The sequence below is a fragment of the Chiroxiphia lanceolata genome, chromosome 1, assembly GCF_009829145.1.
Source record: "Chiroxiphia lanceolata isolate bChiLan1 chromosome 1, bChiLan1.pri, whole genome shotgun sequence".
NCBI lineage: Eukaryota > Metazoa > Chordata > Aves > Passeriformes > Pipridae > Chiroxiphia > Chiroxiphia lanceolata.
The window spans coordinates 106,806,745-106,950,923 of record NC_045637.1 but is presented as its reverse complement, the minus strand read 5'-3'; the positions used below and the strand labels follow the sequence as shown (position 1 = coordinate 106,950,923).

At 39.6% G+C, this 144,179-nt stretch overlaps 1 protein-coding gene across 1 annotated transcript; it reads right to left on the bottom strand.

Annotated features, from left to right (window-relative positions):
• Positions 1-46,090: 46,090 nt before the first annotated feature.
• Positions 46,091-120,098, bottom strand: STAC (SH3 and cysteine rich domain). Its single transcript, XM_032710668.1, has 11 exons — positions 119,647-120,098; positions 95,553-95,829; positions 74,478-74,578; positions 72,178-72,259; positions 70,318-70,433; positions 66,433-66,514; positions 62,186-62,250; positions 61,191-61,279; positions 57,537-57,588; positions 57,274-57,411; positions 46,091-49,143 (listed from the first exon to the last, which is right to left on the bottom strand). The coding sequence occupies exons 1-11, from the start codon at positions 119,761-119,763 to the stop codon at positions 49,045-49,047; spliced, it is 1,218 nt and encodes a 405-aa protein (XP_032566559.1). The 5' UTR covers positions 119,764-120,098; the 3' UTR covers positions 46,091-49,044.
• Between the last annotated feature and the right edge of the window lie 24,081 nt (positions 120,099-144,179).

The window sequence follows — 144,179 nt, the reverse complement described above, 5'->3', positions numbered from 1 at the left end:
GGTGCTATTGAAAAAGCTGCTCACTGTGATTTTTTTTTTTTTTGAGGATTCTTCCAGCAAATAGCACCTTGAGTGAAAAATGCTGTGAGCTCTTCAGCATACATGCAGAGTGTGCAGTTTCAAGTTTTACAGCCTCAGCTGGAAGACCATTCATCCATCCTATGCATGGGATCCTAGAGCATCTTACAGAGGGATGTGAAGAGGTGTGTTCACCTCAGAAGACAAACAGCTCATACTGGCCAGAGTGCTGCCCCTCATGCTGCTAGTTTGTGGTTAGTAGAGTGATGTAGTGTCCATGTGCATTGTCCTGTGGCTGGAGCTGGGGAAGGAGCTGCCTCACTGCAAGCAATGACTCATGTAAACCTCTTGTGTTTTGGGTGGTAGAATGACTCACAGACACAGGGAGCCTTGGCCCACATCCCAGCAGGGATAGATTCCTTGTGCTGGTGCTCAGTTAGTGCATTAACTGTCCATGCACCGTTTCCAGTGAAGCAAGGACCTGTCAGTGAAATGACTTCCTTACAAAACCATGTGCTCAGGCACGCAGGTGTTAACGAACCTGGAGGAACAATCAGGTCCCTGGGCAGCAACACTGTTCTCCTTACAATCACTCTCTTCTGCTGTATTTTTGAGAAAGAAGTTAGAGTTTGCAGACTGTGTGTGGAGGTGTGCTTGTTTGCATTTTCATTTCAAGACAGCATGCAGGAAACTCTCCCTGCTCTGGGGTGAGGATGCCCTGCCAGAAACAGCACTGAGCTTTGCAACTTCTTGGGAATATGGAAACAAACAAAATGAGGAGCATAAAAAATGAATCTCCTTTGAAATTCAAATGTCAGGGAAATGAGGACATTAGATATGTGTCAGCTTGCCATGCAGAATTGTTTTCTGACAGTATCCATAGGTCCTTGCCTGGAAATCTAATATTTCTGCTCTAGAGAAATCATAAAAGATATCCATTAAATAGACCCAGTATTGATAAAGCTATTAGACACCAATTCAATAAACACTGGATCGTTCTAATGGGAGTATATATTCCATTAATAAATATGCCTCAAACTCTTTAATTCCTGTGGTACAGTTCAGGTCTTCTAAGTTATCTATTTTTCTTGAAGCTGCTTAGAATTCTGTTTATGCTTGAGTGAATCTTTCATTGAATTCAATGCCTGCGATGGTGATAAGCTTTCTTAATATTTTTACAAAGAAACTATACTAAAATCATCCAGTTACTGTGGTTCAGAGAGCCAAGGCTATATTTGTCCTGCAATAAACTACTCAGAGGTTATACAGTTTAGATAAGGTCCTTTCTTGATGTTTTATCCTAATGTCTGTTTGGAGCTCGGAGGGAAGCTTCAGGGGATGAGAAACTTCTCCTGTCTCAGCGTTTTATCATCCTGCCTTGGACCTGTGGCCTCTCCCATGGTGGGAGCTAATTGTGCTTTGTCTTCCACCAATTTTTCTCATTGCAGAGGGAAATGCGCAGCTTTGCTTCTTAGGTAAAATGAAGCTGAAATCCTAGAGAAAAGGGGTTGTTTTCCTCCAGCCCTAGCACTGCATCTGTGCAGAGTCCTCATATCCACCTCTTTCCCCCACGTCTTGCTCTTCTTCCATTGTGGGGTTTGTGGCATATGACCAGCTTGTGCGGCCTTCTGGGGTGCATTTTAATCACAGCGATGCAGGCAGGGGTGTCACATACTGTTAACGGTGCTTCTTGGAAAATACGAACAACTCACTGGCTAACTTTCTCATATAGCAAAACCCATGAAAAATTTACATGGATGTGGAAACAAAATATTAATTTGTTAGATGTGCAATAAAACCAGAAAGCAGACAATCTGTTTTCTCTAGATTAAGTAGGTGAGAACCTGTATGTCTACCCCAAACTTGAGCTGAGCCTAAACATGGACTTGGTGGAGTGACTGAGCAGTTGAGGTATTTACCAGCCTTTTTGCTGCTAAGTTGCTTTGCAACCCCCAGCTGAAGTTAATAGTAATTAAGAGCCTAATATAGAAGCTGATAGAAATCGATGAATGTTTTCTTAACAGAGAGATCCTTTGAGAAGACTGTATCTACTTTTTCACTGACTGGTAGCCCAGCAGAAGTAGGGTGTGTGTTTGCATGGGGTGTTGCAGGATAGAGATGTTACCTCTGGGCTGCCTGGTATCTTCCTGACCAGAGCAAGAGCCGTCTTTGCCCGTCTTTCTGCTTTCACAACTTGCCTTGTGGCTTTGTTCCTTTAATGCAGGCTGGGACATTTTGCAGAGCAGTGATAATGTGCTTTCCCTGAGGCTGAAGTCCGAATGTGCTGTCAGCCCAGACTCACTATATCCTTCTGAGGCTGCTAAAGGATCTTAAGTTGACCTGCCTAGAACAAAAACTCCAAAAAACCACTCCCATTGTAACTGTGCTATAAGGTGAAAGGTGGGTCTGAGAGCAGGTTGGAGTAGATTATTCGCTGGCTGTATTTCTAGCTCAAAGCATGCATTTTGTGAGTAGGACGAGTCAGACCTGAGGTTAGGCTACTCCTGTGCCTGGTGAGGTTTAGTGAGTTTGACCAATTTTTCCCTTAATTGGGACTGTTTTGCAGGTGGGTGAAAGTAGTACAATCCCCATTTCTCACCAGGGCAGAGGTAAGCAGAGCCCAAAGTCCTCAGTAAAGGGAGCGGCAGAGCCAGAGATAAAACCCAGAAGTCAGAGCTGCAGGACCAGAGAAGCATCCCTGCAATGGAGGCTCCTGTAAATCTGCCATGTCTCTGTCTCCCAGGATGTTCAGCAGTTGTGAACACGTTGTGTGCTCTTCTGTCTGCAAGGAGGCTGGTATGCTGCCCATTGGCAGAGCAATTCAACTATTAGGGAAATCTGTATGTGACAGGTAGCTTACTTGATCTGTTAAAATGAGTACTTGCAGCACATACAATGACTTGAATTTTGACCTTGGTATAAATGACAATTTATTACAATGTGTGTCACTTTTGAGAATATATCTGAGCTGGGAATGCTCCTTCATGATCACTTCTCCTGGGACACAGGAATTTTCAACAGTCTTTTCGTGGCAGTCAATACCCTATTAAGGTGATGACAAACCTTAGTGACTATAATTTAGCACCGAGTCTGAAGTGAGGTGACCAATTTTCTTGCCTAATGATACAATCAATAGGCACAAAAATGGTACAAGGGCAAATCTCTGTTTTTCTGCTTGCTGCTGGCAAGGCAAGCAGCAATGTAGCTTAATGAATTACATGAACTACCTGTTGTGTGACTAGAGAGTCATTAAAGATTTAAAAAAAATAAATCACATCTCTCTTGGGAAAGCCACCTAAGTGTTTTGTAGGGCAGAGCAATGTCTCCAATCAATTGTCATTGGCAAAATACTATGTTGCATTTCTTATGATATTTGTAAGACAGATGTGTGTGTATATATATATATTTTCCTACCAATTTTGTTGTTAGAGACCTGCATGAAAATCTCACCTGGATTTCTCAAGGTTGAGAATCTTCTCTGTAGTAGCTAAACTAGGAGTCAGGGCTTTTACTGCATTTCAGGGTTGTTCCTGTTCATTTGAAAGCATTAGCAACACACAAGAAACTACATAAAAGATATAAACAGCCTTTTAATCCCTTTCTCTGCTAAATTGGCAGGAGCAAATGGTGTTTCCTCCCTGTCCAAACCACACTAGTCATAGCCACCATCATTTTGGAGGACCTTAGACACAGTAGCTTACAAGTTTTAGTCATGCTAGTGATGTTCTTCACTCCTATAATTTTATCACCCATTTACCAGCCTTGCCAATTAATTAGTGTGTCCACTTTCCATTGATGTAACTTCTATGCCCAGGGAAGTGTGTGAGCTCAGAGTACCTGCAACTCCCACAATATCACACCACAATAGCTGCAGTCCCTCTGACCTGTGCAGAGTAAAATCCAGTTTTCTGCTTTTGTCCTTATCAAAATTAAGTCAGTGGAGAGGCACATAAGCTTTTGAGGATGCCAGGAAAAGCCCAGGCCTTTGACACTGAGTTACCCTGTCCTCTCATGAATGATTCTCTCAGCAAGACCGGTTCTGATGTGTTGGTACAAAGCCAGGCTGTGCTGACTATACCAAGTGCTTGCACTGTTTTGAAACATCTGCTGAGCAAACTTAAATTAAAGCATCTTAAGCAGGTGCAGCTGTTTATCCTGGGAATTACAACAGTGCAATTAGCCTGATCTGTGCTGGATTTGGGCACATTGATGCGGACTCTCTGTGGCAGACTGTGCCTAAGTTTCTATGTCTTTTGTCTCAGTTTAAAGCAAAAACGTGCTGGTGAAACACTGCTATTGCCTATCTTTTCCAGGGTCATCAAAAAACTTCAGCTAATTTTTTGGAGCACTGGTTACAATTGCCTTTATCCAGCCAAAGTGGAAGATTGGTTGTAGCATCAATTGTGACACTGCCTTTGTCTTCCTAAAGCTAACAGGCATCTGACCAGCCAATCCTTCTGAGTTATTGACTACTCTGTCTGGCTGAAAACTAATAGCAGAGAAAGAATAGTGTCAAAAACATGTGAGTATTAGCAAGAAAAAGCAGTACTGCTTTAGTATCAGACCTTCACAAAAGACGCGGCAAAAATTATTGGAAAGATTGCATGTTTTATTCATTCCAGAATAAGTTGGGGGTCTTAACTATGAATGGGCATCTTAAAAAACATTTGTCTGGGGTGCAAGCAATCATCTGCAGTCTGCTTTGCACCTCTTCCTAATCTCCTCTATGGTTTCCTGCTAGCTATTGTGCTAGCCTTCACTCCCGTCTGGATAAAACTTGATTGAGCCTGCAGCTATTTTTATAACACTCCCTCGAGGTACCCAGTCGGAAACTGCCTGCTTGCCTCGTGTTAATGGAAGTCAGGCCCAATTATATGCATGTGGGGGATAAGTTGTTTCCTCTTACTCATAATGAATCCTGACCTTTCCCAGGATCTATCTTGTCTGTTTATTCAATAACATGCTACCCATCATGCTAAGGAGAGAAATGGAAAAATCCCCAGCCTAGCAAAATGGCAACCATCTGCCTTCTGTTTAAGCAGCTAAGGATGATAAAGCACAGGTATGAAGCAAGGAAATATGACTGTGCAAGTGGACAAATTTGACCCTTTGACAGAAGAAGCATTTCAGCTCCAGTATTGGATTGAAATGCACCAGAGAGAGCCTGGAGAAACGGCAGTGGGCATGGGGTGTTGGTGCTTTTGTTCTTCTCACACTGGTCTGTCTCTATACGGACCCATCTCTGAGAAGAGCCCAGACTTCTGGGCCAGCGTAATATGGTTGTGGGTGGTGATGTCCCCATTGCCTTTGTGCCTTGGGGCTGCAGTGCCAACAGGGGAACTTGATTTCTGCAGAATGGTTTTGCAAGAGAAGTGTCATGGAAATTCAAAAGTTGTGCTCTTCAGTAGGATGTGTGTGTAAACCACACAGGTTCTTTTGAAAATTTTACCCTCTAGCCTTTGTCTCTGGTAGATTTAAGCCCAATTTTTCTCTTTTTTTTTAATCCCTGTGTGTGTATGTGTGTGTTAGTGAGTGAAGATGAGGTAGCTGCCAGCTGCTAAATTACTAGAACAAAGGCAAATTTTCTAAAGCATTTTATATAACACTTGCTCCCTTTCACTTGATGAATGATTCATTAATGTCTCTATTTGAGATAATTATTACAAAGGCTATAACCTTTTTAATTATTCAAATGAACACAAAACGTTACAAAGAAAAATTCTGGAAGGACCTAATTCATGTCCAGTAAAAGAGGTGCTGTTCTCAGCAAGCTGTCTATGTGTACATTATACAGCAAAATTGTATTTACCACATGAGCTGCAGAGCAACGAAATCTCCCTAAATACCTGTTTAAGAAGCCAATGCATTTTTACTGATGTTTAGAAAAAATCTTTAGTCATTGTTTTCCTTGACTGCTCCTGCCTCTGCCAGGCACAACTCTTAACAAACCAATGCAGTTAAACCACTGGGCAGGTCTAAGGCCTGTTTCAATGTGTGTATAGTTTCTGTAGTTTCTCTCTTTCTTGCTCTCCAGCCCCAGCAGTAAAAGTTTGCCCTGTGGAAGGCAGTGATGATGTGTTATCCCCCAAAAAACTGTGAGGAAGGAGCTGGCACAGCCCTGCAGTCTGTAGTGGGGAGTGAAAAGGTACTAACCAGAGACAGAAGAGACAAGAGGGGAGGAAAAATGAGTCAAGCAAGAAGAGTAAAGTAGCTTTGGTAATTGAATGTGCTGCAGCCCCAGGTGCAGTCCCCCACTGCCCTGGGTGCAGCATGGTGTATGCTAAGTTCTTGAGGTTGAAGACTGGTGCAGTGATGCTACCCATGACCAAAAAGCCATAACCCACTAAAGAAGGATGATTTGCTCTACTTGTAATATCTGCATTCAGCAAGATTCTACTCTGTTAAATCTGAGCTGGGCCGCTTTCCTGTTCCCTCACAGGAATCTCAGGGAGAGCACAGCAAACACAGTGTTCCCTAGTGTGTCCTGGATATTTCCTGATGGTTCAGTATTAATTTTTTCTGTGGATATTAATGGTTAGGAATGTTTTGAAACATTAGTGTCCTAACCAGTTAGAAAAATGTGAGATGACGGCATCAATGTTCAAAACCTTAATTGAGGATAGTAGTTTCTAAACTGCTGCACAATTTCATTCATGTGAAATATTTCCTCTTCCTTTCCAATGATTTCCTCAGCTAGTATCAGTCCTGATTCACAGATTGGAAGGTCAGAAGGGCCATTAGATTGTCTATAGTAAGCTCAGTTTTAATGAAATATTCCTTGAAAATATTATTTTTGAGTCCTGAAGCCTCAGGATGGTAACATCATTTTTCCAAAACCAGAATTTCCAGAATTTTCTCAGATAAACCTTATGTCCAACAGGTTATTTTTATAACTTCATAGAAAACTCTGTCGCTAAAGTGTCAGTAACTGAGAGTTTAATCAGAGTTTGGCATGAAAATTAGTTATTCAATGTGTTGCTTGTAAAATTGCCTTAAAACTGTGCAATGATAAGAGATAAACATTACTGATACAATAGCCCCTTAGAAGATCTGCAGATGACTTTAACAATTTATGAATGTAAACTTGGTGTTAAATGTAATCTGACTGCATTCTGTGTCATGAAAACTATGGGGAATAGTATTGTCTCGTTTGAAGGGTGTGCTTGGCACTAGGAATGAGTTACTGCAGGCATCTGGGAGTCAAGGAATCAGGACTCTGGGGTTTTCATACCACATGTACCACTGATCTGTCGTGTAAACACCAAACAAGGTAATTGCACCCATGTATCAGCGATGCTTAAGGTTGGCAGCATGTGGTTCTTTCTCGAATGATGAGGAGTGGTACTCCAGAAATAAGCCCAGGGGTTCCTTGGGGTTGGATGGAGGCAGTGGGCTGCATGGAGGGCAGAGTGTGGTGGCACTACCCATCCAGCTGCAATGAAAGGGCACTGTCACCTATCGACAAACTCCCTGGGTAAAACTTCACAGGCAGGATTAATGTTCCCAGGGATTAACCGTGGGAGCACTGGGTGTTTGCTCAGGCATGGCAGTAGCTCTGAAGGGATCAGGTTCAAGAAAATACCTTCCTCTTTTGCCTTCTTAAGCATGATAGTTGTGTCACTCTGACAGCAATTGTACTTTTCTGATGCAATGGGATGCAGTGGGGAGGAGAAAGGGCACAACCCACTTTGTGAAAGGATTCTGTAAAGCAACCCTACCCTGCCATCTCTTCTGCTTTTTTCCTTCCTTTTTTTTTTTTAATGACAGAACAGCAGTTATTGAAAGTACATTATTAAAAAATAGAGATCTGTTGTACATTTTTCTCCTTGATGGATTGAAATGTTCCATGTATGTCTTTCAGTGCCTTTTATTTACTCAAAAAATGGAGCAACTGAAAGTTAGAATCATGTACATGCACTTCTTTTTTCCAGACTGAAATGTTTCAGCCTAAACTCAAAGCATTTCTGAAATATTTCTCTTTGCTTCATTAGAGCTGTCATAGCTCCAAACTCCTCTCCAACACCACAGTGGTTCTCTGTCTCCCAAAGCTGGTTTGTAATTCTTATAATCTCAAGTCCTTCTAGACCAGCAAGAGATACTGTAGGGTACCTTGGGAGCTGTAGCTTGATCCAGCCAGCACAGGCTCTGACAGAAAATAAAAATGCAAGGCATCCAAAACACAACTTCTCCTGTGCATCATGTGGCATTTCAGTTGGTGGTTTAAAAAACCACAAAACCAAATGCTCCTCTGTCCCCCAAATGCTCCTCTGTCCCCTTAACCTTGACATGAATACTTTTCAATATTTTCTTATAGTGGAAACTTACCCCTTCCACACAACCCAACACTTTCCAAATCTCTGGTCTGGGATCCCCTCTGTGGGAAGAAGGTGAAAGTCACGGTAATGTTGATGAGCAAGGTTGCTTCAGTGCAAGATGTCAGGAGCTCAGGTTACAACTGATGATGTGAAGGGTTAAATCCCAACCTCCCCTAGTCCTGGCACTACAAAACTCTTTAAAACAGTGAGGATTGCTGAGGAGGTGCTGCAGTTACAGCTGGTGAACAGGAGGGTTTCAGGAGGTGGAGAATCCCCAAGCAACAGTCCAACACGATGGCTGAGTACCTCATGTGTTTCACCCTTGGCTTGGGGATTGACACACGTATGGATTACATACACACCTTGCTTGCAGTCAAACCTCTGTGGGACTGTGAAGCTATAGGAAGTTGGTGCACAGCGATCTTTTAATTTCCAGGATGAGGTGCTTGCCTTGGTGCTGTGGCAGTCACTTGGGCTTCCCAAATAGCTGTCCCAGGCAGCTGCTGCCATGTGCCTTCCCTGCTCTAGCAGCCCTCACAGAGGTTATTCGTCTTCCAGCTGTGTTTTTGTCAACGTGTGTGCATCACCAATCAGAACAATGGGTCTTCAAGGTTTAGTTTGGCTGCTCGCTTTACCTTCTCTCTTTTCTTTTTGTGGGTTTGCCAGTGAAGGGTACCAAAGTGAGAGAGCAAGTTCTGAGAGGAGACGGGTGTTGAAATACATTCAATTAAAGGAATATTTAAAGGATTTGTCTCTGAGGACAATCTATAAAAACAGCTCTCAAGGTACTTACTGCTGTGAGGTTTTTTGAAGGGTATGTATCCTTTGAACATTTGCCCTATTTAATTAGGCAAAGTCATATTATTGACTATTAAGTTCAACGATAGGCAGAGTCAATTAGTGACTAGTCCCAGCAGGTTGGGAAGTGAAATCACACACGAAAGCATAAAGGCATCTGGTTGTAAGTGGGGTAACTGAATCTCTGTCAGAAACGATAGTTTTCTTAGTATTTTGCAATAATGCCAGATTTATGTGAACTTTGAAATGGACAAACTGTCATTTTTTAGACCTGTTCATGAAGAGATGTAGATAGTATGACATATTTTCTTTCTACATTCTGAGGGACCTTTTTTAGTTTGGTGGGGGTTTTTGTGGTTTGTGTGGTTTTTTGTTATGTTTTGTTTGTTTGAGCTTTTAATTTTATTTTGTTAGTTGAGTTTGTTGTTTTATCTCAGCTCTATGAGCTGATGAATGTGGTTTTATATGGAGGTACTAGTGGAGAGCTACCTTAATTAAGCCATAAAAACATGTTTGTAGTACTTTGCAGATACTAGGAAAAAACGGGCAATGATTATCTTCCAGTTTGATTCAACATAATTTTTCTGTAGTGAAGGCTCCAGAAAGCTCTACAGAAGGAAGAAGGTCCCCACCCACTTGCCAAAATGGGAGGTTTGGAGACATCTTAGTGTTTTCGCAGTCTGTACTTTTTTGCATTTTTGAGAACTGGATTTTTAATTGAAAAAGTAATTCTTCAATTAGTTTGGGAGCAAGCAAATAAAGAAATTGATTGTTTTTCTATGAGGAACTGTGCATAAAAATTACATTTTTAGAATTGTTCAAGCATAAAATTGAAGGAGAGTACACATAAGATGCAAACTGCCAGCTGTTATTTTGATTCCCCCTTTGCACTGATGGAAAGCTAGGAAGTTCTGCCACTTCTTGTCCACAAGACAGGATTAGAACTGGATGAACCACCAAACCTACACTGAGAACCACTGTAAGCTGACAATTATGAACTGAATTCTAAAATTTTCAAGACTTAAAAAGAAGGTTTTTTTTCTTTTTGCTGTTTTGTTCCCTCTTTTCCCCTCTCTGCTTGTGTATGTAACATGTAAATGGATAGGAGAAAAATTGGGGAAATATAACAAATATCTTAGATGTAGGGAATTTCTTGTCTCTACTTTTGTCAAAGCACAGTTAAACCTGAGGAACTGGAAACATTTTCTTGAGGTTAGACAGAGCAATTTCTATCCTTCCTTCATCTATTTATGTGAGATAGATAAGAAGGAACAAAGCAATCTTCCAGCCTACTCCTCACATGCAGGGAAGGATTCATTTTGATCTGTTGTAATATAGGGGAGTTGACCCTGTATGGTACTCTGCTTGAAAAATAGTTCCATGTGGCCCAAGATGGGACTGAGTATTGGGATAGTCCAAGTTTGTTCTTAGCTCTTTCAGGAGTGGAAATCAGATAAACTCAAGTGATGTTTTCATGCCTCTGCAAAATCGGGAAAGATATGTTATATAGGATGAATAAAGATAACTTGTTAATATCTGAAAAGCAGTTTGAGTTCTCTACACACAAAGGGTTGTAGGAAATGTAAGTAAAGTAGAAAAACACTGTGGTACTTCAGTGAAGTCTTTCTTTCTCCCAATCTGTCAACTTGCTTTGCTCTAAAATGCCAGCGGAATGTATAGTATTGGGTTAGCTTTAAGCCTGAGTAAAGTTTTTAACTAGGCTAAGTCACCCTTGCAATTGGCCTGTTTTCTTTGGAATAGAGTGGCCAATGAGAAATAGTGATGTGTGGTATGGACTAATGTGTGGTTGGTGCCTCTGGGGAAAGGAAAGCTCTTTAAAATAGTCAAAAAGTATTTTGGCTCATTATTTCTTAGCTGAAATGAATGGAAGTGGCACATTAGTGACAGGACTAACAGAGAACATCCCTGAACACTGTCATCCAAAAGCATTTCTGCTTCCTAGCACTGGTCCTGGTCAGTTTTCACAGACTTTGCTGAATACTGGAAGTTCATGAGGTAGAGCGGGAAAGATGAGGTAGAGCCTCATCTGCTCACCCAAATGCTGAATGTGGCTCTGTGCCTTGCAGGAGGGTGACAGATACTCTGTAATGGCTCTGCACCGTCAAGTGTAGTGTGTGCACTTTCATACTCCCTGTCAACAGCTCAGTAAATCATCTCTGGGAACATCACTGGGGATCTGTGAACTGGTTTGCTAGTACTGAAGAAATAAAGCTGAAACAGCATGCAGACAGTGCCCTGATTTGCAAACTTGTCCTGTCTGGGCCAAGGACACCTCTACAAGGAGGTGATTTCTCTTCCGTCTAATATCTCTTGCCTGTAAAAGTGCCAGTCCTTAGTAGCTCTCATTGTTCAGATCCTGACATTTGTTGGTATCTCTGTGATGCAGCAAACCTCGTGACCTTTTTCTACATATTCGTGTCCTGAGCAAAGACAGAATGCACCAATACCTTCAGCTGAAGCTGTGTCTACATCTGTATGTGCTCGCAGTGTTTTCTGTGACTCCTCTGTCAGATCTGTTTCAAAGCAACAAGAGTCATTGTGAAGTTTCTCTTCAATGAAGGGAAACGTTGACTCAGTTTTCTCAGTCTTGTCTCACACAGCAATGTATGAAATAGAACCCCAAACCTGAAAAGTTATGGTTTTAAGGGCATACCCCTATTAGGAGAGGCAGGTCCGACAAAGGGGGAAGGTTCACGTAAAGGGGTTATTCTTGATGGCACAATCCTGTCTCTCCCCTGTTACTTATGGCTCATATGATATGCAATTTTTTTTACGATTTGGAAATTGAGATTCACTTTGAATGACTTGTTTTTTTCATTCTCTCTATTAGCTGAGCCCATCTGAGACAGTGACACACAGTGAACAACTTAACTTTTGAATACATTTCCTCCAAACCAAGATCTGTTGCAGGATAGTTGCATTTTTGAACATTTTTTATCAGATCTGTTTTCCTATTTTCACACTGACTGGTTATGGTGAATATATGGAGGTCAAGATACTACCCTGTAGTCTGGTGTATAGGTAGTCTTTTTAACCTTTGCTTTGTGTCAGGACTTGGAGATTAATAAAAACATCTTCCATAAAGAAGGACTTTTAGAAATGTCCTCACACCATTTAAATCTACGTGAATGTGTAACTGCACTGAGGATCTAGTGCATGTATAGACAAGAAATTGTACTATTGATGAATTAGATATACAGAAAATCTGCACATGCTTTGGTTAAAACTTCACTGATTTAATTCTGGTGACACAAAGGGTACCTGAAGAGGTAAGATTTTACTGAGAATAAAATTATGCTAAATGGTGGCTAGACAATTCAGGGAAATATGAAACTATGCCCTTTTTTGGTTTTGTTTTGGTTTTTTTGTGGTGTTTTTTTTTGTTTATTTGGGTTTTTTTGGTTGGTTGGTTGGTTGGTTTTTTGTGTGTGTGTGTCCCTGACCATCTCCTGAGGGCATTTTTAGATTCAGGATATTATGTTAGCTAGACTTTTGATCTGACCCAGTATGTTTGTTCTTCTGCTTTAAATAGCTTCAACATAGTTGTTTGCACTTCTTGTTTGAAGAAGACTTCCAGAGTGTGAGCAGTCTTGGGCAAACAAAATGTGTCTATTGCTCAAGTGCACAGTTGCATTTTTGTATTAAATCACCTAAAACAGAATGGGAGAATTTTTTTCCTCTTTAAAAGTAAAAGGGATGCACGTTTGAAGAACACTCTGGTAGGAATACATAAAAGAAGTGGCATGAACTGCAATATGGAGATGACTGTCAGCTATGGGGGGTGACCAGACCACTGCCTTAACATAGATGTCTAAATTTTAAATCATAAAACCAAGAAAATTCCTTTTTGCAGTGACATTTGTCAGCTGCTCAGTTTTAATGGCAGGTGAAGATCCAGCACTGGTCCAAGATCTAAGCTGTATCAATGCTGTAGTATACAACAATAAAAAGTGTGCCACTCAATTTACAATTATTCTGGGTGGATCTGGGAAGTATTTCTGGTCAGTTTTTGCATCGTGTCAAGTATTGCTCTTGCCCCAAGGTTTAAATTTGCTGAACCAAAATAATGTATCCTTGGATATATCTCACCTGTAATGCCATCTACTGAGGGTTGATACTTGTTTATTACCTTGTGGGAAATTGCTTGGGCTAATTTATGTGGGGAGCTTTGCTGGATGGATAAGCATGCAATCCCATCAGTCTCAGTGTGGAGGGGGAGGATTAAAAAACAGCTTCATCTGCCATGAAAAAACTTCTCTCTGACATCTGGGCCATTAAAATAAATGACAGGTTTTACTGCAGTGTCCATCTCTTGGAGGGACATTGACAATTTGCTGCTTAAAATCCAAGTCACAGCAGCGTGACTTAGGTGACAACTGAGACCTCGGCATCAGCAGCCAGTACTGGTAATGTACAGCACAAACACGATAGGAAAGGTGGAAAATGTCACACAGACATGCCTTTTTGGAGTAGTAATGCTTCCTTCTTTGTTATGCTCCAGGGAGAGAACCTTTTTGCTTAATGTGTGTTAAAGACAAAAGGTACCAACTCTGATTCTGTTTTTATTTATTCCTGACAAACATGATTTATGAATTAGAATACTTGTTTCATTACTGAAAGGATCTATCTGCTCAGTGCCCTGACACAATGATTTCCTTCTAATATTTTCTACCCATTCATTTCCAGCCTTATTTGTACACTGTCTTGTCAGTTCAATAAATCATTACAGATAAGTAAATCCTTCTCTTAACCTTTTGGGTTGATAGTATTGCTAATGTTTTCTGAACATATTAGTATCAGCCTTAAGAGCAGAGGTTGCTTTCTTGTGCAGCACAATAAATACAAAAGCACATTTATTCCTTTTTTAGGTCAAATTGGTAGTTTTTAACCCTTTGCATTGCTTGTGTGCCAAGTCTTTTAAGTGCTCCGTCAAAGCTTCGAAACGACTTTTGAAGTCCATATGTGCATTATCATATTTGAGTATTTTATCACTGAACACACATATTGAACATTGCATTAAGCTTTTTAGCATTTTCACATATTGTAAAAAAAAAAAAGGAAAAAGGAGTCTGTATTTGTACAGCCTTTGAACTCCACTTTCTGCTAGAAAGTAATTTGGTGTACAGTGTACATGACATTCAAATTGCTTTAACTTTATCATAGTTCTTTCACCATATTGAAGAAAAGTTACAGGTCTGCAACATGATTCAATTGATTTGACTTAGAATGAGAAAGTAAAGCCTGGAGCTCAATGGAGATTCATATGGAATGAAGATGGAAGCCAAACTGGACTGTAGCAAAATTGTAACAGAGATGAAAACATTCAATTTGGAAAAAAAATCAAGAAAGAAACATCACGTTGTCTAAATAACCTTTTCAATATTTCTCAAAGAAAAAATATATTTTGAAGTTTAGAAGGATTTTTTTCTTATGAAGTGCTTGAGTGCTCAAACAGCATCATGATAGAAAGGTTCTGATTCCTTAGCTCAGTGAAAGGTAGAAACAACTTTCCTTATGTGTCCAGAAAAGAGATAACTTGGTTTAATTTTAATCCTGTGACCATTTAGCAAATATGCAAGAGAAATATCTCTTGCACACCTTTCACAGTGATGTCTCAACCCCTCCCTTTAAAGTTTCGCATCTCCTTTGATGTCTGTGAGTAGCCAGCTAACTGAGCCGTGACGAGTCTGTGACATGGATTTCCTCATAGAGACAAAAACAAGTCAGGAATACAGACGTTCTTTTAAGCGTTAGTGTGTTATCAGAAAATCAGCCATGAGTGTATCCCTGACAGTAACACGAGGTATTGTTACAGTTTCTTTTGTAGCTTTCTAGGCTCAGATAGCCTACACAGAGATGTACTGATTCAGTGTTTTCCATTACAGCAGTAAGTCCTTTCTAGTGGAGATTTTGGGGGGCAGGGCAGCTGCATAGCTAACAGGGGGCCAGATTCTGCTATGCTTTGAAGTTTCGAGGACTTACACTGAAGTGATTGAATTAATTCCCTGGCTTACTCCAGTAACAAGGTGCCACACACTGTGAGCAGAGGTCACCCATAATGAGAGCAGTTACTATAATTAGCTGTCATCATTCTGAAATACAAGCACTAAAAAAAGATCTCCAGGTAGGTTTTTTTTTTCTCTTTTCTCCTCTTTTTGGAGTCACCCTTTCAGATGAATAGGTCTTGCCTGAAATATGTCGAAAGACTGTCAAGGTATGTTCCACAAGGTAATGCAGCAGATCTCTGATTGTACTGGACTTTTCAACCTAGTGCATTTTTTAAGATTGTGACACATCATCTTATCTTTTCTCTTTCAAGTTATCCCATCCATATTTAACGTTCCCCGGAGCTTCATCTGTATCCAATTTTCTCAGCATGTCTTGGTCTAAATAGTTGTCATGTAACTGTCGTTCACAGGAGTTTTATTTTATTTCCTGGATTTTCCAGTGCTGGGTGTGGTAATATTTACATCTAGGATCAAAACTTATCCAGTGGTGTCCGTAGACGCTACAGGAATGATCTTTGATATACCCCTGTCCTATAATCTAATTGGCTTATGTTGAGTGATGAAAGTAAAATATGCAATGTTCATATCTTAGAGATAATTTGTAATGGAGGATGAATACACTTCCAAAAAAGATAAAATGTAGATGTCTGATGCCTCATTGCATAGGCATCAGTCTGTTCCTGGAGCTCATTGAACTCTGGGGTGCGTGAAAGCTGCTCAGAGTGTGATATTGTTATTACCTGTCTACAGGGAGGAAATAAACACTGGGTGTTTGAGGTATGTGAAAAGTGTTAGTCCCAGATGCTATGGCTCCTGATTGTCAGACCATTAGCTAGAGCAAATAAGATATTTGACTTTATGACCTGTATCTTTGAGCAGTAAGTATGCATTTAATTTTCTGGTGCTGGATGAGATGAACCTCCATTGGAAACACAGGTATTTACAAAACTTAATGAAATTACAGCTGCCAGAATTCCAAACATGGCGTAAAAAGTACTGTTTACAAGGAACAGCAGTCCATTCTACCCTTACCCACAGCTGGTTACTGCTTGCATTTTCTGGTTAAAATGGAAAGATAAAATGAATGACAACAGGATCTGATTTTGTAAGCTCTAATGCATGAAGATATCTGCATGTGAGTCCTTCCACTGATTTTTACTGGGGAAAAAAACAAAAACAAAGATGAAAACGAAAACCCAAAAGTGATATAAGGCTGAAGTTAATCTGGAGAAGCATTAAATCAGTGACATCCTGTGAAAAGTTACTGCTACCTCTTTCACTGTCCAAGGACAAATAAGAAATATCTGCGCTATCTAGGAGGGTCAAAGGTGTACAGGTTTGCAGTTGTGCCAGTCACAAAGATTGCTTACCAGTGGCAGAGGCATCTGGGAGATTCCAGTGGAGTAAAAGAAGGGAATAAAGCTACTCTGTGGAGGGGGATACCGGGATGTTAAACACTGAAACTTGGATTCCCCTTTACAGTTAGATGGAAAGAGGATGAAAGGATGAGCTGGTAAAGCAGACTTCCTGGTGTACAGTGTACGTGCCTCACATCCCTGTGTTTGGGAATGTGGTCTATTTAAATGCCTGCTAGACACTGTCCACTTCCTTCCACTGGATAACAAACTAGGTTAAGATCTGGTTTGTAGTGTCAAAGACTTGAATGAGAGAATTTGATGCTGGTACCAAGAAAAAGAAAATTAAAAACAACAACCATTTAACTTACAACGAGTATATTGTTTTGTTGGTGGTATCCTAGATGTCTATTAAAAAGTAGGATAAATTGTTCTCTAGTAATACTGAACTCAAAACTGTCACATTGTCTGAACTGCATTACTAGTAGCACTCCAGTTAATTACTAAAATTACAACACTTGTAATGAAGCTGATCATACATACACTTTAATAACTATTATAATGTCTGCCACTGCAACTCTAGGCACGCTCTGCTTATACTGGAGCTTTTCAATAAGGTTAAAGAATAGTCGAGTCATTGTAGCAGACATTTTGTACTAGGCTGCAGAGGAATTTCTAATGAACTGTTTCCCGATGAGACTTGAAGGCTTCTAACAAACAGAACAGGACATTCACAGTCACTGACATAATTTTAAAACTCCTCAAAACTTTTCTGTCATCTAGGCAATGGAGAGCACTGCTCTGATAGTGTTTGTATTCTTTATTCCTCTCCTAAGTGAATCTTATGATACTCATTTCATCTTATTCCAAAACTTCAATCTTTTTTTTTATTTTTTATATATGAATGGAGCACTCCAGGAAAGCACCAGAAATGGGTCTTGGGTCAAGCAGATGCTCTGACTGTTTTGGTACCATCAACATGTGTTGTGGTATTGTGAACAGCTTATGCTTTCCCACCAGTGCATCCTAATTCTCTGCTTGACTGACTTGAATTCCTACTCTCCACCCTCTGTTGAGATTGTCAGTAGGACTCCTCTTTAGCATTGGTTGATTTTATTCTTATTCACTGGCTAAGTCTAAAGTGCAAGATTCCCTTTTGTTTTGTAATGATAGCAAAAACCACTTGGATGACTGGACTGTAGAACCAGAAGAGTATATGACAATGTGCAGCAACCCAGACAGGACATTGTTGCTCTAACAATACCTGAGACTCTGTTTCACCCCTTCAACCTGACTGTGTGGACTTACATAGCATTTCTGTTTCACTTATTCCTACCAGAGATCCAAAGTTAGATGTATTTCTCTCAAATGCAAAAGCATTTGAAACCCTTTGGTGACCAACCTGGGGTACCAGCGGCACTGAACAAGGGCCATCCTGAGGAACCATTAAGACAATGTGACCACAGAAAACTCCACGGAACCAAATCCAGCAAAGATGGTGGAGAAGGAAGGATAACAGATAAGTTTCCATATTTCTTGTCTTTCTACTTTCTGTTCCCAAAGTCTATGTTAATACAAAAGAAGAAATGGTAATGTCAGTGTGGAGAAAACTCCAGATTTCCTTATGTTCCAGTGAGTACTCAAGACTGTTTTCTACAAAACATCTATTGTATGCTCCAATAATGGAGCAAATACAGCTGCATTAGTGTGGTCCTTTGCCTGCATGAAATAGTCCTGTCAAGATCAGCTCGGGATCATATAATTTTGATTTTGATCTGGGCATAGATGTACTGAACCTGGGATGAAATTAAGAGATTAGCATCCTGCTGCTTCATTACACTGTAAGGCCATTGAATTGGGCTCTGGCTCCAAGCTGTGGCAGTTACAGGCTGTAGTTTCCCTTACTGTCCTTGCTTGACTAAAGCTTGGCCTTGATTTAAGCAAGGCAAGGTGCTGTTATTAATTCAGCTGCCTGTTGATGTTGATGACATGAGTAGTTTATTCAGCCGATGGTTATCAGAGTGGCATTGACGTTTGATTTGCTCTCAGCACCCCATCCATCCCCTGAGCAATGCATAAGCAATGCTCAGACACTTAGTAAATTTAGAGTTGTTGGGACTTTTTGTACAATATAATTTGTTTTGGTGACTCACAGAAAAAATGCACGTTCTTCCTACTGACAAAACAACTATTCTGTTTTGGTCTACTTGAACCTATTTGGGAAGGGGAAAGGGCAGGATAGGATTTCGTTCTTAGGTAGAGGTACACAGACCACATGAGAAAGACAGAAACCAGCTTAATGCACCCTATAGATGCTTGTCTGTCCTAAGACCACAGGGTTGTGAGGTAACACTTCTAGAAGGTTTGAAAATATATTTTTCCTAATTTTCTAAAAACTGAAGAATGGAAATAACTGGAACCAGCTGTAGAGCTGTAGCTTGCTGAGCAGGGAGAAATGGATCAGAGCATGAATGCCTTTCCTGTGGCTTGAGAGGGAGCTGAAATTGATCCTCTGTTTTAGGATGTAGCCTCACAAGTTACTCAGTGAGAGCTTCGCACCAGAGATGCTCTTCTTTCCCTGTCTCTTTCTTTCTTCATGTGTTTTCCTTTTTTGGAATTAGAGATGAACAGAAGAACAACATGAGGTCCCAGGCAAGTGAAACTCTTGCACAAATCTATGTGCAAGGCAGTACCAGCACACCAGCCTGCCATGCCACTCCTGGAACTGATGGCTCTGCCATCTGCTCAGCTGCCCTCTGACAGCCCGTTTTGCTTGTCATGCTTGTCCTCCCTGCTGTTTAGTGGCCTCACAGCTGTGCTGCATTGGCCCCACTCTCACCACCAGTCCCCCAACAGATGTTGTCTTTCCAGTTTGTTAACTGTGGCTGGAAAAGGTCACCAGCATGGCAAAGCAGGGAGGGAGAGAAGTGTTGTCATCTCTGACAGCTATCTGCTGACCTTCTTCTGTACAGAGTCTGGCCAGCCAGGACAATGGGGAAAGCTGGCATACGGGATCAGGCAGCCTATCTAAAAAAGTTCCTTTTTCTACCTTGAGGTGAATATGGGTTAGCTAAGGTCTAGGAGGCAAATGTGTTGTTGGTACAGGCACTGGGATTGCTGTGAATAAGGAGGTTTGTGGATTTCCTTGCATGTGCAAAAGCAAACAACTGAATCATTGCTCATACTGTCTTCTCAGCTCTTCTACCCCTTTACTGCTTATTTTGTAGGTTCCCCAAGTAGCTCACCTTCTTCAGGTATCTAGGTTGATGGGATAGCATCACATCACAGCCTGGCTGCAAGTGCCTCCCATCACAAGGATTTACCTTCTTCAGTTTGGTCCCTATGGTAATGAGGCTGTGTGAACACACTCTTGGAGGATGTGTCCTTCTACCTACAAATTCTCTGCCAGCATCAGGCATATCTGACACAGGTGTATTCATCTCAAAGATCAAAATGTCCTGCAAGGTTTATGAAAGTACCTATGTGGAGGAGAACAGTGCATCCACAGAGGAGAGGCAGTAAGCTTGTGCTACACAGACATCAGTGAGTCACTAAGGTAAAGAGATACTGGAAACACTGTTCATGGGAATTTCTTCTAGTGTGGAATCATTGCCATTTACACAAGAGGGGGAATTTACTAATGACACACTTATTTTCTTCTGCGTTTATTTAAAGTATTATTTATAGTAGTTATTTTTGTTTTGGTGTTTCAAAGTGGCAAAGAGGAAAGCACACATTTTCAGTTCAAAACCAAACACTAAAAGCAAAGCAAGCATGGGCTGAAGCAATACAGCCCTTGCACAGCTCCTTGCAAAGGCAAGTTTGGTTTAATGGAGCATTCAAGCTGTGTTTGGCATCTCTTATCTAAATACAGGAGGTCTACAAAGAAGCTCGCTGACTAAGATGTCACTGAGATCAACTTGAATTAAAAAGCTTGTCAATAGCCCTTAATTGCATCTGTCATCTGACTGTTCACCAATTTTAGTTTTTCTGTAAAATATAAGGTGATTTACTGCATTGACTGCATCTCTTTGATGTCTCAGGTCATCAAAGTTCACTACTAGCACCTTTAGATTATACAGATGAACCAGGGAGCATACAAGGTTCTGATGGCTGGTCCTACAGAGAAGTCACACATTAAATAGGAGATTAATGTTGGTTCCCATAATCTGTATCAACATACAAGAATGTAAAACTAGCTTTCTCTTTGAGTGCTTTTGTGCTTTGTGCATTATGGTTTGCCATTAGTTTATCCATCTACCTGATCTACCCTCATGGGACCTTCAAATCCCTGGCCCTCCTCCCTGCTGTACTTCTGCTCTCTGGCCGAGCACTGATTCTCAGGCTGTGCCATGTGGGATTATGTCTGCCATGAAATTACAAGCACTTGGGCCCAGCACCAGGATATTAAGGTGAGGACAGAGGAGAAGAGCAGGACAGAAGGTTGTGTTTTGCTCTTGGCACCAGTGGCAGATGTGCTGTGCCTTCAATGACACATTTTCTCCCTCGCCTTGCTGGGGAGATGCAGTGCAGTGGGTGCTGCTCAACAGTGTCTCTGAGAAGGCTGATGTGGCTCCAGGAATATCTGATCCAGCTGGGGCTCAATATCCACGGGAAAAGTGATAGTAATGAGGAAATGAACTGCGACTCCAGCAGTGCTCTGTAGCAGCTCAACAACAGCAGATTTTCCTTTTCACACACCTGCAGACACAATCTGTGCCTTTCCTTTTGCTAATTGTAAAACAAACAGAAAAACAAACAAATATTGGGGATTTTACTGTTTCCCAGTTCAACAAATTCCCATTTTCCGGTGGAAGCATATGTAATTCCTAGAATTTTCATCCAGCAGTGCTGCTGTCTGCTATTTCCAATTTCCTTTCTGTGATGTGGTGGTGTACCCTGCAGATGTGCTTTCATCCACTCCTTGATGTAGGTGAGTATATCTCACTGTAAATTAGCCAGACTTTTTGTAATTTGTCTTTTGAAAAAATGATCTGTAGTCTTTTTATATGTGGCTCTTAGCTGCAAAACCCTCTTAAATCTTTGTCAAGTAGGTAATAATGAGGAGAATACATTTTTATGCAGCATGGACCTTCTGACTGCAGCACACAGTTATCTCTTACCCTCCAATGTTCCTGCTGTACATTGAGCTGTCAATCATCAAATGACCTGAAGAGAAAAGGGTAGACAAAGAAGCTGAGGAAACTTCTGGTACTTGAGTGAAAATAGTTACATTTAGCCAAGAGAGGCCTAATAAAGAATACTGTAAAATGTGCTTAATGGTAAAACTTAGTGCCCTCTTAGCCATTTTGGCTGCTCTGGTGCTTCCTGGAGAACAACCAGTGCATGTGTGTTGTGCACACCTTCACAGGGGTCTGGGCACCAGCGTTGCCTTCACCTGAAGATGTTGCAGGTAGAAGAGGCACCAAAGGGGATGTGCAGAAATTTACAGCAATGAGGTTATTCATTGGTGGTGATGAGCTGGTGTCTACTGAGGACTGTAGCTGCCAAAGTCAGCTGAGGGCTGCTACATGTTGGTGGACACTGGGGCTTTGGCAAAAGCATGAGGCAGACAGATGCTTACTGAGATGATAGGAGTCAGCATGGATGTGCCTGTTTCTGACAGAACACAGATTTTTAGGGGTATTGTAACTGGACTGCATTTCCAAGCACTACTCTAAAATCGGTCTTATTTCCAAGCCCTCCAAGAAAGTCTTCTGCAGGACTAATTTTGACCAGTGAGTGAGGCAAGTGCGAGGTGTTGAAACATCACTAAATAGATTGTTGGTTTTGGCTCAAGTAGCAGTCAAGGTTTCCTACTGCTACTACGAAGGGTCATCCCACAACTTTTGTGTCCATTGGGAACTACATTGAAGCAACTGCATTTCTGTGAAGATGAGCTGACCGCAGAGCACTTCAGACCCTGTCTTGTGATGGATGCTTGTTTCCTGAGCATCTACAGGAGTCAAAGAACTTCCACACAAGACCTGTGTTGAAATTATCCTCTGTCACTTGAACCAGCCTGATGCCCTCTTGTTAGGCTCTAGAAATAACTTGAAGTCCACATCTGGTCAGTGAAAAGGAAGATCAGTAGCTTCAGTATCCAGGTTTCTCAGTAAGTTACACCAGTAAGACTTACTTTATTCTTCTCAAAGTGTCATACAAAATGTTTCTCACTCATGTGCAGTATTTAATACATAACTTACTGTTTGTACATATGTCAGTAACCCTTTAGATTCCCCAAACTGAAATACATCTTGTTTTTCTGAAAATGTCTGCTCTTTCCGGTATCCTATTTTAGTACTGCAAGATGCATCTGAAGGCTCAGGGCTTGGAAAATCTGATTTCTGTGTTTCAGAAATCACTGAAGCAAGTGATGTGAAAGTGAACATATTATTTCAAGGGCATGAAAACAGTGAAGGAAAATATTAGCTCACATTTTGAGTCTTGTAGAGCAGTCCACCTGTGGTTTTCTTCTCTTTTCTCATGTACCTGACTCATCCGTAAGTACAAAGTTAATTACTGTCTTTATATGGATAAGCCTCGGATCAATCTCTCTGTTCCAGACCCATCTGCTTCTGCCCAAATGAAATCTCATCCTCTCTGCCCGGCACTTCCTCTTGATGTGTCATCCCCAGCTCCAATTCAAGACAGCTAAAACTCAGCTGTTCATCCTTCATCACAACTCTTAGCTGTTAATCAACAATCTCTCCCTCTTTTGGGGCAGCTCTGCTGTTTGCTAGGTTGCCCATTTCTTGTATTTTTCCAAACATTTGGAAGTTTCTGCTTTTCCTTTGCTTCTTCACATTTGAGAGATACTCCTTAAGCATCTAGAAAAGTGATCTTTATTCTTCTGTTGAATCTCCCAATAGAACTCACTTCTGCTGGGAGGCCAAAAAATCTCTCAAAAAAGGGAAGAACCTCATGAACACCTAAAGTTACTTGTGCTTGCTTTCCTAAGCTGAGGCTCAAATTATTCAGATTTTTTTCTGAAATTTGCTAGTATTGCTATTGGAGCAAGAAACTGGCACTAGTAAAAGCAGGCATGATTTGTAATGGAGAACAGTCTCATGATTTTTACTATAGATTCAGAACAAGAGAATTAATTCTTCCCCCAAAGATCTCCCATGGCAAGAGTCTGATGGCAAGAAAAGCACAAAATCAGAGTGGACAAAACACCAGTTGCCCATGTGAAACCAGTCCTTCAGACCCCCTGCATTTAGCTGTGATTTGGCATCCTTCTCTGACTGGGCAAGGGAACTCTGCAGTTGTATGAGATCTGTGTCACATGCCTCTGAATTTGTGTGTTTTTTCCTTGTAAGGAACTTTGTGGCTACAGCTACAATTTGCAAAGATCAGTGTTTTCTAATTCACTAATTTGCTTGTTGCTGTTACCATGGTGCTTTTATTTGGCAGGAAGGGAGCAGTCCTAACAAGTGCACTGAAGTCAAGCTGGAATTAATTTCTCCTTTGTCTCTGTTTCCTTTCCTTGCCATTCCAGTGGGGAGGTGTGAAAGGAGCCAGCCAGGGGTATTTCTTCCAGTTTCACAGGAAGTAACTGAAGCTGGAAAAGGGGCACTCCTGCTCTCATCAACATCCCCTGTCCCCCATCCTACAACAAGCATATCCTGCGGCAAGGAGGAGGGTGAACTTTCCTGCCCTGACACAATCCTCGTGACCTCTGGTGATGAAGAGGGAAGGCACAGCAGAGGTGGCAAGAAACATGTCAGTGAGGCATGGCAGAAAGCTGTGACATTGATCTGCAAAGAAAAGAGATGCCCCTGTGAGCACAGACCCAGGGCAGGATGCAGACACAAACTCCTGCCACCAAAGTGTGTCTGTGTGGTTTTTGAGTCTGAGGTGGTTCTCCATGAGACTATGGAAAGGTAGTTAGACAATCTCGTTAAGAAACCTGTTTCCTTGATACTCTTGATGTTAGAGCATTTACCCTTTGCAAAGGTTATTTTGCTAAAATGTGTACTAAAATACTTTTTTGCACATCAATCCTGATTTTTCCAATTACAGAATTAAATAAGGTGTAATGATGTCATACTATCAGAACTAAAACACCCACTGGTAAACATACTGCAACAGCTCTAAATCCATGTGCTTTCATTCTGACCAGTGTGTGTATTTTTCCTTAAGTAATATTTACTCAGTTTCAACCCTTTTCCCTTTCTTCTAAATCTGTCATTACCATTCAGTTTTTTCAATCAGTCTTCTAAATGCATTTCTATAGTACACTGCCACAGTGTCCTGGCTCCTAAATCTTCAGATATGTGCAGAATCTTACCATATACTTCATTGTGGCTGGAAAGCTGCACAGCAGAAAAGGACAGCAGGACCAGGGCAGTGATTGTTCCCTTGTGCTTGGCACTGGTGAGGTCACACCTTGAATGCTGTGGACAGTTCTGGGCCCCTCGCTACAAGAAAGACATCGAGATGCTGGAGCATGTCCAGAGAAGGGCAACAAAGCTGGGGAAGGAGAAAAAGTGTGATGAGTTGCAGCTGAGGGAGCTGAGGTTGTTTAGCCTGGAGAAAAGTAGGCTCAAGGGGGACCTTATTGCTCTCTGAAAATACCTGAAAGAGTTGTAGCGAGGTGAGGGTCTGTCTCTTCTTCCAAGTAACAATCAACAGGACAACAGAACATGGAACTTGAGGAAATGGCTCAAGTTGTACCAGGCTGTGGTTGGATATTAGGAAAAATTTCTTCACTGAAAAGGTGGTCAAGCATTGGAACAAACTGCCCCAGGAAACGGTAGAATCACCATCCTTGAGAGTGTCCAAAAATGTCTAAATGTGGCACTTAGGGACACGTTTTAGTGGTGGACTTGGCAGTGCTGTGTTAATGATTGGACTCAATGATCTTAGGGGTCTTTTCCAACCTTAATGATTCTGACTCTGTGATTTCTTGGCTACATGTTGCTGCATACTGTCGTCACCCTGAACTCATATCTGGTTGATCAAATTTCTGTCCAGGTTCACATCCAAAGCAACTCAAACTAGCTATGACAGTGGGTTTTGTGAAATGGTATTAGACGTTATGCAAAATTGTTGAATATCATAGTTGTCCTTTAGCCCTCTTTCACACAATTTTTTTGGGTTTCTTTGGGTCTATCCTCCTCAGTATCCCATTCACCCGGTATCTTCTTTCCCTTCCTTCCTTCCATTTTTCTGAGACCTACCTTGTGCTTATTGTAAGTGTAGGATTCTCTCCCCCTCCGTTCTGCATCCCTCACTTATTTTAAGACAGTGAAATGATAACAGTTTTATTATGCTTCAACATATTTACTTGGTTAATAAATATATTAAGAGAAATTATTAAATACACAGTACATATTGCTAAGTCAACTCCACATCTTGCAGCACAATCCTTAATTATGTAAATAATCACCCCACAAATAGTCCCTTTGGGTTCAACAGGACAAGGTAGGATGTCTTATTAAACATTCAAAACTGGGTCCAATGCATAACATAGCGAGACTATATTATGGTAATGATGCCTACCAAGGTAAAAATAGGAGAGGCAGATGGTAGAGGAGAGAAAAATGCTGAATATTTATCCCATTAACAGTGTGAACCAGTTTGAGTCTTAAAATCAGGGCAGGAAGAGACAGCATTGCACATCCTTTTCCTTGGGGGATCAGTTTCAGGTTTTCTTGGCCATTAATGGTCATTAATTGAAATAGCAGCAGGATCTCTGCTTCTATTATGAATAATGCCACATGAATGCTCCTATGGGCTCCTATTTTCATTTTACTTCGTATAATCAAATCTCTATTCCAATCCCACATACTTATCGCTATTAAAACCCCCAAATGAACAGTGCAGGTAACCAAAGCCTCACATCAAGAAGCTGGCATTATAGCCCTTTCTTTTGCAAATTTGATTTTATTGATAGTAATCTCCGTTCTGCACCTCCCTTCTTGGACAGAATTCTTTTGAGAGGTGGAGAAGGGACAGAGAATGACAACTCTTTTCAGAGTTTTCACTTTAAGATTTCGTTCAAACGGGATTTGTGAAGTTATGTGATCCTCAGTTAATCTTCTGGGTTTACCAGTGTCACTCTGCAAGTAATGTGGTCTGTCGTCTAGCCAAGGTAATTAGTTTTATGTACAGGGAGTGAGTATGAAACCTTGAAATCCAAGCTCTAAGCAGAGTGCAGGATCAGTGTGAAAAGGAGCAGTGAGGATATATTGTTTCTCTGGACTGTATTACTGCAGACATTGAATAAATGGACTGATCGTGAGAAACACAGGACTGAAATTGGGGTAGCCTCATGGTCTCCAGAGCTCAGATAGAGCAGAGCAAGAATCTTGCCTCGTTTTCTTTCACTTCTTCACAACCGCTCAAATTCTTGGTTCTTCTTTCAGACAAAATTCTGTTGTCCCTTTTAAAGTGAGTCTTTTCCCTGTGGTTATTGAAGGGCTGCATTGCCTTGTGTTGCAAACAGGAAAGGTCTAGTCTCTTCTGGTTTCTACCCACCATTCCTGGTCAGTTCTTCCCTTTCAGCAGGCCAAGTGGCTGCACTGTGGCAGAAGGTATCTCACAGCCTCAGGCAGAGCAGGTTTCAAGTTTCCCCTTCCTATTGGACTTACTTGGCTTCCTCTGTAGGGTTAGCTCAAGGTCCATCAGGTGCAACACCTGTTAAACTGAGGGTGTTCAGTGCAATGCAGTGGTTTAAATCCAACAGCCACAATGCTTGAGAAGAGTCGATGTGAAAGTTTTACCAGGATTTTGTCAGAGCTCAAGAATGTGAAATTGAAAGGGAGGACAGTTAATAGGTTTTAGGAGCATTACAACAATAATTAGAAATACTAGAAGCCCTGTGCAAAATAAATGAATTGACACTATAAAAAAGATTGGTTTTTAATCAAACTGCTTAAACTATGTTTAAAACTATGTTTAAAAATATATCATATAGCAAAAGATGTGAATCTGATCATTGTATAAGTACCATAAATAACTTCCAGTTCTTGGAAGCTGCTCAGTTTCCTTAAGTGAAGTATTCGTATCTTATTTCAGGAAAATAAAGAGTTCCATCTTTTTTTTTATCACTTGCTCTGTAAGCCAGAATTTCTTCTCATTTCTGCAGATGATAGTCTGCTGCAGTCAAAAAGATTACATTTTATTCAGAGGTATAAAATAGTTGTATTAAATGCACTTGATATTAAATGGAAACTTCTACCATGCCCAGTCAGTTTCCATTAGCTTACACTCTCCTCTCTATGGTGAAATCATTTCTTGACTGCACATAGACTGTAAATGTCTAATATATTCTGCATTAACTCATATTTTCAGTGATCTCACTTGTTTCCAAAAGCATTTTAGGGAAAATAGGGGTGCAATTGGACCTACAGTTTGATTGTGACTGAGTGACTTCAAGTGATCAAATTTTACAATACAAATCGTCTGTTCAAAGGAAGTGGCCAATCAGCCCAAAATTAGTCCTTCCCTGAGACTTTGCATGGCAAGATTAATCTTAGGGCAAATATTTCTTTTTTCTTCGTCGTCTAAAAACTTGTGTGCTTTCTCTGAAGAAGAGGCCAATCGTGTTGTGCTCCAGAGCAAGGTATGAAGTTTGGCTTCCTGAGAGGGTCTGGGAAACTGGAGACTGGGAAACTTTAAGGTGAGCTGTTGGTTTTGAATTTTTTTCAGTGTCGTGGTCATTTGAGACATCACTTTATCTCCCTTGCTTTTTTAATTTCCTCTAGTCTCCCTCTCTCTCTCTTATACAAAAGTGAACGAAATGGGTCACAAAGGGCTATGGCTCAGTTTCCCAGTGAGGTGGGTTAGATTAACAGGAGAAATGAAAAAGCTCTGTGCCCTTTGTAAACAGCTGAAAATTAAATCACACGTATTCTTGATTTTCAATAGCCGAACCTGAAATGACAGGTTTCCATCATGCTTAGTGTGTTTGTCGGTGCATAGGACACAGTGTTTGCAGGTCATGTTGCAAACAGCTTTGCCTTGAAACTGATTACAGTGGAGAGATGGAAAATTAGCATTTGAATTGAAGAATGTCTTGTATTTCAGGTAACCCTACCTTGCAGATTCTTCTCTGTATTTCAACAGGGTGCAGGGCTGATTATTATTACTGAAGGCTGCCAAGACAGTTAAGTGTTCATGGATGTGCACCTTCTTGTCAGAATGAAAGAAGACGACCAAGTTCAGCTTCCATTTTTTTTAGCCTTGTGTTATGGCTCATGGTGACAGGGATGTGATATTCGGAATAATAAAGTAAGAGGGTGTCAGCAACAGGTCACTAGGGGATGGAAGACCATGCTGCTGAGAGGTTTTATGAACAAATTCAAGCAAATGTTACGATTTGATGAGAGATGCAAATATCTGTTAAAGATCCATGTACCACCAGTGGCATGAACTGAGAACATTAAGAAAATTCAGATGTTTACGTAAGTTCCCAAATTCACTGTTTGCCTGCCAGCATGCTAAATGTTTATATGTCATTTGTATGCACACATGTGATAGAACACACAGGTGGAAGCCAATATGATCATAGTCTAATTGATGTTAGTCCAGGGTCTTTAAGTCCTGTGAATAAAGCAGACTAAATATAATTTCTGCTTAATTTTTTTGTTGTGGTTGTTGCCCCATGAAATAGCCTCTAATAGCAGTGAGCTAATTTGTGCTATCTCCTATAAAGGACAATGAAGTGTATTTATGGGTAGAAAAGCAGTCATAGTCTGACTTCCCTTCCCTGGGGTCATCACGGCTTCATTGTCTAAAACATTCATTCTTCCCTCCTTTCAGGAGTGAAGAACAAAGTGCTGTCTGTTGTTCAGCAAGGAGGGATGTCATAGTTCACAACAGTTATGTCTGTAGACTAGCAAAGCAAAATTTTTGGCCCATTTGCACAAATGAAGATAAATCCAAACTACTAAGAAAAGACAAGTCAGATATGTAATTATAATTTTTTTATGTATTTAGAAACATCTCCATTAATTGAAACATCAGTGTAGGTGCTGCAAACTGGGTTAACGTGATAAGGGAGATACAAGACATGATAAGCACGGTAACTCACAATGATCTTGTTTCCAGTCATGTTTCAAAGATTTCTGTCACTGTGAACCTGAAAGGAAACATCTATCCTTTCAAAGGCTTTGGATAGAGGTCTGGTCATGATGTTAGAAACGTGTGAGTGCTTCAAGGAACCAAGACAATCCAAAGGACAGACATTAAAACACGTTTTTAACTGTGTGGGACCTGCTTCCCTACTCCCATATGTTTAGTAGATCAATATTAGCTCCTCTACAGTCAATAGACCTCACTGATGTAAAACTGCTGTGTGCATGTTCTTAATGATTCATAGTTTTGAAGCCCAGCCAGTTCTATAATTCAACCCTCGCAAAGGCAAACAGCCTCCTGCCAATCTGCCCTTTCTTCTCTCATCCTGTTATTTGTTAGGCGTCTGTAGCCCATTAGCTGGCTTACTATGGTATTAATATGTGATATAATTATTCATAGCCAGATCTGCTGATAAGAAATCAAATGCTCTGGTAAACAACTGACTGCTTTTTTTCCATGACATCAACAACAAAGTCAAATGGGGTACTGGAAAAAGGATAGTTCCTAGGATCATATTAAAAGATTACACAGTTATGTAAAGCAGAAGAAAAGCTGATTTCAAAGCACTAATGAGGAATTTTCTGATTCATTTCCAGCAGACACACACCACCATGTCTCCTGCTCACACCATGGACGTATAAACTCATATGGCCAACCACTGTGTGCCAGGTCTGGTCACCAAGGGAACCTGCCTGATCCCACCATCTTTTCCTCCATAAAACCAGTGCCTCAGGATACAGGAGAGCACAAGCGGCTGTTGCATTAGTTTCTGGTACTTCCCTTCAATGCTGGTCTTGCAAGTGCTCACTGCCATTCACCAGCTAGAAGAGGCGGTTCTGGGGAAGAAAAATTTTTCATATTACAGGACTGGCTGAGTGGGTGTCTTTTGGCACACAGGGCTGCTTCTCAGTGCTGCTCGCTCATGTGCCAGTCACGTTGGCATGGGTTCAATCTCCAGAGTTAGAATATGTGTATTTTACAATATATGTGTGTTTTACATTAGACATGTTTTACATTATTGTGATTTTTCTGGCTTCATTAGGGTTGCTCTGCACTAACATCTGTGTGACATCAAACCTTTCCCCTCATCCCTGTAACAAACAGATAACATACACATACCAAAAATTGTGTTTCACCATTGTTCCTGCCTGTCAAAAACTTCCTACCAAAAATTCTGTGTCAGTTTTCCACCAGAAGTTCTCACCAGGATTTTCCCACTGGAGTTTTCCTGCCAAAGGATCCTGGTATTGTTCATGGTTATCATATCTCTGTGAACATCTGAATAGGGCTACGTGCCAAGAAACCACACACAACCTCCTTGAATACTATAAAAGATGAGGAAAATTTGGGAAAAACATGGAAAGAGGAATGGAAGAGAGAGTTGGCTATAACAGCTAACTCGCCCTCGCCCTCTGCCTCGCCCTCACCTTTTCTTCTGCCACCTGGAAGCTGCCTGCCCAAGACTGGACCTCTGCCGTCTTGAAGTGGACCTAGACCCACCGTGCCACTTGCGTGAGTTTTTCCACCCTGACCATATTTCTGAGGGCCGAGAGGTGTAGACCTAGACCCCCACATGGCCTGGGGCTGCCCAGTGTGAGCAGAGAGGCCCACATCCTGACTGCATTCCAGAGAACTAAGACCCACTGCAGCTAAAGAGATAACATCACATCGAAGGTGGTGAGAAAAAAAAAGACAAAAAACTGCTTCTCTCTCTCTCTCTCTGCAGACCAGCTCGGATATAAAGGTAGTTTTTGGTGGTAATCTTTTCTCTGCTTCTAAAAGTAATCTTAGCATTTTCTAACCTTTTCTTATTTTTTCCTCTTTCTCTTTGCATCTCTTAGCAATTAATAAAAACAGTTTTGGTATCAACAGATAACTTGTATGAGTTTTAATTTTGCTCAAGGGAATATTCAAATCTAAAAGTTTTTTCTGCAATATTTAAGCAGATCGCAACAATCCCCTACCCTTCCCAGTGACTGTCTGACTATTAACCAGATTCAATGCTGAGATTACCTGTGATTAGAGAATTGAAAACTCTGGCTAATGCTGAAAACATTGAGCAACACTTCTGGAAAAAATAAGTGCCATTTTTAACCCTTAAAATCATTTCCACTCCTTGTTCCTGGATAGGAGATTTGTTCCTTTTTGTTTCTTTGAAGAATAACTTGGTGCAAGGATACTTATAGTGAAACACCTCTCAGAGACTTTCAGTGATTCATTCTCATTTTATGTTTCAGATTAATAACAAGAATTTTCAACAGTAGTTCAGAGAGGTTAAGTTCTGATGTGACCCTTACACTATCTCCCATATCTCTGGGTTTATTCCTGGTCTTGCAGTGTTACTACTTTCTTGAGGCTAGTAGATTCAGTTCAGGATGAAGAATGTTTTCCAAGTCACCTCTAACTGCGACTCTGCCATTCTTCTGGCATCTTGCCCAACCAGTCAGCTACCCCTGCTCCTCAAAACATGGGTCTGATTTTTTTTCATTCATCTTTGAGACCTTGGTGCTTTTTATGTCTTTCTTGGATGAAAAAACTTGTCAATGGCCCTGGCCTTGCTCTCCGAAAGCAATAACACCAGGTGAACAAATTAATCAGAAACTATTGTTCGATGAGCTTCTGAATGACTATCTGGTTGAATATAATTTTTGATGTGTCTGGTATAATTTTTTATGCCTTTTCCAGCACTAGGTTTTTCAGAACTTAAGTTGCAACTAGCTCTGTAGCTGGTGTTCAACTTATCTGTGTTGCCTGCACAGATAACACTGTCTCCCTTACAGCAGCTCACATACTTGTTTTTTAAATGCGTTAGGATCATTTGTAAAATCCCTGCAGCATCATGCTGAAGCTTCTTTTGTGCTGGATGGGAAACCTGCAGAGTTTATGTTCTTTTCAGTGAGTTTCAGGATGTGACTGGCCTGATCAGGAGGTCTGTATTTTCTCTGTCTTAGATAAAAAAATGTCTCTGTTCATCCATCTGGGAAAGATCTTGAGTCTGTGGGCACCAGCACACAGCAGGTTTTGAATGGGTCATCATTACAGGTGATTCAGCTCTTTGTGAATATCTTTTGCCATGACTTTCCAAAAAGATCTGAGCTGTATTTACCCATTGTTGAACTGGAACTTCAGCATCAACATTGACAGTTCTTAATACAATTTCTGTTGATCTGAAAACTCCTTTCTCCCTGTTCTGACAGTCCTAGATCTTTCACTGGAATTTTCACTGTAAAGTTTTTATGTGTAGAACATAAAAAAAATGAAAATTAAAGACACTAAGGAGAAATCTAAACTCCATTTTTATGTGTTGCAATTTGTTCCATGTTGATTTCTATGGTTTATACTTTTTCCATGTTTTTAATATCAGCAAGTACATCCTTTATTGGAGAATCAGAGAATGGGTTTAGCAAAGGATTGTCTTTACCTTGTTACACTAGAGTTCCTCCATAGACAGAGACAGGAATGGTATCTTTGTGCTAACATCCTTTTTCTCCAGAATGATTCTTCTCAAACAGAAGTGACTTGGAAACTCATTCTCCTCTACTGACAGTCTGTACAACACCACCCTCACCTTCTCAAGTGTTACATCTACTTAGGTGGATATACATGAACTTCACTGGATACTATGTTTTTCTTTAAGGAGTACAAATGTAGGCATTCACCTTAAACATTCTAATTATTAATGATGATGTTTCATTAATGTATCTCCTGTTGTCTTGAAATTCTAAGCTTTTTCCCAAATGCATCAATCAATCTCCATCTCTTCATTCTCTCCCTCTTCCATCACACCTGTTTTAAAATAATAAATTCTTAATCCATCTTGTTTAATCTGCTCTTTAATTCTCTCTAATGATAAACACAGGCAATGAGAGGTCAGATCATACCGTCCATGAAAGTCTTTCAGCTGACTTCATTGGAAGTAGGATCTGTTTAGTTTGAGCCATGAGTTCTTGGCAGTTAAAACTTTTACTTACACAAAATCCCTCTGGCATCTTTGGGATTTGACTCACTGGGGATGAAGGCCATCATTTAAAAGTAAGGATGGAGCACAGATATTTCATTTACCCTTCTGGGGTTCCGCTGTTTTCCTCGGAAAAATAGAGACCATTATTGGAGTTATTTTGCTCCCAGTTGTTTTGAAGGTGGTCAATGCTGAAGTGGTCTATGCACTTGCACAAAGAAGGACGTGATCTTTTCTATTGGCTTTTCTTTGATATCAATTTAACAAAAGTAGTCTGTCAGGTAGAAGGGTGAGTGGGTGGGCCAACACAAGATGTTTTTCCTAGGCATGTATATCCTAACATTTTTGAGAGGAGTTTCAGCAGCTCGTTTCTGAGTATGGAAAACAAGGCAGAAAAAAAGGGCAGATGGCATGTCCAGCAAATGGCATATGCAGCTAAGGATAACAAATAATACATGAGTTGCCCGGATTTAGTTTTCAATATTGTGGCAATTTGGGTGTGAAAGCTTATCAGCTCTTACAATAACATCCTATTATTTTTTTCGGTGGAAGGACACTTATGTTCTGGAAAAGCCATTATGAAGTTATCATCTTCTTTTTATTTAATTTAAAACCATCACCATTATAAGGTCAGCCTCTGCATCTTACTACAGAGAGACAGTCATTTGGGGAAAAAAAAGGCCCGATAATTAACTTATGTTTGTGTGTTTATCTGCAAAGTCTGTTCAGCAGCAGGAGATTTGAGAGGACTGTTCTTTCTCTTTGCTCTCTGATCTCTCTCCATCCCCTCTTTGTTTTCTTTCCAGTTACCAAACTTGCCATCTCTTCTGTTCCCAAAAGGAAGCAGCAGAGGTGATAAGGGGTGCTCTGCTTGGCCCATGCACTATGCTCTGTGTGTGCATTTGTAGGTATGGAGAAGTATGAAATACTGGAAAGGAACACAAAGTCTTTTCCATTAAACCGAGGCACAAAGATTTCTTAGTTATAAGCAGTGCTTTAACTCATATAATACCATACAAGACTCCACCTGATAAATATGCAATTCATAGGAACAACTGCAAGACAACTTTTCAAGTCAGATTATTAAGTAAAAAAAAAAAAGGCGAATCAAACAAACAAAAAACCCCAACCAAAAAACAGCAAAACCAACCAAACAAAAAAACCCAAACATAAAAAATTGTGGTACTTACTTACACTTGTACCACAGATGTCTCTGCTGAGGGAGCAAAGCTAGAGTGCAGCTTTCCTCCCAAGGGAAGGTGTGTGGCTGTGTTTGGATGCACTGCATCTGGGGCAAGTGGGAGGCTTGATGGGTGGGAATGGGCTGTAGTGCTGAGATCTGAACCACAGGGGAGTTGCTGCAGGTGTCCATCCTTGCAGGATGCAGGTGGGCAGAGCTGATGGGCTCATGGTCTAGGACTGTTTATCGGAAGACTGAAAACAAATGGATGCTGAAAAAAGGACAAGTCTTTGACCTTCAAGTACCAGCATACCTGGTCTGGGTAGCAGGTGGCCTCGTGCTTCATTTATAATTATATGACTCTTCCTTTGGATGCTAGAAAGATAAAACATGTCCACAGCCCACTGGAGGGTCTGGGCAACAGGCCGAAACTTATTCTGAGACATCTCATTTGTATGCTCCAGCTCTATCTGTCTAGTTTATTATTTATTCCTGTGGCTCTTCCCCTTTAATCTCACTTTGCAGAAGCCCAATTTTCTCTAGCTATCATTCTATGTTGTGATGTATCATGAGTCATGCCCCATATACTGAGCAGTAATAGTGCATGCAAAGAGAATTGTACCAGCCAACATATCTAAAACCCCCTTAATTTTTAGAAAGTGGAATCTGCCATATTGCATCAAAGCTAGTTTCAAGTTCCCAATGTTAATGAAGTTGCTACCCGAACTTTTTTTTTTAGGTCTATTTTCAGTTCTTTGAGATTTATTTTCACTACATGTGATTACAGCAGCCTTCAAAACTTCTTAAAAGACAGCAGAACAATTCTTCTGTGAAGCCAGCAGGACTGTAATTAGTATAATGTCCACTAAATGACAGTCCAGTGTGTGAACTTCAGTCACAGCTGCTCTAGGTATTATCAGTCTTTCAGGACCGAGTCTGAGTCAAGTCATGCAGAAACAGTGTTTATATTTGTATTGCAAGTATGACTGAGAGCTTATTATGAACTTCTCCAATTTCCTTAAGATTGATGCTTTAGATCAACCTGGCTCTGTGTGCTCCAGCCTAGCAGCTGAACAGGATATTTATGCAAAAAAAAATTATTGCATCAAATATTGAAGTTTGAATAGAAGGAATCAATTATTTATTAATACTAGTCTTTTATTCAGCAGGAAATAAGAAGTCATAAGTGGATTCTTCACACATCAGTTGTCAGTTCCAAGAGGTGGTTGCCTTTTTATTTTGCCATCCATCACAACTCACAACTCAAAAGGTATCCTTTCAGGTTTTGTTTTGGTTTGGTTTGGTTTTTTTGTTTGTTTTTGTTTGTTTGGGTTTTTTTGTGGTTTTTTTTTGTTTGTTTTGTTTGTGGTTTTTTTGTTGGTTTTGGTTTTGTTTTTTGTTTTGTGGGGGTTTTTTATTTTTGTTTTTGTTTTTGTCAATGAAGGAGAAAGAGAGGGTGATGACTAAGAGGCTGCTAATTTATCTGGAAACCACCACTCCAGAACAAAAGAGACCCTCACCTTTGGTGGTTGCTTGTAAGGATTCACTGTGAAATGGACATTCTGGGCAGAGAGAAGCTGAAAAGTTAGTCTTGGTTGCTTCTGCCTCAGTTTAAGGACTGTGAGTTACTCAGTAACAGCCAGGAGAAAAATTTTTACTTCTGAACATAGGACAGTCTCTGAAACACAATTGCAGTCCTGTTTCCTCCTTTCTTCTAGATAGTAACAATTTGTAGCCAGCTGAAAATATCAGTGAATTTAATTAATTTTTCCTCCTGGAAACCTTTCCCTTTCTCAAGTTTCCTCTGAGACCAAAGCTTTCTTTTGGTAGCTGCTCCAATGGCAAACTGGGATTCTGCCTACTCCCTTGTGTGTTTTCACTGTGTTGCACCAGACCTTGGCTAAAAATCCAAGTAGTCTCAACAAGCAAGAGTAGCAGACCCTGCAAATAGACACCACATAACCGTGTAGCCCTACTGCATCTTTACAGCATCTAAAAAGCAGCACCCGTGGCTATGTTAAACTTTTTTCTAATGACCTTTTCCTGTAGAAATGGCAATTTCTAGACACTTAAGTTGGTATTTTTGAGATTCCAGCTCTGCATATGCTATCAGAAAATTTTTTCATGGGTATGAGACATCAAATTCATTTAGTAGAGAACCCATTGAGCTTAACAAAGAGGTGAAAGTAACCAATGTGAAAACTGATTGTTGTTAAATGATTGTATGTTGGTCAAATTATACCTCCGAGACTTTCATGAATGCAGTCTTTTTACTGCTGAACACAGTAAAAAATATTTAATCCGCAGTTGTTCTTAATGTAAGACTTTTCAAAGGAAAGGACTCTAAATCTTTTCAGTATTTTTAGGTTGCGGGCTGTTTTTATTGAGTTGTGTTGGCTCTTCAAAGTAAGCTATTTCCTCAGTTTTTGGCACCTCCTTCAGAAAGGAGGTATAAGCAGCACATATTTCAATCATATTGTCTGTCCCACTAAAAAAACCCAAAACACTGAGAGTCTGAGGCAAATCTGAGAGAGGTGAGTGGCCACCAGGAGCCTCCTAGTAAGTCCTTCACACAGAGGAAAACTTGTGTCAGGAGAAGGATGGTAGAATTTGTTGTGGCTGTGCTAAAAGCACAGGATGCATAAAAACAGCAAAAGATAAAATGAGAGCTCATGCAACTCAATGGCTGCAGCATTCCAGGATATATTCTTGGTGTCTCCCCAGAGTCTAACTGGGAGAGAAAACTTTGTCACAGAGGTGCATAATGCAATCACTGCCTGAAGTATTTTTCTTCTGGAGCCTCAACGGTGGCTGCTGTTAGGCTCTCACTGCTTTATCTATGTAGTACTGACATGGCTAATATAATTAGGAAGGCTGGCTGAGTCAGAGGTTTCCAGCTGAATAACTTAAAACAATAAATATACTGGGATTATCACTTTAAACCTTTTTCTCCATTCTTTTACTGCTTTTTCTTTTTACCTTATAACTCATTTTCTAGTTTCCCTCTTTGTCAGCTAAGATTCCTGACTCAATTTTTCTTAATACTAGCCCAAATCTGTTGCCTATCACCTGCTACTTACTTTTGAATAAAGAGTCTGAAATCTTACTCATTTCACTTGATTGCCATGCTTAAATGATCTTCTACAATCCTCCCTAACCCCTAGGCAACTCTTATCTATCGTCTTGATAGGTGATTAATGACTTTCCATTCCTGGAACCAATGTGAAAGACAGAAGAGAAATAAGACAACGGAGAAAAGACTCTTTTCTAACCTTTCTTTCACCTCAATCATTTCAGGAAGGAAGACAAGAAGGGCAATAAATGTTTCACTCTTCTTCAAGGAACATCAGTTCTGCTGGTGCCCAGTGTTAATTACCTGAAAAATATTTAAATGACGGAACACAACTTACAAAGAAAAAGTCCTTTTCTCTGGTCACATTGGATGGGTGGCACAAAATACACTTCTTCTGTGCCTGCTGACACTGTAAACGCTATTTCCCCTTAAGCTCTTATGTTGCTCCCCACAATCCAGACAAGCCTAAGAACAAGAGCAACACATTTTGTGGGTGCAATTTTAGACCTACTCCTGTGTGCCCTTGGAGTTAATCTAATTCAGTCTATAGTGATTTACAGAGCATTTGTTGCTGCCCAATATCTGTCTCATGGTAACACTTTGGGCTCTAGAGGTACAAGATTCAAAGCACTTTACAGTCTTTACTCATTTACCTTGTCCCATGTTTAATGGGTTTTTATCACCCTTGTCCACTTGTTCTCAGCCCTCAGCAGCATGGGTGAACACAGATCCAAGTATCTAGCAAGTATCAACAGAACACAACTGCTGTTGAGATATTTCACTTGGGAGGGATACAGTGGTTTAAACTGATCCATAAAATCTTCTTGCTTCCCTTCATCTTCCCTAGGGCAAAATAGAGTTCCCAAACACATCCTGCCTGTTTGAATGATGATCTGTCGTGCTGGGCATTATTGAAAGTGCTTGACTAAAATTTGACATGTAACTGTGGCTTTTACAAACTCCAAGTCTCTTTGTGCCATTCCCACTATGGCGAGATCTGTCTCCATTCCTCAGCACTGCTTGGATCTGGTTGGGTGAATGTTAGCTGGGCGCTTCTTCCTACAGTAAAGTCAAACCATGGTTTGAGTTAACTAGCTTATTCCTCAGCCTGCAGCTGAGTAGAGAGTCCCCATTCCTCCACAATTCTGTGCAAAGCTGATGATCCTGTTTCAGCAACAAGGGACTTATGGTGTTGTAAAAGATTAGAGACAGATTCTAAAGAAGCAGGAATGGCATATTTACTTTATTTAAGAGTAATTTATGTCCCTGTTTTCAATTCCTGCTGGGACTCCCACTGTTATAGGGCAGCCTAGAGTATGGCTTTGATATCAGCTATGCTGTTTTGATTTTACTCAAACCAGTTCATTTAATATGAGTCTGAATCTGTTGTGCCTATGGGGGTATCACGTAAGCTGGTTAGCGAGTGTCACTAATAAAGCAATGAACCCTAAAAGTAACATCTGTCTCATCCCACTCAGGCTTTCAGAGAATAATTACATTGCCTGTTATATATCTCATTAGCACTGGCAGCTCTTCCTTCCTTTGCTCCCAAGACAGTGGAGGGGATGGCGCTTACCCCATCTGTGCTTGGATTTCCACTCAGTGGGTGCTGAATCTTCATCTTTTCGTGAAGAGACTCAGAGACTACAACATTACATCAGATGCTGCCTCCATCTACTTTTCAGGTCTTTTCTTGACTGGTCTGAGACTAAAGCTATGGTGATGTTGCTTAAAAGAGTGTGAAATCTTACTTACAAGAGGGCAACATCTTTGAAACTTGTCTATGAAAGTGGTATTACTCTGCAAGTCATACTGGTTTTTTAGTTAAAACATGCCAAGATCACTATCTTGTGATGCCTGCCTGCAAAAAGGACTCTTTGGGGCTCGAGATGACATGGTTTAGTCTGGAAGTGGAATAAACTTACAGGAAAGAGAGAAAAAGTGATCATTCCTATTACCTTCACCTCCCAATGCTGCATTGATCTGGCAGGCAGAGGAGTTCAGTCACAGAGACAGTACTTCAGGCAAGAGGCTCCATTGATTCTTATGGCCTAGTGCAGATTGTTTCATTAATTGCTAGCATTAAATGTGACTAGTGAGCTAAATCTATAAGGGGCTTAATTGGGGCACTGAAGCAGGAAGACTTCTTAAAGAGCTCTTAAAACTCAAGAAATTAAGGAGCTTCCTTCTCAGCAGACTTTGTGTAACTGAATTCTGAGCAGTGAGTACAGTGCAGACAGATGAAGAACTGTATATCTGCTCCAGCATCTGATGTCTCAGCTGATGCACTATGGTAATTGGGTTTGTGTATTGGGAGGGTGTGCATTATCCAGAGAAGCAGACTTCATTTTTACAACTTCTACTAATGTCACATGAGCCAATGTAAAGGCCACTGGGATTTTTGAGAAACCAAGCTAGAGCATCATGACCTGTGAATGCAATATGGCCACCCCTGGGCAGATGCTGCCTGACCTCAGACTGGGAAGTGGTACTTTCTGTACAGGTAGCATTCACCACCCCTGCTGCAGGGCACCTGAGACCTAGCTTACAAACAAGACATCATTATGTCTTCATGAAGTGTGTTGTAGTTACAGGGATGCCCCACCTGCCACCTGTTATTTGCACAAAACCCATATAAGTGTTCAGGATACAGAAATTGTCCCAGTTAACACTGCATGCAGGTTTGCATGTCCCATCACACTCCTGGTACTCAGATGGAGGGTCAGAACAGGTTCTTTGTGGTGTCTCTGGGCTCTTCAAAGGACAGTGCCTTGCAAGCAATCTGGAAGATAGCAATGGTCTTGGTGCTACAGTCTTCAGGAAGAAATCTGTTTCTTCCAGTCTGGGCATGTGGGAGCTTTTGCTCTTCTAAGGAAATGTAGGAAATGCCTCAATGTCCAATGAACATTTATGTACAGGAATTAAACTGATTTTCTGTTCCTTCCATAAAGCACCTGTGAGTTAGTTTCAGAATGTTAGTAAAGCAGATTTGCCTGCCATTTGTACTAATAATCTGTATTACATAACTTCTAGAAGTCACAGGACTGTTCACACCTCTACAGGAAAACTACAGCAGTTTAAAAGCTACATGTATAAGATGAAGTTTAAGAGTAAGCTATTATTTTTGTCTTGAATTATTTGTGTGTATTTACTATTTTATTTACATGATAAAATGCTGCAAACTGTATTCCGACGGATTAGTGGGATGGGGGAGATCTCCAGGCCTTAGGCTGCTAGCCCATTACCTGCGAGGTGAATGCTCTTCCCCCCTGCCCCCCGGCACGTGGCCCTGCGACCCCGCAAGGAGCACACAGACCACCAGGGAGGGACGGACGAAAGAGGAAGTTTATTGTGGGGTAGGGGTTTATAAGGCTTTCAGGAGGGTCAAAAGGGGACCAGTCACAAGTTCAGGGTCACATAGAAAAAACCATCAGGTAAAGGGTCAACAGCCAATAGGAAGGGATTAACAAGGGACCAATGAGAAACACCTCAGGACACCTTCCCAGGACACTGTATGGGAGACAATAGCTTCACAGGGGGTGTCGGGAGGAGGGAGACAGTGACTCTGCAGAAAGGTAAAAGCCATTTTAAAACCTGTTTAAACCACCTTAAAACCTTCGGTTTCTATAACATTTGAACCGTTTTCATTTTCTTCACTAGTCCATCTCTGACAGGACTTCTTCCATCCTGTATATGACAAATCCATTGCCACACTGTATAAATAAAAAAAAAAATCTATATGCTCCAATGGGCTTTTCTAAACTGTCCCATCACAGTATTAGCTATCATTGTAGCTCCATTTCCATTAGAGTAATTACTTTGTCCATGGTAAAGCAAGAAACTGAACATATGGAATCTGGGTACTATTTTTATGGGGTAACCATAGTGGTCTGAGCTTCTTCCCTGTGCAGCTGATACCTCATTCCTGGAAGAAGTGAACTTCAAATGGCTTAGTCAATTAAGCCAATGTGGATAGCTGTATTTCAGTAATACATATCACATGTACTGTCAGCTTAGTCTCCCCTGTGCCTACTAAAGAAGGATGATGTACTTTAGCCCTGCCTGCAAGCAGAGAAGAGTGGCAAGTAACTTTGCTGTGGTTGATTAGGAGCCTTATCACACTCAATCCCACTAATCAAATAATTCAGCTTCCCAGTACCAATCTGGGGCTAGTGACTTCTGGTTAAGTGGTCTACTAAGGATTTTTAAAAAAATACATGACCTTATGCTTTCTTGCAGCAGGATGAATTGCAAACCTGATGATTGTGCTGTCCACCTTTGGCTCTGACAGAGGTGTGGGTACACCAATGGGGCTGGATGCTGTCCAGCTGGAGATCAGGGTTTTTACATTGAAGTCATTCCACAAAAATGCTGATGAAGACCTTTGCCCTCCCTCTCTTCCTTCTGCTTGGGTGTTGGCGTCCATGGCATGACCAAGGGTGTCTGCAGGGAACTGCTGTTTACCAGGGAACACTGTCAACATTAAAAAAGTCCAGCAACAACATCCTGCAGGGGGGAATTTCTGACTGTACCTTGGATAATATATACAGGAAGCATTGCCTATGGCAGGAGGAGAAAAGCCGGGGGGGGGAGACCTTTGTAAGGCTGAGCATAAAGATACACGACAACAGCTGATTAGGATGTGGAGTGAAAGAGAAAGCAGGTGAGATTTGCATTCACTTGGTATTTCTTGAGCCAAAACATGGAGACATGGGGTTATGAATAATGTGAGTGGGCTAGAGCCAAAAGTTGTTCTCCCATGTTTAATATGATTCATGTAATACTATGGCCTTAGATACACAGACTTCTTCCAAAGGCTTGAAATAAAGTAGTTTTCCCCTTCCATCCTTGATCATGTGGGAATGGACCCTCTCTATCCCCAGTGCTGGTAGGGATGTGGCTCACAGCAGCCTCATATACCTTTGAAAGAGGTTTTTCTGAGCAGTACATAGATGTTCATGTGGGAAGGCTGCTGAGCCAGGGTCAGTGCCAGCCTTGCCTTTTTTGGGGCAACTGCTTGACAGCAAACATTTAACAGAGTAACTGCATTGGATGGGCCTGGAAGGTTTTTCCTGGCAGGACAGAGCGTGGGACTCAGTGAGTGTAAAACAAGGATAGCTGGTGAGAAAGGTGCTGCAGCCTGCCTAATCAGAGAAGGACCAGGAGCAAAGGAGGCACAAAAAACCACCACTTTTCACAGTGCTGTTTGTAATGCCATAGGGGTGTGCAGGACACCAGACTCATCTCCAAGGTTTTGGGGACTGCTGCTGACACACTGGCTGCTTTGTTCAGCTGCCGTTTGCTTGGGATTATTTTGGTTATTTTCTTCTACCAGTCACAAGGGTAAGCAGTTGCCAGCCAGCAACCAAAGCGATATGACTCCTGGAATGAAGAGCATCTGGAAAGGGGCTCTGCTGGCATAGGGTTGGCAGTCTGGGAAGACCCCAGAGGTCTGCTTTGCAACTGTGCCCATGCACCTGCAGTGCTGCCTTCGGAAGAGAGCATGGTGTTGGACCTGCTGCCATGGCCACCCAGACTGGCCTTGCCAAGGACAGAGGGCTACATGGAACAGACAGCACACATTAAATGGTTTGCTTCAGTGCCACAGCACACTGCTTCTTTTAAGCAGTGAATTTTACCTACTGCTATCTGTCATTTTTTACTGTTTGTGATGTAAAGCTGAAACAAGTCTCATGGTCTTTCAGTTTTGTGTTGTCAGTCCCTGATCCTGTCAGCTGGCAAACCACTGGTAGCATAGTAATTACTCAGATGTTGATTTACTTCCTTAAATTGAAGGTGAATTTATGTGTCTCTCTCATGGTGTGCATGTGGAACTGACTAGCATTTTTTAAAGCCCCTAGGCTTCTTCTCTTTCAGGTCTTTCAGGATAAGCTGTTGTTTATTTTCCATATCTCATTATTGTGAGGCACCCAGGTCAAAGCCGTATGATTTACATGATGTTCTGACAATGCTTTCAGGCTGCCACTTTGTATGTGGCATGCCGTCCTATCTTTGCCTGATGAGTGACGTGCATTTCAGAGCAGTGAGCATTTTGACTGTGCTCAATGTATTGCATTATCTCCAGTTCAACTGCTTTGACTCTGGCTTTATATGTTATATGCATTGTCTAACATCTTTGTTTGCGAAGCCTAGCCATGATGATGTCTAACACAGATAAAACTTCTAGACTACTTTGTCCATTTAGTCTCCTCTCTTAGTACATATTGGGCATCAATTACAACCGTAACTAGGTCATGAGCACAATAAGATAAGATGTGCTCTTGCAGTTGGGTGGATGTTGATGAATGTGAGATATACCTACATATTTGCATATGTTTATGTGTTGCTTGTATATACATGAATAAAATAAGAAATTAATTTAAGCTTATTTGATTGAACAAATGACATTAATTTAGGTAAGTGCTTCATAGAGCTCCTTGAGCCACTTGGGAGTTGGACACACATGCTGACCTGCAGCAGTTCCACTACAGCTTTTCTAGGCCTCTTTTTTACATACCCTGCCAAGTGTTCATTCTCCAGGCACATAACAGGTTTCTATATAAAGAATGGTTTTAAAAATAACTCTTGTGTACTTCTTAGATCCAGATGCTCTTTTTAGCCATGGAAAACTCAACATTGTGATGACATATATTCCCACTGGGAGAAATATTTATTCTCCTTGCTTTACAAAATGTAGCGTGCAAAATCTGGATGATAATTTGGGACTACATTTATTACGAAATGTCTCAAATATGAAATTAAACACTAGTGTTGGTCTGATCCTATTTGTAGTAAAGCAAAATACAGAAGGAATATGCATGGGAATATCATTCACACTCCTCCCTCCTTATATTTCAAATGTTCTACTTAGGAAGCCACGCCTACCCACCAACCAGTAAAGAAAATGCTATAGAAAGAAAAATAGAAAAAAATGCACCTCTTTTCTCATTTCTAATAATAACCATAACCAGTAATTTCACAGATAGTGTAAAAAGTGCAGGATACATATATATATATATGTTACACCAACATATCCAGATATTAGGGCTAGGAATTCTTCTGCCGTAATACAGATGTTGTGTGTGTGAAGGTCTACATCTGTCCCAGCTATCCAACACTACCATGGTTGTTGATGGGTAGAAACAGGCATTGTGAGGCACAATCTAGCTTCTGCAAAAGCAGAAGACTTCAGTCAGTCAGATGAACCATAGTACTGAAGTGCCTGTTACTCTCTTTTCTAGGGAAAGGAGAAAGCAAATTAATTTACTCGTTTAATTGTAGACATTTGCAGTTAGATCAGACAAATTACATCATAGGTTTTTGGGAGAACAGTAACATTGACTAGCCTTTTGCAGGATAATGACCTCTAGTCCCTGTGGCAGTCAAGGATGCTTTTTACTGTGTATTTAAATGGGATAAGATTGATATGCCATATTGCATTTATTCAGCATCCTTTATGGAAAGATGTAATTTAAGTGCTCAATAAATCAGACTTGTCTGCACATATTTAAACTAAATGAGCTGGGTTCATTTTCCAAAGATATCTGTCTAGTTCCATTTTAGACAACTTACATGGTCTCCAGTGTCTTCTTTAGAAGGTCACAGCTCTTCTAAATCTCTCATGTCACTGTCTGCTGACCTGGTGCAGGTTTCTCTGATGGCACTGAGTGCTATATTTAGTCAATTGAATCTCAACAAATAATTAGAAAAAAAGGCCTGTAAGCAATTCTAAACATATACAATGTTTGTGGGAATAAGTGTGTTAGTTCCCCTGGGGCAGTGAATCCACAGATGACTGTGTGTTGCACTTCAGCACCCATCTCCAGAAGAAGTCACTGAGTCAAAATGGACAAGTGTAGAAAAAGATGATGGTAAACTGGGATGCTGTGTTATTTACCATTGGGAGGATATCATGATTCATGCAGCTTGTACTCAACTTACGTTGAACAACTGCTCTTAGCACTTATGGAAACATTCTGCAGCCAGTTTTATGCTGTGATGAGAGGCTGAATGGCTGAAAAGACATTCCGATCTCTCATAAACAAATGTTCAGGATGCCCGGCAACTAAACTTCACTCTGAGTCTACACATGCTACATACACCACAAAAGAACTACTTTAGAAATGCTTTACTAATCACGGCAAATGCAAGTGCTGTAGATTTTAAATGGAATGCTCAGTAACACCTGTGGCTGATGGGTTTAGGGACTGTTCTTGAAGGTGGATACCTGAAAATTTATGTAATCTGATACAACGAATACAAGAAACATACACGTCTATTCTCCTTTCAACCATCACATAGTCTTTATTAAGCAGAATATTAAATTAAATATGAACAGCATTTATCTCCTAAAATTCAAATTTCTGAGCATATGTCAGATAAAGTCCATTCCATCTTCTGTCTGATTTTTAACTGCTTGCTAAAGCAATATCTATTGCAACTGCATATGATAAGAAAAAAAAAGATCAGATACTTTTCTGGACTCAGAGTAAGGCATCCAAAATAAATTTGAGTAAAATGACCTTAATTCAACAAAGTATTTCAGCTTCAAGCATGCAAGTAGACAATGAATCACATGCTTAAAGTAAGACTCATGTATGGTATGTGCTTCTTGCTAAATTAGGTATAAATTGCATCTACATATCAAATGGCAGCAAAAGCCCAGGAAAAACACAAAACAAAGGAAAAACCCCAACCAAGCAAACAAAAAATCAGAAAAAAAACCACCTCCACAAATTAAAGATAACCATGAAAGCTTTGGTTCAGAAGCAATAGTTTCTCAGATGTAATGTAGTCCACATAAGGCTTGTTTTGTTTTTACTCAGTCACTTTATTATTTATTGCTCAGTATCAAAAGGAATCAAATTGACACTGATTAAAGGCCATTGTGATTTGTAAATATTATTCATATAATTCTTTGAATAGTATGATGCACATTGTAGGGATAAATCAAAGTCGTAGAAGACCAAAATAGGAGGGAATCACAGTATGATGCAATCATGTAAACAATAGCACATATGTACAGATTAATACAGGTTTCCTTTTGTCCACTTGACAGACCTGATCAAAAGTAGCAAATATTGTAATTGTTACAAACACTTGAATTTTTCCTTTGAAAGGGTGAATATAAAAGAAAATCTTATAAATCAGAGTGGATTAATGTGTCTCTACTGCTTTTTCTCTTGATCTTTACGGCTTATCAGAATCCTCTCCCACTGAGTTTATTGGTTACTTAGGAAAATGAGCTGAGTGAATGTTGTTTGAAATGAAAAAATATTGCTAATATTCCCACAGAAGATATGGAATCAGATACTTTTGATCAGCCAGTAGGTTGTTAATAATCAGTATGGACCGCTTGCATTACAAAGGGCCACGTTTCCCCAGTCAGCAGCCTTGCAACTTCCTCCTCTACAATTAAATGGTACATAGGAGCTGCAAAATATATCTGTGAAAGGCTGAAGACTAAACTGCTCTGTGAAATTCTGACCAAGTGTAGAGTTGTCCTGGATTTCATGAGGCTTAGAGCAAGATCAGCTATTCAAATAGGGGCAACTCAGCCACTGAGACCTGGGCTGTGCAGCACAGATTCAAACTGCCTCAATGTATGGGAGTAGGACTAGTAACTTCTTTTTTAGAAATAGTGTCAATTTTGCAAAAGCCTATACTAGCCTGGCTTACAGTATCAGGATTTAGGACGTCAATTTGGGATTAATCACAGAAAAGACAGGCATTCAGTTTCAAGCTAGTCAAAGGCGGCATGAATTCAACAGGGAGCTTTAGGATAGGACTTAATCTCTACATCATAATACATGCTAAGCTACTTAAGTGTATTTGGTGCAATTACATCCAATTAAGTAGTTGGAAATTAGGTTCCCTGTCTTCAAACATCATAGGACCCCTGCTCTACAACAGGATTGGCACCGACTGACTTGTGGAATTCAGCCAAGACCCACAGGTCCCACAGACTGCTATCCAGGTACCAAAAGGTTCACGTGCCCAAAACCTGTTTCAGGATGGAGGTTTATATGGACAAAACAGAGATGTCTGCACAGTCTCATTAGGATGGAGAAGACTCATGGGATGGTCACAGTGGTTTATGCCAAGGAGAAATTCATGTCAGTCTGTTTACTGATGAATCTGCAAACCTTCTATTTAGCAAATAAAGAGGACAGCTTTAGTGTGTGAACACAACTAAGATACTCAGTGCCTTTCTGTCACAAGTTCCACGTTTTGATAATTACAGACTTCACTCCTGTGTGCAACCTGTCCTTTTACTAGCACTTTCAGTCTTCCAGGGGTTAGTTAAGTGTTTTATTTTTTATAAATAGAATTAATATATAAAATCTTTTTAAGTGCAATAAACTCAGAAAAATATAAAATGTTTCAAGCCTGTGGCTCTCTCCCAGCATTTTACTCACTTCACCAGATGAAGGAAACACAGAGGGATGCTTCCAAGCAGGTTTGTGAATTGGAGGACTGGCTATTTTTGTGAGCTATGAGAGCAGCCACCACACCCAACATAAGCTGAGAGCTTTTGTTCATATACAGAGAAAACAAAGGACACACAGATTCGCTACTCTTTCATATAGGAAGATTGCACAGAAAGAGAAAATTGCCAACTTCCAGGGCACAGTGCATTTCTTGAACTGACATTCACATGGTGTCTCCAAACTGATTGGTTCCGAGACTGAATACCAGGACTAAACGCTTAAACTCATTAATTGATACTGGGGACAAAACTGTAGAACTACAGCCACACTTTACTACAAGCATTGGACTGTAGTACGAGGACAGTTTGAATGGTACTTCCCCCCCCTCCCAAAAATACACACTTCAAACAAGAAAGCAGTCCAAAAATTTTCTAAGACACAAGAACAGGACACAAGTTTAGTCCTTCAGAACAAGCTGTCTGTCTCCATCAGGGTTGTAGCAGCCACCTTTCACCAGAAATCAGCCCGGGCTTTTTTTTTTTTCGTTACCTTACTTCTGTTAGTATCCAAGAGCCTCTCATTTCCGTGGTGGTTTCTGACTATATTTTCTTTCAAACATTCAACTTTTCTATTTCTTAGTGTTGCTGTGGCAGTCTAATGTCTTTGTCTTCTTGTTGTTGCAGTTTTCTCACTATTTCCCTGAACATCTGCAAGACAGCCCAGCTGGGTTGACACAGTGTGAGATGAGGCAGACAGGCATTGCCAACAAAGGGCTCCTACTGCAGTGAGTAGGCTGCTGAAATCAGATGTTTTCTAAGACATCTATGGGGACAAAGCCTTTCTTCTTCCCGCTGTATACTTTGATAAAGCCATCCTGTTCCTTTTCAGAAGTCACACAAATCTGAATACAAAGAAAGTATGAAAATATTAAACTCTTTGCTGTGATCAAAGAGACAAATTATTCCAGGGTATTTATCAGGTAGGTTAGACATCCTGCTAGTTATTCTATAAGCAGAACAATCCCTTTTGGACTCTGCTTTGATAAGAATCTCAGACTTATATATTTAGAGAGTTAACTTTCTCCCATCTCCCTGAAGTGCACATATATATCAGAGACATTAGTATCATTAAGAACTTGTGGTTGATAAAAGATTTTGAAACTTGAATTATGATTTCAGCCTACTGTAATACTTCTGCTTTACTTGTCTATGTATGACAGGAATGGGTGATGGGAGAGGAATTGGTGGTGAAAAGTAATCATGATGCCAAGGTGGGTCACTTGTAGCAGCTGACTTGAATGCAAACATATTCTCCTTTTGCAAGTTTAAGAAGCCCAGGTACTTCTCAGATGAGCAGTGGATAATGTTACTTATTCAGGCCTTGCACTTACAGATACCTGTTCTGGATACCAAAATGTGTGACCCAAATCCTGTGATCGTGTTTGTATGACACTCACTCCAAACAGAGGTAGTTGTTGTGAAATCATATGGTCTTTCCAATAGCACAAATATTACACTGTGGTAAAGGTTTTCATTTTCTGAAGGCATTTCCACTGTAATGCCCTTCCTGAGACATCTGGTAATGGTCAAGCCATTTGAAAACCTACTGGCACAGGTACTTTAAACTGGGGACTTGAACACAGTGCCACACAAAATAAAGAGTTGTTTTCAAACATCTGTGCCAAATAACTATATATTTCCTATTAGTCAAACAAGGTTAAAATATAATTAGAAAACCAATGGTCCTGTTGAGACCACTCAACTCAATGATTTCTCATGATGTCAGTGTCAGCTCTCTATCTGGATGAGCACTCATCTCTGTCTGGTAAGTATTTACAGTGTTTATTTAGAATAATTCAGAGCGCATGAAATTAACAAAAATAGCTCTGAAATGTTCCTGGGTAAATCCATTTCATCATGACTGCTATGGGTGACACCTAAATACCTCGTCTGAACTCTGGGCCAGGTTGTCCTGTTGTTACCTACGTAAAATTTATTAACAACACTGATGCTGCCAGAGAGAAATGAAAGGTCATAAGAAGGAGGTGAAGCTGCTTCATATTTGCCACCTCCAGTATTTGGAAATAGTGAAGTGCATCTCTGTACCTGCAAACAAAATTTTGGAAAATAAATGGACTCATTAATTTTCTTACTTAATCTACCTACTCAACACTAGCTGAATTAGGTCCCTGGGGCAGAATGACTGAGCACACCAACAGGGCTGACATACAATTAAAAAAATAGTGTATTGTTGTTTGGGCTAAATCACATGGAAAGCGTGGGAGAGGTATAGAACTGATGCTGTTTAGTTTAGGTTCTGTTTCAAAACAGCAAAGCTTATTTATGTCATGAATCTCCAGCATAGCATCTGCTTCCCTTGCAGTCACATTGCCATTCAAAGCAGAGGTGTAAAGCACATGAACACAAAAAGGAGTTTCTGATTACTGCTATGTATTGTTCTCTGTCTCTGAGAAAGACTATGAAAACTGCAACGATGAGAGAAAAAGCTGGTAAAGAAGCACAAGACTAAGGATGGTCAAGTATGGCAGACTATCCAAGTGTGGGAAAGAGCATTAGTTGAAAGATTCCCCTCTCAGCTGATCCCTACTGCTGTGAGCTTTTGCAACTTCTCCATGACTAGATCTGAATGGTAAAAAGAAATACCTCACTCCATCACTGTTCTTTTCTCCTAATTGAAGATGACTGAAAGACATCTAGCTTTTTGCTAGAATCCCCAAAATAATCACATCTCCAGAAGGTCTACAGTGCTCACTAACCATGCTGCATTTTTTTGTTTAACCTCTTGTGCTGTGCAGAACATATTGCAAGGACAGAGTGCTGGTCTTTTCAAACACTGATTTTCTTTATTTTTGTATTTTTGGAGTGAAAAATTATGGCAGATTCATTCTTTTTCCAGTGGTTTTTATTCTTTTCTTTTTTTTTTTTTTCATTCTTTTTTTCCCCTTGTTCTGCTTCTGGTTCGAGAGCTCCTTGATATCAGTGAGAGTGTTCTGCTACAGCAATAACTTTAAATCTTCACTGGGCATGCGGAGTACAATGCCTTTCTGTAAGAACTTCTCTCACTCTACATACTAATACATAGGTCTGAATTCTCCCAAATTCCAGCTGAAATTCTCTCACACTAAGATACTAACCTCTGTATGTGCCAGACCCCAGATGGCAGAGTTTTTTCCCACTGCTTTCCAAGGAAGGGGAAGTTTCAGGGGTAGAGTGAGTTTGGACACAATATGCCGCACTGTCATAATCCTGTGCAGCTCAGGAGGTCTCCTGGGCCTGTGACAGCTGCTCTAAATTCTGGACCTGCTCTAAATTCTACAGTTTCGGAAAAGAGTGAACACAACACCATCTTTGACCACTTTTGCTCTCATCCTCTTTTATGAATGCTGCCAAGGATTTCACCCTCAAGTTGTAGACTGGGGATCTGGCTCTTGACTTTCTTACATGGGTAACGTAACCCCAGATAAGTGCCTGGTAGTACCCAGAGTTTTGGATTCCACCTGACGAAACAGCTGTTGTTGAGGATTAGCCCTGATGACAGATGGCAAAAATTATGGTTGTGAAGGCACAAGGTACCACAGCTGCTGTCAGGTGATCATGGTTTTCTGCATAAAATTGGAAACTGCTTAAGATGGCACCTACTCAGGCTGACATGTTTTGGGGGGAAGGCTGCTAGCCTGACAAGAAAAGTGAGCCAGAGCAACTGTTCTCCAGTGAATTTGGTAGGAAAACAAATGGAGACAAACTGTTGCACTCTGGCTCAAGAGATTAGTAGTGGAATAAACCACAGAGTAAGAAACCAGAGCTCGGCCTATTTCTCACTCAGTAAGTGATCTTTGGAACTATTTGAAAGTGGGATCTAATATTATAAAGTCACTTCCCCATTCTTTCATCTCATTTTGCTTAAAAACTACCTAAAACACTCAAAACAAACCAAACAACTGTTCAGATCATGACTGTTGTCTGAACTTTTCAACATCTGTCCTGAGAATTTTTTATCAGTCAGCCTGAGTAGGTGGGGCATATGAACAATTAAGAAATGATTCTTTAAGTTGCATGGTCATTAATACTTTCTTGTTCTTTTAAAGCCTGTGTTTTGAATTTGAGCTCAAGTGGCCAGTTCTTTTTGTCTGGGGGTAATTTTGAACTTGCCCTAATTTTCTGCAGCTGTCTTCTCTTCTTTCTTCCATATACTTAAGCTATCTGTCAGCCACAGACTGGTTCTGATGAAGTAGGAACATTATATGAAGTAGGATTACGAGGACAGTACAGTTTCAAGAGCTGTCCTGCAGCCTACAAAAAGTGCCAGGTCAAGACATCTGTAAGTTCAAGTCTTCTCTTTGTAAGAATGACTGCACAGGGACACTGTGAGTTTCTACATCTACTGCTGCCAGTGCACTGAAGTTCTTGTCTATATGAGCTTTGTGGATGGAAATGATAAACAGTTCAGTTTTCATACCCATTCAGTCCTAGTGTAAATGATAATGACAGGTTTTATTAGACTTTAATGACATGTTTCATTAGACTTTGTTTTTAAAGAAGACCGGGACTAAACCAGATGCATAATGGCCTGTGCACTTGTTTTAACTCTTGCAAATTTTGTGTACCACTCAGTATCTCAGAATGAGTGGGAGCACCCATCCCTGCCCAGCAAGACTGATGTCAATGGAAATCATAGATAGCTGGAAAAAGACCCTGTTCCCTTTTAGCCTAGCTTTGAAGTGCAGCAGTTACAGCTGGGGAGCACACAGAGAACTGCAACATCACTTTCGGTACCAAGTTTAAGTAAATTAATCCTAATGCATAAGTCACTGTGATGAAACTAATTTTCAGAGGCAGCTGACTCACGCTCTTAGAAGTTCAGCTTCTATTAGAATATCCCAAGAATGTGGGTACATAAAGTACCTGCTAGTAAATGAGGTGAAAAGCCAGGTAGCAAGAAAGCATCCAGACTTTTTCCCCGGGTCTCTAGACCCTGCCTGGAATTCTGCCTTGTTAAACCTAGTCTTGTGGGTATGTTTAAGCCAATTCCCAGGCTCTCCTTGTGGCTGCCTCATATCTGCACATAGCTGCTAATATAAAAGTGCCTAAAAGCACTCTTTCTGAAATTCCTGTGTTGAGGTGGTGGGGTAGGAGGGAAGTTTACCCCCTGAACTGCAGTGCCAAGGGGACAGCAAGGCTGACAGACCTGGTTTGGAGATTGTAGCCATCATAAGAGTAGTGGCCTGTTTGGTGTCACTGCAGAAACTGGCTGGAACATGCTTTCGCCAGCAGGACTGGTTTACATCAGTGACATTTATGAATATCTATCAGAAAACGGATCTGTTGCACTGACTTTTATGTAAACTCACAGCGCACACCTGGATGAAGCAAAGAGTTTCTGATTCTCTGTCTTGTTGCAAACGTTACAGTTTGGGGTAATTTCTATTGCACAAGATCACTCGTGCAAATTAAAATCAGCTGTGTTATTTAATCACAAAAAGCCCAACTCTAAAGTCATTTGTATTAGTGTGACTGTAGGTGTCAGAGGCAGCCAGAAAAGGGTGTGAGTAGATTTTTTTTAAAGATTATTTCCTTTCTTTAAGTAGGATAAGAGAAGTAAAAGCAGACATTCAAACAGTAGATTATTGTCACTTCATTACAAATAAGGATGACCAAAATGTTAAAAATATTTCAAGAGGTGTTTTTCCAAGTATTGATGATATATTGGATATTGTGTTTGTGAGACAGCTTAAAAGAGTGGAAAGCCACAGAAATTGGCTGGATTTGGTTTCCCTGTTAATAGTCTTGCTTTAATGATGTCAGGAGCTATGTCTACCTCCCTCCCACAGATTACTGATTGAGCCCTGTGGTGTCCAGTCATCATCTGAATTGATTTTAGAACTCACAAATCCATCAGTGAACCCTGAAATCCAAGATATTGGGGTCTCTGAAGCAGTACTTTTTCTCATATTTCATAGTGAAATTTTCAAGGGATCCTTTGTGAAGACTAGCTTGTGCATATTGCTCAAGATAGGTGAGTAAATTGCGGTTTTTCTTCAGTCCTCCACTGAGTATTGGCTTTGCCAGAAAGGCTTGTATGAAGCTGAAATTCAAAATTTTATTTCCAAGGCAGGATACTGCTAAGTGTACCGTACCTCAAACTTTGAAAATATCTCTACTTGCCTAAAATAGCTTTTCTTAAGGTAGTCATGTGGCTTTGTTGATGTGCATATATTGCTTTAGCCTAACAGGAATAGACTGTGTATCTGGGAACATTCATACAAGGTAAAAGGGAATAGAGACCTGCAGTATAAACCATGGATGGTATCAAGCAATATAACAAAAATTCACTTTATTTTCACTGGATAATTTTTTCTGTTTGCATATCCTCCTTGCTTTTGTTGTCAGAATGGCTCTAGACTCTTTTAAACCACATAGAAATTGACTCAATGAATTAACAATAAAATTGGGACAATTTGCCATACTCTAGTTACAAGAATTTATTAGACCACTTAATGAGTTTTTCTAGGTAAAGTGAGACTTGACAGGAATTGGCAGCAACGAATAAATCTCCCCGTCTTGCTAATCTGGAAGAAGTTGGTGCTTTGCGTATAGTAGATATATTGCATTCATAGGACTCTGGACTCTGCCCAGAGTCAGGTAAAATAGATGATGACATCCCGTAGAAATTCCCAATAGAACAAAAATGAACAAAAAAAATTCTTCCAAAGTTTTCTCACAAGTCCCATTCAGATGACTTTTTTTTTATACCTTCTCCTATTGCACTTTTATCTCTGCTTCACATGGAGAAATAAAAGACAGAAAATAAGAGAAATGACTGAAGAAAGAAGAAAGGAAATTTGACTTTGGAAATATAAAATAAATTTTTAAAGTAAAAAAATCCCAGTAACAATTAAAAATGTTTTTCACAAAAAGAGTTTTTCCACAGTGAAGGCAGAATTGCTCTGTTAAAAAAAAAAAAAAGACAAAAATCATACACTGTGTTGAGGGGCAGCAGGAAGCAGATGAGTGCCTGTGGCCTCGTTGTGACTATCCTGCCTGGAAATTACTCAAAATGGCCTTCAGGCTACTTAAATGTATCCGTTTTGCATAAGCTGTGTGAGAGTGGAGAGGAATTACTTTGCTGCACTCCTTTCCTCTCATGTCCCTGCATTCATGTGTTTGTGCAGTCTGATCTCTGCCCTATATTTCACAACAGAGTTTCCTCTGAAACCTCTCTCATTTGGAGAGAGCATCTGGCAATATGCACGCTCAACCTCAGAATTTGTTTGGGCTTGCCATAGAGCTGAAAAAGTTTACAACAAATGAGGAGGTAGTAGACAGACAAGATGGATTCATCCCTTTCTTTACCTCCTGCTCTGCCAGAGATGATGAGGCACCCCTGACCTCAAGCTCCCTTGTGAGCCTATTATGAAATAGGGACAGTAGGAAGGTCCTTGTGTTTAGATGAAGCTGTCAGACTTGCTGCTTGGAAACTGTGATTTTGTGACAACTGAAGAAAGAAACTGGGCTCTCACTGCTTGCAGCAGCAGCCACACTAATAGAGATGATCTAGTGTGGCCACTAACGAGAAGGGACAGAGATCTTGACCATTCCCTCATGTTGACATGCCATATTCCAACACTACCATTTCCCTAGGCTTTACCCTTCTGTATTGCTTATTCTAGAGCACAAAGCCTGCAGAAGCTCTTGTTCTGATTTGGTAATATTTGGGGTTTTTTGTCTGTGTACATATATATATATATATATATATATATACATCAAAAGAGATTTTGGGTAAAAAGAGTTTAAGAACTTTCTCTCTTTCTGGCAGCTTCAGGGCTGACCAAAGTACTGTGCATATAGGGGCAGTCAAAATGTGTTCTGGTCATTGCATTGCTGTACCTTCCTTAAAAAGCTGTGTAAATCCAAGGATTGTTAGCACCTGTATGTTTTACTATGCTGCAAGACAGCAGCAGCAAAGATATAAGTTAATCTTATCTACCAGTGGAGCGAAGTTCTGCACGGAAAATCTATGGCCCTGAAGTCCACACTGATTCTGACTCCTACTCTATTAAAATCAGGCAAACAATTACTGATGAGGTGACATCAGTTGCCAAAGGAAAAGAAAGACTCAATCAGGTGGAAGAACCTTAGGCTTCACAAGGTGCAGTGAGAAAAATCTAGCTTTTTATTACATCCAGGTCTCAAAGAACTGGAGCTGTGTGTCACCCTTAGTCAGCCGTCCTCCTATTTACATGAGCTTATGCAACAAACCTGTCCTTTAATGCAGACTTTGGGTCATGGCTTTTGCCTAGTGAACCCACCTGAAGGACACAAAGTAGAAGGAGCAGCTGAAAGTACACCAGGCTGAATGGACCCTGCAAGACCTCACTGTATGTGGTGTAGCTCATAGCAGCACTTATAGTTTAGAATATATTATGGCCTGTAGAGAGGGTATGTAAGTGGTGACACAAAAAATTAATGATTAAATAGAGTTTGCAGCTGGCAAACAAGAGTTAAATTTAAGATTCACTGGTTTGTGTGATGCTGTCTTAATTCTGTTCCTGCTGAAGCCAAAATCATGAACTGTGTTTAGATTTTTAGGTAAGTTTAAGTCTGGGGAGGGAGCCCCTGTCTTTAATTAGATTAGCTCCAATAATGAGGAGAAAAACCGAGCATTTTTTAGGTGCACATGGCCTACCACTAAGACTGTGTGCTCACAGACAGCTCTACCACTAAGAGCTGTCGCTCTGAAGTCAGTAATAGAGTGGATAATATACAAAGTATCATTATGAATGTTTGTGAGACTGAAAATTTAGGCTATGTTAGGTAGGGAGTATGTGTTTGCACAAGGCAAACACTGCTCTTAACTGGTTACTAGACCCGATTGCCATGCAAATAATAACTCTACCAGTAAAACTGCAATGAAAAGAGTCTACCTGTCCTCATCTTGTACAATTTTTCCTCCAGTCATTGGTAAGACTGCTGGATGGTCTAGTTCACTGAGGGTCCAGCACAGGGGATCTTACCTGGTTTTCTTTCAGAGTTATCTGTCCCTGTTCCTTACAGCCAATGAATGTCCTGATACACCTGTAAATCTTCTCATTTTGCTGCACTCTTTGAACAAAGTTAGCAGGAAAAAATCCAGTTCTGTCATCAATTCTCCCCTATGGAGAAAACGTATTAATAGAAGAAGATTGTTAACACTAGCAGCTTTAATGCAAATTCACAATTGAAAAGAAGATATTTTTCCCTTTGGAAAGAAAATAGATATATAATAATTAGCACATACCTTCCACCAGTCTTCATTAGAGTCTTCCAGAAGCGTGATCATGTCCCCTGGCCTGTAATTAGAAGAGGAATAGTAGTTGATTCTTAATTGTCATGTTGAATCAGCTTTCACAATTCCCTTCTAATAGGAAGGTAGTCCTTTAATGGTTATTTTTTCTGATCATTCATTGCAGATAGACTCAATGAGGTGGCAAGGTTTTCTTCAGTCATACATGGTAATGTAGAATAAGAGTCTCTGTATTTTGGGGCTAGATCTGTTTTGAGACAACATCTGTGAACTGGAAGTTTTGCTTCCTGCTTAATAAGAAGCTGTCCCTATTTGTTACAGGCATTATCTTTTTACTTTAAGACATTTGTTGGGACACACTACTTCATCATCTGTGTTTTCAAGCTGTGATTGCAGAAGGAAGGCAGCAGGAATATAGTTCTATTTAGCTGACAAAGGCAATTAGTCAGCAGGGATATAATTCTACCCAAGAATGTCTTTTTTATTTGAATGGGACATATTTACCTTTATATTGTGTGGTGCTGGGTCATAATTGCTAAGTATCAGCATCCAGCTGACTAGTTCCAAAACAGATCTACAAGAATAATTTGACTGGAAATGCTAATAGCAAAATGTGCTGAGCTGACTTTGTGCAGGTAGTTGAACAGTTATTTGACCTCTTTCCCCCCATTGGTGGAACTTCATCATTATTATGTAATTATAATAGCGATGTGTTGTAGAAAGAAAGTGGCAGCTCTTTTCCAAATGGATTAACCTCAGAACGCTCTGTCTGCCTGATAACTTCTTTGATTTTAATAAAATAATGATTGACCCCTAATTATTTAGCCCTCCTTGCATTCCCTCTTAGGCTCACTGTATTGTTGAGGTATCAGCACGAGAGCCTGCAAACACATCTGGAGCATATGATGGGTAACAGGTCCAATTTAACAGGTTATTTCAGAGCATGCGTAGAAAATGTGGATCTGTCCAGGATGCAGCTGGAGGTAGGGTCAGTGGTGGACCTCTTTGATCCGCTTCCCAAGGGGTTAACATTGCTGCTACAACTGGAGAAGTGGGCATTTAGTATTCTAACACCGTGCAATCTGAAACAGAGTTTTTCAACTTTCACCAAAAGGTACTTGAAGATTTTCCTCAAGCCCTCTTCAAGAACCTGTTTCAATGTGTTTGGAACAATTAAATGGTGTTGAGGTGAGAAAGGAAGTTAGAGAAAATGGATAACTTGATATCCCAATGGCAAAATCTTTTTTTTTTCCATGGGAAAGGACATGAATCCTTTATTACAGTTAATATTTAATACAAAATACTCAAAGAGGTTTTAAGGGAACCCATGACTTCCAAGTGAATAGACTGTAACACCACTGGAGCTCTTACACTGCAAGGAAGAACACATTTAAGATTTAGAGAGCCCCATCCACCCAGTACTCTTCAGCCTGGTTGTTAGAAAAATAACCTAGAAAATATAAAGGTATTTGACTGTCAGAGAAAGATGGTAACTGAACTTGAAGTCTCTCCATGTCACTGGTCTGAGCACTGAGATTTTTAGATTACAGACCTACTGATTTTGCTTTCTGTATTTTTTTTTTAGGACAGAGCTAATGTAGATGTCTCTAAACTCCAAAAAAGGATTCAAAATAGAAATCCCAGCTGGACCTATACTACTCTTGCTGCCTAGATTTAGGCTGCTAGTCCCTGAAAGGGGGTAACCTGCTTGGTGCTTACTACTGGTTGAAATCACCCTCAGGTCTCTTCTTTTTCTTCTGTAAATTACAGCCCTGGATAAGTTGTCTGCTCTACCTCAGTGATCTATATTTCAGGAGGTGGCAAGATAGGCTGTCATGTAGGTTCCTTCCAACTATTCTATTCTATTCTATTCTGTTCTATTCTATTCTGTTCTGTTCTGTTCTGTTCTGTTCTGTTCTGTTCTGTTCTGTTCTGTTCTGTTCTGTTCTACAAGTGTATTACTGCAATGTCCCATTATACTTATTCCAGAGCACTGGAAAGCCTTAATGGTTGCTCCTTCTGTTGAGGAAGAAATCAAGGTTCTGGTAAATACTTATTGCTACTGAAATCTGGGCTTCACATCTCCACTGCAGTAATCTGCCACTCATCGCATCCCCTCAGAGCTGGGCTCTCCAGAAATCTGTCCTAACTCTTCTTCCCATCTCAGGTCCTTCCCCTGCTACTTGCCTTTGTTGTGTTAGGGCTGATCAGTACCTGACTGGTTACTGACTTGGGTTCGCAGAATAGTGCTTGTCAGTCTTGACAAGATTGCTATGCCAAATCCACCTCCAGCACCTCAACTATGTTTGACAAATGGAAATTCATGCAATTGAGATGAATCCTGCCTGGCTTAGCAAAACCCAAACAACACTACCAGGTGTTTGGCATTCCTTATGAAAGTGTTAACACATGAATTTCTGAATTTCTGACCGTGGGACAAACCATACTGCTGTAGCTGAGTAACACTAGTCTAAAATCTGGCTGGTGTCTCTAGACATAGCCTGTTAGTCGCAACAGCCTAGGGTGTAGACCACAGGTTCCTTTTTCCCCTAAAATGAGGGACAGGAGAATTTTCAAGGATGATGTGTTTTTTTGATTTCTGTGTCTGGATGAGGTTGGTAGTCCAGTGCAGGGTTCTCTGAGAGGTGTTCAACTTCATGGAAGAAACGCGCAAGCTAGAATACGCTCCTAAAGGAGCAGGATGCAAAGTGGAATCCCTCAAGCAGAATAGCTGTCAAGTTGCACTAAAGGTTACCGTACACTGTGGTTATTTCTTGAAGAGCCAACATTCCTAAACTAACAAGCAGGAAATGCCAGCAAAGCAGAATAATAGAGAAGCTGGTAATTTCTTTCCTGCATCCCACACTTAGTTCTAGAGTGATGAGAAGGCAGAGCTGGGAACAGGAAAAAGGCTTTCAGTGAAGGAGGTGCTGATGAGGGGCATTTGTCTGGAAATTTCCAAAGTTCTCTGGCATGCGCATCATTATTTTGATATAGTGTATGCACTGAAGAGAGCTGACACATTTCATGACAAGATCTCTAGTAAGACCACGCAAAACGTGAGTAGCATGAGCAAACTGATTTCATCAAAAAAAAAAAAAAAGATGTCCTTTCCTTTCAGTGGGCTTGGATTAGATCTTGTAATGCTAGCGGCTGATGCAGAACTGAGAAACAAAGTGCTAAAAATAAAAATAAACAAGGTTATTTTACTAAGCTCAGAATACATCTTTCTTGTGTGAAAACACTGCCGTTCAGCAGCTGGACATCATTCCCTTTTCTCAGACATAACCTGAATACGAGGGAGGATCAAACAGGACTGGTAAAATGTGTCAGCATTAGCATGAGAGCTGATGATGAATTCCTATTTGAAAACTTCTGATTGAAAAACAAAACAACAGAAACCAGAGCATTTTACACCTGAAAGTCATCTTGCTCCTGAGGTGACATCAGTGTTTTAAGTCCTTGCCAAAACAGTTGGTCACCAGTTTTTCTAAATGTGAGAATATCTTTATATCTACAAGTGGATACTTCTATAAAAATGTTTATTAAAAATATCGGAACAAACCCTTCCTTCCCCAAAGTAATATGTAACCATATGACCATGAGTTTTCACGGGTCAAATCAACAAACAAGTATTTTGGGGCTTACCTCATCTCCAAGTCTTCATTTTCTTGTGGTACAAATTTGTACAAGGCAACATAGGTGTTCATTTGTAACGTGCTTTTATAAAATGGTCCCTTCAAGAAAAAAGAGAAAGAGAAAATTTAAATATCTGTTCTGTACAGGAGTTTGATTCACTTTGTTAGACACAGAGGAATCAAGACCTGATCTTACAATAAATTAGCCACAACCATCTCACTCCTTTCACAGCGTGGAGGACTATAGACCAGATACATTGCAGGCCATTAAGGCAGTAAAAATCTTCATTTAGAAATAAGATTATTTGAACCCCAAGATCAAATTCCAGGCTTCCAAAGAACATAAGCAAAAATCTGCACAAGTGGGTCTCTGGGGTGAGATCTTAAAAACGACTCTACCTTTTGCTCTCTGTAGTGTATGACTCTTATGAGCCCAATAGTGTATTATTGGCATTACATAAGGTGTCTATTATACAGTTCTCATTAAGGATGGAGCTAGAATCATACAGTACACAGATCCAAAAGTCAGGGTATGAAAATCACTTCCTTAAAGTGATTTTAATGTGTGAAAGCTTTCTGTGTTGGGCTTTCCACAGAGAAGACAGGCTACTCTTTCTGCTCACTTTTCCCACTGTTAATCTGATGGCAAAAAAAAAAAGTTAGCTAAAATAAACACTAATAATTTTCAAAATCAAATCTGTGGGTTTTATGTTACATCAGTTCTATTGTAGTTACACGGCCTACACGCTGGATCTTTTGTATTCACAATATCAGTTTGCAATAAACAGGAAAACATGAAAGTGACCACAAAGGGTAAACTGAAAAGCCATCCAGTACTGTGTATTGCTTCCAGCTGTGGCCAGTGGCCCAGAAATGGTATAAGAACATGAGAGTAAGGTATCAGTGCCCCATCAGACCTACTCAAAGTCCTCAGACAGCTATAAAACCAAGACTTTTTTATGACTTCCCATTCCCATTGCATTTGCACAAAATTTATGCTCATACCGGGGAATGTATACTTTTTGGTTCTTCTCCGAAGTGTTCTGTGCCATTTTCAGAGTATGTAAACACTGAAATAAAGAAAACACATGACATATTAGGAGTAGTTTCAGACTCTTCACCTCAACAATACCGCCTTGATTTTTTTGATCTCTTTGCTTTCTCCCTTATTTTCTTTGATTCTTTGTGCTCTCCTCTGAACCCTTCTACACTCCTAACAAAACCACGTATCCTGCTGGCATATGACACAATGTCCTCAAGAATTTATAATTGTAACAAACAAACCATTTTGATCAGATGAATATACACAAGTACAGCACCAGGAATAGAAGCTTGGTACTATAAGTGCATTACTATTTAAAGTCCAACAGCCTTTTTCTCACATTGAATACTGCATTTCTATTATCAGATAACCAGTATTTCTATTTAAAAGCACCTACGAAACCTGATGATCATGTATGAGTAGTATTGAGGTAAGTTTGTATGCAAAACCCTTTCTTTCCCCTCTTTGTCCTCTATCTCTAAATGTTTGATCATCTTCTTTGATCCCTCTCTCCAGTAGTCTATGCCTGGGCTTCACTGGATATGCTGCATCTCTCTGATTTTACAGGAGGTACCCGATTTGTTTTCAGATCAGGAAGCGTAAACTGAAACACAGGCCTGTACATGTGAAAATTTTCTTCTAAGTTTCTAAACCAGAATCTCTTAGAATAAGATAATGGTCACAGCACCTAACATACCTCATATCTAATCAGTTACTCTCTATTGTAATTGATTCATGAGCTGTGCTCAGTTATCTCACTAGAAAAACCACAGTGTCTTTATCATATTGACTGAATTCCCCCTTCACATTTCAAGAATTTCCTGATGTTTCTTGCTTCTGCATAAAGTTTGAATATGACTTTACTAGCTGGAGTTTTTAGCATCTAGAACCACGAGTGTCTTCTCCCACCATTTTGTAGTCTCCAACAATTTGGAAAAAATAACCAAAATGGTAATAAGTATCAGGCTAACTGAGCACATTTTCTTTTTGTTTCTCTGTCATACAGTTGCATGCATCCAGGGAAAAGAAGGTCCAAGGGACACCAAGCCACTAAATTCTTCTCCTCTGCTCTTTCACTTGCTCACCCTTTCTTCTATGAACACATATTTCTGTGACTATTCTACACTGTAAGTGACAACCTAACAGAGATTCTGTGAAGAAGCTTTATGAGGGAAATAGTAGGGTTCTTTGATAGTAGAGAGTTGTACTTCAACATTGACAAACAAGACAGTGTTCTTGTAATAGATAGAAGATGGGTAAAATGGCAGCCATAGCATGCCTAAGAAATATTTTGTACCAAGTGACATGCATCCATGAGCACACAGAAGCACATATTCTCTGATAAAATGTAAGACTATGTTGTAATCATAAAGTCCAATGCACGAATATGAAGACAGCATGTGAGCTGATACCTGACACATTTAACCTGAAAATGCCACAAGTTGTGTCCGGGTGGCCTGACTGTAGCTGAGCTGGGTCTCAATATGTTTCTCACCAAGTCCTGTTGCAAAGGCACTCTGACCCTGCAGATTGTCACAAATACTAGAGGAAAACCTTACAGACAAACCTAATTTCCTCTATCTTTAATGTAGGGGTATATGTATGCCTGACGTCTGTATAAAGGGTAGTAAACTGCTTCTGTTACAATTTGGCAGTATTTAAATCCTTCTCAAATTACTGTGCTTTGTTTATCACATCCAAAGGAAAGGGAGTTAGGGAGGCAAATTAAAGGTGTTCTGATGAATACTGAGCTGGGTAACTAGCAGCATTTTGGACTGGGGGAAATTAAATGGAAGTTTTTCAGCATTGTAATTGGATGTAATTGGAGTAATTTCTGCTTAGTGACAGAAAATAAAGCCAAGTTACTTATGGACAGCCTTGTGAACAGTGGAGCTGACCCAGCAGGTGGGGAAGGAGCTGAACTGTGTCATTGTGTTTGTTGAGAAGTGTTCACCAAAACTGGGTTTGCAGGAGGGGCAAATCCTTTGACTCAAGGAGAAAGTGCTCAAATCCCTGTTGATCACAGGCTTGTAAATGTCACCTAAAATACATTTTGGCTTGTGGGGCTTCTGTTACAGATGGCAATTCATGGCAGTGAAAGAGTGTAACTGGCTTAGAGGAGGCTGAAGGGCTAGAAATTAGGTATGCCATCTCACAGTTGTAAACTGGGAAGCTTTGCTTCATAGGATGCATGCCAGGTCCCAAAGGAAAGAATCTCCCCTTGAAGCTGTTGTCATGGGAGTCTACGGGAGTGATTACATGGCCGTATGTATACTGGGTCCTTTCACCCTTCTGCAGGCTGCATCTCTTCTGCTGTTTCCTTTTACCAAAGGGTATCAAATGTACATTTTTCTAAATAATTTGTAGAGGACAGTATTTTAATTGAGGAGGGGAAAAACCCAACCAAAAAAACCCCAACACAGAAAAGCCCGACTGGAATGGACCTGAGTCATCAAGACATTAATGTAGAACTGCCTGATAAAGAGGCAGTGGACAACTGAGAGAAAAGGAGTCATGAATCACCCTGTAACAGCATTTTGAATTTAGTCTGTTAAATTTTTAATCTATGTTTAGCTCATGATCTCTGGATATTAATAAGAGGCACTCAAATCTGAAAGCCATAGAGGCATGTAGTTCATATCTCCACACAACAGAAATCCATCTATTTTCATATTTGTTTACCCTAGCAGCAGCAGACAAAAAAAAGAAAAAAACCAGGGTTTTTTACATTCCGAAAAGGATTTTACCATTTCCATAGCTTGTGCAAACAGTGCAGGCAGTTTATTAAAAATCTACCATGAGGAAATTTTTGGAGTGACTGATGCATAATTTATACCCTGAGCCTCTGAAGGATGGATTGTAAAAAAGGCAGTGCTGATCAAAGGAATCGTTAATGTGCCGCGGAAGTTATTTGGAGGTTTGACACATGCTGAGTTTTTAAACTAATCTCTTTAAGTAAGTTCCTTGAATGCCTTTCAGTGCATTCAGTGAACACAGATCTCAGAGAACAAAAGTTTCTTTGGGTTTCAGAAATGAAACTACTGACTAACAGAGAAATAAAAATTTATCTGAAAACTCAAACAGGGTCAATTTAATCTCAGGTGGGCAAGATTAAACAATGTGATGGAGACTGAATTTTTTTATCTTTAACCAGGTTAGGTCAACTTACAGTTGCAAGAGAGAAAACCTAAAAAATTTCTCAGGAGAATCAGATAACATAGAGGAGGTGTTCACAAAATGAGAGGAAGGAAATAACTGAACACAGTGAGGAGAGGTGATAGGACCAAGAAGGGAGAAAAGGAATAAGAAGGTAGCATAATATGGGAATGGACAGCTGAACCTGGTATTTCACCTACATCAACTGGTAGCCGTACGTAAGTAGCACCAAGGGTGCTATGAAGAAAAAGCTATACTCACTGTGATTTGTTTATGTAGTGCACATCTTGTGAGATTCAGCAAAACAGACTTCAGTTGCTGCTAGAGAAGTTACTCTGATGGTTTGGGCTTGACGTTTTACTTAGCAATAACCCTTTGTGTTTATGACTTCCCTCACCATGACCAAATTCATGAATGGGATTAAAAACACCAACTTCTGGTGGCTGAGATTTCATTACTAAGCTCTCGATTGCTATGATGGTCTTTAAATCCCATCATGCTAAGGTTGTAAAAACATTACTTTTGTACTTCAAGTCAAACAAAGGAATTGGGCCATTAATATTAGTGGGCACACACTATAGTTGTACGGAGAAGTTGCAATTATAATCAAAATTAATCGTGTTGCATATTTTACAACATATGGACATATGGATATTTTATGATTAATTTTCTGTCCCAAAGAGGTTATAGTATACAAAATCATGCAGAAAAATCAAACATATGGAAAAGAAAGAAAATATTGTTTTTGTTCCACTTTGACAATGTGGAACTGAAGCATGTTAAGTGGTTAGTCTATAGTCATGTTCATGAAGGGAAAATAGAAAATAGGGACTGAACCTTGTTCAGTTTCAGCTCTGCACACACCAGATTGAGAAAACTGGGACTTGAATTTCATCTCAATGGCAAAAAGCATTCCCCAAGTACTTGCATCAACTCAGCTCCCGCTTTGAAAACCTGAATGCTGCTAAAACATGGACATGCCACAACCTCCCATCTGAAATAGTTTGTACAAAGGCCTATAAACCAGATGTTGTCCTGGTCTGGTTGCACTCACCACTGTTGCTGCGTTTCCTGCTTATGTCAAGGGTGCCTGCAGAGCTATTGCCTTTCTCCGGAACTTCTACAAGGTCAGCTGTCTGCAGAGACAGAAAGAGCAAATGAGATGGGATGAGCCAGAAAAAGTGACCAATGAAGTGAAATAAAATCACAGCAAGAGTCTTTGGGAAATGTGGTACTTGGCTGCTATCAGAGCAGAGCAAGTTAATTGAAAGGGATCGCAGAAAACATTGGATCCGGTGATGCACAACACATATCTACTTCACAGGGAGCAGTAAAAGCCCAGAAAAAAACTCCAGACCAAGTTTGCAATCTGGAGTACAAAAGATTTCTGCAGTATAAAATGAAGTGAAAGTTAAGGAACAAAGGATTGTGTTGTGTTAAGCAATGTGGTTCTCTGTGTAAAATAGAAAGGGTTTGAGGGAATTTGCAGATTCTGAAGGTATACAAAATAGTTATCTACCAAGGAGACTGGACATTAGTTGAAACTACTGACTATTAATATATTAGCCCTGAATATATTATTCAGTAAAAGAACTATAATATAAAGGTGGTTTAAATTCTGTTAAAATCCTGCAAAAGAAAGGGCTGGAGTGCCATGGAGTTGATGAATTCGGTCTTTAAATATCTGCCCTCACTTTCTTTTTAAACAGTCATCTGGCTGGTATGGTTAGGGAAAAATGAAACCCAAATGTTGTTGTTAGAATTACTATGATTTCTTACTTGTACCACATTAATGTCAATCATGATTAGGGACCCAATGTTCTAGGGTGTAGAAAAACATGGGATGACATAATCTTAAGCCTCAGAAGTATACTCGGCATAAGGCACCAAATTCCTTGGTTGGGTAGTCAGCTTCTCCCTGTATAACCCAACAGGAGCCAAGAGCTGCTTCAAACAGCTCTACCCGAATCTGACCTTAATAAAACTTCAGTTACTGAACTCTCCACATCTTTGATAACCATAAAAAACCCAAACATTGAACTTGAGTCAGGTGCTTGCTTTAATCTGAATAACTATAAATCCTGACATGGTCCTAAGCTTTATTTATTTCTTGTTAATAGGATTTTAAGACACATGAAGGATTTAACTTCATTATTCCATGACATTTTACAGTCGTACTGTGCACATAGCTCTCTCTATTGCTTTGCAGACCTTTGCCTGCATCACAGAAAGAAAAGTAAGACAAGGAACATTCACTGCTTTTGTTCAGGAAGCACAATCTGAATTGCATTATAGATTTTATATGTTGGGTTTTTTTTGCTTTTACTAGTGTTGACAACAAAGCTTTTTTTAGAAAGTACTTTCAACATTTATTTCTCCTACCTACTATTTTCCTAGATACTTCTCCATTCCAGGAAACGAATGAACAAAGAGGTTGAAAGTAGATTTGTGCCACAGGTACCTTGTGGCTATCTTGTTTCGTTTGTTATTTTAAGAGCCTTCTGCTTTACTGCTCTGTTGCTTCTTTTTTTTAGACTCAGCTTTTTGCAGCAGGTGATGCTTGCCTTGTGCCCTGCCCAAATGGGTCTTCCAAGGATGAGAAGGCACTGCTATAGCAATGTTAACATGGAGTCAGCATAGAGCATATCTATGGATTTCTAGTTGCTGCATGGAGAAAAGAAAGACTGGCTTTGTTGAAACAGTAAGTCCTAGATATTTTTCAGCTCACTGCCATAACATGTTCCTCACTCTTAGTAACTAGCTTCATAATTGCTGGTTAGCTTCATATTTTGTTGGGTACTACTGCATATGGGATGTGTAGTGACTGTTTCTTCAAGATATACCTCATCCAAAACTTCCTGAAGTAACCTCAGTTACCTTTAATTATTTTTTAATCGAGAGTTATATGACAAATGCTCTAATAGAAATGGTAGAGCTACAAAGCTGCTTTTGATAGGAGCTGATGTACAAAAAAATAACAAGAACTGGATTCACATTTACATTACCTCAAGTGCCTTTCTGTATAAATGTGGGTTGCAGAAGCAGAGCTTTGAAGCAAGCAGTAGGTAGTAAATCTGGAGCATATGGCCCTTTTCTTTTATGGGAGACGCAGAATCTGGGCTGAAAAATCTCAGTGGGTACGTCCACACTGCTCAGTCATGTTAAAAATACCTTGGCTAGTTCAGAGGAAGATGATTATCTCTACTCTGTGCAGAGACATGAATTCCCTGCAGTCTGGAAGCTTCATAGCTGTAGGGGCAAGGCACAGATCCTAGGCTAGTCACCTTTGCTTTTAACTACCTTCAGCAGGAGCAGCTATGCTACACCGACCTAGAGCTAGGCCTTTAACAGCTTGGACATCACCTGTGAGGCAAAGTAGTATCCTAGGTGTCACTATGATCCCTAGTTTGGTGACATGGCAGAACCCTGAAGCACATTCCAGCTCCCAGAGCTGGGACATGGCACAGCTGCAGAGCCCCATTGCTGCTGTGTGTCTCATAGCTGCATTGAGAGGAGCAGAGCAGCACAGAAGTGAGAATCACTTGCGAAAGGTCTTAGTCACTGTGTGCTATTAACCAGACATGTGCTTCTAAGGGCTCTGAATCACATCCCTGTTCTGGTCACTCACTGGTCAGTGCCTACTCCCAGGTCACCATCAGTTTTAAAGCTCCGTGGCCCCATCATTTGTTTCAGGGTTGTGTCTGCCCTGGTTTTGTCCTTGTCTCAATCCACAGGCTTGCATTGGCAAAATTTATGGTTTCCAAAGTCTGTTTATTCAATTCTCTAACGTTTTCTATTTCCTGTATGCTGACACATGTTATATTCTCTCTCAGCTTCAATACCCTGGGGAAATTCCTGTAATGAACTTGCATTCCACATTCTACACCCACACCCCACCTAGTTATGATCAGCTCCCTCGGGTAAGCTGACACAGCATTCATGATTTCTATGCTTGAGTTGTCATTTATAATTCAACATAATGCTTATTGATTTAGAAAGCAATAATTACATTTGTAGAACTACTATTTCAAAGCAAATTAAATAAATGAAAGAAAGAAATGTAATCACAGTGCGACGGGTGGTAGAGTCACTTTGGTTTTTAAAAATGAGTGGAAATTACCAAATTTCTTTTAAGGCATAAACAGAAGTAGATAGAGGACATGTCCCTTAATGCATCCCTTGCAGACTTCACTTAGTTCTTGCTTAAATTTGTCTGTCTTCTTTCCCATCTGACATGAATTGATGTCTGTTTAGAGTCCACTTTTACCACCTTACAGTTCAGCCATATAAGTTAGCATACATTTAAATGCCAGGGAAATGTTGTACTAAACCTATACAGACATTAGCACATCTTGGAATTAAACATATAAGTATGTTTTAAGGCCTGGAGACAAAGTCTTATCCTCTCTGTGCCTGGTGATTTTTATTCTCAGATGAATGCAGAAGAGATTGTCAGGTAATGTGGGAAAAACTTGTGCCCTGGATCTTGCATTTTTAAATCTATATTCTGAGGACTTCAACCCATTGCTATCACTTGTATGAAGGGTAAATGCCCACCATCAGCAAAAGGCAGTATGCATCTACTCCAGCATGACAGTTAAATATGTCTGTTACACATCTACATGGATTTGCAAAATAAAAAGAATAATATTTCCTTTTCCAATCCAATAAAAATTGTTTATTCATTTAATTATTATTTTTCTCTTTTTCTCAAGAGTCATCTAAAAGATTCTTAAAATTTGAGTTTGCAAAAATAACATATTTTCTGGTCTCAATTTGGAAGCTGAGAGTAAGAGTTTTAAAATTTTTTTACAATATTTTTAGTTCAGTTTGAAATATTGAAACTCTGAAAGTTTTGGGAGCTCTGATACGAGCTCATGTGAATGAATGTCTGTTGCTCCTCTAGAGAAATAATAGAAGAAAGATGTGGTATACTTACAGAGTTTCTGTTGGGAGAGTCAGACCCGCTCCCAGAACTTCCCTTTTTGGTTTTCTGGGCTAAAGAAGTCCCAAACCGGAGAGTTTCATACACAGGGTCAACCTTATTTCCACAGGCTGCAACAGAAGGAGCAAAACATGCATCAGTACCTTGAAGATATTTCTGATCATGTTCCTGCTTCACTTGGAGGAACATCTGCCTCTACCAGCATGTTGGGATGTGTGCTTAGACACAAATTGAAAGACTATCCTGATAAAAAGTATTTGATAAACTTAATGGAACTGGCCTTTCCTAGCAATTTTCTGCTGCCTCTCTACGCTCATAAAGATTATTCTCCCCTCATACAGGCTCTTCAGTTCTTGGCCATTGTCTTGTCTCTCTTCATCTGCCGTTCTTCTCTAGTCATCACTGGCACTGCCTATGCTGAGGTAAGGAAGACAAAGTACCAGGAGATTTTAGTCCATGTTTGTTTCTAGCATTGACCTCTTGGGTTGCTCTCAACAGTAGAAGCTTGAAGGAAAAAGCTCTGTATTGTACCTGAGCATCCTTGTTGTATGAGTGGGTTGTTGTCTTTATCTATCTACCCTCACAGTGCTCCTGCTTGGCTATTGCATGTAAACAGGATGGTCTGGACCCTCCCTGAAAGGTCCTGACATCCCCACTGTGGAGCTTTATAGGCTCTGGAGGCAGGCATGAGAAGATACCTGATTTTGAGGGTGTGCTGTAGGTTTTTCAGCTCAGTCTAGGTGTTACCAGAAAGGCCAGCACTCCACTGGCATATATCTGTTCAGTTCTCACTCCCATTCTTCCTCAGAGCTAGCCAAAAAAGTCATCTCCCATGGAAAAAAAAGGATGTCTTCAATTGGCAGAAGCAATCACAGTTCAGACTCTCTTTTACGTACTGCATTATTAGCCCTCAACCTCCCTTATGATACAAGGTAGTAGACATGTAAAATACAGTACATTGGAAGCATTATGCAGAAGGAGGGAAATTTTAGCCAAAGAACTGAGAAAATACAAGATATTTTGGATTTTGAGTAGAGCACAGTGCTTCTCATTTGTTAGCTAGAGTTTGTTCAAAATGTTTCTTCTGATAAAAATAATGAATATTTTTTGGAAAGAGAAGCTTTGATGAAATCCTTGCAACTCATTTTTTTTTTAACTGCTGAAAATAACAATGCAGATGTCCTCAGACAAGTAATTTTAAACTGACTGCCTACTTTTGGTTTTCATTTTTTTGCACTTCCAGAGATGCCTGGTTAAAGTACCAGCAGGGAAAAATATTTTCCTGAATGAATTTAACTTCTCCATTTCAAATTTTTTTTTTTTCAGGAATATGGTATTACAGTGAGGAGAAAACAGTCTTTTAAATACTCAGAAAATCTGTAGAGATGATCAATAAGGAAAAATATGAGGAAAGTAAGAAGTGTGCATGAAAAAAGACAGTAACCTAGCGACATCCCTCAAAAGACAAACCAGTAATTTGAATGTCTCCTGCTGTTTTGATCTCTCTGTCTTTTCTCTGTTTCTTCCCATCTCAGACCTTCACCTCTGTATTCAAGTGTTTCTTCACTTCTAAGTTCCTACATTGATCTCAGGTAGTTTTTGCTATAAACAGGGTAATTGCTAAGAGGTATGTATATGGGGTATATGTATTGAGTGAAACACACAACAAACACACCCTCTCCTCTTCCAGCTTTGTATCTTTGAAGTGGTCCTTTCCTGAGGTGGCAGAAGGACATGCAGTCACCGAAAGGAGCTGGAAGGCTGCTGAGAGTAAATACCATGGCTGGAAATCTGCCGCTGCTGCTGCAGAGCACTGCCAAAGGAAGACTGAATGGAAAAGCAATCAAAACCTACCAATCGGCATCACTTCTTTGATGCAGCCAAACTGTTCATGAATGAGTAGTGGTGAGCTGTAATACCGTCGAAATCCCTTTGGCTGGAGGGAGAAAAAGCAAAAACAAGTGAAGGGCATTGCTGCTTTGATTGATTTAATAGAAATAGCCTCAGCTCTTTGTGTAACAGTGTGATGAGCCTGGAAATTTGCCTTCTGTTGTTCAGTCAGTGTGGGGTTTAGAGATGGGGTCTATTTGATTTTTCTCCTGGAAAAAAACAATTTTCTGTATGTATGTGGAAGGAGGGGCTAATTTTCAGCTCCCTTTTTTTTTTTTTGTCTTACACAAAAGCAGCACTAATCAATTGCAGCAGAAGTGCTGAATCATCAGAGGTTCTGGGAAGTTTCCCTCTCCCTGTCTTCTTATATAACATGAATGGGCATTGTTTTGTAGTTGTTATACATCTGACTACCCTTCCCCACTCTACCTCCAAATCCTCATGTTCTCATATATACACTTGTGAAACTCAAGAAATTTAGAGCCTTTCTATAGGTTTTTCTAAGTTTTGCTGCATAGTGTCTGCAGCTTTCACTGCCTTTTTTTGTCTTGTAAGTTCAAAAAACTCTCCAAGTTGTCACCAGATATCCCCTCAATGTACACTTGTAGAGAAATGTACTATAATAATTCAAGCTATACCATTAAAGAATACCACAATATGGCAAATAATGGTGCCCTATACCACTCTAAAAAACATTCTTAGAAGGTTAAACATTTCCTGTTGACTTTCTATTTAATATCTTAACTCAGTACTAATCATTGGATTAGTACTCAAAATGAAGGTGCTAGCATCTTTGCAAATGCCTTTCAAGGCATTAAATATTCACAAATGATCTCTTCGATTTCTAATGTCTCCAGGCTGTGAGAATTTCTAGTCACAGTGAAAAGTGGAAAAGATTAACAGAGATATGCATATTTTCCATATCCTATGTTCAGTATACATCAAAACCTGACAGACAACTAGTTCTTCAGTCAATAAGCTGCAGTATAGGCTGAGAAGGAGTGAGTGGACTGCTAAACTTGGTTTCTTAGAGGAATACATTCCAGATTCTTCAGCCTTGGTTTACCTCCAAGCTGCAGCATGAGCTCACAAAACTCCTATTACTTTGCTGACAACTTCCTGATGTAAATTTGGTGTTTATTTTTCTGGTTTTGTAAACTAGTGACCACAAGATCTGAGGCCAGAATCAAGAAATGCATGAATAAATTAACTTGATGTAATATTCTGCTTGTCCAAGGCCTGCAATGAGGTCGTTCAGCTCTTCACAGATCAGCTTCCAGTACCAGAATGCCTCACGCTAGAATTATGATTATGGTTTAAATACATAAAGACTTGCCTCAGGATATACACAACAATATCTTTCACTGAACTCTCTTGGAGAGAAAAGATTTTTCCAGTGAAAGGTGGATTTTGTAGCCCTTTTCAAGTCAATGCTTGCATTTTTTCCATCATTTAATGCAGTGAAACTGTTTGCTTTTAGCTCATATTTGTCCAAGTGCCTTCCAGTTGCAAGAAATCTGAGAACATCTGAAACATGAATATATGTATTCAGTTTTCATATTCCAAATGGTCTGTTTTCCAAAAGTGACCAAAAGACCAATATTCCCATAAAAGTCAATCAGATGAATTAGAATTGTCTCAGACACAGTGTACTGGCATTGTCAGTCATGAGATTTTGCTGCTCAGAAGATAACCCAGGAACTAAGGTGCTGTGCCCATACAGAGGCAGGCTCCTGCTCTTCCCAGCCACCAGCTTAGAGATTGCTTCAAACTCTTTGCCATCATACTGTGAAATACCCTTTGGTTTACTTTTTAGACAAATTATATTTTTTCTTCAAGTCCTAACAGTGGAAAAACCAATAAAAAGTAATTTGAAGGATTTTTCATTTGTTAAACTCCACTGAAATATTTTTGATTAATTTCTAGTATACCTTGAGAAATTTACACTGCAGCAAGCGCAGTTTAAATCGGAGCAATCAATTCTGTTATTTAGCTAAATTTGGATTCTGTAGCTGCATTTTCACATCCACAAAGCAGACCAGGTTTGTGTTTTGGTTTTGTTTGGGTTCTTGAGTAGTAGCAATTGACCAAATTGATAACAGGGCACTACCTGACTTCATGTTTCCCACCTCAGTAAAGTGATCTGGTGTCAGTTCTGTTAAGGCACCAGTTAAATGCCAGCTGGGGGTCAGGCACACAAAGTAAGTGATCCAGCACAAGCTGGTGCCTTCCACTTCTCTTTCTGCCTTGAGCTGCTCACTTACCAGCTTGCCCATGCAGCGCTGCTGTCCGATACTGTCTGCACACTTGTGATGGATGCTCATCTTACAAGCCTTACAGCGCAATCCATGCTTAGCATTTATCCCTGTGAAATGCATGGAAATGATTTAATTAGACACAATCAATAGTTTCCATGCATTTAAACAAATGACCTGAAAGAACTGATGGGGTCAGTTGCCGTAGAGCAAATATTGACACTTTTGTTTGCCTTACCTACTTTTTAAAATGCCCATTTATACACACATTTTCTTTACAGCCTCTCCATTTTAGGCTTTTTTTCCCCAGGCTCTTTCCCATGCTATTACTGCCTTTAGACATATATATTGGATCATGCTCTGCTATATGATAGTCTTATCAGTGATGTCTCTGCCTCGTGAACAGCAAGCAAAATCCCTTTGCTAGTTTGAAAGGGCTTGATATGAGAGTTGTGCAAGGCTGTGCTCCTGTGAAGGAGCACCCAGGCTCTGGAGCTGCCCTGGGGAGTTTGGCCATCAGTGGAGGCCAGGTTTCGTGGGTGAGAGGTAGCTCCAGGGGCAGCAATGGCTAAGCCAGCTCCTCTGCCTTTGTCCACGCACGGGCAAACATATCCCTGTTTGTTTGGTTTCTTTTTCCTGCATGGTTGCACTTGGATTAGTGCACTATGAGGATTTTTTCGGTTACAGTTTCTTTTCAATTACAGATGCTCAAACCGATATTGACAATTGTGCCCAGGGATTGTTGCTCTCACCGTCCTGGCCCAGTGCTCAGGAGGTGCAGAAAGGGCTCCTTGTATGTCCCTAAGTGGAGCAGTGAGGATGCCACGAGTCTGATCTTATTCTCCTTCACTGGCAGCGGAAAAGTTCTGTGAAATTCTGCCTAACAGAAGCAGACTTCTCCTACTTGACCAACAGTATTTCTGCATTATCTTCAGTGTGAACCTACTTTTAAATGACAGACCCAAGTCTGTTTGCTTCCAGGCAGGAACAGTCACTCTTATGCATACAACCGTAACACTTCCTAAACTATGCAGAAGCAGTGATGCTGCAGCAACTCTTTTATCCCCATAGGACTGTATAAATGAAATGAATAAACAACATGTCAGTTCATTATCATCCACTGTGGGAGTGAGTAAGAAATAAGGTAGTAAAAAAACCCCTAAAAAACTCTTGACATTTTAACCAGCCTTCATTAGTCAGACATGATAGGAATATTAGTCAGAAGGATCCTACATCTGAAAGTACTCATGTAGCTCTTGGTTATTTGAGTAGTCAATGCTGTGTACATGTTGCTGGATTCACCCGGTGAAACACTATGTCTGAAAGAAGCACTTCAGGGAAGGTTTCATCAAGCTGGTGCCAAAATTCCAGGTTTGACAGGACAACTTTCAGGGGAAGAGGTGCCTGAAGCACTTCCAAGCCAGATAAGGCAGGCTGAAGTAGCTGTGGGTGGTTGCAGTGAGCCGGGCTCAGATGTTTCACTTCTGTACTTCCTGTAGGATAGGGAACCTCCCCACCTTCTTATTGAGACTATTGGAGAGATGGAGAGTGAATGGGGTTGAGTGTAGGGTGTGCCCCAGGGACTTCCGTGGAGTGGGGTCACTGACTGCTCCCTGCTTCTTGCCTACCCAGTCCCTTTCAGCCCTCTCACGGTACGTGCAGACATCTAGACTCTTTTCTGGGGTCTTTTTTCCTAGCAAACACAGAATTTACTAGAAGAACACATTCCTGTTTGTTTTGTTTCTTTTTCCTGTGTGGTTGCACTTGGATTAGTGTGCTGGGGGGATTTTTTCAGTTATAGTTTCTTCTCAATTACACATGCTCAAACCAATATTGACTTCAGCAGCTTTGTGCTTTTATTACTGATGATGAAATGCTGAATCACCCTTCCTGATGATAAACAATTGGCATTGAGGAAACAGTACTTCCTCCACAATTTTTTATTATAAGGCAGAATGAAAAAAGAAAAATGACATCATACTTGCCTAGCAACGCGTCAGTGCTTACACTGGGTCTAATTCTCCTCTCACGCTGGTCTATACTGGCATAATTCTTACCTGCTCTACGAAGTTACTCCTAAGATTCAACTGTGAAAAGGCAGACAGTTCTTTCTCCTGTTATGCTCTCCCAGCCATTTTAGTGTTAATATTACAAGGTGGATATTGCTCCTTACATATTATAACCATGTGATCAGAGAAGATACACATTTGTCAATACAATTGTGCACCCAAATGATGTGCAAAATGAATGTAAAATATCTGTGCTGCTCTCAAAAATCAACCCCCAGCATTTTCCAGAACAGAAATTGGTGACCATGTGAAACTCTGTAAGATGATTACAAAAGAACAACACTATATCTCTGTTGTTGAGTGCCATATTTTACATGTGGGTAGCTAAGTAGTGGCTTCAAAGAGAGGAAAAGCATTTCAGTCACACACTTAAGTCTAGAAGAAGTCTTTGTAAATCAAAATGAAATTCCCTATAACTACCAAAATTTTGATCTTCAACTAATTCTCGTTTCTAACTTCTTGGTTTGCTGTGTGACTAGCTTGGAAAAGAATTTTCATGTATCTCCCTGCCTGCCACTGAGGAATAACTAAGGGGCATAGAGTCATTTATGCTGCACTTACACTTAACCACCATATCTCAAGCTCTGAAAATGGCATTTTTACAAGACACATCTTTTTTCTACATGATAATTCTTTCTTCTTCAGTTTTATCCCCATTACACTAAATCAAATCACATCAGAGAACTATGTCCAAGCTATTTCAGAACTGCCTGCCAGGGATTAGACAACTACATATTAGTAGTGTATCTGACCCAAAAGTTTCTGAGCTTCAGAACTGAGGCACAATCACAGTTCACATCTAGGAGAAAAGGTCATATTTGATATATGTGCAAATGAGACCAGGGTTTGATCTGTTGCATCAATTTCTGGCCTCCCATTTAAGCAAGCTTGTTGGCTTTGCAGAAGCCTGAATGAGGCTGGTTTTGGAAGGCATCCTGGTAGTTTGAAATAGTGAAAAAGAAGGCAGAACATGGATTTTGCAAGGAAGTTATTTAAAGCTGAGTAAGTACAGTGAGAGTTCTATGGTCATGCACCAGCATAAGAGAGTTATTCCATTATGCCTAAAGTAGTGACATAAGATATAGCAATATGTTGAAACGTTATTTGCCAATAAACTCCCCCAGAGAGAATAAGAAAGTTAGGAATTTTGCCTGAACATACATTAAATAGTAGAAAATAACTGGTATTTATGACTCATAAAAGTAAAAAATTTTTGACACTGACAAAGATAGTAATAGTTATAACAATAGCAACAACAACACAATACGGCAGACTAAGGAGAAGTTGTATTATTTCACTGCACTGCCATAGGGTACCAGTTGAAAACCTCTCTGTGGTGTGAAAACCTCTCTTATCCCCACCGGTTTAATCTTTCTGTAGATTGAAGCATGGGGAAGGGGAAGCATAAGGAGAGAATTCACATTTGAGATGGTTACAGCAGTGTCTGGAAGGTGCAGTGTTTCAACTAGTGAAGTCTAGGATACTAAAACACTCTCCTCAGGGACTTTGGCTGAACACACTCTGATGACCTGCAAACCTGACCATCAATCTCTAGTTTGATTCCTGCCCCCCTAAACAGCTGACAGCTTGATTGCAGCCTATTGTCTATTCCAAGCAGCAGACATTCCCCTATACCAACCTTAAAGCAAAGCTGGAAGATACTGGTATAGTACTCACTGATATGTCTTAGCCCACCTGGAATAATTTTAGTTTGTGCTGGATCAGAAATACAGGAAGGAAAGGCTTAACAATTAAATAAACTTGGAGCAACCTAGCTACTTTTTCTCTGGTTTTCATTCAAAGGGGAAGTAGACTAAGAGCTTTGATGGATTCTTTGCTATTACCTTCAAAAAGTAATCATCCCTCCTACCCTCTTCTCCAAAGACCCCTGCTGAGGTGACTTAAGGCAATTGTTAAATATGGAGCAGGCTAGAACAAAGTTCTGCTCAGTTACTTTTTGATTACAATCTAGGGATATGGTTGTCACTATTTTTATTCAAGGAACACTATTTTATTCACTGAACAGGGCAGACAACACTCGATGAATAGGCAACTCTATTCAATAGTTGTTTTTTACTTTCCTTGGTCAGTATACTTTCCATAAGCATCATCTCCTGAGTACCACACTAGCCTTATTTCAAATGCAAAGTGATTATTAGCCCCACGAGCTTTCCAATGGGCTCACTGTCTTTGTCTGTTGCCACAACTTGTATGGGAAGTCTCTCATTTGAGAGACTAAGGAGTAAAACTCTCACAGGTTTCACTAATACTATTTTGGTCCAGATGATGATGTTTAAGTAGTAAAAATTCCAAACTCTAAAACTGGGGGTTTAGAATGGAAAGTACTACATATGTTCAGCTGGCTTACAGTGTTCATGAACATAACTGTAAATGTAGTCATGAAAGTCATATAGGGAAAAAATACAAAGACATTTGCACAAATGTCCTCTGTGTCCTATTAATTAATGTATCAATTATCTCATAGTCTGTAAAGGCTGGTATTCCTTTTGCAAACAAAAAAACCCGAAACTGACAAAAGAAACTATATTTCATGTAAAGCAAATGAGGAAACTTCATGTCAGAATACTTGAGTAGCTCTTAAATAAACTTACAAATGAGTCATTTTCTTCAGATACCAGCTAATGTACCCAGGCATGTAGCACTGGAAGGATGCATTTTGAGAATGCGTTTTCAGAATCAGGTCATGTTTAATAACACCTTGATAGAAATACTCTATGACTGGGTCAGCTCCCATTTGAATAGCTAAACCAGTGGCTAGGTTTTCCAGAACAGTCATGGAAAACTGAAACTTAAACTGTTCTGATAATATGACCTTAAATACAAATAAAAGGACACACTGCAACGCTTTTCTAAATCTAAGCCTTTTTTGGAGTCAGCCTGAATGGAAACAGAACACCTCAATATAGGTGAATGGAAATATTTGGAGGCAGAGACGGGCAGAGGAAACAGGGCAGAATTTGATTCTAACTCTTTGTGTCTCCTATAAAAACAATTTAGTAACTACTGTGCATTTCAGGAAAGTGACATTTATTCTAAGGAATGCAAATGAGAATTTGCTTGTTATGCACACGTGAAGCCGACCTGTATCATCCTTTTGGCCAGAACAGCTATGGTCACATCACTGCTGGCTGATGCTTTTTGCCTGTTGTTCCAAGACTCAACACAGGATTAATAGGTAGAGAGGGAGAACAAGCTCTACAGTCTGGAGAAATTTCAAAGAAAACTTCATATGTTGGTAGCAACATAATGTTACGCTGATTGTATAAAGGTAACTATACTAGGCACTTATGCTAAAGTGGAGAAAAAAAAAGAGAGCATAAAAAGATTCAGGTATATAAAAGAAAGAGGAAGGGAAAGAGACACAGAGAGACTGTCACCTCCAGCTAATCTAGCTATGACCCAACCATTATTTTTTATCATTCCAGCTGAGAAGAACATACCAGTCAGAAATTGTTTTTATTTAAAACTTACAAAAATAAATACATTTAAAATTACATATTTTCTATAATACTTCAACTTCTGCTGTGGGAGAATGATAAAAATAATGAGTGCCTTGCCCCTTTCTCCCCAAATGTATTTACAATTGTCACCAGAAAGCTACATCCATGCCAAAATTTATGGGAAATGGAGAATTTTAAGCAAGCTGAGCCAGTCTTGTAGCAGTGAAGGGTTTAGAATGTCACCTTAGAAGGAAGAAATCCCTGAAATGGCACTGGTGCCCCTGCAGTCATCTCTAAGCCTTTGTGCACCCTCCTCTCATACCCCCCTCTCCATTTTTAATTAACTGTTTTTTTGTAAAAGCTCTGATGCTGAAAAGGATGACTATTTTTAAAAATTCCTCTATGGCTACTTCCTGCCCCTGTGGCTGGCTGCTGCTGGACAAACGCTTGCCCTCCTCCTTCCCCCATTCTCTCTCAATCAAGAACTGTGAGTAGATGAGAGAATGGCATTTTCTACACAGGACATCCACATCTTTAAAGTTAAAAATCTTGAGCCTAATTCCCCCAAATCATTAGGTTTATAAGGATGAGCTCGGCAATACTTTTCTTCCTTTAGCCTCCCTGAGTGCCTCCTGCCACCTTGGGAACTACCCCTTTTCTCTGTCCTAATACCTGGTACCCTTCTGCTTCTTTTTCTTAACTGCTGCTGTCCCATCACTTGCCTCAGATGACATTGTGGAGAGGACAGAGGCACAGATCCTCACCTGGTCATCAGGTGAGCTATGGACCAAAGCCCGAACCCAGATTTCCCCCGCCACCCTAGATGGCTGAGCACTGGAAGTTACAGCTGTCTGATGCCAGACTGATAATTCAAACTGATGGGCAGAGTTGCCAGGTACATTGACTTACACACAAATATTCACCTCACATAAAATTACCAGTACTATTAACAATCCTACCATTGCACTTTCCACTGTTAAATACAGGACTATGGATTGTTTAAAAAAGCAACAAAAAGAGGACATAATAATTTTTTGATCTCCTGCATATTGTTCCTAACTGAGCCACAGAAAATATATTATGGCAGTTCTTGGCATTGTCATTTTGACTACCCAAAAGTATTAATTTTTCTTTTGTATGAAGATGAAATTGAACTTATGAGTACTCTTCTCTTTTGACCTGACTAGATAGTCTTCTCTCATTTGAACACTATGGCAAAGGCACTCTATGCATGAATAACAGATGTATAGAACAAAAATATTTAAAAAACAAAGAGAAAACTAGGTAAAAATCTTACTTAAGCAATTTTTCATAAATAATAGCAGCATGGGATTGACTTCCAAGGTTTTACTCTTTAGTAATGGATTTTTTTTTAATTAGGTTGTGGGTTTGGGTTTTTTTACAGTTAAATGTCCCAGTTTAAAATGTACCGAGTTTTGGGTGGGTTAAGTCAATAGTTTCTTGGGATGGGAGTACAATGTCCAGGAATGTCCAACAACATGTTGGAACTAGAGGAGGAACCCCTGCATTTGGGACCAAGCTGCCAGGTCTGAACCTGATACCTTGATTGGCTGAAGTGTCCTGTTCCCCTGAGTCCACCTTATGTCAATCTAAACCAAATGGGGTGTAGAGAGAATCTGGAATTTACATATTTATGTTCTGTAGAATAGGACTTGATATCCAATCATGGTACCTATCCTTTCAAATTAATAAATTTTAGATTATATGTCACTGAGAGGTACGGGTCCATTTGAATGCCTACCCCAGTTTCTCCATAACAATATCCAATGTTCAAATAGCAATAAAAGTTGCCTTGCATGTAGGCAGGCAACAAAACAGTGCATAAAATTAGAACTGACTTCCTAGTGACATAGTTTTCTTTAGAAATGACATACTGAGAAAAAAAAGAGGCAGTAATAGGCAGGTTTTTCTGCAAGACTGTTATAGAGATGAAAAATATCCCTGCTAAAATAAAGTCTTTTAAAAATTTGGCCACAAGAGGTTTTTTCTTTGCAAAGCACTTTTCACATATTCAGCAGCTTTGCTATAAAAGTCTGTCCCTGAAAGGAAATATCCACCTCCATACTTCTTAAAATATCATCTCAGGTTTTTGATCATCTAAATGTTAATTAAGATGCTGGAACGCCATGGTAAATAAACTAACAGCTATTACTGAAAGAAAAAGTCCCAGTTCTCTAGACACTGATCATGATCATTCTTATCTAACCTTCTTTGCTCTGAACAAACTGGCACTGGCATATCAATTCCTACTTTTCTGGACAATTTTCTAGACCAATGAGCCTGTGCTTGTAGGTCTTTGCACTGGGCTGCTTTGCTGAGAAGGTAAATAGCTCAGAACAGTTGGGCATGGACTTGCCTATGGGAGGTGATGCTGAACTACTTCAGAGATGATGATGGTAGCAGAGCTGAACAGGACAAGGGAACATGGAGAAATTAAACTTGATTTGTTGTCCTGGTTGAGGACAAGCAGAGATCAATGGCTTGGTGTCAGTAATATTAGCAAACCAGACCAATATCACTTGGTCTCAGTAATATTAGTAAACTCTTGAGATGAAGATGATGAAAGATTTCAAATGATTTCTGTTGGCAGGCTCAGGTTATTCGCACTTGTGTTCTTACATATGTTGAAATGCAAAGTCATCCAGGTGCAGATATTTTTTTCTGTGCTTTGAAATGGTTTGAAAGAGCAGTCGAATTTTGTAGGGCCACTTATATATGCCAAAACTTTTGTCTTTCAAGGGCCTTGTACCATTATAGAGGAGCTGGAAAACACAAACCCAATATCTGAACAAAAATTATGATGTGAAATGAAGAGTAGGGCTATGAGTTTGCTGAAAATATGGGAAAAGAATTACACAGTAAACAAAAGAACAGTCTGTCCTCAGCAAAGGGATTTAATATCCTCACTGGTCTCTTAATGGATTTTTAACATTGCCTGTTGCTTACATGGCTTCATCATCATCAGTGGGCTTGAAATGAGAGGCTTCTATTTGCCGGAAGATCAGGACAATCAATTAGAACTATGAAAGGTTTCGTGAAAAAAAAAAAAAAGAAAAAAGGAACAAACAGAAAAAAAAGCGCCCCTGATATGTAAATACCAGTTGCTCTCTGGCCTTTGCTGTTTCAAGCTTACTGAGGGTTTTGGCTCTTCCTTCCTGCACCAAAACCACTCCCTCATCAGTGCAGTGCCTCAGTGTTGTTCCTGGTCTGTGTCAGCACAGACTGACTGTCAGTGCCTGTGGCGATGGGCCTTGCACACGAAATGCTGAAGTGTGACTTATCATGACCATAATTCTTCTCTCTCCCTCTTTTGCCCATTTCACAGTAACTAGTGATGTAGATGGGAATTGGAGCTTCCACCTAAATCTTGTGGCTCGTCAGAATCTGGCCACACACAGAGGTTTCTGCTCCAAAGCTATTTCTTACCTTGGATCACATGTAGTTGAGGAGGATTTCATCACAAGCTACAGTGTAATTGACACCTTGATTTGCTTGAACTAGAGATAACTAATCATAAGTAACTGGGTAGTTATAACAGTTTGTTGGGATCAGTTTTCAGAGAATTTATTTCTACATTGTCACAATGTGTTTTTTCCTTTCAGAATTTTACAATTACATTTTATAACAAAGTGTGTTTCAGTTTCTTTTCCACGTGGGAAATACGGAATCATAGAATCATAGAATTAATTAGGTTGGAAAAGAGCTCTAAGATCTTTGAGTTCAACCCAAGACCGAACACCACTTTGTTAACTCGACCGTGGCACTAAGTGCCACATCCAGTCTTTCCTTAAACACCTCAAGGCATAGTGACTCCACCCACAACTTCCCTGGTCAGCCCATTCAAATATCTAATCACTGTTTCTGTGAAGAAATTCTTCCTAATGTCCAACCAACGGAAAAACATTCAAATGAAACCTTTCTTACCAAAGGCAGGTATGTTTCTTTTTGGTTTGTTTTAATTTTTTCCCCCAGTGAAATCACAGAGGCTGGGCAGTAAAAATGCTTTATTTACTACTGTCATCTGCTCAAAGAGGCAATCTCAGCCTTCACTGTTACAGCCTGGTAGAATTTATTATTTGACACATAGCAGTTTAGAAAGCACCTACAGATACATTTCCATGGGGCACCAATTGTTGTTGAAATGAATATGAAAACTTCTGTCAAACCATTGTACAGAAGTTTATGTAGTTCAGCAAATAAAGAAGAACATTATCTGCCTCAGGATCAATCTGAGGAGTGAAAAAATACAGACATTAAGATGGAATATCTATTTCTAAATATTTAAATCATTAAATCAACCCCCCCAAAAATTTGCTTTCTAAGATTTTGTCTATCAACAGGAATAATTCAATGCATAACTCATAAATTGTCCATGCTTAGAAAGTATTTGCAAAACCTGACTTCACCCTTGATTCTAGCAGGAACAAGCAAAACCAATTCAAGCCATAGCTTTTCACATCTACACATGTGGTTTGCACCAGCATGATTAAGGTTTTTGCTGTCCAAAACCTTAATTAACATTGACCATAAATGTGCTACCACTATCAGAGATAAGTAAACAAGTAAGGGGTAGCAATAGGCTTGGCGGCTATATCTATCTGTTGTACAGTGTATAATGATATAACATATAACAAAAGTCCAGTAAAATCCATGAGACAACCTTGCTTTCAGCAAAATGGCTTCCAGTGCAAGAGGAGCTGTTGTTGGGATGTCTAAAGGCGTGATTTGGAGAGGAGAAGAGAAAAAAAACCAGATCAATGTATCTGAAGGTACTGGCACACAGCTGGATGTTACTAACAGATACTAAGATTTAGGAGCTGTCACAGGCAAAAAAGAGCTGAAATTACGAACACAAACAGGCAGCAGATAATTGTGTGTAACTGCATGGGTGAAATTGAACTCCCCAACTCTGAGGCAGGAGACTGCTACCTGCAAGCTGCAGCCACTATTGGCTGCTTGGAAATGTTGATAACACTTGGACTAAACAACAGTGATGCATCCCAAAGCCTCCAATTAATGGAGGGACAGGAGACCAACACACTTGTTAAAAGGCTGGTCATGTGCTGTTCTTATGCACATACATTATTTAGACTTTAGGAACTGGGAACATGGTTTCCAGAAAGAAAAACTGGTGCCAAGAGGTGAGTTCTTGAAAGGAAGAAGTAGCCTCAGAAAGCAGAAGGGCACCCAGAAAGAAGTTGAAGATCCTGCCCTGGGGTGAGGTCTGGGAAATGGGGGAAGACCCTGGAGATAAGGAAGCCATGGACATCAAAGCCAGGGACTCTGGCCAGTGGCACCTGAGAAGAGTAATTGCAAGTAACATCACAACAGGAACAACACCCTCCTGCCCAACTTACATAGGCTAATAGCGACCCCTCTGCAGGGAAAAGGAGACTTCAGGAATGAAATGCTGGTGGGGAGGGAGGGCAGGAGTGACTGTGAGAAAAATTAAACAGGATAAAATCTGTATTTTCATTGTTTCTTCAATAAAACCTGATATCCAGATCCTCCGCACATTGGATTTTATGTTGTCTCTCCCTTGGCAAGAGCTCAACATAATTTTGGATTCTTTGATTAAGAATCAGTCTAAATTTTCAGATGGGGCATTTTGAAAGAGCATCTGTGATAGGCACACTCAAATCCCATCAATGTCTTAAGTGTCTTTTTCAGCTAACAAAGAGTTTGTTGCCCTTGGAGAACAACGCTAAGCAGCCTAGTTAAACTCATTGATGATGGAGCACTGTAAGCAATCAGCAGTGTTAAGAATTCTTCCCCATGCTTCACAAAAAAAAAAAAAAAAAAAAAAAAAGACCTGGGGTAGAACAAACTCTGTCTGGAGAGTTTGATATGCCACAGATCCTAGGATATGAAAGATTGCTACACTTCTGAGAGGTGCAGCTAGAAAAACAGGCAATATTAGCACCGCAAATAAAAGTCCCCCCCAAATACACCCAGTCGTCATTTGGAGGGATCGTCCTGTGTGCATTAAATCTATAGCCTTTCTTTTGTGATTTCCAGGAAGTCAAACAGGAACATACTGACTATGATGCTGTAGTTGGTGTTGGCTCAGTGATTATACCAGCTGTATGCCACTTCCTCTCTTGGCTGTGAAAATGAAATTGTTGCAGGAAGTGGAGGGAAGACATAACTACTCTTTTTTTTCTTCCCTTCCCCTCATCCCCCGCTTTCTTTCTTGCTTCCAACCCTTCTATTAAACAGGAAATAATCTAGTGGTCAAAACAAACAATTCCAAGATTTTCAAGATCACTCCCTCCTTGTTATAAAGGAAACTGCGATGTAATCACAATTTTCAATTGCATATAATTGCATGCAAACCACCACAATGTAATTTTCAACTGAGCAAGTCTTCAGAATTAGAAGTCAGGATCCAGGTGTCTACAGCATCCTTCAGTGTGTAAGATAAACTTATGCCAAAGAGCAAAACAGTTATAGGTTATGTATGCCTGGAAAACTAAAAATTTGGCAGTTTAGAGAAGGTAATTGGTGAAGTTGCAGTTACTTACATTCCTTTTACCAAAGCAGAAAAACACACGATGCTCCATGTGAGCCACCAGGATCATTGCTCTCTGAAACATCCTTCTATATTAAGGATAGCAACAAGCAACTGTGGGTAGGCATTTTACTCTACATGATGGCAGTGCTCTATTTCTTGCAAAAGCATTTCTGCTAATTGCCTCATTTTAAGGCTTCTGCAACTCACGGTAAGGTGAAGCTTCTAATAATTTTGCTACCAGTTAATGCTTTTGTCACTGTGTGGCAATGTAATTATACACATAACAGTGGCACTCCGGTAGACAAAGACTCTAAATAGAAAAATAATGTTTTTACAAGAAGGTCAGCTTTAACGAAGATGCATTTGATTTACTTATCTGCAAACATCTGATGTCCCATATGAGCTCAGGAAAAGTATGTAGAAGGACATAAAAAACCCTTGTATTCTGCTTCATCCAGAGGCCTTCAAAAAAACCTTAAGCTTACAATTATTTTCTTCACTAGGGTTGATTTCAAGAGTGATGGCCACTACTGACTAGGGTATTTAGTGGGTTTTCATGTAGTTTTTGGTTAAAAATCATCATGGCTAACATCACATTAAAATACTGATTGTAGATGTGCTGGAAATTTTTAATGTTTTTCATCTAATTAAACAGTAAATGTTGGTCAACATTTTTAAAGTCTCTTTTAACTGAGGATTAATTGCAGTATCATATTAATAGCAATTTCCCCAAAATTACAGTAAGCTTGAAAATTATCTAGTAACAAGTGTGAAACATGTTTGATGCTGTTCAAGGGCAAATTAGAATTTAAAATATATTTCCATCCTCTTTTCTCAGCTAAGCAGTTCCTGATTATCCAATTTACTGATAACATTCTTACTGCATCTCAGAGGAGGAAGCCCTCCCAGAGGGTAAACAAACTAAACATTTACTTTTCAATATTTGCTTTAAAGTATGTTTAACTCTTTGTTACCAAAGAAAAATAATAATGTAAAGCAAGGATAATGTGTGGCACTCTGTAGCTTCTCTAGAAATGGGGGGCAGTATGAATTGGATACTTTTTGACATGTTTATCAAAAATAGGAGTATCAGCAGATGGAGCACACCTATTGGATACTTTTTGTCATGTTTATCAAAAATAGGAGTATCAGCAGATGGAGCACACCTATACTGCATATACCATACATGTTTCTACCTCTTTCCATCTGTTCATCTGTTTGGAAATTTTGGAGAGTCCAGATGACGTTACCCATACCTGACTAGTCTATAACTAATGGTTTACTGCACACTGTACAGTTTGGTGAACTTGAATTCATATTTCCAGAAGGCTTTTGCTACCTTCTTACAGGGTTTCCCTCAGAAGTGGGAAGGCTGACACTTAGGGAGACTTATTAACTCAGGAAATATATTGTAGGAGAAGCCAAGTTCAATTTCAAGGTAATAGGGTAAAATTATTATTTTGCACCAATTTTTTGCGGATACATATTAACAAAATATAAAGTTTTTGCTTGCCCTACACCCTAGTACAGCAGGTCAGAGATGACTTAAGCAATTCTTACACTGATTCTCAATAGTGCTAGAAAATTTAGGTGCCAGAGCCGTTCGTCATCATCAACTGAAGCAAGAACCTAAGTCGCCTAAATCCAGGAGTAAATTTAGTGAAGGCAAGGAGGAGAGAGAGACAGAGACTACGGATCACTTATGCTGGTATCACATATCTGGTACCACATATATGCTGGTACCTGTCATTGAAAAGTTTACACAACAGCCCTTTTTCGAAGAATCACAGAATGATTGGGATTGGCAGGGACATCTGGAGATAATCTAGTCCAATCCCCTGGTAAAGTAGGTTCACCTAGAACAGGTTGCACAAGATTATGGCCAGAGGGGCTTTGAATACCTTCATAATGGGAAGCTCCACATCTTCTCTAGGCAACTGTTACAGTGCTGTCAACCTCACAGTAAAGAAGTTCTTCCTTATCTGCAGATAGGTCTTTCTACGTTTCAGTTTATGCCCATTGGCCCTTGTCATTTCACTGGGCCTGGCTTCATCTTGAAAATCTCACTCCAGATACTCCCATAGATTGATGTTGTGCCCTCTGTCATCTTTTATCCAGGCTTAACAGGCCCAGCTCTCTCTGCCTTTCCTTGTAAAGGAAATGCTCCAGTTCTTTAGTCACCTTTTTTGCCCTCTGCTGGTCCCACTCCAGGAGCTCCATGTCTCTCTTGTCCCCAGGAGCCCAGAACTGGACACAGCACTCCAGGTGAGGCCTCATCAAGTCTGAATAGAGAGGCAGGATCATATCCTTCAACCTACTGGTAGTGCTCTTCCTAATGCACCCCAGGATACCACTGGCCTTCTTGGCCACAGGGGCACACTGCTGGCTCACGAATGGTTTGTCGTCCACCAGGACCCCCAGGTCCTTCTCCGCAGAGCTGCTTTCCAGCAGATCAGCCCCTAGTCTGTACTGGTGTAGGGAGTTATTCTTTCCCTGCACTTGCCTTTGTTCAATGTCATGAGCCTCCCTTCCACACAAGTCTCCAACCTGTCTAGGACTCTCTGGATGGCAGCACAGCACTCTGGGGTATCAGCCATTCCTCCTAGGTTTGTATTGTCAGCTGTCTTGCTGAGGATGCATTCTGTCCCTTCATCCAGGTCATTGATGAATAAGTTCCACAAGACTGGACCTAGTACCCATCTCTGGAGAACACTGCTAGCTATGTGCCTCCAACTAGACTGCGTCACTGATCACAACCCTCTGAGACCTGCCATTCAGCCAGCTCTCGATCCATATCAACATCCACTCATCTAACCCATACTTCTCAAGTTTGCTTATGAGGATGTTATGGGAGACAGTGTCAAAAGCCTTGCTGAAGTCAAGGTAGAAAACATTCACTGCTCTCCCCTCATCTACTCAGCCAGAGTAGAAGGCTTTAGATTGGTTGGGCACGATTCCATGATTTTTCCTCACAATCAAAACAAAAGGAGGCTGGATTCAGCTGCTCTGGAAAACTTCTCTTCATAGGGAAACTCTTAATAATAAACAACATTCAGACTCACAATTCTGGAAAATAGATGTGGGAAGGCTCAGCTGTGACTGCACAAGCCCATTGGAGAGATGGACATGAGGCTGCTGCCACAAGCTGCTCCACAGGTATCTCCTCCTCACTGGTGGCTCTTTACCCTTCTCTAGAGGGGGCAACTCCCATACTGATGCAGTGGCAACACAAGTCTCTTCCCCCAAGGTCGTGTGGGTTGGAACATACTAGAGAGACTGGGAAGAATGGAGGGCAGGGTGAAGACTGAATGAATAACATTATTTTCGTCCCTCATCCTGCAAGATCAATAAAAATGCATTTATTTTGGTTTTTGTTTTTGTTTTTGGGTTTTTTTAAGAGTTCTGTCCAAAGAGTCCTCCAAACTACCATAGCCTTGGAAAAACAGCTTCAGTTATAGCCATGCTTCTAGGAGTATTTCTACATTGTCTAGCTGCTAAGCAGTGGTGATCAATCTGTGAATGTTTATGGCATCTTTGTCTACCTGGGTAATACTGAATAAAGGCAGGCTTGGATCAAAACAGAATTCCTACTTAACGAAGCGAGGCAGCAAGCTTAAAAAAAGTCAAGCATATTCTTTATGAGGGAGTTGATCAGACTGGAGGCAGAAAGTACTGTGTCATAGTTCCTGTGAAATTTTGCTATATTTAATAAACATCCACATAAATTACAGTTATATAAACACTTTCTCAAACCATGGAGTTTTTCCAGTACTTATTAGTCGCACTTACTGATAGTCTAAGAGGAGAGGCTCAGATGCAGTAACTAATGAAAAAGGGGGACCAAGGCTCCAATCTAGACTCTTTTTTTCCTTTATTCCAGCATTTGAAAAGCTGGGCCAAATTATCAGCCTTGAGCTTAATTTTATGGAGGATGTTCCAGTATAGCTTTGGGGATAAAAGTGGTTGAAAGTTCTAGTAGCCACAACTGCACAGTGAAATAAAGAAATACAGGCTGCTTTTAAAATACGTGCTGAGAAAGAGTTATTCATGGTACTTCTTTGGTTGTTTGAAACTCCAGAACGACTGGTTAAACCAGAACAGACGGTGGTAGGAGTGAGTCAATGATGAAGGGATAGCACAATTTCACTGCTTAAGTCTATTGATTAATAGACTGAAAGTCTACGCTAGAGTTATATTTTGGTTTTATTTTTTTACTTACTTGTTTATTTTCTACACGTTTCTCTAACTAACCTGGTTAGTTCCTTGAGAAGACAGCTACTGAGCTATTTACCTCCAAAGCTGCAAAGGTCTAGAGAATCTGCATCCAAACCAGAAAACTGGTTGCCCTGAGAGCATCTGTAAGTGCATACATCTCAGGTACCTAAGCCAGTGATGGTATGATCCAGAAGGACCTGGTTTTGACAGTTACTGGATACTGCAGAACACAATTTTGTCTGGTCTTTCTGAAAGTTTGTGGCTCTCTAGCATGTCTTTCCAGTCAAACATACTCTAACAGATGTCAATAAAACAGGTGTTTGGATAAAATACTGTACCAGAGCTAAGGTTAAGAATGGAATGAAACAGCTAAGTACACTTTAGACACACAAATAAACATACAATGATGTTGTTATAAATGAACAGCTATTTCTTTAAAACACAGTTTTAAAGGATTGACTTTAAAGTAATCTATTTTCAAAAGCAAAGTGCCTTATTTTTTTGCTGCGTTACTTATATTTGACTTAGATGGGAATACATTAATTTCATGTCATATGCTTGGAATGTGTGGAAAATAACATTTTTTCCATGTGAATCAGCACAGGAAATGATCTGCAAATGAGTAAAATGTTGAGAAGTCTACAGATGGAGGGTTTTTTTTAAAAACACGTTTTTCAACTGTAGAGTACTGACATCATATTTTCTTCAATAGTAAAGTATCACAGAGATGATTGATGACACATCAGAGACTGAAGACAACTAAGAACTTAGTTCTGATCAGCATAGTTTCAGACTGTAATCTGATGCAACATTAATTTAATAGTATCTACCTTTGCTGGTGCTAGGTAGTTTTGCCTCCCTTTATTAGCCATTGCCAAAGCTTGCCACATTCTTGCTAAACACAGAAAATGGTAGAAACATGAATCAACTCACAGGTATTCTGACTTGATTTTCTTTTCACTGTGATGTAAAATAAAAAAAAAAGAAAAGCAAAAAACCAGTGTCTTCTAAATGATGACCTAGTGATACATTCCATAGGTCCTTTGATTTTCAAAATTTTCCCTTGCTGAGGTTAGATATTAAAATAGTAATAAATATTACTACTAAGAACAGTAAATTAATAGTTTTCTAAGAAACATACTGTGAGAGGATGTTCAAGGGTGGATATGTTTAGGAAAATATGTAATACACCATGGAGCTGAAACCTCAGTCCTAAACTAATGAACACTAAGCACTAACAGCAACAAAACTGAGTGGGAGAAAGGAGTACAGAGTCTGCTCCAAGACACTATTGATTTGCTCTGAAATTACGTGAATTATTACTGTTGAATTAATTATTAGAACTGATGATTTTGTTGGAGTATTTGACACCGTAAGAAGCCCCCATTATTGTAAAATGGATCCTTTGTGCACTCTTCAAACCTCCCTTGAATTTGAAGTTTCCTTCCTTACTTCATTTGAGAGAAAATTACTGCTTCTGTATCAAATTTTTCTTCTGTTTACTGAAGTGGAAATTGAGTCCCAGTCTTGTACAGATAGTAGTTACCCTTTGGCTCCTGCCTTCAACGTGAGGTAGGAAGCACACTATTAATACTGTTTTTTTCTTTTTTGAAATCAAATCAATAAACAGGGTTTCTTTTGAATATGTTGCACTGCAGTCTGGGATGCATAAAAAACCTTTGAATGAGTAGGTTTACATTATACTGATCATAGTAAACATCATCCTCTGAATGCTGAAAACAACTCATGTATTTGGCCTTTATCTTCTGACTGTACTTCTGTCAAATGAACAAACAGGCATACGGGCTGCATCCCAAAGGCAATATTTGGCTCATACCGCCCAACAGTCAAGGAGAGATGATGAACATACTTTTTTGTAGGAAGATAAAGCTTCACAGACTTCAATTTCACTGTGAAAAGAGCAGCACGGGGAGCCTGCTGCCTCTGCTCCCAGTGTCCTGCTCACTCTGAAGCTACAGACAGATTGTGCCATGTGAGTGAGATTGAAGCGTGCACTACAAGTTCATGCTATGCACAGTTCATCATGCTGCCCTGTACTAGAGCTGCTTAGTTCATAGATCAGAGAGCCATTTAAGGTGAACCTGGAATCATTCTTGGTGGCAAAATTAAAACCATCTAAAGTCAAAACTGGATTTTCCTGGACTCTTTCCTCCAGTCTTCAAAACATGTGTCTGTCTTTGCCTTTATTCTCATCAATAAGGAATTTAAAGCCATAGACTCATTACTCTTAAATGTCACTGCCCATGAAAAATGCACATAGAGGGGATAAATAGGCTCCATGTTACAAACGTAAATTCAGAGTCCCAGAACAGAAGTGTTTTTTCAGTCTGCCTTTGGGAGCATGCTTTGACAGGGTTTCCTGAAAAGCTGCCTGCTTTGCTTCACCTTCCCACAACCAACAACTGCATAACTTATATGGATTAATTGAACTGCAAACAGTAACATCTAGATCTACCATGCTGTTTAAAATATAATTCAGCAAAACCAGGCATGATTGCAGTAAGGATCAAAGAGAAGAGTACAGGAATAGAAAGATGTTTGTCTGTGAGAATCAGGGCATCTAGACTTTAAGGCATTATAAGGTAAAACTCCTAACATCTTTCCTACCTTACCTCCAAGCAAAGATGAGCTGGAGGAGGTCAGAACAATTCACCTGACTCAGACTGCCACCAGACAAAATAGGTCGCATTAGCTTCTTCAGCAATTATAAAAGGCTTCTTTAGCTAATGAAGTGGCTGAGATACAGAACAGAAAAACAAAACCCTCAGAGGATAGAAGAAAAAGTTCAGAAGGCAGGTGGGGTTAAAGCTGATGTTTTGAAGCTTGGAGCTATGCTTCAGGACTTTCCTATTCCAGGCGGACACAGATTGCCCAGCAAAGGAGAGGGGCATGGATGTTTATGAACTGGATTTACTCCCTGCAAAGTTTGCTGCCAGTAATAATCCATCTTGAGCAGAAGTATTTTGAAACACTATTGCTGAGTTGTGCAGATTTGTGACGATACTAATCTCCATACAATTTCACAAGAAACTACCAGAAATGCAAAGAACTTATATTTGCAGTATGTATTTGTGAAACTAAGCTTTGATAGAACATCCATCCACATTACAACAGCAGACAAGTTCTGGGCATGTTTCCATTTATAAAGTTATTTCAAGTAACTAGTCTTCCAGACTTCCTTTCAATCTCTGGACTGTGAAGTTCCCTGATACTGATGCTTTACTGCTTCTCTCTTTTATTTATTTTACCACTTCAAATAGAAAAAAACTTAAAAGACTGGAAAATAATACCAAAAACTTAGGATGAAAATTCCTCAGTTTCCTTGGATTTAGTAGAGCTGTGGTGCAGAGAGGATATGATTTAATTTATGGAAGCATGATTGTCTTGCATCAGATTTAATATTCTGTAGACAGCTGCCTTTTCCAAAGAACATGAGTTCCTCACACAAATGGGGAGTGTTCCACTGAGCACCATCTGAAAAATGTTGAGCAATCCCATCAGCATCTTTCAAGAACTTACCATACTGTTAGCTGAAAGGCAGTGACTTCCATGCCAGGGGATATAAATTTCTTACAGTAAGCTAGACAAATTACAGACAATATTTTGTACTAAAAGACCTAACTGCTTCTACATGAAGCTAAACCAGTTTTTAACTTCTTGTCCTGCCTTAAAACTTGGAAATTGTGTCACTCACTTTCACATGTGTAAACTGCCCCTGAATTCATTCCTGATCTACTGTTCTGGAATAATTAGATATTAAGTAGGCAAGAAAACCAAACCATATGCACAACACCCTAGCCACAAGGATGTGAATTTCTAGGATCAGATTTCTGATTAGCAACTCCTGCAGCTTCCCACAGTGGTGACCATGCATGTTCTACGCCTCCAGCCACTTGCACTTCTTTCCTGATCTGTCTTTGTACAGCCCCACAGATGAACCGAATGAAGCTGGTTTTTTAAGTCTTCACACTGCACTGAAAATTACCTTACAAGCAGGGTGCAGTATGGAGTTTTTCTCTGCACACTAGAGAGAATAATAAAATTTGTTCCTCTGTGTCACTTAGTCAGCCCCTGGCAGGAACTTACATACTCATGGACAGTTTCAGAGAGCAGACAGGCCTATCTTTCAAAGGTATAAAGTTAGTGTGAGGTTTTGTGCACAACAGGTTTTAGGCAGAAGGATCCCAAGAAAGTCTGCAGTGTAAATTCAGCTGTTATATTTGTTCTGTTGACCTGGTCTCCCAAAACATGTGTCCTGGATAGCCAACACACACACACACACACACAAGCAGATCAAAGCCTCTCACCCAGCAGATGCTACTTCTTGTCAGTTAGATGACAGTGAGACAGCTGGAGGAGGTAGGCATGGTCACCACAGTGAAAGGGAATTGGGGGCAATACAGAAGACACAAGGAGTAGGAGAGTTAGAATTACTGCTGTGGAAAAAAATGAGGATAGCAGACACACATTTGCAAGATGGATTTCTGCTGCTTCTAGTGTAACATACAAGAGATCTTCTGCTTGGTACTCAATATAACCTGAATGACAGAGGAATTTGACTGCAGTTCAATCCCTCACCTGTAATTTGTGACAACAGTATGTGTCTACAAGGCAAGGCATCTGTCAACAAATATAGAACTTGTGCTAACCTGTGGCAGATGTGACATAAGTCTCTATGCTTGAATATTCTCAAGTAGACATCTGGGCTCACAGAAGCTATGGAAAGGTCATCCTGCAAGTTCTAGCATGGACACCCACACAGATTTAAAATATTTTTTCTTACCAACAATCATATGGTTGCAGACATCGCAGAAGGTGGGTTTCTTGAAGATGTGCTCCTGGAAGATGTGAGTCTTGTTGTTTTCTGACAGCTGCTGGGCTCTGGCGGGAGAAGATGCTTGGCTCTCTGAGTTGGGGAGCTGTCCAGTGCTTGTGCTCACCTCAGGCATCAAGTCTACTTGCAGTTTCACATCGCTATTAGTCCTCTGGAAGAAATTGTCTGCACTTTTACTCCGTAAGCTTTTTGTCTTGAAGGAGAGTGATCGCTTCAGTTTCTGCAGCTGCAATAAATAAGCCAGCTATAATTACTACTTTTTCTACTTAAAAAATGATGCAAGGCTCCTGGTTTTGGGGTGTGTTGTTGCCAATTGAACCTGGAAGCCACTGGCAGACCTTGAACCACCTGAACAATAAAATTGACTTTAGCATTTAAATGGCAATTTTTGAGCAAAGAAAGCAGATCCCAACCAGAAAACAAACTGCACTACAGATGCTTTCTGACAGCCAATAAACTTCATAGCCCTAATGAATGCTTCTATTGGCCTTCACTTTCAGATATGACAGGGTAGAGGTGCTGTTGAAAGTTGTATGCATTGGAGAATATATCCTTTGTATTCAAGCATGAGGGAATTTAGAGTATTATTCATACTCTAATAGTATTTAAGCAGCCTGTAAAGCCATTACAGGAACAGATGTTAAATGGCAGTACAAGACTAGTGAACTCAGTAAATATATTTAATATACTTAAATTTCTCGAATTTGGCAGAAAAAGAGTTTATATGCAGTTTTGACTGCTGTCTTGTGCCATATCAGCAATTCTCTCATCCTTCAACCCTCCCCTCTATCTCCCAATTTTATATAAGGCTGAGAAGGGCAGTAGGTGAGGCACAGAAGCTATCAAGCTATCAGCCACACAAATTTGTGGGTTTGACAACTCCAAGAGTCCACAAGTAGAGGCCAGGTAAAAGGAAAGCAAGCTCTGCATCTACTTCATATTTACCTTCTCTGAAGTGCAATAACCCTGTATCACGTTTCACTCAGCATTATTCTAACCACCGCAAAATAATTTCAATCACTGCTGCTATTCTCTGGGTGACTGTGAGGTAACAACTGAAATTTTCCATGTTGCTCAGGCTGTCTGTGGTAAGCAGCCAGAATGGTTTATATTAGAAACTGTTTATGTTAGAAGCAATGATGATTGTGAACCATAATTCACACTAATATAAAGGGAAGGAGTTCACATGCTTTCCAAAAAAAGCATGGCACCGGTCCGTCACACTGACTTACTGGCCTCAGAGCACTTGCTCTCCCTAAATTCTATTCCTGATCTAACCATTTTCTTTATGATGCAGCTGAAACCACGCTGTTGGAGAGGAGAGGCAAGATATCCTGGGAGGATGCCTCTCTTCCACCTTCAAAAGCAGCTTGTTCCTGGAGAGGGAGACACCAGCTTTCCCAATAAACTCCCCGAGTCAAATGAATGGACAAGGAGCTGCCATTGCCTCCAGTTAACAGTGTTTGTTACACAGAAACAAACTGTATTCTGCTTCTCGAACTGTTCCTCCACAGTGACTTTGGGAGTAGTGAGGGGTCAGAACCTGGGGCCCATCCCACATGTACAACTCTCACCCACAACTCACTCAGGTTTCAGAGGAGGAGCCTTGGGTTCAAATGAAGGAAACACCTATTTGCAAGAAACTCTCAGTCTCTAGGGGAATATGAAAATAAGAGCAATTAAGTCATTAGATACCAACTATGAGTTAAATCCTGTTTATGGTTTCTGAAGCTCTTTCAGCTGAAACCTAAGCTATGGGCTGACTGAGCCCAAAAATCACTGCACAACTGCACCATCAGAATGTGAGATCTTCTCTCTTCTTCTTGAATGTTAAGCTACCACCTCTTGAAATCACCGAGGTTATTCTGTTCTGAGATTACTTCATCTCCCCAGTGACAGCCAGGAACTCAGCAATAATTCACCTCCTTGCTCCTGAAACACTTCTCACTGAAGTCAGACCTAATTAGTGTAGCAAAACACAGAGAATTACAACACCACAAGGTGACTGAAATGGCATCCATTATTGATTTGCCATCCATTTCTACAGTGCCACATGAAGCTAATTAAATTTCAAAACACTGCTTCTGCCAGAGAAAGAAAACTAACCTGTGCAATACAGTATTGGTTTTATAATGAAACAACTGTCCTGCTAGTTTGGACAATGTAGGCAGTATATTTGAAGAAGCTCTGCATTTACTATCCTTATTCCATTCTGCTGTGCACAGCCATTTGCCAGTCAAGGGGTGTATCAATGGCCTTTCCTCCCCCAGGCAGAAAAGTCAACAATTTTCCAAAGAAGGGTAGTCCAGCTTTCAGACTATGCGTGCCCAAAGAAATACAAATACACTAAGGTGAGCATGAAACTGTGTATACTCCATGCATCCCCATCCAGAATGTTCAGAGGACACATATTCAAGAATGAGTTGACCAAGTTACCTTCACAGATTTGACAGATATCTCTGCACAAGCTAATAGTCCTCTCTGAGGTTCCCTGAGCACTGTACTGCGTTCATGTGCTTAAATAATTCCCAGACAAGATGGACATCCTTGTCATTAGCCAAATACAGATTTTATTCTCATTTGCATTTAGACTGGAAGACACCTACATGTTTGGCTTACATTGCCTACCTAAAACACCAGTGGAAGTCTGGGACTATTATATCCCAAATAGGTTATATGTATACAGAAGTGACTATGCAAGAATGAAGAATGTTGGCAACGTTTAGCATTTTGCACACCTAATTATACACTTTCATCAGTACTGTTAAAAAGTACCCCTCAGATCAGTGTGTTTTATAACCCTCATGCATGAGCGAGTGTATACAGAGCAATAGAAGACTGGCTTCAGGCTTTAAAATTAGATCCAATTTTCCTTTCTCATATTAGGCCCATGAGAGAATTTGAAATAGGGTACTGGTATGTGATTGTTTACTCAGGAAAAGTTGGCTCAAGCAAGGACAAGGGCAGGTTGTTATACAGTTAGAATAAACTATGAAACCATAAAAGCTTAAGTGATTATTATGCCACAGTCAAGTGAGCATTGCTTCCCTTACTTAAACATCGCAATCTCCTTATTTCAAAATTTGCTGTTCTTTTATTGCAAGATTTCAAAAGTAATTAAATACGGGCATGTAATATATGGCTGATTTTGGTCTGCTGTAAACTGATTTAAAGCACTTGTAATGCCACCAGCTTCTAATAGAGCTGCTGTAGTGTTCACCTGAGGCAGGACTCAAATCTCTCAGTAGAGATGAATGTATGCAAGTTTTATTACTTTTACTTTCTTTCTGCAGAGTGAATGAGTTCAAAGTCAAATCTTAGGAAGAATCACTACCAAACTTTTGAAAAAACCTGTGGCTAGGGTTGTTCTACACTCAGTACTTACTTCAACACTTCAGTGAAAAATCATGTACTGAGAATTAAATAAAACCTTAAACCAAGCACAAAAGAGGTCTAAGAAATGTATTTGAAATAAGTCTCCTAATCCTTTCACATTTTCTCCTCTGCAAGCAAGGCCTCAAATTAGCTTTCATTTAAATAAAAATAAAATTCCCAGAAACACAGGAGTTTTTCTAGACTTGGTGCAGCATCAGAAGACTTCACAACTTTGAGAGTTCAGAAACATGAACCCTTGCCATTAAGACCAGGATGTTCCTGTAGTTTGAAATTAGAGTAAAGGAAAAAAGTTTGTCTCTAGTTAAAATCTTTTTATCAGTCACACAGGCTCCCAGTGACTGCACATACTAACCCCACAGGCAAGGTAGAGATAAGTGCAGTAGCTCAGCCTCAGAGCTTAATTAAGCTTTTTTTTTCTGTATCTTGCAGCAAAATCTCAAATTTTCTGAGTCCCTGAATGTTCAAGCTTCAAGGGATCAGGAAACTCTGACAAACCGAAGCTTATCAGCACCTCCTCTGTTCCTAATTCCCCTATACTACAACTCTTTAGCTGCTATAAGCAGAAAAGAGGAGGCAGCGAAAGAACAGCTATTCAAATTCATTCCTAGCTAGGTGCCAACTGCTTTTGCTGTGAATGGGCATTGCACTTGAGCTCACTGAGACTTCACTTTATGTAATAGTTAGAAGCATGCAACACTTTTCTACAATTTTCATTTAAGAAATTCCCATCGAAGTTGGAAAGATACCAATGATTTGAGCTGTTTTATAGCTTTGCAGTTACAAGGATATTTGTGCACCCTGCAGAGTTCTTTCTTCAGGCTCTTAACTGCTCCCTGATATCTAGAAACTCTTTTTCTTTTGATTCTCCAACTTGTTTACATTGACAGTCAGTGTGGCTCTGTAGAAGCAGATTGGAGAAAGAAACAGGGACTGTTGAGGACCCAGCATGCCCACTGTATTCATTTCAGGACACAGAGTACTCTGCTCTGAACCATCCCAACCCATCAGTACTGGAATGCATTCTGTGCACACCTGGAGCACAAGCAAAGCTCCAAGTGATGCAGCCTGTGCATAGAGCACAAGAACCACAGTGAGGTGAGTAGCAACAATCTCAACACTGGGAGATTTACTTTGAAAACACACTCCCAAATCAAACTAAAATGCTACGATGGGTGTCCCTTATGCCTTCACCATTTCTCAACGCAACATCTGTCACACCTTCTCATCATCCAAAACTCAGAGAAAGCCTCACTCCCACCACATCCTATGCACAAATGCTTCATTCCCCTTCCTGAAACTCTGTCCCTAGTGATCTCAGTGAACGATGGTTACTAGGAGGTCAAAGTGCATATTGCATTACTTTATATTATATTATTATGTTTGCTTGGGCCATGAGCTTCGGCATTCAGGGCAACCCTCGTGGAATCTGCCCACATCAGCTTATTTCCCAGCATGCTTGGTCTTGTTGCCTTCTCAATAACTGCTAACATCCCTGCCAGCAGCAGAGGCTCCTGTGCAGCGTGGACCAATGAGGAGATTATTTTTATACATTTCCACTGTTAACTATCTTCCAGGAGAAATGAACAAATGAGCCACACATCAACTGAACTTTACTGACTGACCATACAACCAAGCCCTCATTTTCAGACATCAGCTGTCTGTTGTATTGTTACTGTGCTAGCAACAAACAAAAAATATTGCTTGCTCTTCTCTATCCCTTTCTTTACGCTGCTGTTAGCAATATCATTAGATCCATTACAAGTAATACAGGGTATTAACAGAGTTGGAATGAACCATCAAGCCAGTTTGAATCCTGCAGTTCTTATAAAACATCGCTATTTTGTTTAGTATGCAGACTAAAAATGCTCTGTCAGCAGATTTCACTCTGCTGTGAGATAAACATCCACCTTCTGTAAGGAACCACTTCTTCCTTGCAGTTTTTTAGAGCAAATTTGCAGATTATTTGACTCTCACTTTGTTATAAAAGAAGGACTTCAATGCATAAAGCTCAGATGATGTTGTGTAGATTTGCTAGAGAGCATGTCAGGTACCCGGGCTATTACCAAAATGGATGCAGACCAAAAGCCTTTCAAATAAGGGAGAGAACAAAAGTCTTGATGAATGGTATCTCCTCTACTGAGTACAGTCTATTTTCTGGGTCAAGGAACATTCAATTTGTATTAGCAGCTCTCAGAATATACTTCAGTTGTTTACTAGCTTTGTTGAAGGATTGGATGTTACCAGGGTGTAAGCTAGCCAGGCGGCATTGCTAAGCTTCAGCTAACCCTGTTGATTCATGGGCTAATGATTTTCTTAAAATTGAGGGATACAAAAGTGAGTGATTTTTGAGGACAGACAAGGGTGAGTTTTTTACTGGATTTGATCTGAAAATCCGCTGCCTTGGCATTTTAATGGGCAAAAATAAGATTATAACATACCTAAAGGCAGTATGCAATTTCATAAACAATATATGTATTTGCCTGCTGATGAGAGAAGTACCATGTCTTATAGCATTACCAAGATGAAAGGATATTTTTAATACTTAAGGAGTTGGTATTGTTTATTGCCAAAGCACCCATGAAAAATTTTGTAAGCAAAGATGATTCTTTTTCTACATTCTTCTTTCTAAATAATAAATAGTCCAAATACCCTACTAGTGCAACCTGAATTAGCTAAATTGACTTCAATTGTAGCTGATTTATACAGTCTGAGAATCTGACCCTACCATGTAGTTGTGTCTGCTCTAGCCAGCTTTCTTAGAATCTGTATTCTTTTAATCCACCATAGACAAAGACAGAGTGTTTATTATCGCATAGTCTGCTATGTACTATATTTGTGTGTTTTCTCAAACAGATTGCATAGCTGGCGTTAGAACAAATATATTTGTTATCGTTGTAAAAAGTAAACAAATCAAACTGTCTGCTTTAATATTGTATTGAAATTGTCAAAGAGGAGACATTTTTCATAATACCTAACAATAATATTGTTAGTGATTCATTGAGTACCAACAACTACTCTGGCTGGCTCTTGCTGCTCTGATCATCATCCTCAGCTTCTCTTCCCTGTCCTACATTATTTTTTAAATCCACTCACTGATTCTCAAACTGACTTAGGATATGACCCTTTTCAGACAGGGCTCTTTCTATGCTTTTATTTCACTCATGGAGTCCTAAACTACAATGAAATTCTCTGATTGACATGCCAGACCGTAGCAGCTAAAATTCTTGAAAGAGGTTCTGGGTTTGAAAGCATGAAGTCTGAAGGGATGCTCAGGTGTCACTGTGAATCCCATATCCTCAGCCCTTTCCTGATGTACTGCATCGTTGCCAGCTGTGTGTATGCATCTCTAATTAGCAGAACTCTAAATTATCAAGAGGTCAGCTTGCACGTGTAGCCAAGCAGCGTGTTTGTTTGATAGATCTGTTCATTCTGTATGACTCCCTGGTTTGGTTTGAACCAAGCTGAAAAATTCATCTAGTTCTCAATAATTGCTCCTGCAGTTGGTTGGAATTAATCCTACATTTTAGGGTGAGTACTCTTCTAATATTGCAAGAAACCAGAATTAGCAAATATATGAGAGAAATGTGAAATAAAGTGCTGAAAGTTTTAAGGCCTGAAAATATGAAAAATTCTCCTTTGTGCTCCAAATTCCTTCATATATTCCTTCAAATTCAGCATAAGATGTGACAGGATAAACCAATGCAGTCCAGGGAGTGACAGGTTTGAGGAAACAGAATTTATTAACTAGACCAATTGCCACCACATCTCAGGGAACTCCTTTTCTGTCTCTGTTATGTTCAGAACATTCTACTTAGTCCTAAGGCATAAAAAGAGTAAACACTCTAGTAGATATTCTGCAACTGTGACTTGCAGAGCTCACATTAACTTCCCTGTTAAATTATATTTTCATAGTAACTTCAAAAGTTTCACAGTAATTTAAATAGTTTAAAACAGCTTAAAACAGCTTATAAAAAGAACAAAACACATAAAATAAATGCAATGATACTTGTATGCATGAAAATGCAGAAAAATGTAAGGCTTTTTTATCAAAAATCTAAGTAAAATCCACACATAAACTCTCAAATTTTGTACCCAACAGCATTTTTACTGCTCTGTTTTTGAACAGCCTTATTTTGGTGTATTCCTTTGATTTCTTTTAATCACACTGTATTAGAAAGGGTAATCCAGAAAGAAAAGAGTGTGTATTACATCATCTTCCTGAGAGATCTGTTCTATATCAATATTTCTTCAAACTTCCTAACAGGTTTGATTTAAGTTTATTTTGGGGAAAATGCTTGCAATATCACTTAACCATGGCTCATGTTCAGCCTGCTTCTGCAGAGAATCTTTTTCAATTTTGCAGTGTTTCAAGCTAACAACTCACAATATCTTTCAGAGAAGCTGTATTGTAGCTTTCCAAAGTTTATAATCTGAGTAATCAAGATCAGATTAACAGTCCCAAAGTAAGACCTGGTGGGTTCACTGTGTTGAGCTGAAAGATCATCAGTTCTTCCTTCTTTGCCGACATGTGCATAAATAAAAACACTTTACAAATTGAACTAAGGAACAGTTCAGACGTAACAAAAGCCTGCTGCTTGTTTTATATGGGGGTTGTGAAATGTTTTGTCCCTTTCATCTCCTCTCCTGCTTCACCTAGTAAAAAAAGAGCTGCTTTTCTCAGGAACAGAGGGAAAGATCACAAATCCTCTATCTATACCCAGGATTATATTCTCTCTGCTGCTAAATAACTGTTCCAAAATGGGTGGCACCAGCTGCAGGAGGTCCTTTATAAATCAGGTTATGAAATGTGTCGGGTGTAGACCTCTGTATGCCTCGTGTCTCCCTTTCATGATCTGACAATTGAGCTGCCTCCAGTCATTTCTCCTGAAATCAAAAGGAAAGCTCATGAAGGAAACAAGAGATAGTTAAGAACAGTACTTCCATTTTTTTTTTTTAAATCAGCCTGTGCTTTCAATTTCAAGACAGGTAGGTGTTTACAACGTCTTGTTTTGTACTTTGGGGCTCATCTCAGGCACCTGGTTGCTAAGCAGCTGGTCATGTCTATACTTTGTCCCCATCAGGATGTTGTTATCTCTTGCCTCTTAATGTAGAAGGCATTTGGAGTGTTATCTCTGAGATCACTTCTGGGAATCCCACATTTTGCAGCTCTTTTTGAACAGCTCTTTTCCATATCAGCTTCTGAATGGAACACCAATTTCCCTTTGCTAACTCCTGATTCAGTCATTTACTAATCTTTGCTGTTGTGGAAGTGGCATGATGAAATTTGGAGGTTAAAAGGCTAGGGTTCAGAGTGATGTAAATCCAGGAGGCCCTGCTGAGGTGAAAGAAGCTACACTGGTGTATGCCTGCTGAGAGCCTTCAAGAATGATAATAATAGGACATGAGTTCTGCTTCTTTTCCTTCTCATGAATAATCTGGAACGAATGTGATTGTGAATGTAAGATTAACCATCCTTGACTGTATCTCATATCTGTCCATCTATGAAGTGTGCATCTCCACTATTGATCTTATAGCTTAATATGACACACTTGACCTTTAAAAAAGACCAAACACAACAATGTTCTGCTTAAAAATGCTGGACTACCTATAGCAATAGTTTCTACTAATTAATTTTACCAATTTGTTGTTCTTTCCTTTTTTTTTTTTCTTTTTTTCCCCCTTCTTTTTATTTTTTTTTTTTAAGCTTAGCTCTTTTATAATACTTTAAATGGTAGTATGTCTCTTGAAGCAAATATGGAAATATGTCTGGCAGGGAGGCTGATACTAACTCAGGGCAAATTAACATGAACGCCACAACCCACATACTGTATTATCACATTTGTATCATCTTAAAACAAAAAGGAAGACTGAGATCTACCAGGAGTTGTTATAGTTAATATTCTGTCGGTGTTTCCACTCTTACTTCTGGGGTTCAAAACTTACACTGTTAAAATGCTTTGCAATGAAAACATGTAAGTGCTCAGCTCTACAACAAAGTTGTTGTCATTGGGCCAAATCCTGAAGTCTTTGCTTACTTCTAACTCCCGCTGACTCCAGAGAGCATGTTTCCAGAGTGAAGCTCAGGGTTTGCCTGGGTCGTTGAGTTTTTTTGTTTGTATGTTTTCGAAATAAATTTTTTTCAATGTTTTACACCATACATTCAAAACAAAGGTTTTCTGAATGCAGAGCTTGAAAAAACACCTGGCCACATTGGATATTCTGTTACATGGCCAAATTTATTCAACTTTTTAATTCCCTTCTCTTTTTCTTAAACCATCTTTTTCAATGTCTGCTCCTCCACAACCAAATATAGATAGAACCAGTGGACACATATGCTCCTGCTTCTTTTGTCTTTCCTAGACACTTGTTTCAACTTTGTGTGAATTAATTCTGTCCAATTCTTGTTTAACTAATATGCTTTGAGATGATATTACTTCGTTTTCACAGAGAAATTGAGGGCACAACGCCTGACACAATTTGTGTGTCGTATGGCCTATTGGCTTAAAAGAAGCCCCCACACAGATATTTTGGCTTACTTGATTCCACAGGTTTCTGCACTTCCTTTTTTGCTGCCTGTCCACAAACAGAGATTCAGATCCAAATTTTACAGCTCGTTTCCATGTTTCCATTTCAAATAATTCTCAGTGGGAGATGGCATACGAACTTATGCCTTACAGAATACTAGCAGTGTTTGTTGGTTGTCTTCCAGTTTTTCTTTTTCGTGGTTCCCTTCCTCTTCTTGTGCATATTTTTGCAATCTGGTAGCAAATTTGCTGCCTTTCATCTTCCTCTTATCCCTCCTGAAAACTAACACTGTCCTGTCATGTGAACACTGCTTCTTGCCAGCTACTCTGGAGGCCAGGGCATGTAACCACCCCTGTTCTAACTCCACAAGTCTAACAGGACCCATATGGTTCTGATGCACATCGCTGCCCTGGCACCACTCTGGCATGAAGCCCTTGATCTGGAGGAAAAGCTGACAGCACAGGCTGTCACATTCATTAAATCTTCTGGGCTTCTCAAGGCTTCACCTGGGTATCCACAGAGTTTCCTTCATGTGGTATTTTCAGTTCTAAAGTCTTATAGAAGCTACCACATACATAACAAATACCGTGCCGATTAAAATTTTTTCCTACCTCGATAAGATCACCCTTGTTATTTGTTGTGCATCCAGTTATCTTACTGTCCACCATGACAAAGGTCTGTTTATTTCCAGATGCAGTCCAGATCTGGTACATTTTCCATTAAAGCTCTTCTCAAAGTGTAACTTATGACGTGCATTTATCCTTTTCAACACATCTACTCTAGTAGCTTTCTAATTTTCAAAAAGTATTTCCAAAATTTCTTTGAAAAATCATCCTTGTAATACAGTTTCCAAGGAATCTGTTACTGGTACAGAAAGTTTCTATCTCAGTCTGTCTTTAGTCTTCTTGTTATTACACGTTAGTCATGCCCAGCAAAAAGTCATTCAATGTCCTATATAAAGGATAGGCCAACTATCCACACGGAAAATCTGTTTAACTTGATGGTGATATTGTCATATATATGGCACACAGTTACTTGGCACTTTATGGAGATGCTTGAAGGCCTAAACACTGCTTCAAGAAGTCGACGATGTAAATACATATATTTGGAGATATTAACTAACAAGAGCTGTTATGCATGAGATCTGTCATATATCTTTGACTCCTTTTGCCTCAGGCTAATCCATTTCTTTTATATTTTTTCCTAAACCTCCAAGCTGCTGAACATATCTTTAGCCAGCTATTGTTCCAAGATCAACCCTGCAAAACAAAAACATTTTATTTTTATCCTCACCAGCTGCACAACTTTCCTTCTCAAATTACCTCTATCAAATTTCAAGATTATGACTGTTTGAACTGCAAAAATGTGGTTTGATACTGAGATAGCTGGTTTCATGTAAGAATATAGTTCATAGAGAATACCACAAATAGTATGGTAGAGAATTTATAACTCTTTCTGAAGAACTACTTTTTTTTTCTGAACATTAAGAATTTTTTTTAAATTCCTCAGAATTCTCTAAAGTTAAACTGCTGCTAATGAAATCCTGTACATGAACATCTAATAATAGTAATAACGATTTTGAAAAAAAAGCCTATAATGCTGTCATGATGTTGTACTCACCTAATAAATGAAGCTTCATAATTTTGGTGTTGAGAGAGAAAAGAGCTGTTGGCACTGACGTAAGTTACCAACAGATTTAATAGGAGTTACTGATTCGGTAGGGAAGTCAGGGATCTTGAACCAGTAAAATTGCAAAACCTTGTCTGAAAAAATAATATCAGTGACTTCAACAGGAACAACATATTGCATGGGGCTGCGTGAGGGATTCAGGCAGACAGGAAAGCAGAGAAATAGAAGGAAGAGGAAAGGAAAGTCAAATTAGAACAGAGAGAGTTTTAAAGAATATGAATATGAATCCTGTGTAAGAGGGGGGATTTCCATGAAGAGCTTCGCTTTGTCTAGTCTATTCTACTGTCAGAGTAGGTGCAAGTTGTGATATCAGCCAAATAGCACTGGCCTAGAAGGCATGTGAAATATTATAGCAGAAACAGCTACTATCTACTGCTGTACTAAAGAGCAAACACAATGCTAACTTCTGAGATATATATCAATTTTCTTCCATCAGGTTTTTTTTTTTTTTATATGAAGCAGTGGCTGTGAGTGTGACTGTACTGGAGGGATGTTAACTTAAGGAAAGGAGAGGTTCTTTTCTGGAATTCAGCAGATGGTAGTAAAGGCCAAATGACATTACCTCTATTGCTACTGTGGGAATACTGTATTTATTGCAGTGTATTTCCTATAGTGCCAGAAAAAAAGTAGGCTAGCTTTCTGTTTAAAAAAGAACTGATTTTTTTTTACCAGACTGAGTGGTTAGTTCTTATGGCCAGCATCTAGTCATAGCTACATTCTCCTCAGACGAAAATCACTCTGTTAAGATTTTTGGTGTAAGGTTTGACTGTCTCTCTTTTTTTTTTTTTTACCTTTGTAAAAAGCTTTTAATTTGTCTACATTCTAGCAGGATTCACATAAGTCTATTACAGCTGTTGGCATTCATTTTAGCTTTGATAATCTCTAAGGAAGATGTCCAGAGCATTTTTCTTGGATGCCAGGCAGGAACTGCTAAAAAAGTCAGTGCTGTTGAAGCACAGAACTGCAGCCTGGGGAAGTCTGTGAGAGCCTAAGCTCCTGGAGGGAGGCAGGAGCTAAAAAGCCCTCCACTGGCAGTGCAGTTGAAAACTGATCTTCTGAGTTGAATTGGCCTTCAGCTACCTACCCAGAAAGGAGGAGACAAGATGGGAAGACTAGGAAGTCAGCCTCATTTCCTCTCCATAAAGAATGTTTTCTACTACTTCATTGCCTGTTTTTTAAATGTATGTATAGTTTCCTGCATATACATATAAAGACACCATAAGGTTACATCAAGAGATAAATAGGCATCCACATACAAGAAACAGACCACGTAAAAACAGATAGTATGAGGAAATTAAATGAAACTTAAGTAATTTATTTGTTAATAAAGCAGGTGTGGCTTGGGTATAGGTGAAAGGGAAAGTGCAAACTGTTGGGTTTGCTTTTTTTCAAGTGTTCTTATGGCATGAGCACCAGCGTCCACACAGTGTTTATAAAAGGTCCCTCCCCCTAACAGAAGAACCACCATCCATTTTCTTAACAGGAATCTTTAAACTTGGCTGAGCTTGGAAACCTGGGAATTTTTCCTGCAAAGACTCATTGTATCAGAGAGCCTGGTCATAGATTAAAGCATTTGTGTGAGAATAGGAACAGAGAGGAAAGAAAGAGAAAAAACGATGAAAGGCAGAGAGTGAGTGGGTGAGCTAGCAAAATAGTTAACTGTTTGCCTGGATCCTTAACGGTGAGGAGGATGAAGTCCATTTGTCATTATGACTAACTACAGGAGACAGATCTAACTGCTGTGAACCTGCCAAAGACTCCTATGTGCCCATACTTCATGAAACAGGTACATGATTCATCTTGCGGCTGCAGTTTAATAGCAGCACTTCACGTTTTGAAGCCTGGATAGTCTCACATTTCACTCCCTTTTTGTCATAGGTGCATAACTTTCCATTATAGGACCGGCTGGAAAATAGCAGTTCCACTCAGCAAAAATTTTCAGAGTTTGAATGATTTTGTTCCACGTTGGCATAAAAAACAACTGCAGGTTCTCAGAATGTCTTTGAGAGAGCTGAGGGCAGAAAAGTGGAAAATCAGACAGACTAGCCAGCCAGGGGAACAGATGCTGACCAGTCTTTGTAGGCAAGGTTCAAGACCTCGCTTTGACAGAATCAAAGTGGTGTTCACCTTACTCAAATTTGAGCTTTTAACTCAGCTGTAACTGCCTACTATGGTCAGTGGAAAGAGATTTCTCCTCAGAGAAGCTAATTTAGACCACATAAAGCAGGCTTTTCCTCTAAATAAATGTTTGATGAAACAGCTTAGGTCTGTGTTCCATTTTATAATGTGGGGAGTCTGAACAACTAACTTATCTGCTCACAGTTGCTCTCTAAACACAAATGGGACTGTATATGTATCCTAGGATGCATTTTTTTCTCCTCTTTTGATTGTAAATTTCACCTGCAACCAGGGAAATCTCCCTGACAAAAGTTTATGCAATCAATTCCTCAAAACCAGATGTTTTGACACTGAAAAATAAGCAAAACAAAGCACTCAACAAGCAGATATTTCACTGGAAGGCTCATTACCAGAAATTTCTGGCAGATCATTTAAGTCACCTTATGTTTTATTTGTAAATAACTCCTTAATTAGATGATTTAAATTAAAAGAGAATGTGTGAACATACATGGGAAATGAGCTAATCTTAAAAATAATATAAGTAAGTAGACTAAGATGTACAACAAAAATTGTATGTCCTGGATCCTTGGGTTGACTCATACTGGTTGATAACCTAAGAGTAGGTGCATTTTAAAACCCCATATGAACCCGAAACATTTTAACAACTGGATTCTTGGTTTAGCTGTGCAAAAGTCACGGACAGTCTGACAAATTTACCATGTTGAATTTTGCCTAGCATGTTTTGTTTACTTGTGAGGATAGAGGTGCCTAGTCCAAGACCATTTCTCAGTCTGGGTATGCACGAAGGCAATTGAGGCTGGGTCAAGGTTTTTAGCCTCTCATTTCAATCTCAAGATATTTTGATTTTGAGAATCACTACCACAGCATTTAAACTGGCAGGGAAAACACTGGTAAATAAAGATGAATGGTACACCTATATTAGTGGTGTTTTGGGAAGTGACTTTTTTGCATCATGCCAGGAAACTGACCCTTGGCCAACAAAAGCTGATGTCTCCACTATGAATAAGCAACTTTTGTAAAAAAAAAAAAAAAAAAAAAAAAAGAAGTTAAATACTAGGATGATGGTGATGCAAGTCTGCCTCTAAGATAATATTCAACAGTATTTGCTATAACATCCTGTCAGGTTGAATTCATTCTTTCACCTGAGGTGTGCCTCCAAAGTAGACATTTTTTTGTCTTACTCTGAATAAGCTAAAAAGAAATATTTTAAGTGCAGATTTTAATAGCTCTGTGAATACCAGTTTATAGTATTTTGCTCCTTTCTTAATTAAGCCTAATCATCAGTTACTATAGATCAGCTGTATTTTCCTTTTCTATTCAGAACATTAGACTGTTAAAATGATCTTTATTAATAAAACATTGCATGTGTGGCATTTTAATCAAGCTTTTAAATGGCACTCAGAATTGGAGCATATTATGTCTACAGAAAAGAAAAGCATTGAAATTTTCACTGTTCCTCACAGAGGACTGCAATTTCATACTGAACTTACAGCCTTCTGTGGCTGGGAAATACCTCTCTCTTGCAATTATTCATGCTGTGATATTTTTAACACCGAAGCAGCCCCTAAAACTGTAAGACTTCCATTTGACAGTGCTTAGCAAACCACTCTCATCACTTAAAAACAAGTCAGCTAAGAAATGTTGACCTATTAATGAGAAAATTCCATGAACCCCTAGCACATTTATGTGAGACTACAGACATGAAACTAAATTTTGTTTTAATAAATAAGAAGATATGCAAGCCATATGTCATATTTAACTGCTGATGTCAAAGACACGAGAAGTCTGCTTTTCAGATATCTACTGTAAATACGTTTTCCAGGGTCCATGAGTTTAATTCCCTGACAAGAAGCATTTATTTTATCATTTGATCTACTGAATCAAGGGTTTTTCCTCAAGTAGAGGCATATGCTGAAGGAAAACAAAATCAAATTATTTCAGTCATTCACACATAGACCTCTCATTTTCACAGATGGTCCTCTTTGTTAATGAACATGCAAAATTTGCTTATGCTTCAGCACTTGCCTGAGAAAGGCAGTGCTCATTTAACATTGAATGACTGCTTGCCTATGCAACTGGAAGTTGTGCAGGACTGAGTACTGTGTTAAGAATACACAACTCATGCTCACCTCTGAAAGACTAATCCTCTACCTGGAAAACATGAGAATAAATTTATCAAATATGCAATCTTCTGCCCATCTTGAGTATCCAGCAGTGGCTTGGGTAGGCAATAGGAGAAATGTTTGTCATACAAAGAATTATAGTTTTCTATCAAGTGATTATGATTTACTTTCATTTAAATTAAATAAGAGGCACGGGAAAAAAGAATCTCCAAGACATATTTTGGATTTCAAAAGTATAGCCCTTGATGTTCTCTGTTCTCTTGAAGAAATTCCAAGCCTTTGGCACTCTCGGATAACTAGAGATATATTTTAGACCACATCATGCTTTGGAGTGTGACGCGGAAGGACCTGAACTAGTATCTGTATGAAGGTATGGATGTTTTAGCAATGGTCTGGAAAGCAGCAGAGCTGTGTAAACAGGCCATTGCATCTGATAAAAAGTGCTGGCTCTCGGCAAGTACTGAGTGCTGATGAACCCAGATGACCACTTGTTATGCAACAGCCTTGGCCTTTGTAGACCTGGAAAACTGCATGAAAATAGCTACTTCAAAAAAGAAATTTGGAATAAGCAGAGTCCACGTTGAATGGTCGGGAGGGGAACAAGAGAAAGAAAAAAAAGAAAAAAAATGGTATGCAAATAAAATTGGATCTTTCAAGCACTATCCTTAGGTCTAAGGATATTAATTGCAAGAAAAGATGAATGAATCCTTCCAAAAAGTATTGAAGGAAATGTCAATGGATTGATTCAAGCTAGGGAAAGAAAAAGGCTGTGGTACAGTCAGGATGGGATAAAAGGCTGGCTCAAAACTTCAGCAAATACTTCAGCTTATTTTCTTCCCAGAACCATGATCCTGGGGAAAAATAATAGGAATAATAGGAAAGAAGTTGCAGAAATTTGTGGTATTACATTAAAAAAGCAGATTAATGTGTCTGTTGAGGTAAAAGGGAGAAAAGAAAGCAGTTAAACTCTATTATAAAATTTTACTTTGCAAGTCTAGAAACAAGTTTTCTTAACAAGCTTTGTCAAGACAGAAATTATACAAAGTGAAATAGAGGTCTCTGTCAAGAAGCAGGAAATGTGATCCCAGCAAACACAGATGTGTAGATCTGACCTCAAGAGGATCTGACAAAAGCAAAACAAAACCAAAAAAAGTTAAATCCCTCTAGACCGGTTGTAATCATGAACAACTTTCTAGACACAGAAAATGTTTTAGGTCGAAGGTAGATTGTGTCTATTTGGATTTTGTTAAAATGATTGAATATGTTACTGAGAGGGAATCTACTAGCCAAGATAGAAAAGAGGGAAAGTTGTAAATAAGTTCTATGGAAAGTTCTATGGGAAGTTCTATGGGAAATGGTTACTGTTGAAAGGAGAAGTTGAGGGTTGGTCGTTGGTGGAGTTCATCAAAGAACAACACCGACCTAGTCTTAGGGTCAATATTGCTCTCTACTTTTATTACTGGATATGATACAAAGACTGTGCATGTCATAAGACCATTTCCCTCCGACATTCTTGACATACATCTAGTGCAGACAGCTTGGTGTGCAGCTGCATATTGAGCTCTGGGTGGTAGGACATCAGGCAAGACACTGTGAACTGCAGATGCTTTGCACAACAAAGGGCACAGAGTCCTCTGGTCCAGCCAGGTGAGGACGAGGACTCCAGACTTTTGCACCCTGAGACTGTGAGAGTATAAAATCCCAGGGTTTCCTTTCTTTGGGGTTCCTCCTTGGAGGCATCCAGCTCAAACTGCTATTTTGTTATTGTACCATGATTAAAGTGATTTAAGGATCAGGACACCTGAGACTCTGCTATGGGAAACCTGAGGTTGAGCCAGTAAGGAAACCTGGTCTGACTGTGTGAGTGTGTACAGCGGCAAAGGGGCCTCGACCCCAGCTCAAGTGGCATGAGAGTGACAACCAGAGTGGCTTCTGGATGGTCAGGCAAGAAAGTTTCTTTAACAACATTCTGTGGGAGGCATTGCCACCTATGAAGAGGCCTGGACCTTGAGGGATGGACTTAGGGAAATGTGATGAAGTTCAGCCGGGGAAATGCAAGCTTGTGTACCTGAGACCTGATTCAAAGCACTCTAGATGAGGACAGACAAATGCATCCTGGATCCACAGGAAACTACAGAATAATAGAATGGAGACCTCTGGTTCACAAAGGGCTGACTAGGAGACACAAACACCAAGGTTTCCAGGAAAGTTAGTAAAGCGATAGTGATAGTAAATGAGATCTCAGATCTCAGATAGAATACCATGCAAAAATTCAGTCATCCTTTTTTAAGAAGGATTATTCAATACTGAAACAGATTCATGGATCTGCTACTAGAATGAGATGAAGAACGGAGAGTTTATCTTATGTCAGTCAGGAATATTTGGTATAGAAAATAAAATGCTGGTAACAGACAAAAGTCTATTCTTACATGATGGAAACAGGCACCAAGAATGGAAAAGAGATGTCTAAGCTAAAATAACATTTTCAAAATTACAATTCCACACAAGCTAGCAAAAATTAAACTTCCACTGGAATTAGAAGAGGGTGAAGGGTAGATAGCATCTCTTAACCATTAGAGCATACAGATGTTGGAAGAGTTTTTAAAAGTATTGGTAAAACCTGAATTCAACAGAATTACTTTATGAAAAGGAATACAGCATAAGAGACAGGGATAGTACAACTGGCCTCTCTTCCAGCCGTTAAAACAACTTGTTTCGCTTCAGTGAAAATTTGCACTTTTTAGTAAATTCATTTTTTTGCCACACCAGAGTTCAGTCAAGTCATCTTTAGTTGCTGAAAGGTAATAGATGTCTTCTTCATTTTGACGCTATTGAAAGTGTGGATAGAAGAGAATGAACTGATCACATTTCTATTTTGCCTTAGATATCTTGATGTGCCTGGGAACTGATCTGACGTATATATCAAAGTGAAAACAATAGCAGAGTGTTTTAATCAGAACAAGAGTAAGAAAGGGAGAGAAGTCAAAATAAATGTAAGCACAAGAATGAGTCTACTGAAGAAATTATTGATAGGGTACAGCATTGTTTTCCTGCTTTAATAAAATCTTCCTCTATATGCTTTGTTACAACACTTAATCAAAGTGCATAAAAATACTTCATCTAATTTCTTTCCCTTTATCTTACCTTCATGGCATGTACTCACCATTTCACATAGGGGCATGGAGATAAGATTAAGAATGAGAACTGATTTTTTCTTCCTCTTTCATGGGATGTTTCTAAGCTGTTTGGTATTCCTTTGAAGACTACAGCAGTAGTTTATGTACTGGATATTTATCACTGGTGTGGAGGGTGAAACACTAACTGTACACCGTAGTCCCTGCCCTTTTAAAATATTAATTGATTAGTAACCATCTATGGAGCCTCATAAAGTATTAACTCTTTAAATGGGGAAGATATCTGTTTAGCAGCATAGCACAAATCCTACAAGATTTAAATCCCACACAATCCTGTTAAAATCCAAAGAGTTTCAAGGTATTACTATTAGTTCAATATCTAATATTAACACCTGGTTTTGAAACCTCATGGAAACAGTATTGGTCTACTGGTCTAGTAGGACAGGAATATAAGTTGAACCTTCTTGATTGATTGAGGAATATTCATAAATGAAGTCTACGTCTTGAACTTCAGTGCTTAATCCTTTTATTGACTTGCTACTCTTTAGCAACTTCCATTTTATGTACTGCATACCAGGTTAGCTCATATTTGAACAACCATGCTACATCTCCTGAATTGCCATACCTGAATTTGAAGATAATGGTCTGCATTTCCCTGAATATCAGCCACTAGATAGTCAGTGTACTAAAGTGTCAGACTGAGACTGACTCATTTATTTTGTGAAATACATAGTCCAGATGCCATATTTATTTGGAAATCCAATTTATCTTTTTTCCTTTATTATTTAGCTATTCAACTTACCTAACTCACCTCACTGTAAACAATTTATCAAGTCCATGAGTCTGTGGTTCAGGGGAGAATTTTGAATCACTCCAAAGATGCATGACTGCAGTACATCACAATTATAGTTGGATTTTATAAAATAAAATAGATGGACATGGGCAGAGCTGTGGAAAAAAATTTGCTTTTCACAGAAATCCACTGCTGTCTACAAAAAGGTAACTTTTAACATGACAGATTGCCTGCAATGGCAGGGGCAGGACTTGACAGCCCTTTTGGGGTGTATGAGAAAGCCTGAAAAATGTTTAACATACTTGACATGGAGCACTAATACCTTGAAGTTTAGCAGTGCTAATAAACTCTACTGATCCTAGTTCAAACATAATAGATGCTCAGGCCTCCCCTAAAACTTAAAAATGGTAAGGGAATTTTCAGATATACTCTATTGGCTATGAATAACCCCAGCCACTATTCACAGTGGAGCAATAAAGACTTGACTCACACCTAAAGAAACCAACAGATGGGCTTTTTCCTCTTCATATAGAAATGTCAATTAAATAAAAGAAGGGTAAAGTTAACAGAGTTATGTGCCAACTCTATCAAAACATAAAGAAATAATGTCATGCGTAGGACTCTTCTCTAGACACATATTTTAGTTTTAGACACAAATTTTAGTTTTAGACACAAATTTAGTTTTAGACACAAATTTTAGGGTTTTTTACCAAGTTCCAAGGTATATTTACATAAAAGACATCAGAAATATGACCTCTGATTGCTGCCACTAGATTTCTGCTTATATTGCTAAGTTAGTGGTTGAACAAGTGTTCAGTGTGTCTTTAATTGCTACCATCATGAAGAAATTTTCCCTTGGGATTTATTAACTAATGACTGCCTCCCTTGCTGAGCTGTAAATCTACAAAAGTCTCTGGCAAACTGGTAATTTTCTTTCTTGGAAATAAGATGCAAAGGACCCAAACCGGTGGGAACCATAACTACAAACATACGAATGCAATAAAATTAGCAATTATATGTATTTGAATGGTACCCCCTAAAGTTATTCTCTTAGTAAACTTTAAGTACCCACTCAAGTCACACTTAAGTGTGAAGTAAATGTTTTCAAGAGCCAATAAATTAATTTAATAAATGAAATATTAGTTTTGCAACATCCTTAACTATTCAAGCTGTAGGGTTTTTACGTATTGCTACAGGATGGCTCAGTTACAGCATGTCTGCTACTCTTCAGAGGTATTATATGTAAAGTACCTGAGGGTACATGATCCAAAAGACTCAGTCACGTTATGTAGCAATATCTATACTATAAGGTAAACATATACTTAGAATATGCAAATTGGTTTGCTCTTATGACCCGGGAAATTTGGTGAATTGAAAGTATATTTGAATTTCCCCATTCTAAGCAGTTATTCAGGTGTTACGGTGCTCATGAGGAGGAGGACATGCAGCAGAGTACAGTCCTTCAGCTTTCTGCAGCCAGGTGTGCTCACCTGCAATTATTTTTTAATCCATAGGAAAAGGTGGTGTGAGGTTTTAGCGTATGTTAAAGAGTGAGCTGCTTTCCTGTGGCAGAGGTATGTGACTAACACATGAGAGTCATCTTTCCAAATTTCAGCCACTTGATAGCAGCCAGAAATTCTGTCTCAAACTCATGTAAGTCAGAATTTGCTGTATCTCCTTCCTGTCATCTTCTGAGTACAGTCTAGAGGGTGCTAGATAAAACTCTTTTCAGGAGTTTGGTACTACATGGGACTATCTGCCACAGTTGTCTGTGATTACATTGGACTGGAAGCAAGCTTGCTGCTATTAGTTCTACATTATTTTTTCAAAATTGCATTTCTGCTGAAGTGTTTTCAAATGCATTTTGAAGGTTGCTGTTATCCATGTTTTTGTTCCCATATTTGGGGGCATAATAGTGTTGTGCTACAGAAACAAGTCATTGTGAGGTAATTAAATACTGCACAAACTGTTCTGCAATAAATGCAGCAGGCATGAACTTGTTAACCTAGGTAGCAGAGAGTACCTGAGAAAAGCTTAGTTTTCTGTGAATGACAGGATAACTCCCTCGGTAGGGGACACCACAGAATAAAAGCACTGACTTATGCCTCTGTCAAGCTCTAGTTTTTGAAGTACATCAATTCTCTTAAAAAATAAAAAAGGAAATCACAGATTTTTTCCATCCTGCTATTTAGTTGGACCAAAGAAAGAAATCTTATTACCTCAGTGATCAGAAGATTCTATTGACTCCATCTACTGAAATGACAATACAGCATGTTGTCTGACCATATCTGCAGCTCTCAAATGTGAATACACAGACTATTTGTTTACTAAAAATATCTGTGTACAAGTAATGGCATCAACTGCACGGTCATAGCTTTTGCCTCTTTCAGTGTACCACTTCCAATGCTCACAAGATTGAAAAAATTAATGATAATAATGTTTGTTTATAAACTGTTTTGCAGCCTATTTGTTCTCTGGCCAGATGTGCCTTAATCCTGTTGTCATCCTTGGAAACACATAGGTGCACAAACAGCAAGAAGGAACCCTCAGTGCAGCTCTTCGCTTTCTCTCAGGTTTGGATCCATGCCGGTCAGTTTGTTTTGGGAACAGCATTCTGTGATCCAGTGGGAAAGTCCCTCCAGCATCACTGTTATCAAGTGGCACATGGAGCTCCTTAACCATTCCGGCACTGAGAGAGGATCATAGCTGGGAACATATCGAGCACACAGCCCACCAGGCCCTGTGCACAGCCCAGCACACTTGGTGAGCTGGTGCTGGCAGTGCAGTGAAGGCTGCAGTTACTTTTGGGACCTCACTGAGGGCTGAGCTTCCCACTGCCCAAATAACAATTCAGCAATTCCAGAGAAGTGGTCTCAGGGGGTGGGATTTATGCACAGATCAACCATATCCTTTTGGAGCTTGTGGTTAAACCAATTACCCATTTAATTTTTGTTTCCCATTAACCAGGAAGACTCCAGCATTGTCTCAGTAGTGCTGAATGTGTATATGAATATTGCATGCTATTGCTACTGAAAGAACTCTTTTCTTTTAAAGAGGTTGTATTACACAGGGAATGCCTCAGCTCTTTCCTTGGAGTATAGCATCTAAATAAATGTATTAAAAAAAAAAGTCCAAAGCCCACATCAGAACTCTACCCACACAGACAGATAATTTTGATTCACTCTCCAGAAATCCAGCTATAATTACAGAATAATGTAGCAACCTTTCTATGTTAGACGCAGTCAGCCACTGCTTTTATATTCTGGCCAGTGCAAACCTTCCCTGTGAAGCAGCTGTTTTGCTCTCACAGTACCTCCTAAAGCTCTACCCACCTGTAAGCTGTTAGTTACAAGGACCTCCCTATTTTTACATGTTTACACAGCACACAGCATCACTGTGAAGTTCACAGAAAGATCTGTCGGGTGCTACCATGGTATCAATCGTAAGTTAGTAATAGAGGATCAACAAAAGCACATCATGCTAGTAAGCTGCAAAGAACTTTCATTATGTAAGATTCTTTACCTCTCTATCTTCCAAGTAACATATTGGCAGTCAGAAAAACTTTTAATATAAAAGTCAATTAAAAATTCAGAGGCCATGCCATCTGAGCTGAAAGTTGGTTTTCAATAAGGTAAATTGAACCACATTAAAAAATTCATAAACCAAAAAAAGGCTGTGAAAAAAAAAATCCTTTTCTGGGTAGTGTATATAAGGTTCATTGTGATAAAATTGTCACTTACATACTGTTTCAACTGCTGCCTCATTAAACAGTGAAAGTTCATTGCTGGGTCTGCCAGAGAAGGTAAGTCAGGTGAAATACTCCAAGCCCTCGGAAAAAAAATCTCTTCTCTGAACCTTTGAGAAAATCAATTTTTCCAACCAAACCCTTTAAGTGATCTGATGCTTGGTGTGAAAACAGCTAACAACATCCATTGGCAGTGATCACCTCCCTGAGCCCCATCATTACTCCAGGACCTTACTGTAATAAGGAGGAGGAAACACAAGCAAAAGTCCCCAAACCCAAACATGTCAAAAGGCAGGTATTTTCCCAGTTCAGATTCCTGAGGTGACAGGGAGAATTCAGAAGTAGGAGTGTCAGAGCAGGCACTGCAGTCAGAGGTGGCTCATAGCACCTCTACTGCTGGGCAGGGCTGGCATAGGCTCCAAATAAAAATCAAAGCAACACATCTCTTTTCAAAACAAAGAAAGAGTGAAAAAAAAAAAAAATCTCATACTCTGAGTACCTTTGATTCCTGGCTGGTAGTTGATGCTGGAGAGGGGGGTTGCTCTGGGCTCTCCACTTCATTCTCTTTCTCCACACTGTCCATGCTGACTTCAGTCGTGCTGCTCGGAGGAATCATTTTACCTCTAAAACACTGTCACTATAAGGAAAAAAAGCTACAGACTGTTCTTGCTGTTTTTCATTTAACGTCCCCTTCCTTCTCTGCTTTTCTAGAGCAAATGAACTCCAACTGCTTGGTTTCACTATATTTGCAAGACTAGAATTCTCTGGATTTTCTCTTTTTTCCTTCTCCTCCTCCTCCCCTCCTTCCTCCCTCCCCTTTCCTATGTAATTCTGCTGCGAGGGAGTAAGTTATCGATGGCTCTGTAGGTCAGTTAAGTGCCTGCTTTTCCCCGATACTCCTCCCCTCCATAGGAAGCCTGGAGGTGTGGAGCAGAGTCGTGACCGTCAGCCCCACAATCAGAAGGGAGTGATTTGAAGCAGAAAGCCCAAGCCACGCACACACACACACACACGGGGCACTGGAGGGAGGAGTTGTATTTCTAATGCTGTGAATAGCTTTGGAGGAGCATGTGCTGGCATAGTAGTGAAAGAAAGTAATGCATGCATGCACACACACACACACCGGCAGGCAGTGTATATGAGGTTTTAAAGCATTTTACCTTTTAACAGGCTGGAGAAGATAGAGCTGAAGGGCACTGTTATATTCTTTTCCTGAAGAAAAAGAAGCCCTGAAGAAGGGCTCTAGAAACAGAGGAGAAAAATGAATCTTCCCTTTCCTTGTCCCAATGAAGTTTATTTAAAATTCTAGATATCCAGTGTCTCTAAAGCTCTCACCTTGCCCTACATTCCAAACTGGCTAGGAAATGACAGGACAGAGTCAGGGGAGAGTTACCTGTGAATCCACATGTTCCTTGCTCCTCTCCCAGGCAGGGAAGCCCAGCTCTGAGCCATGCACACGCAATCTGGGTCATCTGGAGCTCCCACTATCTCACACATCCTATACCTGTAGGTTGTCATAGTGATAATACTCCATCAGGCAGCAACAGAGCAGAGGCAGCCATTGGGAAGAGCCTGTGGCTTCCCACAGTGCTGTCACTCCTGAGGATGCAGCACCCGAAGTCACGGTTGGGTCTGCGCTACTACCAGCAGAAGGTCAGCATGACTTTGCTGGCTGGCTCAGATTGCTTATGTTGCTTGAGGTTTTTCTTCTGATTTAAATCTGCTGCAAAGGTGCCTGTCAGCTCTCTTCCTTGCTGAATTGAGGTCTGCATTGTGAAAGGCTGAGTGGATCTTCTTCCTACCAGATATGCTTTGCTGAGCAGGAGCCATTCCATATGGCTGGTGGAGACGACTCCTTCATTTAAAGAAAACAGAAAAAACCAACCCAAATATGTTTCTAATAGCAATACTTTCATCCTGGAAAGTGAGAAGAAAAAAATAATTGCTTAGTTAATCTGTACAGATGTTGGGAGGTGATTTGCTGAGATCTGAGCTAGAAATGAGCTTTGTTACCTTGTCGGTCTGGGAGAGGACACCAGATTCCCTTCCAGCCCCACCCCCTAGAAAAACAACTACTACTTTGAGCTGCCTTGCAGACCCTTCCAACTCAAATAATGTGTGTGAAAGTGAAGGCAAGTTTACAAGATAGTGGGGGTTATACAGATGAAAGCCAGAGTAGAAATTGCCCTGCAGCCTCTGTATTCTTAATAACTATTCAGAAGCCAGGGAAAAAAAATCAGCTTTTCTTTGAATACCCAGTGAATTTTCAGGACTGATACTTAGATGTGGAAAAATCTTTATGTTTTTGAAACAGAGTGTATAAGATACCAAATTCTTTAGCAGACAATAACAATGAAATTCTGCAATGCTATTTGTACAGCTACTTCAGAGCAAAAGAGTGTCCTAGGGGTCTGCCAGCAGAACCTATTATTTGGCCTGTAGTCACTAACATCATTACAGGGATCAAAATGAGAATACTACTTGCTTATTGATGCAGTGGCAGTGACGACTGAGATTGAAGCAAGGAAATACAGAGCTCAGAGGGGCAGATTTGGCAGGTAAGTAAAAGAATGTATTTCCAAGGGTTTGCTTTCTAAAACACAGTAGTCTTAGAGTGTTCTCTTCAGAGCCAGAGGAATTATCCTGGAGCAAAGCTCATTTCTTCCACTCAGCAAGTAAGATTTGGGCTTTGCTGTTAAAATCATCCCCTTAACAATGAGCAGGGATTGGTCAGAATCACAGTTTGGAAGAATTAGGGCAGCTGTGGGCAATGGAGATCTTGGCAGGGCAACAACAATTAAATGCTCCAGCTCTGACAGGCGTATCCTTCCCTGATGGTCCAGCCTGGAAGAGCCAAGCCATGGCCAGAACATGGGGTCTGCCCCCTGCAAGGACTGTTCTGTGTTCCCAGCAATCTGACAGATGAGAATCATGAAACTACATTCTGTTTGGTCCCCCAGCAGTGCTGTGAACCTGTCTTTCCTGTTAAGAGGCTCAAAAACATCTCCTTATGGTGAACTTGTAGGTTACCTTTGAAATGGAAGGTGGAGTGGCTGGTTAACAGTTAATGCTCTAAGTGTTGTAAAATTCCGCACACATTGTGTACGAAGAGCTTGTAACGTCATGACTGTGTAAGTGACTATCATGCCACCCTTTACTCATTTTTTTTTTAGTTGTTTTACCAAATTAGTACTGACACCTGCTGCACTCCCTCTCTTCTCCCCATTACTCACTTGTCAACCACGACGGATCTGTCAGTTTCTTGACAATTAGCCTGGGAAAGATGACTCAAACCTAAAATTTTACCAAAAAAGCAAAAAGAAAAAGAAACTGAATTTCTCATATTTTTATTTCCTTCCACGGGAGCTGGCTGTTGAAGATCAACTATTCAGTATAACAAAACAGACTGATCAAATTAGATGAGCCTACAACTCTCTCCTACGCTTCACTCCTGAGAAGTTGGACTTGTGATTACTGCTGATCAGTCTCTAAGTGAAGGTACTCGGTGGAAATATGAGCACTCCAGCAAGTGCTAAACAAGAGGAAATTGAACAGCTTCTGTAGTGTAGAGATAGAGATGAGTGTAGATTTCTGGAGTGGGGAAAAGCAATTTGGATGAATAAAACATGAGTGCTGATTCTCAGCCCCCAGCTGAAATTGTTTCACTCTGTAAAGGCACTTGTATACTGCTTGGAGTCACTGCCAAGTATTCCACTGCTGGGTGGTCTGATGCTGACTGCACAGGTTCCATGCCTTGTTTGCCCTCCTTCCCTCCCGCTCTCTGGTCCCACACACAAAGGTGTGGTATAGAGCAGCCCTCTGTGCTGGCGTTTCAGCAGTTCTTCCTGAAGTCTGGATGAAGCCAGCATCATAAGAGCATCCCAGACACTCCTGATGACAGAAATGTATAAATACACAAATACACACTTGCTGTACTGCCCAGACCTACCTGCTCTAGAGCTCCACAGTGGCAAGATTAAGCTGATGTAGGGGATCTGACTCATGCCATGTTGTTTACTTCCTTTTGTGTTTTTGTTTTTTTTTTTTTTTTTTTTTTTGGTACAGACATTCCTCTGAAATATTTGAGCACCTTTGCACCAAAGATGTACATGCATAGGGCAGGATTTCACTAAAGGAAACATATGAAATCAGCACTTATCAAATATGTTATTCCTGTTTAGACTCCCACACATTTACTAGAGCAAAAATAAGAAGTCAAAAGGAAAAAGGAAGATATAGGTATCATTATTCACTGCTCATGTGAGCATGCTCCTAAGCAAAGAGGGTATAAGGGTACATATAGGGATGACACTGCTGTGAGATGACACTGGTTTAAATTACTATGTACTATTCTCTAGAAATGTACAAAGCAGTGAGGAATCAGTCTGGTTGCTGCAGCTTGGTTGCCTCTAAAGCAGAATCTTGAAGGAAAGAAGGATTAAGTAAACAGAGAGTCCAACTTCTAAGAGGATGCAGACTGAGAGCCATAGATAACTATCAGACACAGAGAAAAGGTTGCAGTTCTGCCACTTGCAGCGAAACTTGATCAGCCTCACCCCAAGTCCCTCAGCCCAGTTTGTGAGTGTTCCAGATGAGAATTGGTTTTGTGTTTCTTTGTTGATTAGATTTTGCCATTGTGCAAACTGGCAATAGGATATGTACTTAGGGTCATCTGTGATGGGACTTTTACTTTGGTATGGTGGATGTCTTCACGGGGGTTTTCTCTCAAATATCTGCTTCACCCACAGCTGGCTACTAGGCTATAAGGACCATTGCTGTAGTGGAGTATTCTTCTGTGTTTCCAAGTGACAGGCATGTGGGCTCTTCTCTCCAGCGAACATTGTACCCACAGAGAAAATTATATTAAAATAGTATCAGGTGGCTGGGGTTTTTTGTTTATAGTCACACATCCCTTGTTTGCTTTCAGTACAATCTTGGCAGTCCATTGAGCAGCTAACACACTAACAAACCTCTGTGGATTCTGCTTATCTAAATGCCGTCTAAGGGCCACAAACCTTCATGCTCATCAAGCATGAAGCTGGAAGCACAAGCTGATCAATGCTCTGAAAGCATTCCCAGGACTAAGGGAATACTTACTGGTGGTTTGCATTTTGACTAAAATTGTGTTGAAGTACTTTTTAGAGTTTAAGTATTAAGCCTCCCACTGCTTCAGGGAGTGTAGCAAATGAGTAACCATGGAGGGAGCCAAACCATCAGATTTGTGCTTGTACTTAAGTGGGGAAAAAACCATAACCTCTGCCTGAGCATTAATTTCAAAACCGTCTTTCCCTCTATCCACAACAATGCCACAGGGAATGATGCAGAGATCACGCTGCATCTTGGGCAACTTGAATCTGTCTTTCAGAGAGATCATGATGAGATTGAAACACTGTTACACAGATATCTAGACTAGGAAAAAGAAGAATGCTGCATCCTCTTGTGACAGCAAGAAATGTTTGAGAAGGGGAGAAGAGGATGTAATTATAAAAGATGGAATTTAGCCAAGATAGAGCATGTAATATGTTCAGTCTTACAAAAAGCATTGCAATATCTTTAAATAACCAGTGACAGTCCTGACCTGATTTTACATCTCTGCTGGCAATAAGATTCCTTCTCACTTTTTATAGGAATGTGATATAAAAAGAAGAGGCCCATAGAACCAGAAGCACCATTTCCTGCGACTCACAGATGCTCCTAGAAATTCCCGCCTTTTAATAGCCATTTACTGATTTGGTCCAATATGACTGTAACAGGAATGACCTGAACTGGTTCAGTGGGTTGCTGGCATGGTAACTTAGCCATGTACTAAATCCTTTCAGGATATCCATCAGCAAATATTTAAAGAGATAATACAGTTGCGATAATTAACATAATCTCCTATACTCTTTCTAGGCTCTGCTTTACTCACTTCTGTTTCCTTGCATAGTTGTTAAGAGTCTTCCTTGTCACTTTTAGTACCACTCAGAAGGGTCTCATATAATCACACCATCTCAGTCAGGTCTATCCCCAGCATTTTCCAGGATGTGGTGGGAGGAATCCCCCACAGGGTAAATAAGCTGGATCTTGGGCTTATTTGTTTTTTTCTGAAAGGTTTTTGGTAGAAGGGGGCTTCAACCACTTCTTTCTGCCCAAGACCTTCCTTGACCTGAATTGCCAATTAAATTCCTTTGTCTGGTTGGTAGCCTGTCCAGGCGTGAGCTGGGTATTACTGCTTGCAGAGCTTTATTGGATTTGTTTCAGGTTCTTGTTTTTTCTATTTACTCTGGTATTGAATACCGTCATCATGAGCTATTTCTTAACTAATGTCAGGGAAAATGCATTGAGAGAAATGTTTTGCTTAGACTGTAAATAGAATTCAAAATAAGATCTGGCAAACATTCCCATCATAGCTGGTGGTGAACACAAAAGTATATACATATATATGTATATATATGTGTATATATATATATATATATATATATATACATGGGGGGGTGTGTTGCTGCAGATATCCTTTGGGTATGCAACAATTTTTAAAAGGCTGTGCATGCACAGTATTTCCTGTCTTAGGTGGTTACAGCATGCTTGTCACTGTAATATTTTGGTACAAACATGCATGTTGAATGCAAAATGAACCTCACTGTCGACTGCAAACCTGCAACTGTTATACTGACATATTTTGCATTGGAAGACAAAAGGATTTCTCAGTGTACTAATGACCTTGTTCAGGAAAGGGGGCTTTTCTGCAGAGTTTGGTAGAATTCAATAATGTACAGTAAATCTTTTAAATACCTTTGGATGCTATAGGATGAAAGGCTTTGTAGAAATAGCAGAAATTATTATTATCAAGATTAAGATTTCACTCTATCAGATTAGTGCATGTGTCAACTGTAATAGAAGTGTGTATATGAGGGTTGCCCACAATTATGTAACTTAATATAATGATCTATCACAGCTCTCAAACAAGAATAGAGAAAGTAAATGTTCAGCCTGTTATAAATCTGATGAGACAGTGACTATCTTGCAGACCAAATATATTGGGTTTGTTTCTGAAATATTGATAAGATGCAAAATTTGAAAGATACTGATGGTAGCTGGGTTGTTACTGTCTGTACACAGCTGTCTCTATGCAGTTACCAATTCAAAATAGAAATGGAAATAAAATTTTAATTGAGCAAAAAGTAAACAGTAAAAACACTACAACAGGTTATCTGTAATGATTTGTGTTGTTTTATTTAAAGCAATAAAAAGTCTTAGAGTTCAGCGCAAAATGATAATAGGAAGATAAATTTTTCTTCTTGGTAAAGACATGATTATCACTATCCCATGAGCCTATGAAATATACCATTTTTAAAGTATTCAGGTCAATTTACATAGAAAAAATCAGTTTTTACTATTAGCTCTACAAGCAGTATTTAAACCACTAAGCATTGTAGTTGAGAACCTTGAAAACCTATTTCTTCAGAGAAATAACACCTACTTTTTATTGTGCTCCATCGCACACAGTTGTTTTATCTCACTGCTTAAAGCAGTAGGAGAGAATTTGATCGCTTACATCCATTTGAAATCTCAACACGGAGCATCCTGGAGTCACTGCTTCTTTTGATAGTTACATATCACATCATCTTATTATTCAAAGGAGTCAAGTTCAGCTGCAAGAACAAATGATTTCACTAGCAAAGATAGTCAAGATTTTAGAAGTACAAATGTCAGAAAAGGGAGAAATAAAAGGAGAATGAGAGAGAATTGTCCGAAATATGAGTGTCTTTACCTTCCACATCCATAACTATTTATATTCTTCATTGGAATCAAGAAAAAAATCACTCAAGGTTTCCTTATGTTTGTTAGTCATACCACCTGCTATAATACCACTCAATAATTGTCATTCTGATGTCTCAGACTGTCTGAAGTGTTCAGGCAGAATGGGATTGCACACCAGACCCAGTAAGAGCTGGATCTCTCCTGCTGTTTCCATGGAAAGGGTTATCTCAAATTCACATGCCTAATAACTGAGCTCTATGATTTCAGACTTTGAATAAGCAGAGTAGTGAAGTATACTGTAGATTTATGTAAATCCATTGATATTGATAAAATAACTGAGATACTCAAAGTTACATGAATGATGATTTAGCTCATATATCTCTCTATAGTTTCAAAATTGTGTTTTCATTTTGTAGTCTATAATAGTTCTGTATCTTATTAACCTCTTTACCTGGACCATGAGGAAAGAAAAGACTACTGAGCAATGAGCATCACGATGGTTAAAATTTAGCCCAAATCAGAGCTAACAGAACTGAGCACAGGTAGTTGGCCATATTTAAACTCAAAAGACCAAAAATTAAAGACAGCAGAAGTTTATAGCAGAAGGTATAGCCATCATCTCCTAATGTAAGGGATTGTTTCAAACTAGGGCATCCCTCTGGAAGGCCAAACACAAGGAAATCCAGTAGACTTTGCAATCCACACAGTCATTCAATATTCAAGAGATGAGACATTAGGAAAAGATAACTTCTGTCAGAAAAAGGCTTTGATTCACAGGAAAATATGAAAAGGAAACCACTAGTAAGGAATACAGAGGAGGTTGTCTTCACAAAGGGCTGTGATCAACCCTCTGATATGAACTCCTGCAAACATAGAAAATTTGTATGCAAATTGTAAGCTCTTTGAGCTAGTTATTGGTTTTCTATTTTGAGTTTGCACAGGATTTAGCAGATAGGTTGGGGTTCTGTTTGGTCTTAGGTATTACAGTAAAACAAACCATCATTTTAAACAGTGAATATGTGTCTACTCAATCCCAGTGGCACTGTAAATCTAATGTGTGCAATATTTGACTGTGTTCAAAAATGTCATCATGAAAATTTTCCCTTTGCTGCTCCACTCCTATTGTTCCATTATGATAAACAGAATGCTATTCTGCACTGATTACTAGAAAGTGGAGGAAGTATAAAACCAATTTTTTTTAAAAAAAAGGCACAATGGTAGGGTCACGTAGTGGCTTTCAACACTGAAAGCCTAAGCAAAGACACTGAAATAAAAAGGTGGAATGTAAACAGAAGTTATGTATACACGCACATACACACACGTTCATATGCTGCATATGTAGCACAGTAATGGCTTCATGTATCATAGCCATGATGAATGATAGGCAATGATAGGGAGGAACACTCAGAAAAGATAGGGGAAAAATCACTGCAGGAAGGACTCCACGCATCAGAAGTAGTAGTGTAGAAAATGTTCTGATTTAGATAAAAATGTCTGCTGTGTATTTGAGTGACCCTATAATGTGAGCTTTGTGTACGAAATCTATTTTTATCTTCCAAACAGAAAAGCAAAGAATGTGGAGAGCTGTGGATGATATGCTTTAACTGCATAGTTGGTAAAAGTTTTGACTTCTTTGGGATCTATTTTTTTAATCCGTTGCACCCAGTGAAATTTTAAGGATGCTTGCAATATGTCTTAAAAGCCATTTCTCCATGAACAGTAATACACTGTTCCAAGATAATCATGGGATTTTTCAGAAGTGCTTAATGGACCTTTCTCTTCTGCCACAGATGTGAAAGCTGCCTTTCTTTGATCTGGACCAAAGACTTGGATCATACTCAAGCACTTAGCTGAAAATCCTAACACAACTTTGGTCCAAAAAAGTTTAGTTCTATTTTCCTTTTTTATTATTATTATTATTTTATGATGTTATTTTTTTATTATTATTAGGCACCTAAAAATTACTTCTGGACCCCATGCTCAGAAACCAAAATAAGAAGTAATATGGTACTAGCTTCAGTCACCTCATGTACATATTTCTTACTCCTTAAAAAACCAGGATTGAAAGTATTTTTTAGTAAACCAAAATATTATCTGAGATCTAAATGTAAAAAGTAAGTTGTAAGTAGCATAAAATCATGGTAGCAAGCAGCTGCAAACAATTTTTTCTGGTCCTTTATTGTTAGGTGGTGTTCGCTTAGCAGCTGGTAAATAGGCTATTAAGAAAGACTGGGGACAATTTTCCAAAAGACATGAATGACACACAAGTGTTGAACTTTGGTTAACAACAGACAGATAAAGCTAGTATTTTAGTTTAAAGAGAACACATCTTCCACCCACCCAGAGAGGCACATTTTTAAAATTACAGTAAAAGCTTCTGTGCCAATTCTAAGAAACATTTCTCTGAACAATATAGCTCTACACATGAAGTTTTGGTCCTGTTATTCCATTGACAAGGCAGAATCATTCACATTCAACTATCAAAAGAATAAATATTTTGAAAGAGGATTATCTTAAAGGGAAATTTTGAGGATGCATGCAAAATCCTGGGACCACTGAAATCAGTGAAAAGTCCCAGAATTTCATCCCTGCAAATCAGTTAGGCTGCTATCTGTGGGAATAAAATTATTCCAAAAATCCAGGTCATAACAGTTATCTGGCAAACAGATCAGACAGTCCTATTATAGTCAGCATGCAAGCCATTTTCCCTGTTAATTATATGCATCTAATGTCAGAGATCTAATTATCCAAGAAAAAATTAAAATTCCTAAAAGAGCACAGAACTGAAAAAAACTGGAATACAGCCAAACTTCCCTGAAGTTTTCACTCATTGAAATGTTAGCTGGAGACATAAGTATCAATTCTGACTATGTTTTAACATAGTTTTAACATTGTTTTGGGATTTTTTCCAAGTGGAATAAAAAAAATAGAAAAAATAATCCTTGGATTTATTACTTTCAAGTCTTTACCTTTTTCCAGTGCTTTTTGCACCATCTGGCTGTACCAAATTACCCTGATTATTTTATCTTTTGGTCACTATGAGAGAAGCACCCCTGGAAAGATACAAAATTATTTTGTGAAATAGAGTTTTACACCAGTATTCATTTTAACTCTGAGAATACGACTCACAAATTCCATAAGGCATGCAAGAACATAAATAACTGCTCTGTTGACTAGTTAAGCTTATCAATTGTGATTAATATTTAAAACAGAAATTAAATTTTAAGTGAAATTTCTGCCTGAAAATATGCTTTCTCTGTGTATATGTCCAGCTTGTTTCATCTAATTCAAAAAATTCCGATGAGCAATATTACAAGGTTTCTTTCCATCTTCCACCTAGAGGTTCCCTGGACTGAGGACCAGGCCTCTTGGGAAGCACTGTCCAAGTCAACAGCACATTTGCATTTGACAACTTTGTCCCACTGTTCCCAGTTGAAATATCTTGTCATCCTCTTGAGTTGAGATGCTGTGGGACTGTGCTCTCCACACAGAAGATGGAAACAAATGTGAATGGAAGAAGAGGGAAAATTCTGTGAACCAAGATATTGGGTTGGTCCCCACTGGAAAGCAAATGAGCCATAACTCAAGTTGCATCTGAAGACACATGTGGAAGTTTCATTTTGTAGATCTTACAACTTTTTTTTTTGATCAAACCTAAAGTCTCTTTTCCCAACCTTCAACTTCTCTGCTACCAGAAGGTATAATATGAGCTGAGGGCAAGTTTATAGAGAATTCACCAGAAGGAGGAACAAGTATTAGCTTGACATTACAGAAACTATATTAACTACATCACCTGGGACCACAGAGTAGACACAAATTAATGGAATCATCGCTCTCATTTTGTAAGACTCTACCCATGAGGGAACAACTTGACAAAATATCAGTCACTATTTTAAACGACAAAGCTGAACCATTTTGTCTTAGCTGTCAGACATTCCGATGCACAAAGGACAGACCCTGTTTTTAGCACACACATTCCTATTTTCTGTATTTTTCTGTATAGTCTGTCTCATAAAGAACTGTAACTATTCCAATGCATTTCAGCACAGTTTAAAAGCCATGTCCCTATTTCAGCCTCTGGGATTCCTATTAATTTCCTTCAAATGTTATATGTTAATTCAGGAAACAAGGATTTTCTGATTTAATTTGTCACCTTAGTTATCAGCTCTTATTCCACTATCAGTCCCATGTAAATGATTTTTATATATTCCCCATAAGAGTAGCTTTGATATTGGGGACCTTATCTAACAAATGGTTTTTCAGGACTCTTCAACAAATTTAACCTAATAATTTTTTCAATCAGATTATACCACAACACTATAATTGCTATTGGAAATTATTGACAGATATAAATAACCATGGTTGCCAGTTTAGGTAGTATTGTAGTCAGCTGGATAAGTTTTCCCAATGTGGAGGAGGTGAATTGCTGCTCAGCGAGAGCATTGCTTGTGCCTTAGCCTTTATTAAAGATTCATTGCAGACCTGGAAGAGAGTCATCAACAGTAAGGCTTCTTGGGAGACAGGTTCTGAATGTATGTAAACATACTCCTTTAAGCTATGGCCAGAGGATCTTCCGTTGTTCCCCAGGTGGGGAAGGAAAGTGCATAGAGTTATAGGGTGATTTGTCTACACGAAACCTGTGTGCCTGTGTTCACACCATGGGGACTCAGGAATGGACTGCAAACAGACTTCAGAACCTGTTTAGGAGAAAGCTGGGATTTGGCCAGCGAATAGCTGATGGAGGTGAGAGGAAAAACTGCTTCCTGTTTATTAGAAATGAACACCTATCCACCGTAGACTCATTGGGTGTTTTGGCCTGAAGGTCTGTTATTCAAACTGAGGAGAAACAAGTAGCTTTGTACTCCCTGAAATTCTAATTCAACAATGTAAAGTATCCTATCAAAGGCTGTTGAGCCTTTACTAAGCCCAGCTTTTCAGTTGTAATGCCTTAAGTCATGTAGGCATGGAGACATTAGATAATACACTCTGAAGGCTTATACCTGTATTACTCATTGAAACACCAAACGTTTCTCCTAACTCCTTCACTCTTAGATCAGTGCAAACTATCCTTTCCCACCCACACTCTACCTTGGCCTTTGACTGCAATAGTTGTGCACAGTCTATTTCATCTCTTCAGACAGATCTCTCTAGTGTTTATCATTTGTGATGTGGACAAAGCCTTTCAAACCTGTGAGTCACTACGGCTTGATCCAGCCTTGAGTATATATGAAAGGAGGAAGGAGTGTACTTGTGGAAATGCTTTGCTTTTTTTATCTATTGTGTCTGAAGTAAGACTTTTTCTAGACAACTACTCATAAGCAATGGTCTTTCTACAGGGAATGCGCTGAATATGCTGTGTTTAAATGAGCTTTTAATTCTGAATGCAGAATTCTTCTTGGATGTCAGCTGTACATACCGATGCATATTTGAAATGGAGAATGGATCAAATGTTGCACAATGCTGCAGCTATAACATCTTCCTTGTCTTTCAAAATGAAACAATATATTTTTTTTTTTTTATCCCTTATGAATAAAGAAAGGTAAAAAAGCAGAATATTAAGAACTCAGATCTTGACAAGGAATGTGGGGTTTAGTTTTGCTGGGTCAGATACACGGACGGTGGATTTACTGCAGTGCTTTCAAAGCTAGTGGTAGCAACTAAATTTGCACAGCAGAACATCAGGTTATGAAACACTCTCACATGCAATCAAATGAAACTGCAGAAAGTGTCTGTGATTTTGATGTAAATCTGTCAGGTGGTTCATCTGTTTTAGAGGAACACGATTTCTGCAAATTTTGATGCACTTGACATTAACCGTTACTTAACTGTAACAGAAATTGAATCCAGTAGTGCGCCTGATAGTTTGAGGTTTCCAGACACTTAGAGACATTTTCCTTACAAGGGTCAACAAAAACCAAAAATATGCCCATATTAAATTCACAGCTCATATTAAATACCGCAGCATTCCTGTGACTGCTGTCACTGTAAAAATCAATGCATAATTTGAAAGCTATAACGTAAAAGTTATGGTTTCTTTGAGAGTAGAGCAATTGCACATTTAGCAGAGAGTTCAAAATTCAATTTTACATATATACAAATATGCACACACACAAACACGTATATATAAGAATGTTGCAAATGCTTTTCTGGGCATGGTGTGCTGAAATAATAGTTTTGATTACAAAAATTACAGCCAGTAGAGAATTAGCTCCTGGGTGACCGCTATAGAGTGAATAAATCTCATGAATCTAAACATCTCTAAGTTTCAGATGTAAAAGACCAACCAATATCTGAATTTTGGTTCACACCATGCAACCTCCTTCTCTCTCCTGTTCTCCTCTTGATCTTTTAGCCCAGAAGCTAGAGAGCTTGTTCCAGGCACAACCCTGTCTCATCCTTCTTGCTGCTCCAGTGTAACTCATCATCACCTTCCTCATGTTTTCATGCTGCTTCTACTACAAATATCTATTTTTCATGCAACTCTGGATGCTGCATTTCTGAGATCAATGGTCCCAAAAAAATGTCTCAGTCCCTGGAGGAGAATTGAATGGGATCACTGAGTTAGGAAAGGGCTGCAAGAAAACTGTATCTGCTGTAGGCTCACAGCCTCTGAATCAAGTTCTGCTTTTTTTTTTTTTTTATACCTTCTGCGATACAGATTTAAAGCAATCTGGGATGGCCAAACTACATTTACATGGACAGTGAGTTTAATCAACCTGCACTAATCTCCATGTTTAGATCACTATTATGTGAGGGTCTGTCCAAATCCTTGATCTGTGAACTCCATGGCCTTTTCTTTCTCTTAGTGAAGCCACAAGGTAAAAGTAAGACCTCAGTATATTTGTGGCATAGCTTATCTGCAGCATGTCATCAGGACAGGTTTTACTTCTTCAGCATTACATTGGTCATGCATCTTTGCTTCTATCTGGAAGAGTGGCTCACAAACGGCCTCAGCAAAGGCTCATTTAACACAAAGCAAAAGCAGTTAGAAATAAGGACACTGAGCCAGGCACACCTCTCAATCCAGTGGTCTCATCGCTGTGAATCAATCAGCCTAATTAGACAGATGTGATGAGGAGCTACTGTCCTCTCTAGAAACACCCAACTGTGCACAGAGCTGGCAACAGTAATCAGCCTTTTGTCTGAGACAAGAAGCAAAACATTAGTGCCACAATTACCATGGACTGACACCCAGGGGTAGAGTCTTTTCTGTCTGTGTTTGTACAACACTGGATAATTTTTAGGTTGCGGTGAAACTCTGCTCCAGTACCTAGACTTACCAAGAAAAAAGAATAAGAAAAATTAAGGATGGATATTCAGTTCTAGAGGAATTAATTGAAAACTGTCAAAACTGTGAGATGTTGGAAAAAAGCTCCAAAAAGTCAATTATATACCTGCAATTTTATGAAGTTATTTCTGTTTCAATACAAAAAGAATTTAATAAAACTTATTTTAAAATGTCAAAATGAAACAGAATTTCTTTTCATGCTGTTGTATCTGCACACTTTTTTGAAAAATTACAGTTTCCAGTCCTTATGATTATGACTATAATTTAGAAAATGTTAATTGGAACACTATACAGAGCAGAAGTATCTGCAGTTACTGCCTGAAACAATAGCTTGGATGTATATGAATTAGTTCCTCCACCTCAGCATATATTAACTCTGAAGGCATATAAAAACAATACTATTACCATTTTACTACTATTCATTTAATTTGAAATATCTAGCTAAAGCACATATCTCAAAAACCCTAAGCATAAAACCAAGCACTCTCTCTAAGCATAAAACCCTCGTAACTATATTCTGTGTAATTGAGTTTGAACAGATATTCTTCTTCCAACATGTTGGTTCATTGGAGTTCCTCTGACTGAAATGTTTTCTTCTGGCAAGTGGTCTCTTTTGGCTCCTTTAAAAGGGTCCATTTACAACTAATTATGAACTTTCAATAAAACTGAATTTTCTGAAGCTAAAGTTGACAAAATCTGAATTGGGAGGTGCAGTTCCTTTCATATTTGGGTTACACTCTTTGAGACTCCAAGAACCCACAAAACTGTCATGTCTACAAAACAGGTGTTATTTAAGCCTAGCCTTAAATGATGTTTAAGTTCCTTCAGGATCTGGTTAACCTAGTTACAAGTTAGACAACAGAAATATTGGAAAGCTTTTTCATTAATTTGGTTTTTGCTTTTTTTCTCCCAGTAAAACAAGGAACCGAAGTGAAAGACTTAGTTTTCTTCCGGTCTAATTCCTCTTACATCTCAGCTATATTGTTGGGTATTTTTCCCCTCATTGAGATTTTCTTTCGGATGCAGATCTGGAAAGTAGTTCCCTGTGTCTAAATTTGTGTCATGGGCACAATGAGCCAGTGGGAGATGAAGGCAGCGGAATTCCGCAGGCCCCCCACGGACTCCAATTAAAATGAGGGCCAGAAAGCAATTACTCTGTGAAAGTATATATATCTGCAGCCACCTGGGAGGGGTGGCATTAATAAAGAGTTTTAATGCTGTTGCCTAATTAGGAGGAGGAGAGTTAAGGTTAGCAGTTTTGTGTGTTGCAGTGATTCAAAAAGTGGCAAGGGGAGTGAGAAATAGTATTTTAAAGGTAAAGGAATCTTCACTTTCAAGCTCAGAGCAACTACACTTTCATCTGATGCCTGCATGACAGATGGAAGGAAAAAGAAACAGTCCTAAAAATCACTAAGAATCTTAGAATTGTCTAAGTTGGAAAGGACCTCTAAGAGCATCCAGTCCAACTGTTAAGAGTGTGTCACAGATTCTGGAAAGCTGCATCTTCAAGAAAAAGAAAATTCACCCCCATTGGTCCTATTAGGAAAGGAGACATCTTAATTGATGTATTTCTTTTGAACCTCACTGCTATTCCATTACACCCTTCCTCTGTCCTTATGTCTCATATTTGGGCTAATGCCATCTCAATACGAGTGACTCTTTGTACTCTGGGCGCTCTTCAAATTTGCTGGTGATTTCAATCCTTTTGGCATTAAGTAGCAAGAAGTTCGAGGGCTGAAACACCTCTGTTAATGTTATCTGGAACCCTGTGAATTAATTTAAAAGGGTTCATCATCCTACTCTCGATAGTCAAGTCTCCCTCCTCGCACTCAGAGAGTGCACTTGACTGGTGGTCTGCCAGGCAGGTAGGCTCCAGTCTCCATCTCCTCCTCTCAGGAATTCATACACCCCTATGAAAATCAGATCCTCACTTCTTCTCAAGGGGGTTGGAAGAAGGTTACAGACCAACTGTTCAGCCAAATCCAGCTGTACTACAGGGTTTACTAGGAAAATTTTTCTAAGGATGCTGCTAAACTAAATTACCTTTTCTCATGTGACAAGTTGGCCTGCACCAATTTACACAGACAGATTCACTGTATCATGTCCCACAGGTAATACAATTATCCTTACTAGGTTGGATAGGAAACTCCACTCTCATGGCAAAGTGTATGAGACTATGTTGTTCATCAGAGCCTTTGTTTTCAATGCTATTAATCTGGTAGCATGTCACCTGCAGCTAATTTGATCATTGGCAAATGTGAGGTAGAAGCACACCTCTTCCTCCATTGTTCCAGGTTTCCAGACACTTGAAACTACACTTACCCTAGCTGTATTATTAGAATTTATGAGGCCATGACCCCATGGAGTATATATGCTGCCCAGACATACAAATCCAATAGTTTTATGTTGGGCAAATTGGCACTGTATGCTGTTTACTAATAAAATAACTACTTCCCACGTGCTAGTTATTTACTTTGCTACTGGAAAATATACCACACTAATATCAACATAGAGCAGCCAGCACATAACATTTACACTGAACTTTGAGTCATTTCAAGTACTGCTGGAACATTTAAGAATGGGAATCTTTGAAACAACTACTACTCTTGTATATTTTGAGTATGACTAGAATAAGTTCAATTGTTCTCAAATGCTACCATCTCCTTATATATAGTCAGGAGGGTTAAAGGTGGTAAAAGTTGGTATTAATAAATACTTTTCCCTCCTTTGCTGCACAATTAAAACATTGTATATATACATTTCAGTAAAACTGTACAAGTCTTTTTCTCCAGGGCTAGCTGGTGATGACATTTTTAAAGATCATTCAGAAAGATATATATGCAAATGCTCTATACTGCCAACTAAAAAAGGAAAAACCACCTCATCTACCCTTCTGACATCTCTCAGTTGCACACTTTTCCTCCCTGCAAGCAGCCAGTTGAGCAGGTCAGACAAGAGCAATCACTACATTTTAGGTCATTCAGAAACTACTCTTTCGCTCTTACTCCCATAAAGGGAAAGTAGGATGCTTAAGGAAGTCTGGAGAAGCAACAGGACTTTCTTCCCTTTTCAACACCCACACAACAGGTCCACACACAGAACGAGGAGAGCACTTCTAATGGACATAAAAATATTGCCCTCCCACTGCCTGTGAGGAATTAGACACTAGGGTTCTGGCTTAAAAGCCACCATCCAGTTCACAGGCTCCTAAGTGGAGCTACGCAAGCATGCAAGGATTCCTGTGTTGCTGTGAAAAGCCCTCTTATTAGTTGCAGCTGAAGCTCAGCATGATTCACCTGTGCTTTCTTGCTGGGCACTCTGCGCAAAATTCTTATAGCAATAGGTTTGGTTAAAAACAAGTATGGGACAGAAGGCGGCAATGGAACTTAAAAATACAAAAAATACATATAAAGAATTTTAAAATCTCTCTGAAATCAGACTGATACTGAATATATAAAATGTGGGTTTATTAAACGATGAACCTCTTTCTCCCAGTATAAAGTTATTATGATTCTGCACTTTCCTGGTATGACCTCTTGTCCCTCATACATTCAGTTCAGGAAGAGATGAGGTATTTAGCTACTCCTCTGGGATTTTAGAGCACTAAGTCTAAGTGGACTCCCCCAGAATCCAGAGGTCTGGACAACTCTTCTACAGGCATCGTCCATGTGCACATCACATATACAGAGCCTGGATGCTCTGGGTGAGAGAGGCTTGCCCCAGGACAACTGTATATAACCTAAATGTCCATCAGACTAAATTATGACAGAAACACAGATGCATTCACTGTGGAATCAACTTCCTGTGTCTCATAAATCCAGCACGCATTGGGTTCACTCTGGGTGGTTTTTTATGTATGTGCACCTGGATGACACGAGGGAAATCCTGGGCCAGCACATGGTGTTAATCTGCCATGAGAGAGTAGGGAATGGTAGTGCTGAGTAGCTCATGTTTTTTACTATATTACACTTTGAGGTGTAGAAGATTTTATGATAAAATAGCAATGATGCATCTACTCAGCATGTGTCTGCACCCCTGTGATTGTTTTAGTTCTAGTCTACCTGACTTACTTTTGCTTGAGGCAAATGTTTCACTACAGCTTTGACTCCATTTTGAAATGCTTTCCTTCTATGCTGTTCTTGCTACTTGATAATTCTCTCCTGAGTAGCAGACTTCTTAGAGGGTTTCTGTGAGGATGTCTCTACAGAAAGATTCCTGAAAAATGGTTGTTAATAAGAATGAAAAGCAGGGGTCCTGTATGTGTCAGAGACTACAAAGAAACAGAACAAAGTCTCTAATAGGGCATGTGAGAAGAACTGATTCTCCCTAAGGGGAACAGGGGAAAGATGGAAAGGAATTAGAGATTTCAAGATTGTCTCTTTAAATTAGCAAAAAGATATAAAAAGTGGTGCTCAGTTCTGGTCTTGCAGTCTTCTGATTCAATTGTCTACATTTCCTCTCCATTCCCTCAGTCCTCATTCCTTCCCAGATGCATACGGGATGTTTTAGTTGCTTGATGGAGACCTTTTCTTAATGCTACCACTTTGCGGATACAATACATTTTCTCAATATATAACTGAAACCTTCCCCTCTGTAAGTGGAATTGAAGAACCATTTTCTCAATTTATTTTAAGACTGGCATAATACCCATGAGTCTATAAATTAAATCTGAGATCAAGGGGTCTCTCAGGAAATGCTGCAAACAACATTAGACTGTGGCACATCATTCTTGGAAAGAAGTGAGTCATCCTTTCCAGCCAGCATCAATACTTGCACAGCTTTTTCTTAACCATGTAGCCCACTACCAGGGCATTTTTGGCCTATGAACCCAAGTGTAAATCTAATCCTGTACCTTGGGGGTGGCTTATACTAAAGCCTTGCCCTCCCAGGGTCAAATTAGAGATCCATCCAACCTTGTAGGCAACCTTGCTATTTCTGGTATTCACTGAGCTCCAGCAGCTCTTCAGTCCAAGCAGAATATTTGGAAAGAGAATGGGACTTTGAAGACAAAATAAAAAGATAGGAAGAAGAAGAAGGTGATTTTACTACACAATTTTACAACAATCAGTACTGATTGTTGCTCATTACTAATAGGCACTGACTCCTTTATGAGCATGGTAGCTTTATAACAGAATTATAAGGCCTAGAAAAAAGCTGGTATGATGATCATGTCTTTACTTACAAGCAAAACACATCACAAACCACTGTAACATCAAGAAATTGGAAAAAACCTTCAAACAAAGCTAATCAGAAACACTGCCCTCCAATTAATCTAGAAGTGGTCTGAATACTTTTTTTGGATTGCAAAAGAAGTTTTACTCAAACTCTAAAAAATAAAACCTATAAAACTTGCCAACAAAGGCATATAAACTTTTTCTGTTAGCAGAATACACAAGACTTGCAATTCTCTATTCATGATAGGAAGAAAACTGGGTTTTGACTGAATATATTGGACAATCAATCAAAGAGTATTTGCAGTACCATTTCCAGGAACTAGTGTCTGCAAATATAGAATGATTTTTCAAATTCTCTCTTCCCTTACCAAGACAAATAACTTATTTTTTGTTTGTGTATTGTTTTGAAAACTAAAGAACTCTCAACATCTTGCTGCTGTAGCATTGGTGGTAGAATTTTAAACATCTACCCAACCCAAATTCTTGAGCTCTTTGAAAATCCATCCTCTTATCCTTGTGCCTAAATACTTACTGTGAGTTAAACCAATTTGCAGAATCTGGCCTGGAATATGAGGACCACCTAACTTGTGCTCAGATTAAATTCAAAGAGATAAACAGCCTAAGAACCACTGACAAAACCAGGCAAGAGAAACAGGCACTTTAAAACCTTTGTGTAAAAACAATTAAGCCATAAAATGTCATTAAACCATAAAAGGAAAACCAAAAAAAGTTTGCCAGTTTAAACAAAGAGGAGCTGCCCGCATGTCAGGGAAGACCATCATGGTTCTGTAGCTCTTTGCCAGAAACAAAACTACTTGAAACTATTAAGACTATCTGGTTTGGGGTCAGATGATGAGGATGATACAGGAGAGAGGCAAGGCTGAGACAGCAGCAGTCGTGGCCATGCAAAGAGGCTGAATAAGCCGAAGATAATAAAGTGCATGGGCACACCTGCAAAAAGACACAGGGGTGGCCTATGTAACCCTGGGATCACACACCGAGATTTTGACCCCTGAGAAAACCTGACCTCTGTACAAAGGCAGTCTGCATAGAAAAAATAGGCCTTCAGAAGTGTGCCAGTCACGTTTGCAAGCAGTGAACTCTTTAGGGTAGATTGCTGCTCATGGGCAGTAGCTGCAAAACAAGTTCTGGAGCTACATGTGGGTGGGATATGTTTGTTCTGTGGTGAGGGCAGTAGGAAAGATGCCTGCAAAAGGCAGAGTTGTAGGAGAAATCCTGGTGTCCCCACAGCCCTAAGGTTTTGCAGTAAGGCAAAGGTTGGTACAGCTCAAGGTTTCACAAGGGACATGGTCAGTGCTCCATGGCTGTGATCAGTGTGCTGTGGATGTGCTCTGCAAATGCACAGCCCTAGGATGGAGGAGTAGGGGCTGTTCTCAGCCAGCTTCAGCCATGTTCTTCACACCACCTTCTACTACCAGCACAACAGGGGCAAGGTGCACCAAAAACATCCTCTGTGGACTCCCAGCATGCCAGGTGATGTGCTTGCATGACAGTTCCCAGAATTTCACAACAGATAGATGGCTGAGGCCTTTGGCCTTGAATATGTTGGTGGGGATGTCTTTACAGGACTATTTAGTCACAATCACTACCATGAAATGTCAAAATGCTTTGCACTTCTACAGATTCACAGCCACAAGGATATAAACATCAAAGTCCCAGATAAGCTGTTCTAGTGTTTTTGCATTTTTTTTGTGCTAGCATGAGTGTACATTGGTTTTGGCTGGTTGGGGGGTATTTTTTGGTGATTTTTTTTTGGTTTTGTTTTGTTGGTTTTTAAACTGACAACTAATTTCTAAATAGGTTGAAAAGGAAACTGTATGATGAACTGCTGCTATCGATTTTTTTCTCTCCCTCTTCTTTCAGGTAGCCAAAACAATTTATCTGGTAGCACAAAAACACAAAAATAAGATTATAGAAACAGACTTCTTGTTATAACAATTTTTTTAATTGTTTCATAATCAAAAACACTTTTCTAAAATGGCTTTTCTTTTTCTGAAGACTGCGATAAAACACATGGAATAATTAATCTGAACACCCTGCCAAAAAAACCCCAAAACTAACTTAACAATTTATATTCTTCACTACAGCTAATTTCTTTTAGGAGAGGTGGAGGGGAGGAGATTATTTTTGCTTAAATGAAAGATATTCATCAAAGGTTGGCAGAATCCTAATAGGTGGGAAGCTCAGGAATCAGTCAGAGCAGGATGAGGCCTTTTGAATACTTCTCTAAAGGTCTTGCAGCTTTGACAAGTTCTCTCTACCTAGTAAAAACAGGTCATCCCATGAGTTTCCCAGACTCATCCTTCTAGTTCCATACATAAAAGCAAGACAGTCAGTTTCCCTTCTGCTGTTTTACAAGTTGTGTATGAAAGAAGAAGTCCAGAGTTGCAGCAATAGCTAATGAAAATCTCAAAAATGTAAAGCTATTTTTCAACATAGCACTTGGAAAGATGGAACTGCAGAAATAATTGTTTGGAGGTAGTGACTGAAACCATAAACCAGCCAGCAACAAATGAAACCTAATATGGATAAGGTGCTCTGAACTATACTATTTCCTTCTGCAGTTCATCACTAGATTAAAGAAAATGTAAAAGCATTTTTTTTTAGAATTTAAAGCTGCACTTTTCTCTTGGCGCTGGGTATCTATTTCTTAAATTTTAATTTTGTTTATCATGATCAAAAATGTGGATTTGAAAAGAGAAAATGTTTTCACTTTGAAAATGCTGCATGAAATATGAAAAAGAATATTATAAGGTCCTCAATTTTCCTGAAGGAATTTTTTTCTGAACTTAGTTCCCCACTGGGAGATTGTTTAGGTCATGCAAAAACTGATTTTCCAGCTAGTAAACAATGTGACTGAAAACTTTTGCTTTAACATTCCATCCAGTTTTGTCTAAAACAGTTCAGTGATCCTAACCTCATTTCTTAAGTTACTTTCCAGATTTCTTAACATTTACTTAAAGACAGATAAAATCAGATATACCATTCAATCAAGTAGTAATTGAACATTCAACTAAATCATATGTATTTCAGTAATCACACATTTATACGAAGTGTATTAAAAGCTTTGGTCTTTTCTGATTGCACATTCCCTGGAATTTACTAGCACCCACTACCAGTCATTAACACAGTGGACCTTCAGGTCCCTCTAAATGTAATATGGAATCATATATGAAAAATGTGTAATCATGAAAGAAAAAAAAACATTCCTCCACTCACAGTTATATATTTATAAAATATGCTCACAGACAAATATTCACACTTAGCATTCTGTACACTTTAAAAATATGATGATGTCATTTAGGGACAATTAAAGAAGGTCTACAAAATACCAGGACAGAAAGAAATATCCACTTCTACAGAATTGCAGTGCTGGAAAAGACTATAATACAACCTGTATGTAAAAATGTACAAAAATATAACTGGTTAATAAAAGAATTAGGAACAGGGTAGATAGTCCCACTATGTTTGGGAGGGATGTAAAACCATTAGAGAGACAAAACAGACAATTAATGCAAGCATACTTTTTTTGTGATCTAAAGAAGAGAGGATAAAAAGGATTAAAAAACTCTATGTCTTGGCTGTATGCTGTATGGCAAGTACACTGTAATATGTTTCTTCTGAGAAAAACACATACACATATAAACCAATAATTAAATAAGATTACATTTCCATGCCTTTACCTGCAATTCACTGATGAAGCCGAAGGACAGTGGTGCACAGCAGAAATTCAAATGGTCTGCTGTGGCCTTGGAGCCTGTAGAGCTTCTTTGAAAAAATTCATAGCAATTTCTGTACCCAAGAAAGCTATTTTATTTTACTTGTCCATTTGAAGATGTCAACAATCTCATTAAAACTGATACTACTAGGTTGTTCCCAACTCATGAAGGTAGCGTGAAAGAATATTATTTTGGAGAGGCAATTTCTCATTGGCCTTACTTATGGTAAATTACATGCTGCAGATATGGCAGGCAAAGCTAGCAGAAGATATAGCATAAGATCATGCATGAAAAACACATCCAAGCTATGGCCATCAGTGTTGGTACTTGTTGCATCTGCTAGGAAATAAACAAGATCTGAATGCTTCCCAGGAGATGTGAGTCTCCCATCTTTGCTCTGCTAAACACGATGTGGGAGAGAAGGCTGAAGATTTGCATTTCCTAAGAGCAGCACAGGATAGCTTTGCAGCTTAACACCCCAAACCCCAGAGAATAGCTTGATGAGAAGCTGCTCAGAGGCAGCTCTTGTCCTCGCTCTCCGTTTTGAGTTTGGAGTATTTCACGAAATTAGAATTCTGTTTCTACAAGTTTTATGTTTATAGCTTTTTAGTCATAAATTTAACCATGACTGGGGCTATTGTTTTCCCCTGGTAGCACATCTCACTGATTCATATTTTGAAATGATTCATTTAAAAACTCAGGGACATTCACAAGAGGTTATTTTTGGAAATGGCCAAATATCCAAGCATTGCAATAGCATCCTGAGGAGTTACTTATCCAAGGCAGAGGAGATAACTGATTGAGGGATCATAAGCAGCTGAACCTTGAGCTCTGCTGTAAACCAGTGTGAGGAAATGTTCCCGTGTATGTTCACTTGTCTGCTAATAAGAAATTGGAAAGGATGATAAGCAAAGCAGTGATATGACTCATTAGGGCCATCAAATGATTTTCTTCACCATCTCAATATTTCCCCTTTAGCTTTTCATAATTTTTTTTTTTATTTTATGACTAAAAGTTACAAAAAATTGGAGTCCTAGAGAACACACTAGAATTTGAAAGGATTTTTAATTGAGTTTCCCTCAAGGTAAAT

What these genes read in the sequence shown, in the direction of transcription:
- STAC (XM_032710668.1), bottom strand. Translation starts at nt 119,763, where the DNA reads ATGATTCCTCCGAGCAGCACGACTGAAGTCAGCATGGACAGTGTGGAG. An exon ending in AGCGCTGCATGGGCAAGCTG is followed by an intron (nt 72,260 to 74,477) that starts GTAAGTGAGCAG and finishes TTCTCCCTCCAG; the next exon opens with CCAAAGGGATTTCGACGGTA. An exon ending in TAACTCTGAAAGAAAACCAG is followed by an intron (nt 49,144 to 57,273) that starts GTAAGATCCCCT and finishes CTTTGTATTCAG; the next exon opens with ATTTGTGTGACTTCTGAAAA.